This window comes from Perognathus longimembris, chromosome 25 (genome assembly GCF_023159225.1).
Source record: "Perognathus longimembris pacificus isolate PPM17 chromosome 25, ASM2315922v1, whole genome shotgun sequence".
NCBI lineage: Eukaryota > Metazoa > Chordata > Mammalia > Rodentia > Heteromyidae > Perognathus > Perognathus longimembris.
In genome coordinates, this window is record NC_063185.1 from 12,778,533 (window position 1) to 12,898,751 (window position 120,219).

The 120,219-nt window shown below is 46.6% G+C and overlaps 2 protein-coding genes across 2 annotated transcripts; one reads left to right on the top strand and one right to left on the bottom strand.

Annotated features, from left to right (window-relative positions):
* The first annotated feature begins 20,676 nt into the window (after positions 1 to 20,676).
* Glra1 (glycine receptor alpha 1) lies at positions 20,677 to 72,295 on the top strand. The gene is given in 13 exon segments (XM_048334259.1): positions 20,677 to 20,732; positions 44,389 to 44,516; positions 48,378 to 48,448; positions 55,849 to 55,998; positions 56,000 to 56,074; positions 59,107 to 59,145; positions 59,147 to 59,207; positions 60,514 to 60,651; positions 63,907 to 63,953; positions 63,955 to 64,122; positions 66,954 to 67,100; positions 72,006 to 72,216; positions 72,219 to 72,295. Coding segments are annotated over 13 exon segments (1,368 nt in total).
* A 16,634-nt stretch (positions 72,296 to 88,929) lies between these two features.
* On the bottom strand, positions 88,930 to 115,881 carry G3bp1 (G3BP stress granule assembly factor 1). Its single transcript, XM_048334383.1, has 13 exons — positions 115,736 to 115,881; positions 105,892 to 106,004; positions 103,254 to 103,335; positions 101,487 to 101,660; positions 98,375 to 98,468; positions 96,865 to 96,958; positions 95,152 to 95,353; positions 93,550 to 93,651; positions 92,970 to 93,081; positions 92,708 to 92,836; positions 91,616 to 91,725; positions 89,739 to 89,945; positions 88,930 to 89,703 (listed from the first exon to the last, which is right to left on the bottom strand). The coding sequence occupies exons 2-12, from the start codon at positions 105,984 to 105,986 to the stop codon at positions 89,739 to 89,741; spliced, it is 1,401 nt and encodes a 466-aa protein (XP_048190340.1). The 5' UTR covers positions 105,987 to 106,004; positions 115,736 to 115,881; the 3' UTR covers positions 88,930 to 89,703.
* Between the last annotated feature and the right edge of the window lie 4,338 nt (positions 115,882 to 120,219).

A 120,219-nucleotide genomic window follows, 5' to 3' on the forward strand; every position in this document is an offset into this window, starting at 1 on the left:
AAGAAGAAGAAGAAGAAGAAGAAGAAGAAGAAGAAATAATAATAATAAATACCAAGCTCTATACTAGTTGTGTGACCTTGGAAACGTCACTTAACCTCTCTGTCTTCGGTCTTATCCCCTCAAAAATATTAATAACAGTACTTAGCTGGGACTGGTAGTGATGAGGATTTAATCATTCAGTAAACATGTAAAGTAATTTACAACAGCAGCTGGCACTAGCATATTATAAGCATTAATAAATATTAGCCATTAGTCATGTCATGGTTCTTTTTTTTAGAAAGCCCTTAGGAGCAGTTCTGATTCTAAGTGTTCAGTACACGATGGCCGTTACTGCCAGGCACGGTAGCACATACGTGTAACCCCAGCTACTTGGCAAGCAGAGGTAGGAGGGCCAACAGTTCAAAGCCAGCTCAGGCAAAAGGTTAGGGAGATGCTATCTCAGAAAACATAATAAAAGGCTAAGGGAGGCGGCTCAAGTGCTTGCCTAACAAGTTCAAAGCTTGGAGTTCAAAGTCCAGTACCCACCATTACCACAACAGAAAAATGTATTAATTAAATGAATCAAGGTGACAGGGGTGCAGTGGGGTACACAGAACTTTTCATGATCTTCAGGCCACCGCATCAAATGCGGTGGGTAAAATCACCCACACTCCTAATCTGCTGGGGTAAGAGAGAAGGAAAGAGATACAAAAGAGGTCAAAATCCAGGCCCTGGTGGCTCAACCTGTCATCCTCACTACTTGAGAGGCTGAGATCTGAGGATCATAGTTCAAAGCCAACCCAGGCAGGAAATCTATGTGAACACCCAGCTCTCAACATCACCAATGCTGTTGGCTAAAATGTTCCTCCCATGAGAATCCAAATGCCAGCCCATTCTCAATTCTCTTCTAAATGCCTGAGAGAAATGAGAGCCAGAGAGGCAAAGGCACTTAACCAAGATCACACAGCCACTCGGGCAGTCAGGGCTAGAACAGATGAGGCCGAAGTTCAAGGTCATAGCCACTGAGCCAAGTTCCTAGAAATAAGAAGTACCAACCAAGGACTCCATGAGGAAAAGACCCAAAGAAGCCATACTTGACATCCCTTGTCTCCTCTGCTCTCCGCCCTCTCTGCTGTGTTTCTTCAGCCTCTGTGCCCTGGTACTTTGCCATGAGGGGCTGGCGATTGCCCTGCCTAAGGTGCCCACCCCATGCATCTCTAGACATTACCCCAAATGTGCACGCCATTGACAGTAATGGCTAACAAGGCTCAGCCAGCAGGCAGAAAAGTCTCAGCCCCAGCTAGGAGGTAAAGACAAAGACTATTCTGTCCTGATCAGAAGATGATCCATGCCCGTGTGTAGGACGCCCGCCTTGGCTCCTTCTGATTGGCCAGATGCTGCTGGAGTTAATACATTTCTATCCAATCCAACGCGAAGAAAAGGAAGCAGTTATCATGGCTGCTGCTGCTGCTGCTGGCTCTCACCTGGGTTTTTCTGCAGAGGATACTGGAGAAATAACAGACACAAGTGTTCCAAACGCTAGGAGCCATTCTGCCTCGGTTCTCTGCAAAGCCTCACTCTGGAGCCAAGCCACGAACCCTCACCTCAGCCACTCTCGTCAACTCCAAAGAGATGTGTGTGCAATTGTCTCTGGCCCTTGGGTTACTACTGCACAGGAAATAAATCTTTTAGCAAGTTGTTGGCCAATGCCACTCCACTGCAGATTCCATGGGGGATGAAAGGCAAATGTCATGTCATGCAAGATACAGTGTAACCTTAAAAAAAAAAAATGAAAGGAAGGTCAGGTGCCAGTCATCCTAGCTAGTCAGGAGGCTGAGACACAAGCCAAGGAAGTGGGCAAAATGGCTGATCAAAAGCAAGCAGCACGAACCTCAACGGCTCAGTTGAAGCAGCTTTAGTGAAAGGAGTAGCTGAGGGAATGCCCCAGTTTACTGATGGACACCTAGAGACTTAGAGACACCCCAAGACTCTGGCAATTGGGAGAGAAGGAAAGAAAAGGTGTCAACACTGAGCACAGGGGAGGAATAAGAGAGAGGGAGGGGGAGAGAGAGACAGACAGAAACAGAGACAAAGAGAGAGACAGAGAAGAGAGAGTGTAGGGAAATGATGACCCAGAAAGACATGCAGAACAGAAAAGAGACTGAACCCCGCTGACCTGGGCTCTGTACCCGGTGCTGTAGCTTGGGAAGGATGGTTTGCCAACCGCAAGGGGCACCATCTTGAGCCGATCACACCCAAATGGCTGCTTCATGGAGCTTAAACTCCTGCATTTTCCTTGTCCTAGGGACTGACATGAAGCCTTGCCACACCATCCCTGCCTCTGCAGGGAATATACCACACACACACACACACACACACACACACACACACACACACGGATGGCTGGGCATCCAATGGAGGTGGGGAGGGTTGAGCCAGAGGCAGCAGTGGGCACAAGACCCGATGGGAGATGGGAAGCGCAGGGCCTTGGTTGGGGGCACAGAGGGCAGAGCTCAGTGCCCCCCGGTTGGGGAGGGCATGGGAATGGAACACTGAAGCTTGTTGAGGTGAGTTTGGATTGGAGGGCAAGGGAGAGGGATGGAGAGGGTGAGTCTGATCAAGGTCCCTGTGTGCCCATATGGACATGTCAAAATGGAACACCTGCACAGGGCACCGATGCTAACACCCGTCATCCTCACTGCGTGGGGGGACTGACGTCTGAGGGTCCCAGCTCGAAGCCTGCTCAGGCAGAAAAGTCTGTGAGACTCTTATCTCCACTGAACCACCAAAAGTACAGAAGTAGAGCCATGGATCCAGCAATAGAGGACCAGATCTGAGGGAAGAAGCTAATGGACAGTGCCCAGGGCCTGAGTTCAAGCCCCAATTCTGACACAGTAATAATAATAATCAGTATAGTAACAACAACAATAATAATAATAAAATTTAGAGGAATCACAGATACTGTGAAAGATACCCTGAAAATAGCATATACTTCACAAGACATATTAGATTATATAAAATCACATTATATAATATGACCAGAAAGCACAAAGCAATATGAAGCTTAAGACAAAATTACAAACATTAAGAAAATAAAGATACGGTAAATGAGTTTAATGAGTGTCTTACATATCCAGAAAGAAAACAAAAAAGCTCCTCTCAAAGTAAGTACCCACACCAACATAAATCCCATTGTATTCAAAAGAAACCCCCCTAAGAACACAGTAATAACCACCTCTCCAAAAAAGTTTAACAAGTAAAGCAATGGAGAAAGACAGGGCAGGTAATCTAAGCAACGTGAAATCTATCTGCAACTGTGGTTTGAGAAAAATAAAAACAAAATTAAAAGAAACATATCACGAGACAATGCATAATGAGAAATTTTAGTTTATCAGCCAAGCAAGTTCTTTGAACTATATAAATGACATTACAAAGATACAGAAAGATATGTAAACAAACATGAAAAGCAGAAATGGGACACCAATGGCTCACACCTGTCATCCTAGCTAACCCAGGAGGCTGAGATCTGAGGATCACAGTTCAAACCCAGCTTGAAAAGCCTGTAGGACTCTTATATCCAACAAAAGTGTTCAAGCCCTAGCACCAGCACAAAATAGTAAAATAGTCGAGGATAGCTTGTTTATGAGAAAGAGCAGTGGGAAGTGTGATGGCTAATATTTTATATACCAACTTGGCTAGGTTGTGGTGTGAAGGAATTTGCTTTGTAATTAGTGGATACTGAAATGGCGGCCGCAAGTTTTGTAAGGTGTTTGGAGAATGAGTCCATTTCCATCCTTATCTAGAAATCCTATTCACCCCGCAAGTGCTGCCCGGCTAACTCCTGCTTCCTGGGGGAGCAGTAATTGAATGTTGCATGTGGAGCATAATCCCACAAAATCCTCTGTCATCAGGTTCAAATCCCGGCAGCTCATAATAATTAGAACTGGAGTCGAGAGAGAGAGACACATCCAATGTGAAGTTGCTGGGGGTGGCGAGAGTCAGCAAGAAAAGGACAGGCATTAACTCCAGGTGGGGGGGGGAGCTGAAAGGGAGGGAGACCCCATGACCTATGGGGCATGCCCTACCCCCCAATCCCCACCAGACCCCCATCTCCATTCCCAGCAAGAAAGCTGTACAAACACAACGTCAACTCCGCCATGGGCAATGCTGCGTTGGCAATCGATTTTGTTTATTATTATAAAGGTGATGTGCAACGGGGTTATAGTTACATAAGTCGGGTAATGAGTGCATTTCTTTTTGGATCATCTCCTCCACCCCCTTTCCTTGCTCTCTCCTAGTTTTTCCCTCCCATCCCTACCCACAAGCTGGAGAGTTCATTTTCCACATAGCATCCAGTGAGTACCGAGACTGCCTTTACGCACCCTTTATCCCTCCATTTCCGCGCCCTCTCTTCCCTTGCAAACACAGATAAATATACAAACAAGAAAGTAAATAGGCAAAAGATTTTTTTTAAGAAAGAAAAACCTTTCCTCCTTAATGGGCTACATTTTAACAGCTTGATTTTTTTTTAATGAATTATTTTTGATGGGTTTTTTTTCCCCACAATCCAGTTTTCTTCAGAGTCCACGACAGTATGAAGCTGAGCCCTGCTGGCTCTCATTTGTCATTTCAGCTACACAGGAGGGTCAGATATGAGGATTCAAAGCCAGCCCGGGCAGGAAAGTCCATGAGAGTCTTATCAGCAATTCACCATCAAAAGGCTGGAAGTAGAGGCATGGTTCAAGTGGTAGAGCACTAGCCTTAAGCAGAAAAAGACCAAGGAGAGTACAAGTACCTGGCTTCAAGACCTAGTCCTGGTACATATGCACGCGCGCACGCGCACACACACACACACACACACATCTAAAAACTAAAGAAATAAATAGGCCATAGTATAGTAAACAAGAAAAAAACCCACCAAGATTAGAACAACATTAATAATTGCTAAAACTGGGTGACATTTGTACATTACAACATCTCCACTATGTATGTATGTATGTATGTATATATATATATATATATGGTGTTTATTTTTTAAATTCCTGGCCTATTACTCTTACAGAAGTGGGGAATGTCTGAGGACCATCCAAAGCCCATAAAATCATTAGGGACATGGCACGGTGGACATGTGTGCCTTCTGCTGGCTGCCCATGGCCATTTGCCCCTCTTGGCCATTTGTATGGCTCCCCAAATGATGGTATAAACACCCACATGACCCTCGGCAGACTCTGCTAGGAATAGAACGATTGCTGGGAGGGCTTGTAAGAGTTAAAAGGAACAAATCAAAAACATAACTGAGTAAGGCATGGTTCACATGTCCTGCTTAGTACTGGTCCACGATCCACATTGAAACAGCTCCTTTGGGCATTTGATCATGTTTTATTTCAGGCCTTACATTCCATTCTATGAGATAAAATACATCTTACGGAGATCAGAGACTAAGAAGGGGATCAATATATAGGCAATATATACTGGACAGAGTGATAATTAGGCAACCATAATAAAAATTTTAATGTGGTTGCATATTTTATTCAAATCCAATATGCATTGGACACAGACACACACATACACACACGCAAAGAAAAGCCAATTTGAGCATTTAATCTGTGCTAAGAACTATATACTTATCTTATTTAATTCTCCCTCAATGGTAACATGTATTATCATGACTGTGTGATCATGACTGCGTATAAAGAAATTGAGTTACAAGCTAGGCACCAAGGGCTCCTGTCTGTAATCTGAAGATCAAGGTTCAAAGTCAGCCCAGGCAGACAAATCTGAGAGGCTTGTTACCTCCAACTCACTAGCAAAAAGCCAGAAGTGATCTGAAAAATGTGGCATCTGTACACAATGGAATTTTACACAGCCATTAGAAAGGGCAAGAGTATGTCATTTGCGGGGAAATGGATGAACCTAGAACAAATCATGTTTAGTGAGGTAAACCAAGCTCAGAGAGACAAACGGCACATTTTTTCTCTCACATGTGGAAGGTAGGTCTAAAATACACCAGGACGTGATAAATTATACAGGCGTCTAGGCATTCACACACAGTGAGACCAAAAGAGGACACTCTTAGGAGAGGAACACAAGGCACAATGCCCATGTGCATCTGCTCATATAAAACAGTATTTATCCAAATGAACTGCAGGAAATGGAAACGAGAAGGTTTTTTTCTTCTTGACTGTTTTAGTTTTCTTTCTGTTTTTTTCTATATGTTCGTTTATCTGTCTTTGTGAGGGTAAAGGGAGGCACAGAAATGGAGGGACAAAGGGTGAACAAAGGTAGCAGTGGTAGTTACTAGACGCTACGTTGAAAATGAACTCTACATCTTGTGTGGGGGGACAGGAAGGGAGGGGTCACACTGTCCACTCTTCACCTGACTTATGTAACTGCTGTAAGCCCTCTACACATCACCTTTAGAACAATAAAATACTTACAGCTGGCGCCAGTATCTCACACCTGCAATCCTAGCTAGTCAGGAAGCTGTGAGATCTGAGGATCAGAGTTCGAAGCTAGCCCAGGCAGAAAAGTCTGTGAGACTCTTATCGTCAATAAACTACTCAGAAAAAGCCAGAAGTGGAGCTGTGGCTCAAGTGGTAGAGCGCTAGCGTTGAGGGAAAAAGCCAAGGGACAGAGCCCAGGCCCTGAGTTCAAGGGGAAGGAAGGAAGGGAGGGAGGGAGGGAGGGAGGGAGGGAGGGAGGGAGGGAGGGAGGGAGGGAGAGAGGGAGGGAGGGAAGGAGGGAGGGAGGGAGAGAGGGAGGGAGGGAAGGAGGGAGGGAGGGAGGGAGGGAGGGAGGGAGGGAGGGAGGGAGGGAGAGAGGGAGGAAGGAAGGAAGGAAGGAAGGAAGGAAGGAAGGAAGGAAGGAAGGAAGGAAGGAAGGAAGGAAGGAAGGAAGGAAGGAAGGAAGGAAGGAAGGAACCTCAAAGCCTTGCAGGTTAATGGGGGTGCAGGTAATTCAAGTCCCAGATGCTCAAAAGCCATTTCTCCCGACTCATCATCGCCTCAGCTGCACAGGGCTCTGCGGGGGCCAGGAGCAACCTGTCCTCTCTGTGATGGATGGCTCTGTTGGGACCCACACAATGGAGCCCCAGCAGTAGCAAGCATGTTTGCACAAGGATGCATGCAGCGGCCTCCAGCCAGAGAAACACAGGCTGGCGGGGGGAGCCCAGCCCCTCTGTTGACCACAGCAATTCATCAAGAGTAAAACCTTGCCCAAGGGAGGAGGGGCTCTGGTGGGAGGGGTGGGGAGGAAACAGGCTACAGCTTCTCAAGGAAATTCACAGCTGGTTCTTTTGGGGGAGGGGGAGGTATTATGCCTGTGCCAGCATTGAGGCTTGAATTCAGAGTCTCTCTCACTGGACTTTTTCATGCAAGGCTGGTGTTTTACCAATTGAGCCACAGCACCGCTCCCAGCTTGTTTATGCAATTTTATTTTACTTAGACTTTTGTGTATGTGATCTTTTTGCACTAATCATAAATAGAAGGTGAAGCCTGGTGCTGGTGGCTCACGCCTAGAATCCTAGCGACTCAGGAAGCTGAGATCTGAGGATCAAAATTCAAAGCCAAAGCCAGCCTGGGCAGGAAAGTCCCTGAGACTCTTACCTCCCATGACCCACCAGAAAACCGGAAGTGGAGCTGTGGCTCAAAGTGGTAGAGTGCTAGCCTTGAACAAAAGAGCTCAAGGACAGTACACCAGGCCTTGAGTTCAAGCTCTACAACCAACCAAAAATAAAGAAAGAAATAGAAGGTGAGAGACTACGAGCAGGATGGCAAAAAGGAACTCTGGCTGGGAAGGAAGCAATCAAAGCAATCTGAGAGAAATCCCCCTTCCCCTTTTGAAACAGACTCCTTTCTCCCTAACCCATCCTCTGAGTGGATGCAGCTTAGGCTGGTGATCACAGTGATGTAGCCAGCCACTGCGAGACTCCTCGGTCCTCTTAACCTGGGCTTCCTTGAAACTCCGGGAGGGCTGAGCTAGATCAGGTATACAGAATACGCAATGTTGGAAGGACATACGCAGACCACAGAAAAGCTTTTTTTTTTTAAAGAAAAGGAAAGGGGAATAAAGGAGAGCCCAGGCACTGGTGGCTCACACCTGTCATCCTAGCTACTCAGGAGGCTGAGATCTGAGGATCGCAGTTAGAAGCTAGTCCAGGGAAGGAAAGTCTGTGAGACTCTTATCTCAAATAAGCTACTCAGAAAAAGCCCAAAATCAAGTGGTGGGTCAGTGGTAGAGCGCTAGCCTTGAGCATAAAGAAGCTCAAGAACAGTATCCAGGCCCTGAGTTCAAGCCCCAGGACTGGTGTACACATACAGACATACAGAGAGAGAGAGAGAGAGAGAGAGAGAGAGAGAGAGAGAGAGAGAGAGAGAGAGAGAGAAGGAATGAAGTGGGAGGGGAAGGATAGGGGAGGAGAGAGAAAGAGGAGAAGAGGAGGAGGAGGAGGAGAATTTATTGCAATTTGGGGCTACCACCAAGAACAGGCAAAATGGTGACCATGAAACTGAAACCAATAACTAGGCTCCCAGAAGGGGCATGGACAAACCCAGGAGATCAGGCTCTAGAAGTTTCCTTCACTCCAGTGGAAGGCAAGGGGCTTGGCCCAGGGTAGGTAAATCGTCAATAACCACTGGAGACATAATATGTATTTCTCTGTCTCAGGACCTGTAAGATCTGGAAGAGCCAATATTCTCATCCATTTCTCCAGAAGGAAATGCAAGGCAGGGCCTCAGAGAAAACAGCTATGCCCATTTATTTAACAAAGTAAATCAGCACCAAGAACCAAACCTCGGGGGCCGTGCCTTTAGTCTCTGCAGCACTCAACATCCATAGCAATGCCTCGCTGCTCATGGCCTCCATTACTCACCGAACAGCCTGGGAAATCCCAGCCCTCTGGCTTCTACCCTGGGCATCTCCAGCCCTGCAGACAAACAGAGCACATGCAGGAAAGGGGGTCCCATCTGCCCAGAGCCTTCAGAAGAGGGAGGCCTGCCATTTCTGGCTGTCTTGGCTAAGCCATTTATTTGCCCATCATAAGAAGGGAGCACACCTTGGCCCAGCCTCAAAGAGGCCTTTGGCCCTTGGCTAGCCTGAATCAATCACCTTAGAGTTTCCTCCTCTGCTCTGGAATGAATCGCTTCCTGGGTCACAGAAACACATTTCTTCTTTAAATCTTAGAAGCTGGGGAAGAATGGAATCAATCCTGTAAGGTTTGGCGTTAGAGCTTGGTCTGTCTTTCTATAAAATGAGAGACAAAGGAGCCAGGCACTGGTGGCTCACGCCTGTCATCCTGACTACTCAGGAGGCTGAGATCTGAGGATCGTGGTTGGAAGCCAGCCTGGGCAGGAACCTTTTGTCAGACTCTCATCCCCAAATAATTGCTCAAAGAAAGCCAGAATGGGAATTGTGGCTCAAGTGGTAGAGTGCTATCCTTGAGAGAGAGAGAGAAACGTCAGGGACAGCACCCAGGCTGTGAGTTCAAGCCCAGGATTAGCACTAAAAAAAGACAACAACAACAACAACAAACCAAAAAAAGTAATAAACAGCTCTATGATCAGGACATAAATAGGTCAGAAGAAACACCGGTGCAGAAATGGCTTCCATCTCCCAAGAACCCTTTCTCCACCTTTGAAGCAAGGCTCATGTTAATTTTTATGTCCAAATTGGACAGTTGGTAACCTGCGAGAGCCTCTTTCCCCTTTTCGATGCAAGTGACTTGGAATTAGCTGTTGCTTCCACAAAAAGAAGGAGGGGGAACAAAAAAGCCTGACGCTGTCGCTTGCTCTCTTCCCTCCAGAAGATAAATTATGTTAGTTTTTGCAATGAGTGAATTGGGGCAGAGAAGGGATTCGGACTAGAATAAAATATTTAGGGCTGGCTGGGCACTGGTGGCTCCTGCTTTGTGTTTTTAGCTACTCGGGAGGCTGAGAGATGAGGATCACAGCTCAAAGCCAACCCCTCGCTGGGAAGCCTTTGGGTCTCTTATCTCCGATTAAACACAGAAGGACAGCGGCAACACTTGGCAGCTTGCTTGCTTTCCTATTCCGGCTTTGGGGGACCGGGGCTGCAAGGAGTAACAGGAAGAAATAAGCCATGTGGGGTTCACAGGAGGAAGTGAATTCTCTGCAGAATTTGTTGAAGACATCCCCCAGAAGGAAAGACATGGCCCAGCTCTGCTTGCTGACTGCAGATCTTCCCACCAACATGACTGACTTCCACGCTCCAGGTAAGTTGAGGCAGGACTCAGCTATGCGAGAGACTGTTGCATCACATAGACATTAGATTCACTCCACATCTCTTTAAATGTCTTCTCATTGTGAAGAAGGGCGCCTCAGTTTGGGACTTGAGTGCTTTTAATCCTTTTACTATTATTTTAGTTCTTAGTGTTTGTTTGTTTTGTTTTGTTTTGTTTTGGCCAGTCCTGGGCCTTGGACTCAGGGCCTGAGCACTATCCCTGGATTCTTCCCGCTCAAGGCTAGCACTCTGCCACCTGAGCCACAGCGCCCCTTCTGGCCGTTTTCCATATATGTGGTGCTGGGGAATCGAACTGAGAGCTTCATGTGTAGGAGGCAAGCGCTCTTGCCACTAGGCCATATTCCCAGCTCCAGTGTTGTTTTTTTTTTAATTTTTATTTTTTCTGGTCCTTGGGGCTTGGAGTCTGGGACCTGGGTAGTACCTTTGAGCAACTTTTGCTCAAGGCTTGCGCTCTATGATTTGAGCCACAGCTCTACTTTCTGGTTTTTCTGTGATTAATTGGAGATAAGAGCCTCATAGACTTTCCTGCCAGGGCTGGCTTCAAACCATGATCCTCAGATCTCAGCCTTCTGAGTAGCTAGGATGACAGGTGTGAGCCACCAGTGCCCGGCTCTTTCCCTTTCTTCTTCCAAGACTTCCTTAGCCACAGAGGAACTTGTGGCCCAGAGAAGCTCTGGATTTTCCTTCCCGGACCGTCTGGGTGAAGGCTCTGAGCTCTATCTCATTAAACTCAGTTATTCAATCTGCAGCCTGTGTGGGAACCAATGCTATGATACAGTACCCAGGCCCTGAGTTCAAGCCCCGGGACCAACAGCATGTGCTGCACTCTTAGCAGGGAGCTAGAGCAAGCAAAGCAGCCAAGAGACAGGAGTCATAGCTATGGCTCTAGTGCCGGGCTCTGAGATCCCTTCACTCCTCAAACATAAAGCCTGCCTTGTTAGATTATTTTTTATGGGTCTGGGATTTGAACTCAGAGCCCTGTGCTTGCAAGGGAAATGCTCTACCCCTTGAGTGGTTATTGCTGGCCTCTAGCCCTTTTTTGCTTTAGTTTGTTTTTCAGACAGGGAGGGTCTTACATTTTTTTGATCTTCCTACCTCAGCCTCCCAATTAGTCAGGACTACAGGTATGAACCACTCTGCCTGGCCCTGTGGTGTATTTGAATTGTTGTTTATGTAAATATCATCTTCCCAGTTCATAGTTGGTGTTGTTTTTAAAGGCCCATGAATTTTGCTTCATGATTATGTTATCTTCTGTCATCTTCATAGTAATCTTACTGGATGAAGAATATTTAGCTACTAGGAAGCTGAATTCACAAAGAGTTAATTACTTTTCCTGAATTAGCATGGCGACCAGGGACCAGACCCTTGAACTCATATAAACAGATTCCAAGGCCTCTCATTCTCTGTGTCGAGCTCTCTGCACGCCTCACTGACCTTGTCCCAACCAGGGCAATCATTTCTGTTGACATTTGATATCTGTAAGACAAAATTGGTTTATGAGCTATGAGGTCACTGAGGAATGGAATGAGGAGATAAGTTCCTCTGGGGTGGGGGAGGGGGAGAAGGATTTCAAATCACCTCTTCCCTCTGCACCTACCACAGCGACTGAATGAATGGCCAGACAAAATAGCTAGAAGTGGAGTAGTGGCTCAAGTGGTAGCACATTAACCTTGCACAAAAATAAAGTTCAAGGACAGCACCCAGGCCCTTAATTCAAGTCCCAGGACCAACACACACACACACACACACACACACACAAAAGGGGCAAGCCTTAGTATCATCACCATTGTACATACAGATAAAGCAATGGAAGCCCAGAGATATTCAAGCACTTTGCCAAGGTCTCCCTATTCAGAAGTAGGGGAGCCAGAGTTGGAACTCTAGTCCCCTCTTCCTCAATCATGATGCTGCACGGCTGATGTGTGTCTCAGGTGAGGAGTGATTCTCCTCTTCAGTAGAAGCTTGATCTCCAGGAGCAATCAGAAGCCACCCATGACAAAGATCTCTTCCATACTGCATGCGGACAGGGTGACAAAGCCCTACCACTCCCACAATGCCCGACCTTCCTCTGCTGCCTCCTTGCCAACTAGTCACTCCACGAGGCCCTGCCTTTGACACATCACCTAGTGATGTGTGTCTTGATCCTTTCACACGACATCCATCCCCTTCGCCTTCCGTCAGGCCAAGCTTCCAAAAACCCTACGTCATGCTGAACTATGTCCCCCAGAATAGGCGACCCACTGGTCTTATTTCTGCCCTTGAGGATGGCACAGAATAACTCGTTTTTCTTCTATGTAACAACCCTCTAGGCAGTTTGGAAATCCTCACTCTGGTCTCTTGAAATACACCACCAGACCACCTTCCCATATGTACCAAGAGGAAAAATAAAATCAATTATAGGTATATCCACATGTTCATACTCTCAATAGCTCTGCTAAAACACCTATTGCAGATCAAACATTGCTGAGGGGAGAGAAGAAGATTAAAAACTCCAAGAGACACCGGATGCTAGTGGCTCACGCCCGTGATCCTAGCTACTCGGGTGGCTGAGATCTGAAGATCATAGTTGGGAGACAGCCCAGAAATATAGTTTGTGAAACTCTTATTTCCAAAAGGCCAGAAGTGACGATGTGGCTCAAATGGTAGAGTGCAAACCTTGAGTAAAAGAGCCAAGCAAGAGCATTAGGCTCTGGGTATTAAGCTCTACAACCAGCACAACAAGAAGAAAATGTCCACGACTTGATGTGCCAAGAAGAAAAAAAAGGAAAAGGGACATTGCAGTGGATCTAAATCGGTGCTCTCTCAAGTCAACATTTTCTGATTTCACTTGCACAGCAAAAAGAAAGACAGAAAATACTGACCTAGCACAGCAGTTTCACTAGGGAAAGAAGGAAGGAAGGAAGGAAGGAAGGAAGGAAGGAAGGAAGGAAGGAAGGAAGGAAGGAAGGAAGGAAGGAAGGAAGGAAGGGAGGGAGGGAGGGAGGGAGGGAGGGAGGGAGGGAGGGAGGGAGGGAGGGAGGGAGGGAGGGAGGGAGGGAGGAAGGGAGGGAGGAAAGGAGGGTGAGGAGAAGAGAAGAAATGAAACAAAGAAGGAAGAGAGAGAAGGAAGGAGAGAGAAGAGGAAGAAAGAAAGGAGAAAAGGAAGGAAAGAGGGAGGGAGGGAGGGAGGGAGGAAGGGAGGGAGGGAGGGAGGGAGAATGGAGGGAGGGGTGGAGGGAGGAAGGAAAAGAAAAAACTTGAAGGGAGCCAGAAATTGAGGAGCCAAGATCCCAGAGAAAAAAGAACCACAGCCAGGCAAGACCAGCATCGGACACGCCATGTGTCTCTCGTGTGGATACCCACCTCTCGTGTGACACAGCCAGAGGCGGAGCAAAGTAACCGACACGCTTGTCCAGGAGGGGAAGCCAACTACTCTGACCTAGAAGGGAAGATGAACTTGGTGGCTTTCCTCCAAAGAACAGAGTATGAGAATGAAAAAGGACTAGGTTCCCAAGCAGAGAGCCCTGGCAGTTACTGCCTGGACCTGAAAAGACAGGTGAGTATTACACACGGCCTGACAGCTCTCCTTCCAAACCCCCAACTTCACGAGGAAATGAGCAGTCGGCAATACATTGAGTGCTCCTATCCCCAAACACCCAAACCTCCCGCTTCCAAACCTGGGAAAGTCGTCAACTCTGCTCATCTGTCCCAGTTTACAGGAAATGGAAGAGACAAGCTAGCTCAATGTCCTGTGGTACTCTGGATTGGAATTTGGAAAAGTATCAAACAAGCAAATAAATAATAATATTTTTAAAAGCAAGCAAGCTGGAGACATCCCAGCTCTGTCTATAGTTTTGTCAATAGTATTGTGTCCATCCTAATTTCCTGGTTTTTGATCAATGCAGTAGCTTATGCAACCTGTTGACATTGGGAGAAACTAGAAGGCAGAGTGAATGACTTTGGTTGATTCAGAGAGAATTGTCCTGAAAGGTTTCATTACAGAGTAACAATTTTTTTTAAATACCATCTGTTGAAAGGCTGCTACAAAGGACTGAAAAGCTCAAGAGTAGTTGTTCAGCTGGGCGCTGATGGCTCACACCTGTAATCCTAGCTACTCAGGAGGCTGCGATCTGAGGATCATGGTTGGAAGCCAGCCCGGGCAGGATGCTGCTCAGAAAAGGTCGAAAGTGGCACTGTGGCTCAAGGACTCTAGTCTTGAGCCAAAGAAGCTCAGGGACAGCACCCAGTCCCTGAGTTTAAGCCTCAGGACCAGCACACACACACACACACACACACACACACACACACACACAGAATAATTGTGATACTCTTGCAAAATGAAGAAAACAAAAGTTGGAGATTAAGACTCACAAAAAAAAAGACCTGTTGACTCAAACCTGTAATCCTAGCTATAAAGAAGCCAGCCTGAGACCTCCCCAAAAAATTTCTATGAGGGCTGGGGATATGGCCTAGTGGCAGTAGTGCTTCCCTCATGTACATGAAGCCCTGGGTTCGATTCCCCAGCACCACATATATAGAAAACAGCCAGAAGTGGCACTGTGGCTCAAGTGGCAGAGTGCTAGCCTTGAGCAAAAGGAAGCCAGGACAGTGCTCAGGCCCTGAGTCCAAGGCCCAGGACTGGCAAAAAAAAAAATTCTATGAGACTCTTATCTCCAATTAACCAGTGAAAAGCCAGAAGTGGAGCTGTGGTTCAAGTGGCAGAGCACCAGCCTTGAACAGAAAAGCTCAGGGAGGGCATAAGGCCCTGAGTTCAAGCTCCATTACCAGCGCATACACACGGAGATCACAATGAATGAGCTTTGATGATGGAGTAAGGCAAATCAGAAATGTGTGCCTCTCCCAAAGCCTGAAACCCAACTCCAAATCATTTTAGTCCATGACTGAGTCAGGGCAGACTGCCTGTGTTCTATCTGCCAACCCACAGGAAACTGGATCCTTTCCACAAGGTAGTAAGACCAGAAGCCTTTCTAACTCTTCTTAGACAATGTAACACACTCTCTCCAAAAAAACCACCTAGCATTCCTTTCAGCAGATACAACAGGGGAGGGGAGAATCAATAGATACTCAACAATAGATAACTCAGACTTGAGGGGAAAACTTCAAAGTTCCCAAATTAATAGAATTAATATGTTGCAGAAAATTAGATAGTAGGATAAAGAAGTGTGCTATAGTCCTGAAATCTGTTTTGTAAAAGAAGGGGGGGGAGGACGAGGATGAAGACGAGGAGGAGGACTAGGAGGAGGAAGGTAATGCCAGAGCTAAAAAATTAAAACACTAAATATCAATTAAATTGACACATGTAAAACCTGAGTACACAGAGCAGAAGAGGTTAGAGAGAAGAGTAGGCAGATATTGAGAGGAATCGAGGAAAGGTAAGGAGAAAAATGCAGGGGGGGGGGGCTGGGGATATAGCCTAGTGGCAAGAGTGCCTGCCTCGAATACACGAGGCCCTAGGTTCGATTCCCCAGCACCACATATACAGAAAACGGCCAGAAGCGGCGCTGTGGCTCAAGTGGCAGAGTGCTAGCCTTGAGGGGGAAGAAGCCAGGGACAGTGCTCAGGCCCTGAGTCCAAGGCCCAGGACTGGCCAAAAAAAAAAAAAAGAAAGAAAAATGCAGAGGGGGGAAGAAAAGATTCTCACAGCACCCCAACCATAATGAAAAGGTCGAATTAAACAGTGCCAGTGGTCTGGGAATATGGCCTAGTGGTAGAGCACTCACCTCACACACATGAAGCCCTGGGTTCGATTTCTCAGCACCACATATATAGAAAAAGCCAGAAGTGGTGCTGTGGCTCAAGTGGTAGAGTGCTAGCCTTGAGCAAAAAGAAGCCAGGGACAGTGCTCAGGCCCTGAGTCCAAGGCCCAGGACTGGCCAAAAAAAAAAAAAAGAAAGAAAAATGCAGAGGGGGGAAGAAAAGATTCTCACAGCACCCCAACCATAATGAAAAGGTCGAATTAAACAGTGCCAGTGGTCTGGGAATATGGCCTAGTGGTAGAGCACTCACCTCACACACATGAAGCCCTGGGTTCGATTTCTCAGCACCACATATGTAGAAAAAGCCAGAAGTGGTGCTGTGGCTCAAGTGGTAGAGTGCTAGCCTTGAGCAAAAAGAAGCCAGGGACAGTGCTCAGGCCCTGAGTCCAAGCCCCAGGGTTATAGGCTTGAATTATCTAACTTAGACATAGCAGGTTTAACTAGTACTGATCTAGGTAAAAGCCTTCCCTTGCCGACTGGCTGGATCTTTTTCCCTCCCCGTTCCCTGCTGGAGCATAAAACAGCAGGCAAGCCCTTCTTGTTACTGTTGCTAGATACCTGCTTTCTTCTGCATTATAAGACTCATGAAGAGGGCAAACAGAATTCTCTTTGAGTATAATTTTCCCTTCTGGAAATAAAAGCTTTGAACAACATAAACAAAATAAAAGCTTTTTTGTTGTCCAAACATCTTTGAACAAATACTCTAAGAATTTCTTACATCGATTTTTTTGGTACCTTCTCACTAGTCTCCCTGTCTTCCACCATCTTTGCACACACACAAGCCCACACAAATGCACACACACTCACCGCACAGAGAGAATTTTATTCTACATCCAATAGCGAGAAAAATCTTGATCAAATATGACATCAGATCGGTTGCCCTTCTGCTCAAAGCTCTCCAATGCCTTCTTCTCTCAGAATAAAAACTCAGACCTAGCTGGGTGTCAATGGCTCAGGCCTGTTATCCTAGCTACTCCGGAGGCTGAGATCTGAGGATCAAGGTTCAAAGCCAGCTTGGGCAGGAAAGCCTGTGAGACTCATACCTCCATTGAACCACCAAAAAGCCAGAAGTGGAGCTGTAGCCCAAGTGGTTCAACTGGTGGACATTGAGCTAAAAAGCTCAGGGACAGCACTCAGGCCCTGAGTTCATGTCCCAGTGCCAGTAAATAGTACTAGTAAATAGTACTAGTACTAATACTAGTAGTAATAATGCAGGCAGAGTCGAGTAAGAAGTGTAGCACCACAGCCACAAATCCTTTTCCCAATGAACCTTTGAAGCAAGTGTATATTCAGGAGTGTGAAGTACTGTTTGTCTCATATGATTTCATATCCCTGATCCTTGGCATGCATTTAACTCATGTGCTGATTAAATGAAAAGATCCGTCTCATAGTAAATCAAAGCCTATTAGAAAACAGGTGTCCTGCCCACCAGGTAGGAATTATTCTTATCCCCTGTACTGGCTTTGGCGCCATCCCCATTCACAACAGCAATGCACGCGCGCACACACACACACACACACACACACACACGTGCACGCACACACACACCCCTTCTCTAAAAGAAGAGGAAAATGCCACCCATTGCATTCATGTCCAATCATAAAGGGTCTCTCTAACAAGATGAAAAGCAAAGACAAGGCCAGGCACCAGTAGCTCAGGGACAGCACCCAGAGCCTGAGTTCAAGCCCCATGACCAACAACAACAACAACAAAAAGCAAGAACAAAAGTGTGGGCTCACAGTTTGTTTCAATATGTTGAGGACCACCACATTGCCACATATAGCGGTGTGCGTATTCAATGTCTACATGGCAATATATGTGACATAAACATATATGTGCCTGTGTGAGCAGAGACCTAGTTACAAACATAAATGTACAAATATACTGCTGCACTTTGAAATTCAAAATGAAGCAGCACACAAATCACTAACCCAATCTATGCCCAGAGAAACAACATGCTTCTCTCATCCCAAATGTTGTGATCATATATACACAAACAGTACACAAACACATGTGCAAAGGAACTGCAGCTACGACTGCAAAAAATAAATTTGATTTTTTTGAAGTGCACAACAGTGCCAGTCACATAAAGGGTGGGTGGGAATCAGGCGCACTGTCTCGTGCCTGTAATCCTAGCTGCTCAGGATGCAGAGAGCTAAGGATCACAGTTCAAAGCTAGCCTGGGCAGGAAAGTCCATCAGACTCTTATCTCCAATTAACCAGCAAAAACCAGAAGTGGAGCTGTGGCTCAAGTAGTAGAGCATCAGCTTTGAGCAGAAAATACTAAAGGACAGGGCCCAGACCCTGGGTTCCAGCCCCAGTATGTACACACACACACACACTCACACACACACACACACACACACACACACAGAGAGAGAGAGAGAGAGAGAGAGAGAGAACAAAACCTTCCAGAAGCCTTTTCTTGAGAGAAGATTCCATTTCAGATCTTTTCAAAGAAAGAGTTGCTAAAGTTTTTGAAGATAAGATTTTCTCTCCCTCTTTCTCTCTCTCTCTCTCTCTCTCTCTCTCTCTCTCTCTCTCTCTCTCTCTCTCTCTTCCCCCATCCCCTTTCCTTGGAAGTAAAGGCCTCCCAGAGTCCTACAGAGTTCAAATCAGTCAGAAAATCCTGCGGAGCCTATTAATCCACTAAAGTCCCCGTAGCTTGGAGAAAATCTGATTAATCTACCTCCCCAGATGTGCGGTGGGGTGAAAATGTCCATCCGTTCTCTGAACCTTGGAGGAGGCGGGAAGACAGGATGAAGAGAAAACCAAGCCCTAAGCACTGCCTTGGCTCATTCATTTGGAGCCCACTAGAAGCTCTGGGGGAAGAGCTGTATTTCCCCCAATGAACAAAGTCCATCTGGAAGACAGAGCAGCTTTCTCCTTCTCTCTCAAAACCCTGCCAGTTAGGAAAAGTCTTCCTTGACCCTAAAATCTGTTTGTGGGTGGTTTTTTTTTTTTCTTCTTGGTTTCTTTTTTTAATATATATTTTTCTATGATTTCTTGGTGCAGTGGTCCGGGAAAGAGATTTCTTTTTTTTTTTTTTCCACCAGATTTCTTTTTTTTTTCAACCTTCTCTTGTCTCTTCCAGTGAACTTCTGAGATCTAAAGAATTTCAGAGATTGGAAAAAAAAATAACGACCTAATGCTGATGATAAACTGAGCCCAGAAGCCAGTCTGGACTGGATCCCAAAGGTGTTTGACTTACAGAAGACTATGTTCTTTAAAGATAATCATCCTAAATGAGATTTTGAGACACCACAAGGGAATGGTTCCATTAGCTTCCCTTCTTCCAAGGACCCCCCCCCCCCAGCAAAGAAGCTCAGGGCCTGCTGAGGTAGAGAAGTCTAGATCTCACACAGCGTTGCAAGGGTTAAACTCAACCCGGAGCCTCACACCTGATTGGCCAAACACCAGGAGGAGATTTGTGGGGTTGTGGGTTTTTGTTGCTTTTTTTTTTTTTTTGCAGCCTGAGGGCCAATGAACACCTTCAGTGGGAGGGTTTGAAGATACTAAGGAGTATCGTCCACCCCTCCCACCACCACCGGGCTCCCTCCCTCCCCTTCCCCATCGCCTGCCGCTGGCTTGCCAGTTTGTTAAATTAATGCAGTAAGAAAGTCTGAAGATTTTTTTTTTGCAAGGGAATCCTGGCCAAAGGAAGATGGGGTCCGCTCCTATAAAAACCAAGATGCAACGGAAGCCTGAGGGCTGCTGAGCCCCGTTGGGGGATACAAGTGAACCACCGCCACCCCCCTTCCCCTGCCCAGAGGCCCCCTGAAACTTGCCCTGGGCTGTCTCAAGCTATGGGACATCTTTCCTGCAGCGGTCCTAACTTATTCGGCGGGGATCAAGAACACAGAGATAGCAGGAAGAGAACCGAAGAAGATCAGAAGGGAGAGAGAAGAGCTGGATCCTAGGACTCGGTTAGGAGGTACCAGCCTGAGACAGCTCCAAGAGCCTGGCCCCCCAGGCCAGCCCCAAAGCCATAAAGCCTCTCTCTCTCTCTCTCTCTCTCTCTCTCCTCTCTCTCTCTCTCTCTCTCTCTCTCTCTCTCTCTCTCTGTGCCAAGATGCTCACCCAATCCAACTGTCTGAAGACAGAGCTCTGATTTTTTTTCCTCCCCCCCTTCCCCCCCCAACTCCTTCAGCTAGCTGGTTATTTTGAAACAGAAAAAGGAAATTTTTACAAGAGTTCAAAAAGGAAAAGAAAAGAAGAGAGAGAAAGAAAGAAAGAGAGAGAGGAGAGGGGAAAAAAAAAAAAAGGAAACATACCCAGGACGGGCACTGACTGGCTGGAGTTTCCACTCTTCAGGCTCCTGGAAAGCTGGGCGCTCTCCGTGGTGCTGAGCAGCCGGCCCCCCGCGCCGCTGTCCGCGGTACCCGCCTCGCAGTCTCCCCGGCTCGCTCTCCTTGCTTGCTCCACTCTCTCTCCCCCCCCCGCCCCCCCCGGGGGGGAACTCGGCACCGCTGGGCGCTAGCTCGCTGCCACCACATCTGGCTCCCAGTCCTGGCTCCCCCAATAGCGCTCGCTGGATCTGCAAGTGCTCACTTGAAGAAGCCTATAGCGAGAGATAGATTTCCCATCGTGTTTTATTTTTTTATTTGGGTGGGGGGGGACTCTCCGAACTCATTGGACTACAAAAAAATTCCACCAGGACCTGAAAAAGAAAAAGAAAACCAAAATGTACAGCTTTAATACTCTTCGACTCTACCTATGGGAGACGATTGTATTCTTCAGGTATGCAAAAAGAATATTTTCCCCCCCCTCCTATTGCTCACGTCTTGCTCTGGGTGTACCTAGGAGAAGGGGGTGGAGCAGGGACGCTCACACTGTCTGTGATCCCCCTTATTTTAGGGGAGGGGGGGTGTTGTAAATCTCTATGATCCTGTCCCTCCATTTCTCCCCCCCCCCCATTTCTCTCTCTCTCATCCCCTCTCCCCCCCCCCCCCACCTACTCCCCCAACAGGGTGTCTGGCTTCTGTGTGTGTAGGTTTAAGACAGTCACTGCTGTGGTAGCTGTTTGTCGGCCTGTTTCCTGCTGTTGGTCATGTCTGTCTTTCTGTCTAGTACAACCCTTTTGCCACTGGACCCCGTCCCCCTTAGTCTTCCTCCATACACCCCTCTTCCCAAGGAACTGTCACTTGACTGAGGAGTTAAAGAGGAAACCCTAAGAGTTGGCTGGGTTTAATTAGGACTGCATTCTCTAACCGCAGTGCTGGAAAAAAAATCTCAGCTTCCCCCCCCCCCCCCACTTGTCTGGGAGCAAAGTGACAACTAGCGGTGACAAGGAAGGTTGCATTCAGACTCGCTAGACACAGACGTATTCTTTTCTCTCTCTCTCGTGTTGTTGTTGTTTTCTTTTCTTTTTTTCTGTTTTGCCTGCAGGATTGGGGGGGGGAGGGCGGTGGATGATGGGTGATGGGAGGCTATCCTGCTAGAAACATTCCTGTTAGGACTTCAGACTAAATGCAGAATTAGGTGTGATTCAGAACCAAGAGTGTGTTGAAGCAGTTCCCCTGTTTAAAACAACAACAACACAAAACTTTGGCTCTCTCCTTCTTCCCTCCTTGCCTCCCCCCCCACCACACACACACACACACACACACACACACACACACACACACACACACAGTGACCAACTTTATTCATAGCCCATACTGGATAGATGGGCCAGTTCTTATTTGTTTTCTCTCTTAATTTATGCCTACCCCTGAGTTGTCTTCACACACACACACACACACCGCCCCCCCCCCAACCTTCTATCTATTGTCTCCTAGTTAAAATTCTTTGCCTGCCGATTTAGCATTCTTAGGGTACTACAAGAGACAAGGGAGAAGGGAGTTGGGCAATGGATCCCCTCAGAAAGCATTGAACTAGATAGGCCTTTTATAAGTGAATGAAGCCTGCCATCTTCAGAGACTGTTATGATCAAGACCGTTTATATGAATGGGGCGGGGGGGGGAGAGATTGATCATTAATCTTCTTCATTTTTAGATATTGGCTTCTTATGATTTGGGCTCAATTAACTGATGTTGGAAAGCCTTCCACCTTCTCCCATTGTTTTGAAAACTAAGTTGGCTGCCCAATAGTATTTTCTCTGATCGCTGTGCATCAAATAATTCTCATTCTAGTATACTGCATGTGAATTATGGGTCCAACTCATCTATTGGTCAGTTTAGGAAATGAATGACAGATTCTTCCCCTTCCCTCCCCCCACCCCTCAAAAATGGTGAACTTCTGTATGTGAGTCTCTCTTCATCACCTTTCTCTTGAAATGAAGCAAAGTCTCATCCTCCCTCCCACCCCTATCCTATTTGCTAAAGCCTCTAATCTGCAGTTCAAATAATTCTTTGGGGGGAGGAGGAGGAGGGGGAGGAAGAGAAGGAGGAGGAAGGGGAGGAAGAGGAGGTAGCTGCCCCAATCATAGCTCAGAATGTAAACAGTCACGAAGTCAGAAAGAAAGAGAAAAAAAAAAGTCCAGTACAAGGCCCTGTGAAATTTCCCCACTTTATAGAGGGAAAGGCAGGAAATGTCCAATTGACAATATCAGATTCTTTCTTTTATATCTAATAAGACTGCTTGGGAGGGGGGGAATTCATGGTAACATTTGCGTGCAAATTGATTCTCTGTTTGTCTTACCACAGACAAACTGAACCAAAGAGATTAGAGTACATTAATAGAACCAGCACCTCCACTCTTGCTACCCTTCTCTTTTTTCTCCCCCTTGAGGAAAAGCATTCAATTCTTGGTTTGTTTGGGGTTTTTTTTTTTGGGGGGGGGGGCAGTTTCTCTCCCAGACATTGTCTTTCACAAAAGGAACTCAGAGGAAAAAATAAAGGTGGTAGGGAGCTGGGGGAGGCTCCGTTTAAAAGGTTTGCATTGTAATCATTTTGATAAGGTTATGAATCCACTGTGCTGATGGTGCCTTATCAGAAAGGATCGCTCTACCTTGTGTGCATGTAGGCTCTGGGTGTTTGTAAGAAAGATGAGCCGTGACTTACAGAGAGCTAAGGACATGCCGTACTACTGCCTTTCAGAAGATAAGAGTGTGTCCTTCATCAGAGGAGCAAACGTTCATTTCTGAGACATAAATAAGAAGATGAACTGGGGGGGGGGGGGCGGGAAGGAGATGAATTACACTAGGGAAATTATCCTGAGCAATTTTTCAAAGAAATTCACACACACACACACACACACACACACACATACACACACAACAATCCCTAGGAGGGAAACTGAATAACCTCTCTTTACTCAACTGGTTTTTTTTGTTGTTGTTATTTTCAATTCTTTCATTTTTGTTCATTTCTAGATGGAAATAGAGAAAGTATTATTGTTTTTTAATTGGAGAGCTGCCCAAGGGGGAGAGAATTGGAATAATAGAGGCTGGTAGCCTTCTCGAAGTTTCTATGAAAATGAAAAGGGGGCCTTGTGTGGAGACGAAGGGAAAGCCTGGGCCCTCCTGGGGCCCCAGGTGCTTCAGAGATTCAGTAATGCCAGCTGCCCAAACTGGTAGAGCAAATGCAGGAGCTCTGACACTGCTCTGTAAGGGACTGGCTGTTGGGTCAGCGCCTTACCAGGGAGATGAACTACAAGGACAGAAGAGAAAAACAAATACACGCACACACATACAGAGAGAGAGAGAGAGAGAGAGAGAGAGAGAGAGAGAGAGAATCACCACAACTGACGTGAGTGCATCAAGTCAAATGCTCCTGTGGTGTCAGATGCAGAGAACACATCGAGGCCTTCGGGAAAGTCAGCCTCAACGTCATTGCGGTATCTATCAGCTGCCCCCAGCCGTCAAAATGACGTGATTTGCCTGGCATTCCTACTCCGATGTTTAGTTTTTGCATTCCATAAACACCATATTTTTGGTCCATCTTTGATTCAAGATGGACCAAAAAGTAATAAAGACCTTTTCTTTTTAAAATGTTTTTTCTTTTACTGCTCTTTACAAAGGTGATGTGCAGAAGGGGTTCTAGTTACGTAAGTTAGGTAACGAGTACATTTCTTTTTGGACAATGTCAAACCCTTCTGTCATTCTCTCCCAGTGAGAAAAGGCTTTAAACAAATAAGAAGAACGGAGGGCATACGTAACTTCATTTCAGCCAACCTTCCCAGCCAAGGCGCACTTTGGCTTTTGTGGGTAGAGCAGGTGCAATCCGACCCCAAATCTCTCTTGCTTCTTGGGAACTCCAACACACCTCACCTCTACACCCTTGGCATTTTGAATTGGGCAGTCCTTTGTTATTAAAAACAAACTAAACCTCTCTGGTGCGTTTTAGCCACACCGTGGGACCATTGCACCTTTTCATGACAATTAAAAAAAAAAGGCTCCAGACATTCCTAAATAACTCCTAAATTACTTAGGAAGAAAGAAGAGGAGAAGAAACCAAATTGCTTAAGTTTTGAACCACAGGATAAAACGACCAGATTCCTAATTAAATTATCGTCCTGATGTACTCATTAAAACAAGCAACAAAGTCTAGTTACCTTTGGCAAATGGCCCTCTGGAAATATAGAAACTACCCAAGTAGGAACTTTAAAAAAAAAATAGATTTAAGGGAACAAGTTCCTACATGCCAAGGAAGATGTGAACCAGTCTGATCCAGGAGCTGGGTTTTTTTTCCCCCCCTAAAGATGATGAGTTTGTTCTTTACATGTATGTCTTCCATCTATGTAGAAAATCCTTTTCCTCTGGGCTTTGTGCTAAATATGACATGCTTCTACTGAAGATACGTCAGCAAAACCTTGAAGGAAAAGATATTTCAACTCATCACAGAACCGAAACGAACCTGGTAAATAGATTCTTTTCTATCTCCATCCTGAAACACTACCCACTTAAAAAGTAAATTCATTTCTTTTCTTTTCTTTTTTTTTTTTTTTTTTTGGCCAGTCCTGGGGCTTGGACTCAGGGCCTGAGCACTGTCCCTGGCTTCTGCTTGCTCAAGGCTAGCACTCTGCCACTTGAGCCACAGCGCCACTCTGGCCATTTTCTGTATATGTGGTGCTTGGAATTCGAACTCAGGGCCTCATGTATACGAGGCAAGCACTCTTGCCACTAGGCCATATCCCCAGCCCACATTTTCTTTTTTTTTGTGGGTGGGGAGCTATTTTGTTTTTTGTCAGTTGTGGGGCTTGAACTCAGGACCTAGGGGTGCTGTCCGTGAGCTCTTTGCTCAAGGCTAGTGCTTTAACCACTTTGAACCCCGCTCTACTTCGAGTTTTTGAGGGGTTCATTAGAGATAAACATCATCACAGACACTTTTCTGCCCGGCTGTGGTTTGAACCTTCATCTCAGTTCTCTGCCTCCTGAGTAGCTAGGATTATAGGCATGAGCCATTGGCATCCAGCAAATTAGGTTTTCTTCAAGGTGGCTTTTTTGACCTCCGGGTCTCCAAAACTTGCCAAGACAATCTGATGACCTTTGATCTTTTATTCCCCCCTCCTTCCTAGTAGCAAGCTGTATTCTGTCTTGAATTCTTATCAACTGTAATTTCAACCCTGCAGAAAGCATCCAGAAGCTTCTGAAGTGGCCCAAGGACTTTTTATTCCATCCACCCACCCAAGAAAAGAAACCCCATGGTCAAGTTTGCATCCACACTAACCAAGTTGTCAATCTCTCCACCCCTTTAGGGGGAGGGGAGGGGCTTAGGAACAGAGAGAGAGAGAGAGAGAGGAGAGAGAGAGAGAGGAGAGAGGAGAGAGAGAGAGAGAGAATTAAGAAGGAAATGTCCTGGGTTTTTGGTATCCAAGGATCAGCCTGAATAGGGACTCACAGGCCATGAACCGAGTTATGAATCAGCAACAGAGCATCTACATATTTGGAAACCGTAATGACCTCCCACGCAGGAGACAAGGGAGGAATGTATTTATTTATTTTTGAGACTATCATATGAAAGCAGCCGTGGTTTATGGGATGCGGTGGAAAGAGACATTGGCCCCTATTGGGCAAATCTTGCTTTTAAGTCAGCTTAGCCCCCACCCCCCATCCTGCATGTGGCAATCTGACATTTCTTCCCTTATATGTCGGGGGGGGGGGGGGAGAATCTCATTTCCAACTCAAGTGAAATCATCTAAGTGTCCTGTAGCCTCTGACATACTTTTATTTACTTTGTTCTTTCTTTAAAAAAAAAAAAAATCAAGACTCGGGGCTGGGGATATGGCCTAGTGGCAAAGGTGCTTGCCTCGTATACATGAGGCCCTAGGTTCAATTCCCCAGCACCACATATACAGAAAATGGCCAGAAGTGGCGCTGTGGCTCAAGTGGGCAGAGTGCCAGCCTTGAGCAAGAAGAAGCCAGGGACAGGTGCTCAGGCCCCCAGTCCAAGCCCCAGGACTGTCCAAAAAAAAAAAAAAATTTTTTTTTAAAAATCAAGACTCGAACTCAGTATCTGACACACTTGAGCTCATCGGCTGGCGCTCTACCACTTGAGCCATGCCTCCAGCCCCGCCAACCATTTTTTTAAATTTTTGTTTTTTTAACCAAAGACAGGGATCCATAACCACCAGAGCTCAGTCTTTGTTTCTCCATCAAGCACTTGGGCATCATGCATTGTGTGTGTATGCGTCCAGCAGTGGCCTGGGTTTTTGTAGGATGAGGAGATGTCGCTCCTTTTTCAGACACGTTTAAAACCTCGTTTCCTCCCCGCAGAGGCCCACGGTGCAGCTCATCCTGGCACCTCACACTTCGGTGGGCGTCATTAACTTTTATAACTTTCATCAACTGGAAGAAAGCAGAATAATTTTGCTTTTTTGCTTTTGGGGATTTTTTTTATTTATTTTTTTTGGTGCCAGTCTTGGGCTTGAATTCAGGGCTTGGGTGCTGTCCCTAAGTGTTTTTGCTCAAGGCTAGTGCTCTACCACTTGAGCCATAGCTCCACTCCTAGCTTTTTTTTTGGGGGGGGGGGAGTTGCTCAATGGGAGATAAGAGTCTGGAGGACTTTCCTGTCCAGGCTGGCTTTGAACCACGATCGTCACAGCTTAGCCTCTTGAGTAGCTAGGATTACAGGCAGGAGCCACCAGCAGCCAGCTAGAAAGCATAATGATTTTTTTCTTTTTTAAGATAGATGCGTGACTATCTGGAAGTCTATTCTGAAGGTTTGACAGTATGCTTTGAGCCAAAACAGCCTTGGTCCACAGGATAACAAGACTTAAGATCCAGAACTAACCCAGTGGCGTGACCTTGAGGGAGTTCTATGACCTTTCCAGTTGTCATTTTCCCCACTTGTAAAATGAAAGAATTCAATCCAATATTTTCTCTCCAAAATATATTTTTTTTCAGCTTTATCAGTTTAGGATGGTCTCTTTCCACTCTCTTCCACAATGATCACACAGAGAAAAATAGCCAGAAAGCCTCGAGTTCAAAGGTCTGGAAAGACCATGAACCTCACTAAGCAAATGTGATGCAGATTCTATGCATAAGTCAATGGAGGAAAAAAACAGGCTGGAGTGCATAGGACGTGTTCTTTTCATCCTTTCCTTTCCCCCACAGCCTGTGTTGTGAAACACTGGCTTTCTAGAGCCCCGCTCCATGTGAACTTATTGTTAGGAATCGGATGCGTGCCGAACTGTGTGGCGAGGAAAGGCAAAGTATCTTATCATAAACTGTGTTGCTGCACACAGAGGACTTGAGGAAAAAACCAAATGAGGGCTGGGAATGTGGCTTAGTGGTAGGGTGTTTGCCTAGCATGCATGAAGCCCTGGGTTTGATTCTTCAATACCACATAAACAGAAAAGGCCAGAAGTGGCGCTGTGGCTCAAGTGGCAGAGTGCTAGCCTTGAGCAAAAAGAAGTCAGGGACAGTGCCCAGGCCCTGAGTTCAAGCCCTAGGACTGGCAAAAAAAAAAAAAAAAAAAAAAAAAAAAAAGCCCCATGATGTTTCTTGGTCCCTAACAGCCTTGCCAGAAGGAAATATGCAATTTTTAGTAGTCTTTATAATATTTACAACGGATTCTGAGCCCTTGTTACTATTTTTAGGACTCTTCTTAGGTCCAGGGGTTCGGGGGGAGGGAGAACCCCACACTGGGAAAACATTTGATTAGGTTTATTCCAAGACAAAAATCGTTACGTTTTGTTTTAATGTGCACATGTAGACACACAAATTCTAGCTCAGTGTAATTTCAGAACTTTCTGGAAACACTATCAAATAATCTCCTTGTTGACTGCCTTGTTGATGTTGGAAGTGTCCACTGAATGCAAGGGTGTGTGTGTGTGTGTGTGTGTGTGTGTGTGTGTGTGTGTGTGTGCCGGGATTTGAGTTCAGACCTTGGGTGCTGTCACTGAGCTTTTTTTGCTTAAGGCCAGTGCTTTATCACTTGACCCACAGGTTCACTTCTGGGTTTTGGTGGTTAATTGGAGATGAGAGAATCTCATGGACGTTCCTGCCCTGACTGGCTTTGAGCCCCAATCCTCACATCTTGACCTCCTGAGTAGCTAGGATTACAGGCATGAGCCACAGGCTTCAAACCGCTTTGTTAAGGGGAGGATTGTGGTTTTCAGAGGAGACACAACCTCTGAGTGCCTCCCTTCTCTCTTGTTTTTCCTCAGTCCACAGTTACCATCTGATCTTTGTCAGCTCTCTAGAAACACCCCATGAGCCTAGCTCTACGGCATTTTTCTTATTCTTTACAATAGCTTAGCTAATGAGCAAGTCGGACAGTGAGCATACACGCACCAGGTGATGAGGAATTATTAAAAAGAAATCACCTTTGTTATGTAAAAAATAATAAATCTGGATTGAAGAAAGAAGGACTCCAGAAAATGGACCAGCACAGAGACAAGGCCACAGGCTCAACCCGGGAGTTCACAGAACCCCTGGGCTCTGTATTTCAAACTCTCTCTCTCTCTCTTTCTCTCTTCCTCTCCTCCCTTCAACTAGTGCCCCCACCCCCCCCCCCAAGTTAAGCCTAACACACAATGGAAAACACCACAGGGCTTGCCAGCCAATTCATTCTGAAAGCACATTAGTAAGAAGACAATGGAGAGACGCTGGGAAAAAGCTTATCCCCATAGCACACAAACGCTTTGTAAACGGGGAGCCCTTAGGAGGGGTGCCCAGGCGCCCCTCCCCCACAAAGCTTTTGCAACTACGGCTAAAGGATCCCTTTTGTGATGTCCTGAAGTTGATTTGTCCCAGGCTCCCCAGGGGCTCTTTCAGCGCAATTAGATTACCACTCCCTGCCTTTGAATTCCGCAGAGTCCAGCTAAGAGAGTTTGCGGGGTCTTCCTAGGGGAAGGGCTTTAATCCCTGCTGTGAAATGCACAACCGGCCCTTCCTCCCGTCCTGCCAAGCTCCAGCCTCCAGTCATCCTCAGATCATCACTCTCTCTCGGGGGTGAAGTGGGGAGATCTTAAGCAGCAAAGGCTCTGAGCAAGCCTAGGGTTCCATGGCCTCAAATCAGCTAGGAGGGAAGGGTCAAAAGCATAGATTTCATCAAACACTGGCTAAGATGTTAGATCTTCTATTCTTATTATCCAATGACAATCAGAACAGGAAACGAAAAGACAGGGACAGGCTGGTGCCCATGGTGGATAGATAGGGGCATGGCGGAGGTTGGATGGGTCACAAGTGTATACTTGCAAATCCATCAAGAGAGATAGATTAAGTAAGTCCACCACTTTGTGCAAATTAATCGTACCTCAATAAAATGGGTTTATAAATAAAATTAAGGTGATATAGGCACACACACACACACACACACACACACACACACACGAGAGGAAGGAGGGAGGGGAAGGATGCAGAAAGACGGAAAGGAAGAAAGGAAGGGAGGGAAAGAGAAAGAAGAAGGAAGAAGAAGGGAGGGAAAGGGAGGGGAGGAGAAAGAGGAGGGAGGGAGGTAGAGAGAGAGGGAAGGAGGAAGGGAGGGAAGGAGGGATGGAAAAGAGAAAAAGGGAGAGAGGGAGGAAAGGAGGGAGAGAAAACAAAAACCAAGAAAAAGCAAGGTTGAGAGAGTAGCTCAGCGGTAACGCACCTGCATGAACAAGGCTATGAGCACAGTCCTCTAGTACCACACACACACACACAGTGCAGTTTGCACAAACCCCTTCTCTCCACCATATCCTCAGTCCTCCCATCGCCTCCCTTCTTCCTCTGCTCTGTGTGTGTGTGCGCGTGCGCACTCGCACCAAGACCCAGACTTGAACTCTGGGTCCCTCCCCATTGGCTTTTTCGCTCAAGGCTGGTGCTCTAGCAGTTGAACCACCCCTTCATGTTTAGCTTTCATTGCTGGTTTATTTAGTCTCCTGGACTTTTCTGCCTGGGCTGATTTCAAACCAGAATCCCCCGATCTCGGCCTCCTGAGTAGCCAGAATTACAGGCGTGAGCCACTGGACCCTGCTCCTCCCATAGGCTAAGAACTTACTGGATTTTGTGGTGCATATAGAATGGGGGCCAGATCTCCTGGTGTCCCCTCCCCCCCGAGTTCTCGTGGTCTAAGTTCCCCTCATGAAATGCCATGTCCGTGGGGCCTGTGTTCTAGACACAGTGTGTGTTGAATCAAATCACCTTGTCCCCACACACCTGCTTCTGTTCCTCTTCTTATTTGGGACCTGCAGAAACCTGAGCACTAACGGATTCCAATCAAGCCACCACAAAACACGGCCGTGTCTCACCATGACTCCTTTGGTTGCAAGCAACGAACGAGTCACCCCCATGAGAGTGGCTGAGCCTGCCGGGCTGCTCAGCAGCATGCTGAATAAGTTGTTCAGCCTTACCACCCCCTGAGACCTACCAGGGCCTATCTGATCTCTGGGCCTCCCCAAATTAGCTGAGCCATTGTAGATAAGGCTGCCTCTCCCCACCCCTACCCCCCCCCACACACACGCACAGCCCCAGGCCTGCAGGCAGGAAAACGGGGTGCTCTTCCATAGAACAAGGACAATTTTCTAAAAACGATTTTATGTAGGTAGCAGGCAGAAGAAACTTGATTAGAGGTGGTTCTTCTTCAGGTGACCTAAAACATCAGCTAGAAAAGAAAAATTACCCACAAGATCCAGGACAAGGGGACTTCAAGGCATTTTTAAATAGGTTTTGTCTTCCTAAAATAATAATCATAGGTGCAGAGGCTCAAGAAAAGGCTGGAGATCTCAGTCTGAAGCCAGCCAGGGCAGGAAAGGCAGTGAGATTCTTATCTCCAATAAACTACTCAGAAAAAGCCAGAAGTGGCGCTGTGGCTCGAGTGGGTGGTAGAGAGCTAGCCTCAAGAAAAAGAAGCTCAAGAACCAGGAAAACAATAACAAATCTGGACTGCTGATATTCTGCATATACTATGTGGAATACTAACTATGTAACCCAAGGACAAGAATGAGAGAGGGAACTGGGAGAAAGCAAAGGAAGGTAGGACATTGTCCAAAACAAAGAAAGGTACTGGGCTGGGAATGTGGCTTGGTGGTAGAGTGCTTGCCTAGCATGCACGAAGCCCTGGGTTCAATTCCTCAGCACCACATACACAGAAAAAACCTGAAGTAGGGCTGCAGCTCAAGTAGTAAAGTGCTAGCCTTAAGCACAGAGAGGCTCAGGGACAGTGCTCAGCCCCGAGTTCAAGCCCCAGGACTAGCAAAAAAAAAAAAAAAGAGAGAGAGAGAGAGAGAGAAAGATCGAGTTCATTCCTTCACCACTACCTCTTAGCCATGAACTTTGTATTCACTGTATTTTTACCAGTTGGTTACTTTATACCACAAGAATACAAATTTGTATCTCCTAATACTCCTTGGAGAAGAAAAGATGTGTGATAGTTGCAAAAGACTGAGCTCCGTGCCTGGAAAAGAAGAAAATAAATAAAAATAAAAACCTGAAGACCACGATTTTATGAACTTGGGTCTCTCTTTCCCTCGACAACCCAGCAAATCGGTAGATTTTGCCTGTGTCTGCTCTGAGCTTCTTACCCACCAAGTCCTTAATTATTCCTTGTAGGTCAATATCAAGTTTGTTTACCAGCCCAGTTGCTCGTCTGGACCCATTCCAGCTGCTAATGTCTCTTTTTAAAATGCAAGACCTACAACTGCATAGAATAAATTAGCTGAGATTTGAAGTGGAGCCCACAGCTAGTAGTTTCTGCCAGCCCTGTCAGGCTTTAGATTTTATTTTATTTGTTTTTAGGGTCTTCAGAATCATCCAGTTTAATCTAGGCTGGATGAAAAATTTTGTGAGTAATACCTGAGCCTTATGACTAAGACATTTGGATTTGTGTCTTTATAATAAGGGCTATGGTACTGAGTGGTTTCTATGGGCCTGGGCAGTGTCATTGGCATTTAAAATCTATTTATTTATTGCCTCCCAACAATCCTGGGAAGTAATACCAATAGTACACTTATTGTACTAAGAAGGGAACATATGCACAAAGTTGAATAGCTAGTGCCAGTGGCTCATGCCTGTAATTCTAACTACTCAGGAGGCTGAGATCTGAGGATCATGGTTCAAAGCTACCCCAGGAAGAAAAGTCTACAACTCTTAGCTCCCACTAATATAGCACAAAGCCAGAAGTAGAGCTGTGGCTCAAGTGGAAGAATACAATCCTTGAGCAAAAAAGCCACGCCAGAGCAAAAGGCCCTGAGTTCAAGCCCCAGTACCCCCCCCCACACACACACAGGTAAGTGACCTTCCCAAGGTCACACAGCTAATAATTGCTGATATCAACATTGAGTTCATCATGATATCCGAACTCTTCTCCTAATGCAAAGCATTTAGAAGACCTAAATACTTCTGAAGATGGAAATTCCATAGGCAGGGCAATTGGGCTTTTTGTTTGCTTTTGTTTTGTCAATCCTGGGGCTTGAACTCAGGGCCTGGGCAAATGAGCCTTTGAGCTCATTTGCTCAAAGTTTGCACTCTACCACTTTAAGCCACCGCTCCACTTCTGATTTTTGAGTGATTCACTGGAGACAAGAGTCTCAAAGGGACTTTTCTGCCTGGACTGGCTTTGAACCACGATCCTCAGATCTCAGCCTGCTGAGTGGCTGGGATTCCAGGTGTGAGCCAGGTGTGGGCACCTGACATGGTCAGACCATCTTAATCCTATCAATCAAAATGCCAGAGCAATGCCATTAATTTACTGCTCAACAGGTAAATCACTAAAGGCACAGTAACAGGATTGCCAGGGAGTGCTGTGGTAGTTCAGTTATATTGAACATTTCATGCACCAGCACCACTGTAGAAGTGTGTGTGCACGCGCGTGTGCACACGCACGTGCGCATATGCACATTCACCAGTACTAGGGCTTGAACTCAGGGCCTGGGCACTGTCCCTAAGCTTTTTTGCCCAAGGCTAGCACTCTACCATTTGAGCCACAGCGCCACTTCTGGCATTTTGTTTGTTAATTGGAGCTAACAGTTTGAACAGACCTTCCCGCCCAGGCTGGCATCTAACTGTGATCCTCAGATCGAGTAGCTAGGATTACAGGTGTGAGCCACCAGCTTGCCCGGCTCCCACGAATACCTTTTTAATTGATGTTTAAGACGACCAGGTTCTCTATAGATCTCCTGTTCATCCAGCCCCCCTCAAGACTGTGAAACATGCTATGTGAGACCAAGGAATTGCACAGTTTAATTGCGCAGCTGCAGCCTTGGAGAACTCCCGATTCCAGAAGGACTCTTTAGCGCTTAGTATTAGAGCTCTGGACATTCCTGTAGTTCTGTATTTACATACAAATACCCACTTCAGTGAAACCTTCCAATTCAGGTTCCAACTAGGCTTATTAAAGGCAGCTGCAGGTTTTAATCCTAACTGCTCTTTGGACAAGTTAAGATTCTTTCTTCTTCAGAGCCTAGTAAGGATTGTTTTCATTCATTTTTTTTTAAATCATAGTGTGTGTGTGTGTGTGTGTGTGTGTGTGTGTGTGTGTGTGTGTGATTACTAGGGCTTGAACTCAGGGCCTAGGCACTGTCCCTGAGCGTTTGCCCTCAAAGCTGGCCTCTCTACCATTTGAGCCCCATCTCTACTTCTTGCTCTTTGCTAATGAATTGAAGATCAATTTCACAGACTTTCCTGCCCTGAGCTGGCTTGGAATCAACCTTAGTAAAGCACTTTTCCAGTAAACAACAATTGAATGGCAATTGGTAAAGCAGGGAGTTGGAGTTTGCTTGTTTGTTTGGTTTTGTTTTGGTTTTGTTTTAAGCTGAGTAAAGTAGGACAGAAAAGAACAAAATAAAAAGCAAGCAGGCTTCAGAGAGGTTTTGGTAGAGATGATTTAATAGTTATGAAAGCCCACTGCTGGTGGCTCATGCCCGTAATCCTAGCTACTCAGGAGGCTGAGATCTGAAGATAGTCTGAGGCCTGGCTAGGCAGGCAAATCTAAGGGAGTTTTGTCTCCAATTCACCAGCAGAAAGCCAGAAGTGGAGATGTGACTCAAGTGGAAGAACGCCAGCCTTGAGTGAAAAGCTCAACAAGAATGCAAGTCCCTGAGTCCAATCCCCAGGACTGGCATGCGCGCGCGCCACAAACACACACACACCACACACACACACACACACACCACACGACACGACATACACAGCTCATTCTGAAATGAAGACATTGGCATCTGTAAAATGGCAGAGGCATGTCATCAACCTCACTGGATTGTGAAGATTTGATATGGTAGCAGTAGGAAGAATTCCACTCATAGTGAAAACCCAGCTAACAGTAGCCATTACTGTCATTAGATTACATCATATCTTCATCTATTTGATCCCATTCCTATTTCCCTTCATATTTATACTCCTCCCCTTTCCAACCTCAAATGACCAATCCCGTCGGATCAATGTAGTCTTCTGATTATTTTCCCCCCTAAAATTCCTTGCCAGAAACCCCAGCTCTATTCTTTTTTGTTTGTTTGTTTGTTTTGCCAGTCCTGGGCCTTGGACTCAGGGCCTGAGCACTGTCCCTGGCTTCCTTTTGCTCAAGGCTAGCACTCTGCCACTTGAGCCACAGCGCGCACTTCTGGCCGTTTTCTATATATGTGGTGCTGGGGAATTGAACCCAGGGGCTTCATGTATACGAGGCAAGCACTCTTGCCACTAGGCCATATCCAGCCCCCCAGCTCTATTCTTACACACACACCAAAGGGAGGAAAAATGCATTTCTCTAATGAGATTTATCTGATCCAGAAGAAGGCTGCATGAAGGTAATGAGAGCCATTTGTTCTCCCATCCAACCTGTGGGGTGCATACTAATGATGTTAGGGCCTGCTAATCATGTCAGAGAGGAAACCACGCTGCCCTGTCCTTCTGTCCATCCTCCTGTCCAGGCCTCAGTCTCTCCTCACATTGCAATGCATGAGGAAGCTACTCGATGAACACAGGCCACCATGTGAATGTGCAGGGTGTGTGTGTGTGTGTGTGTGTGTGTGTGTGTGTGTGTGTGTGTGCCAGTCCTGGGGCTTGAACTAAGGCTTCACACAGTCACTAGGTTTTCCTCTCAAGACTGGTGCTCTACCATTTGAGCCATACCTCCACCACCAGCTCTTTGGTGGTTCATTGGAGAAAAGCATCTCACAGACTTTCCTGCCTGGCTGTCTTTGAACTAGGATCCTCAGATCTCAGCCTCCAGGGGATTATTACAGGCATGAGATACCAGTGCAGGGAATCCTGCAGGTCATTCACAATGAGACCAGACTACAGAATGACACTGCGGCAGGCAGAGCAAAACATTTTTCCCCAAGTGACACACACAGAGCAGTCTGTGTAGATGAGATAGAAATAGAGTTAGCTGTGTTCAGGGCCAAGAACAGGTGACCCAAGACATCAGGTTCCACCAAGGCCACTTTTCCAAGTCATTCTCTGGGAAGTTCAGGAATGATCCGGAAACAAAAAAAAGAGTGTGACCTGGCACTGGTGGTTCACGCCTCTCATCCCAGCTACTCAGGAGGCTGAGATCTGAGGATCCAGGTTCAAAGCCAGCCCAGGCAGGAAAGTCCATGAGATTCTCATCTCCAACGAACTAGCAAAACTGCCAGGAGTAGAGCTATGGTTCAAGTGGTAGAGCACTAACCAGGAGCAACAAGGCTTGAGGACAGCACCTAGGCTGTGTGTCTAAGCTCTAGGACTAGCACCGAAAAGAAAAGAAAAAGTGTTCTGGATTTTTCCACAAAACTTGAGCAGCATTTATAGGGGTTTACTAAAGGTTCCTGGGCCACTACCTAAGGATTTTTATTTTTTTTTTTTTGCCAGTTATGGGGCTTGAACTCAGAGCCTGGGCACTATCCTTGAGCTTTTTGCTTGTTTGTTTGCTCAATGCTAGCACTCTGCCACTTGAACCACAGCACCACTTCCACCTTTTTCTGTGTATGTGGCACCCAGGAATCGAACCCAGGGCTTCATGTATGCTAAGCAAGCACTTTACACTCTTGGCCTTGTTTTGTTTTGTTTTTTTTTTTGGTTTAGCCAAAGCAGAACAGTGAAGCCAAATCCTACACAGCTAAACAAAATCTTCTTCTAGAATTGCAGGTATAATTATCTGTTTCACAAACTGCTAGTGAGCCTTGACCATACCCCAACTTCTATGCTTCTGTGTTTACTAATAGCCTGGGGTGTGGGGCGGGGGGGGGGGGGGAAGCTTGTGAAAACTATGCCCTCAAGTTGAGTCTAATCAAGACCTGGATTGCCCGATTCTCAGCAAAAGCAAGGGGACAGAACTATAATTTGGCTTTGAGTCAAAAATAGACCGAGGCTTCCATGAGTTTAGCCTTGACACATGCACACACAGTAGGGAGAAAAGAAATAAGAAAAAAAAAAAGACATAGAAAACATTGGCATAATTAAGCCAGGCCGGTGTAGAATAGCCAACGCTGGTCCCAACCAGGCGCAGGCGCAAAGAAGCCTCCAGTGTCTTCCGTGTAAAATGGAGACGAGCTGGGCGCTGGTGGCTCACGCCTGTCATCCTAGCTACTCAGGAGGCTGACTGATCGTGGTTCAAAGCCAGCCTGGGCAGAAAAGCCCATGAAACTCTTACCTCCCACATACCATCCTGAAGCCAGAAGCGGAGGTGTAGCTCAAAAGTAGAGTGTTAGCCTTGAGCAAAATAAGGTAAGGGACAGCACCCAGGCCCTGAGTTCACACCTCAGCACCAACACACACACACACACGCACACACACACAAGTCGTGTGCCACAAGTGTGCTTTTTACCCTGTCCAGGGTTCAGGGTTCAGTCCAACAGGGAGATGGGCTTTGGGGGGCTGTGGAACCGGATGGGGGAAGGGTATCTCACCCCTGGGGAAACTGGGGCTCAGGGCCTGGCCACTGTGACATTCAGCTCTCCAGGGTGCTTAGCAGATCATGAAGTGAGAGTAATAAAATGTCAGGCGCTCCCACCCCGCCCCCCCAACTCCCCCAGCCTAAGCCCCTTACTGCAATCAGAATCAGAATGCCACAGCTGGTGGGGGGGTGGGGGTGGGGCAGCCAGATGTCAGCCTGATGCAACTCCACCCCAAGCCCAAGCCCAGGGACCAACACAGCCCCATGCTCAAAGACAACTTCCAAGCCAGGAACAGGAAACTGATTCGGGCCCCTAAGGCCCCGAGCCTCAACCTAACTGAGATCCCATCTTCTCCTGGTAGACCAGGGCGGGGAACCCTCCCAATTCCTTTCCTTCACCAGGAGCCCATAAGGCAGTAAGACTGAAAGCTTCCTCCATTGAGTGTACAACTTGGAGTGTGTGTGTGTGTGTGTGTGTGTGTGTGTGTACCACAAGCCATACTTAGACTTGAACTCAGGATACCATCCCTTAACTTTTTCACTCAAGGCTGGTACTCTACCACTTGAGCCACACCTCTGCTTCCAGCTTTTTGCTGCCTCCTTGGAGCTCAGAGCCCCACCAATTTGTTCACCCAAAGCTGGCTTTGAATCACAACCCTCCAAAGTCAGCCTTCTGGGTAGCTTGGCTTATAGGCTTGAGCCACTGGTGCCCAGCTGACAACTTAGATCATGGTAAATGCTGGGTTTTTCTTTAAAAAAAAAAAATTAAAAAAAGTACACAGGGTCTCAAATGAACAAAACTCCGAAATTTTGCCTGACTGGCCCCTGGCGCCTCTCAAATCTTGTCTTCCTTCTCTGAACCACTACAGGGGTCCAATTACAGCACTTAAACAGCTGGCAGGCCCATACTGTGATGGTCGAGGTGCCTAATCTATTCTGTCCATTGCACAATAAACAATTAGAGGGTGAAGGCCATTCCCCGGGCAGCTGCCGACGGCTGCCGGGTGTCAGGTAGGAGGCAGACGTAGCCCTGTCCACCCGCAGGGTTTCCTCTGGTATAGGCCGTGATGAATTTCTCGCCATCCACCTCACTAAAGCCTTAGGTACACAGTCGATGCTGCGTTCATCATAAGGAACATAGGAGTCCAGAGCAAAAGGGCTGCGGAGATCAGACCTGTCATCCCAGCCACTCAGGAGGCTGCGATCTGAGGATCATGATTCAAAGCCAGTCCAGGCAGGAAAGTCCAGGAGACTCTTATCTCCAATGAACCAGCAAAAAAAAAAAAAGCCAGAAGCAGAGCTGTGACTCCAATGAAAATAGTAACAGCCTTGAGTGAACAATACTAAGGAGGGCTGGGAATATGGCTTAATGGTAGAGTGCTTGCCTAGCATGCATGAAGCTCTGGGTTCGAGTTCTCAGTACCACATACACAGAAAAAGCCAGAAGTGGTGCTGTGACTCAGTGGTAGAGTGCTAGCCTTGAGCAAAAGAAGCTCAGGGACAGTGCCCAGGCCCTGAGTTCAAGCCCCAGGACTGGCAAAAGAAAACACACACACACACACACACACACACACACACACACTTATTACCATAGATGAATAAGGCGAGGTCATCGTTCCTATCTTTCTGGACCATTGTGAGTCCATAGACCTAGGCCCTCCTCCTAGCAAATCCAGCCCTATGTCCTTAGTTGTTCCATCCCATCTTTCGCTGTTATGGACTTGTTTTCTTTTCCTCTCTCTCTCTCTCTCTCTCTCTCTCTCTCTCTCTCCCTCTCTCTCTCTCTCTCTCCCTCCTCTCTCTCTCTCTCTCTCTCTCTCTCTCTCTCTCTCTCTCCCAGTCCTGGGGCTTAAACTCAGGACCTGGGCACTGTTCCTGAGCTTCTTTTTGCTCAAGGCTAGCACTCTGCCACTTGAGCCACAGCGCCACTTCCAGCCTTTTCTGTGTATGTGGTACCGAGGAATCGAACCCAGGGCTTCATGCATGCCAGGCAAGCACTCTACCACTAAGCCACATTCCCAGCCTCTCACGCCTCTCTCATGCCCTTCATCTTGACCTTCATTCTTTTGCCTCCCCATTTGGAGTTGGGGGGGGGGGGACGAGGACACCTCCCCCTTCCGGCACCCCACCACCACCACCCCATCCCCTGGCCCACAGACCTCCTGCTAATCTAGAGTAGATTTCAGGGGCAGCAAAGAGGGAGAAACTCGGTTCATTTTTTCCCCTCACTTTTTTTTTTTCTGCCAACCTTTGCTCATTTGAAATTCACACGGATGGCCCCATATTGAATTCCTATTTCCCACTGATGGTGTAGTGAAAGAGTGAGAATCTGAGCATCCATCTGGCCTTTCTTCAACAAATCCTCGGAGGACCAGCTTGGGTTTTGTTCGAGAGAAATTTTGCGGCTGGAAGGAGAAAAACCAAGGCAAATAGATTCACATGCCTTCTAAGGAGTTGACACAAATGTAGATCCCAAGACTAGGTGGGCGGTGGGGGGGGGGGGGTGGGGGGAGAAAACAGGAACGGTTACAAGCTCATCAAAGCACAGTTCCAGGCCTGTCATTCTAGCTACTTGGGAGGCTGAGATCTGAAGATCAATGTTTAAAACCAGCCCAGGCAGAAAAGTCCATGAGACTCTTAATTCTAATTAACCACCAAAAAGCCAGAATTGGAGGAGGTACGTGGCAAAAAAAAGAGCAGAAGGCCCTGAATTCAAGCCTCAGTATAGGCATAAATGAATGAATGAATGAATAAAACAAATAAACAAACATGGCATTTGCAGGGAGAATTCAGGTGGTGTAATTCCGTAGAAAAATTAACACTGCCTAAATAAAATGAATACCAGGAAACTGGTACTTGAAAGGTGATTGGTGGGGCCGGGGGGGGGGGGGGGCGCGGGGGGGGGGGAGGGTTGTTCAGGGGAAGAAGGTAGATGAATGAAGAGAAGCAGAAAGGAGAAGAATGCAGTCATAATATTCAATGCATATGCAAATTTTATAAATTAAGAAAATTGAGGGGAAGGGCTGAAGGGGAGGATGGGGGAGAATGATGACATCATGGATGACATCAATCAAGATACATTGTTTTCCTAAACTGATTTGTTCAATGGTAACCCTTTTGTGTAAGTACTTAAAGATAATAAAAATATAAAAATATATTTGTGAGAGGAAAGAGAGATTATCCAGCCAGGTGCTGGTGGCTCACACCTGTCATCCTAGCTACTCAGGAGGCTGAGATCTGAGGATCATGCTTCAAAGTCAGCCTGAGCAGGAAAGTCTATGAGACTCTTCTCTTCAATTAACCAGCAAAAAAAAATAAAACAGAAGTAGACCTGGGAATGTGGCATAGCGGTAGAGTGCTCCCCTAGCATGCAATGAAGCCCCGGGTTCGATTCCCCAGCACCACTTAAAAAAAAAATCCAGAAGTGGCGCTGTGGCTCAAGTGGCAGAGTGCTAGCCTTGAGCAAAAAGAAGCCAGGGACAGTGCCCAGGCCCTGAGTTCAAGCACCAGGGTTGACAAAAAAAAAAAAAAGAAACAGAAGTAGTGGAGCTGTGGCTCAAGTGATAAGGTACCAGCCTTGAGTAAAACAAAGCTCAGGGGGCTGGGGATATAGCCTAGTGGCAAGAGTGCCTGCCTCGGATACACGAGGCCCTAGGTTCGATTCCCTAGCACCACATATATAGAAAACGGCCAGAAGCGGCGCTGTGGCTCAAGTGGCAGAGTGCTAGCCTTGAGCAAAAAGAAGCCAGGGACAGTGCTCAGGCCCTGAGTCCAAGGCCCAGGACTGGCCAAAAAAAATAAAAATAAAAATAAAAAACAAAGCTCGGGGACAACGTCAGGCCCTGAGTTCAAGTCCCAGCACTAGCACGGCGCGCGCGCACACACACACACACACACACACACACACCAATTATCCTGATTACCCATTTTAGAAAAGTGACTCATCAGGGTCACAGTCCTCATTTCCTTCAACAATCCTGCCTGAGCCTCTCCTTTGACCTCGAACCCTGGACTCTTCCTGGCCTGTATCATTAGAAGTCGTATCTGAGGCCTCACCAAGGGCCTGTCACATGATCCATCCACTGACCGGAAGATGATCAATGTCCAACATTCCATCAGTCAGCATCCACTGCCCCCATCCACCTTCGGTAGGAAGTCAGGACAGCAAGCTCGGTCCCCAAAGATGCAGCTGTCCTTCCGAAAATTACTACGCAATCCCATCTGTCTAAACTCGGGTCTCATCCCCCGTTCCATCCCATAATCCCCAAAAACAATTTCCCTCGCTTCCAAATACTTTTCTAAGACCAGGAAATCCTAATGAGGAACAGTGTTTTCTTTTCTCAGGCTCATTCGCCTCGGCTTCTGCCACAGGAGCTCAGGGCCTGAACACAAAGACGTTCAATTCCCCACGTGGTGACTGACTCTAAACACTCGTGAACACGAGACCCTGAGGACCATGGTCACCCCACTAGCTCCTCCCCCCACTCTGCCAGGGGCACCCAGTGTCTAGATTTACGATAGGTGTGGGAGGGAAAGGCTTAAAATAATCCTGCACAAATTGTACTGTCTAAATATAGGCCGGAAATACACAAGGATTATCAAGCAGAGGGAAATGGCTATTTTGGCATTAGCATTGAGCTTTTTGTATTGGGGGGACAAAAAAAAAAAGAAATTAGGGAACTTTTGAATGAGGGCTTTGAGGAAAGCTATTGAAAAGGCTCCACAGCAAAGACTGGGGTACGGCTCAAGTGGCAGAGCATTTGCCTAGCAAGCATGAGGCTTTGAGTTCAAGCCCCAGTACTGCCTGCTGCACCCCTGCTTGCCCTGGGAACTCAGGAAGGGAGCCTCCTCCTCCCCCAAACCTTATTATGAAAAGGGCAGAACAAGAGGGGCAGTGGAGCAGCTGGGAGCGGTGGGAAGGCCAGTCCTGGGCCATCTAGGCGAAGCTGAGCCTCTCTCCAGCTGCCTGCTTACATCTGGGTTGCTGGCACCGGGACACGAAGAAGGAGCAGCCTGGTGCTGGAGGCAGATCGGGAAAGGGCTGGGAGATGGTCTGTGTGGGACCAGAGGGAGATACACTTACACCCACAAACACACACATATACGCACACATTAACACACATATGCCTTCTCTCTATCTCTCTGCATCTCTGCCTGTGTGTGCGTGTGTGTGTGTGTGTGTATCTCACACACATATACACACAGCATGCATACCAGAAGTCAAACATATTGAGGGCCGACTATGTTTTAAAAACTGTCTAGTCAGGCACGGGTGGCTCAAGCCTGTCATCGTAGCCACTCAGGAGGCTGAGTTCAAAGCCAGCCTGGGCAAGCAAGTCCATGAGACTCTTCTCTCTCATTAACTAGCAAAAAGTTGAAAGCTATGATGAAAAGTGGGACAATATTATCCTTAAAGCAACAACAACAACAGCAACAAAAGTCCAGGGACAACACTTGAGTTCAAGCCCCAGGGCTTGCACACACACACACACACACACACACACACACACACCTGACAAAAACAACAAAACAACTAATTACCATGTGTCTATGAGCTTCTGAGCCTTCAAATGAAGACCAGATTGAATCAGTATTTCTATTACTATGTATAATAGTCTAATTAGTTTTAAATTGTTAATCCCTGTATAAATATTTATGAACACTTCCTACTAGCCAGGACATCTGATTCATTAAAGTAGTACTTGATCCATTCATTCATTTCTTGTGCATTTACTGAGCACCAATTAAGTTTAAGGAGGAGCAGGGAGGAGTAAGAACATGCCAACAATAAATACATCTAACCACCCTGATCCTGGCTCTTAATACACAAACACAAAGAACACATTACATATGACATGTTACAAGGAGGTTTGTGGTTCGGTGGGACGGGGGGGGGGGGGGGGGGTGGGTAGAGGCATGAGGACAAAATGGCCCTGAGCTATTGCCCCCAAGGTCCTGGTATCTACTGAAGAGTATGGTCTGGAAGGGGTGTTGAGGGCAGAAGCTGTGGTATTCTGTGTGGGAAGGTAAACTTAGGGGCCCCCCAGAACGGGACAATGCCCGCAGATGACAGGTAAAGACGGTGGTCAGGCGCCAATGGCTCAGACCTATCATCCTAGCTACTCAGGAAGCTGAGATCTGAGGATCGTGGTTCAAAGCCAGCCGGAGCAGGACAAGTCCATGAGACTCTTATCTCCCATGAACCACCAGGAAACCGGAAGTGGAGCTGTAGCTTAAGTGGTAGAGTGCTAGCCTTGAGCCAAAAAAAAAAAAAAAAGGCTCAGGGACAGTGTGCAAGTCCTGAGTTCAAATCCCAGGACTGACAAAAATAAACAAATAAATAAGTAAAATAAATAAATTCCTAACCTGGGAGATTAGGGAGCATGACAAGAGTGATCCCTGGTAGCTGGTGTCACCCAATGTGTGTGTGTGTGTGTGTGTGTGTGTGTGTGTGTGAGAGAGAGAGAGAGAGAGAGAGAGAGAGAGAGAGAGAGAAACGAACTAGGAACATCATAACTATGAGTATCGATGCTGTCCAGGATTCTGTGGAGGTGGACGGTGAAGACTGCTTTTGATTTGGGAAGACTTTTTTTTTTTTTTTAGCAGCTGGTTTTAAAGAGAAATCATGAGGAAATCCTGGATTATTTCATTCCCTAAGATCCTTTCTATTGACATACTTGTGAGAGGATAGGTTCCAGAATTTTTTTTTGGTGCCACTCCTGAGAGAGGGAGGGAGGGATGGAGGTAGACAGACAGATGACCAACAGACAGAACCTGTGCACTGTCCCTTAGCTTTTCCAGTCAACACTAGAGTTCTATCACTTGAGCCACAGCTCTACTTCTGACTCTTTTTGGTTTTTTGGTAGTTCATTGGAGATAAGAGTCTCAGAGACTTTTCTTCCCCAAGCTGGCTAGCTGGCTTGAACCCTCAAATCTCAAGCCTCTTGAGCAGCTAGGATTACAGGCATTGCCACCAGTGCCCAGCCTATGGAGATGAAAGCTTAAGAGTCAATGACTTCTGGGCCTCAGTCAAACACTGACTGGCCTATCAGGATCAGGCCCTGGGTTATATTTGGGCTGGGTAAACAGGTTAGCTGTAACCAATTCTCAGGCTAAGAGCAGTCTTCACCTGTAAGGGCCGGAAGAGGCAGGACTTGATCAGAGCCAGAAAAAACCTGCACTAACACTTTTCTTCCCTTACTCTCTCTCTCTCTTCTTAGCCTTGCTGCTTCTAAAGAGGCCGATGCTGCTCGCTCTGCACCCAAACCTATGTCACCTTCAGATTTCCTGGATAAGCTGATGGGCAGAACTTCTGGATATGATGCCAGGATCAGGCCCAACTTCAAAGGTAGAGAGGGACAGACCTTCACGATCCATAGGAAACAGGTTCCCAGATTACAGGAGTTATCAGGCAGCAGTGTATCGAATGCCGATGACAAAATAAAAACATGGCCTGAATCCCATGATCTCTTTCTCTGCCCAAGGCAGACATTACTAATCAATTACTGCTTCTGGCATCAAAGATGGAGGGGAGACATGGAAAGTGGACAAAAATACGCTCACATTTTGGCCCAGAGATAAACTTATTCTCTTATCTGGGATAAACATTATGTAGATCTGGGCCTCAGTTTCCTTATCTGGTCTATACCTGTGATTTAAACACACTCCTTCACCATGTTCATAAAGCCTTCTCCCAGGTATCTCAAAGGAAAAATAACAAGAAAAACCTCTCTCTACTTTCACCCCCAGACAGTTCTACATCTATTTGCTTTCCATAAGGGACTTTCAACTCAAATTCACCTGCTGAAAGGTTTCTATAGACTCACAAGTTGTTTTTGAAGATTTCTCAGTCTATAATCAGAATGACAGTGTCCCATATCCGTTGGGGTTACGAAGAAGGCCAACTGAAGTCAACAAGGCCACACAGGAAGTAAGACAAGAGGGATAAAAGGAGACTCAGGCTCCCCAGGATGGGAGGGCCTCCCTTGACCCAGCCTGCCTGTGGCCCTGTAAGAAGGTGGGCTCCATGGGGCCAGAGCATCTCCTATTCCAAAACCCAAGCATGAGATCCATGTGAAACGCTCTAATTCTTCAAGCATGCAACTCAAACACAAGCCCCAGCCTAGCCCCCGTGAGAAGATTCCTCCAGCCCTCATAGTCAGATGGAGCTGGTGGTGTATGGAAGGAAGAGAAAGTTATCGGTGCTCCCTGATGACTCAGGAAGCTGATGCATTTGGAGAGTGGTGGTGGGGAGAGGTGCTAGGGCTTGAACTCAGAGCCTGAGTGTTGTCCCTTAGGGGCTTTTTGTTTTTCTTTTTGCTCCATTCTGGCCCTCAACTGCTTGAGCCGCAGCTTTTCTTCTGGCTTTTTTTAGTGAGGTTTTCCCCAACACTGCAATGGAGGTGGCTAGGAGATCTGATCTGGATGCTTTCTCAGAAGTTCTGTGTTTTTCCCTGGGCCTTGGGGAATCCGAGTGGAAGCTGAGAGGGATTTATTCTTGCCCATGTTGTGCCAGACAAAGAACAAAATCTTTCCCCCCATTCCTATTAAATTGGGGAGCTGCCTTTACTTTCACAGATCAATCACAGCCTAATAAAAGCAAGCCATAGAAATCTGCCTGCTCCTGACTCTCCTAAAGCCAGAAGTGACAATGATAGGGGAAACACAGACTTGCTCTGTTGAACAGATGCGGGGGGAAGGTGGAAGACCAATTGTCCCTCTGTCTCAGGTGATGTAAATGGAGCCAGTATAGTTGAATTTTCTCCACTCTGACATTCTGTGTTTTCTAAAACTTTATGGATCAGGGACACAACCTAATGCAAACCCATACACAAAAGCAAAATTAAACTTTAATATTTAATGACATATATACATTATACCCGCTGCCAAATGCCAGGCAGGCTGTAATTTTCTTGAGATAATTTAATTTCAGATTTACATCAATGAACCGTACCTTCCCCATGGGGTCTTTCAGCGGGTGCCCTCTCCTGCACATAAATCAGGCCCTAATTTATATGAGAGTCACAATGCTAGATGCTTGCAGAGCCTGGGAGGGAACAGTGCATGGCTGCAAGGTACAGGCAGTAATTCTTCACGGCATCATAACGGTGTGAGGGTCAAATGAAAAACCTGAGTCTAACACTAAATGAGGGAGAAATGAAATAGGCCTTTGTTTAAGTGAAAATGACAATGAGGCAGATTTCCACTCAGCTTCAGAGAAAGAAAGTATTAACCCAAAGAAAAGAAATGAACCCAAATTTTAACCAGCTATAGAATGAGCTGCTCAGGATAGAGTAAGCTGCTGTGTGTTATGGCTCACGCCTGTAATCCTAGCTATTCAAAAGGCTGAGATCTGAGGATCCTGATTTAAAGCCATTCCAAACAGACAAAATCGGAGAGACTGTTATCTCCAATCAACCACTGAAAAGCCAAAAGAGGAGCTGTGGTTCAAGTGGTAGAGTGCCAGCCTTGAGTAAAAATCAAAAAATCTAAGCAACAGCTCAAGGCCCTGGGTTCAAGCCCCAGTACGAGAACACACACACCACACGCACACACACACACACACACACAGAGTGGCACACACACACAGATACACAAAACAGACCAAGAAAAACAACAACAACATTGAATTATTAACAACTTTAGACTCATTTATGAAGTAAAGACAATGAATCTATACGATCTCCCTCAGTCCCTCATGGCTACAAGAAATGGAACTTGTATGAGTTGGAGGTATGGCTCAGTAGGTAGAGCACTAACCAGTGAGACAAAGCATCAGGTACCAAGTTCAAGCCCTTGTCTCAGACCAAAAAAGAAAAAAAAAAAAAAAAAAGGAAATAGACTTGTGAAAAGAAATTAGCAAATTGTGCTGTTCTTGTAGAAGAACTACAACTATTGGTCAAGTCCCAGCCACCAAGGTCAGCTCAAGGTCAACCCCTTTCTAAGGTCTTTCTTATCTCATTATCCAGCACCTTCCTCACCTGGACTCTATTGTTTTCTCCTTCTCACCCATGGTCTTTATTCTGGAACTTTCTCTGGCTTACATGGAAGCCCAGGATTGGGGGTTTTGCCACCACCTGTAGGGCTTTGGGCATCCCATTTCCTTCCTCATTCATGAAGATGACTGCCTTGGAAGTTAGACTGATCTGTAACCAAACCCTGGCTCCACTATTTAAGAGCCAGGTGGCCATGGACAAATAATTAGATCTCTCAGAGCCTCTATTTGTTCATCCTGGACAACACAGGTGATCAATCAACCCTCTCATAGGGACTGTGGAGATGATGTTAGTGAGCTGGACATCTGTGGCTCATGCCTGTAATCCTAGCCACTCAGGAGGCTGAGATCTGAGATCTTGGTTCCAAGACAACCTGAAAGAAAGTTCATCAGGCTCTTTATCTTCAATCAACCACCAAAAAGCCAGAAGCAGAGCTGTGGTTCAAGTGGTAGAGCTCCAGTCTTGGGTGAAAAAGCTCAAAGACAGTACCCAGGCCTTGAGGCACCAAGGGAAGAAAAAAAAGAAAAATGATCTAGGAGAATGTTCCACACTCCAGCCAACCCCCTAATGCTTGGAATTCTAGCTGCTATAATTAATCTAAATGAAGAGGCTGGGTTTTAATCAGACTTCCCTCCCCAAGCTGTCTGAGCAACAATGCTTCCCCTGTCCCCTTCTTCCTAGCTTTAGCAGCAGGAGTGGAAAAATTTCCCTGGGAAAGTATTTAACAAAGACACATGGACTTTCTCAGAGGTTCCCTCTGTGGTCCCTTGCTAGCAATCCCCGCTATCACCCTTTCAGGGAGAAGTTGTTCTTGGTTCAGAAGTTCAAGGCCAGGAACTTGCTGTTTCTTGCAGCTCCTTCCCAATGTGGTCTCCAAATGCTGTAGCCATAAATACATTCTTCAGATACAAATTAGAAGGCAGCTTCCTGTGGGACTGGGGGAAGGAGTCTGAAGCCATATGGCAGGATAATGAATCGTTCGGTGTTCTATGAGAGAGGACGTCTCAACTCGGTCTCTGCTGCTCTGTAGCTGCCATGTACCTAAGGATAAAGGAGAGTCCGGCTATTCCCAGGCTGGAATCCCCAGTGCTTGGAGGAGGGGGATGGAGGGAGAAGCCCTCTCACCAATGGGAGCCATCCCTAAGGTCAGCATGCCACAGATGTGTTTCTCCACAGCCATGAGGACCTAAGCAGGGATCTCTCTTGATTGACAGGTCCCCCGGTGAATGTGAGCTGCAATATCTTCATCAACAGCTTTGGGTCCATCAGCTGTGAGACCACCATGGTGAGTGAATCCATCAGGGGCACCGTTGTTTCTCCTGCTGGGAGCATTGTTGCATGAAAATATATCTATCCAGGCTTCCCTGGAGGAGATGAAGGGGAAGGGGTTTCTGCCAGAATCTACCTTGGCGGGGGGGGGGTGGGGGGGGGGTATGGGTTTTTAAAGTAGGGCATCTAAAAATGGCAGCCAGAACCAGGTGCTAGTGGCTCACGCCTATAATTCTAGCTGCTCAGGAGGCTGAGATCTGAGGATCGTGGTTCAAAGCCAGGCCTGGGGAGGAACGTTCATGAGGACTCTTATCTCCAATTAACTACTAGAAAATGGCAAGTGGCGCTGTGTGGCCTCCAAGTGGGTAGCTCATTAGCCTTGAGCGGAAAGAAGAGCTCAGGGACAGTGTTCAGGCCCCATGACTGACAAAAAGTAAGTTAATTAACTTAATTTAATTAAAATTAAAAGAAGTAAAAATGGAGGCTGGGATAAGAGGGTTAAGCACAAAGCAAACTCACAGATTTACATGACCGAAATGATCCAGGGTATCAGAAAGTGGTGATTGTGATCAAAACGCTCTTCAAGCATGCTTGAAAATGTCATGGTGAGGCTATTGTCTTGTCCAGTTAATACATGTCAAGAAATTAAAAAGCCTTTCAATGTTTAAGTGTTATTTAAGCCACTAAATTTCTTTAGATTAAAAGGCATTTATGGGACTGGAAATGTGGCTTAGCAGTGTTGAGCACTTGCCCTAGCGTGCATGAAGCCCTAGGTTCGGTTCCTCAGCACCACATACACAGAAAAAGCTGGAGAAGTGGCACTGTGGCTCAAGTGGTAGGAGTGCTAGCCTTGAGCATAAGAAGCTCAGGGACTGTGCCTAGGTCCGAAGTTCAAGCCCCAGGACTGGCCAAAAAAAAAAAAAAAAAGGAATTTATTTATTATACAGACAAAAAAAAAAAGTAGATATTTAAAACATTTAATAGAATATTTAATATTTAAAGAGTAAATATTTAATTGGAAAACATTTTAATATTTAACAAGGGTACATATTTTAATATAAAAATAATAAATATTTGAAGTAGATAGAGCTTGGCTTCAATTTTATTTTTTGCCAGTCTTGAGGCTTGAACTCAGTGTCTAGGCCCTGTCCCTGAGGTTCTTTTGCTCAAGAGCTAGCACTCTACCACTTGAGCCACAGCACCACTTCCAGCTTTTTTGTTTATGTGGTGTTGAGGAATCGAACCCAGGGCTTCACACATGCTAGACAAGCACTCTACTACTAAGCCACATTTCCCAGCCCTCAATTATTTTTTTTATTTTTATTTTTTGGCCAGTCCTGGGCCTTGGACTCAGGGCCTGAGCACTGTCCCTGGCTTCTTCCCGCTCAAGGCTAGCACTCTGCCACTTGAGCCACAGCGCCGCTTCTGGCCATTTTCTGTATATGTGGTGCTGGGGAATCGAACCTAGGGCCTCGTGTATCCGAGGCAGGCACTCTTGCCACTAGGCTATATCCCCAGCCCCTCAATTATTTTTTACACAAAAAGAAATGAAAGAAAAAGAACCAGAAAGACCATATGCATTTATCAAAAGTATGAAGGAACCCCTATTCTAGAACTTTCTTACTAGCTGTTGTGGCCTCAAGTGAGGACACTGAAATTATACTTAAACCTCGTGAAATTTCAGTTTATTCCCTGGGAATAAAAAAAGAGTAAGTATCACCATTTTTGGAAGGTGGGGGGGTGTGGCTCAAGTGGTAGGAAACACGAGCCTTGGGTGGAAAAAAGTCAAAATGAGAACACAGAAGCCCTGAGTTCAAACCCCAAGTACCTGCACCAAAAGCCTTCACATTGTTTCTTTACTGCATATTAATACCGTTTTCATTGTTATTATCAACTACCAGTGCCCTGCCGACTGGAAACTCAGACTTTGGGACCATTTACATTGCATTTAATGTCCGGTGATAATAAGAGCCTTTTCCACATCAAACTTTCATAGAATAAAATCTAAATGGGATAGTGTGTGTGTGTGTGTGTGTGTGTGTGTGTGTGTGTGTGTGTGTGTGTGTGTGTGTGTGTGTGGATGCGCCTACTGGGGCTTGAACTCAACGCCTGCCTGGGCTTCCCTTTTGAACCCTGATGGTCAGATCTCGACCCCCTGAGTCGCTAGGATTACAGGTATGAGCCACCAGTGCCCAGCTTGAACCTTACTGTGACTATAATAAACACCTGCTCACTGTGCAGTTTAATAGGACCCACTGTGGTATTTACACATACATGTCCACGTGCGGTCCTGATACTCTTCTGATTTCTAGTAACCCCTTTGTACTTTTCAGTTCTTTTTCCCCTTGTTGTTTGTTGGTTTGTCTTTTCTGTATGTGAGAGAAAACCTTCACTGCGTGTCATTCCATGTCTCATTTCCTTCTCCTAAAATGACATCCTCCAGTTCCACCCATTTGGCTACAAATGACAGGATCTCATGCTTCCTTCTGACAGAATAATGCTCTACTATGTGGTCTGTGCTGTGTTTTGCTTTTTCCATTCACCATGAATGGCCGCCTAGGCTGATTCTATAAGCTTAGCTTTGTGAATGGTGCCACCAGAGACAGAGCCATGCAGGAATCTCTCTTGTAAATTGACTTCATTTCTTCCCAATATATGACCAAGAATGAGATAGTTAGCTCATACAGCAGTGATCTTTTCAGGGTTTGTTGGTGGTGGTGGTGGTACCAGTCCTGGGACTTGAACTTAGAACCTGAGCGTTGTACCTGGGCTTTTTAAATTTTTAATTCTAGGCTAATGCTCTAGCATCTGAGCCACAGCTCCAAATTTGGCTTTTTTGTAGTTAAATTGGAGGAGAGGACTCATGGAAGCCGGGCTCTGGTGGTTCAAATCTGTCATCCTAGCTTCTCAGGAGGCTGAGAGCCAAGGATCATAGTTCAAAGCCAGCCCTGGCAGAAAAATTCCCCATGAGACTCTTATCTCCAATGAACAACTCAAAAACTGGAAGTGGCGCTGTGGCTCAAATTGGTAAGAGTGCTTGGACAAAAAAGAAAGCTCAGGGAAGGAGCCCAGGCCCTGAGTTCAAACCCCCACAACCAACAACAACAACAAAAAAGTCTCAAGAACTTCCCTGCCTCTGTTAGCTTTGAGCTGCAATCCTCAGATCGCAGCCTCTTGGGTTGGTAGGATTGCAAACATGAGTCCACCAACAACCAACTTATTTTTTAGGCTTTCATCCAGAGGGAATTCCATATTGATTTCCATAATAGCTAGGCTAAACTGTGCACGGTGGTGCACACCTGTAATCCCAGCCATAGGGAGAGAGGGCAGGAAGATGAGCTACACAGCAAAGCCTCATCCTGAAACAAATAAAACAAACTAAAGCAAAAGCACGATCACTGGACTAATCTATATTCCAACCAACTTTTATGTAAAGGTTACTTTTTTCCAGTGCAACATGGCTAGTCGTTTGTTCTTTCTGTTTTCTTGATGACAACCACTCTGCCTGAAATAAGATGTTATCTTAAATGTTTGTTTTTATTTTTCATGCAGGTACTGGAGCTGGAACTTGGGGTCTGGGCACTGTCCCTGAGCACTTTTTTGCTCAAGGCTAGTGCTCTACCCCTTGAGCCACAGCTCCACTTCCAGCTTTTTGCCCCTTAACTGGAGATAAGAATCTCACGGACTTTTCTACCTGGGCTGGTTTTGAACCACGATCCTCAGATCCCAGCCTTCTAAGTAGCTAGGCTTACAGGGGTGAGCCACCAGCACCTGATTTCCATGTGATTTAGATTTGCAATTTTCCTGATGGCGAATTAACGTTGACCTTTTGCATTCCATGTACTTATTAGCATTTGTATTTCTTCTTTGAAGAAATGTCTGTTCAGTCATTTCTCCTCATCCTAAAATTACATTACTGGTTTTGTTTGTTTTGTCAGTTGTGGGGCTTGAACTCACAGCCTGGACACCTTCTCTGAGCCTCTTTGTACTCAAGGCTAGCATCTTCCACTTGAGCCACAGCCCCACTTCTGGTTTTCTGGTGGTTAATTGGAGATAAGAGTCCTCACAGGGACTTTTCTGCTGGGCTGGCTTCAAACTGAGATCCTCAAATCTCAGCCTCCTGAATAGCTAAGATTACAAGCGTGAGCCACCAACGCCCAACTCAGACTATTTGTTTGTTTGTTTGTTTTGGGGGTGTTTTTTTTTTACCAGTCCTGGGGCTTGAACTCAGGGCCCGAGCACTGTCCCTGGCTTCTTTTTGCTCAAGGCTAGCACTCTGCCACTTGAGCCACAGCGCCACTTCTGGCCGTTTTCTATATATGTGGTGCTGGAGAATTGAACCCAGGGCTTCATGTATATGAGGCGAGCACTCTTGCCACTAGGCCATATTCCCAGCTCAGACTAGTTTTTATTCTTACATTTTTAAGTTTGTTTTACAGAGTGCAGGTATTAATCTTCTTTCAGGTAAATAACAGGCCAAAGATTATTTATTTTCCTCCATCCCGTAGGCTGTTTCTTCTCTCTATTGATGGTTTCCTTGGTTGTATATAACGGTTTTTACTTTGATGCAAGCCCGTTTGTCAATTCTTGCATTGGTTTCCTATGCTTCGGCTGGCCTTTCCAGAAAATTGTTGTGTTTTCCTATTGTGGTGGCTTGGTGATCTACTCCTTGAGCCATGTCTCTAGTCCAGCATTTTGCTGAATCACTGGAGAATCTCTTATATCATGGAAGTTGGCATTGTACCATGATCTCCCAAGGCTCAGGCTCCTGAAGAACTGGGATTACAAGCATGAACCACTGAGCCACAGCCGAGCCAACTTTGGTACAAGCCAATATCGAGTTCTCCCCAACACCATTTGTGAAAGAAACTGGTCTTTCCTCAAGAAATGTTGTTTTGGGTTGGTTTTTTGGGGTGTTTTTTGGGCACCTTTTTCAAGAAGTAGTTGGCTGAAGATGTGTGGATTTACTGCTGGGTTCTCTCTTCTGTTTGTTCTGCTGGCCTACGTGTCAGTTTTGATGCCAGTACCACGCTGGTTTTCCTACTATGACTCCGTGGGGGTGTCTGGGAACCAGGCATTGTGATACCGCTAGCATTGATCTTTTTGCTCCAGAATGCTCTGGCTGTTTAAGGCTCTCCTGATGAATTTTCAGGATGGGGTTTGTTTGTTTTCCTCCACATTCTATGAGCATGCCATTAGTATGCTCGTCTGCAGATTTAATTAACTGAATGCAATCACATCTTCCAATCCACAAGCTTATATCGTCTCTTCTCCTTTCAGTGTTCTCCATTCTTTTCTTCAGTGTTTCATGTCTTCCACATTCTTAGCTTTATTCCTAGAGGTGTGTGTGTGTGTGTGTGTGTGTGTGTGTGTGTGTGTGTGTGTGTGTGGTGGGGGATGATGATGATGATGATGATGGTGATGATGATGATGATGATGATGATGACCACAATAACAATGATATACATAGGGCTTAAACTCAGGGTCTGGGCGCTGTCCCTGAGCGTTTTTTTTACTCAAGGCTGGTGCTCTACCACTTGAATCACAACTCCACTCCAGCTTTTTGATTGTTACTTAGAGAAAAGAATCTGCAGTTAACAACACACCTTCCTGCCTGTGTTGGGTTGGCTTTGAACTGAGGTCCTCATATCTCAGCCTCTTGAGTAGCCAGGATTATAGGCACGAGCCACTAGAACCTGGCTTCTAATAATCTTTCATAAAGTCTTTTAGCTATTGTGTATAAAATCACTTCCATTTGCAAGCAAGGATAACTTGGCTTCCTTGCTTCCTGTTTGTAAGTCTTTTATCTCTTCCTCTTGTCTAATGAGAAAGTATGAAATTCATACAATCAGATACATGAACTTTAAACCCCACCTTCTCTCAGCTCCATTTACCAACTGTGTGGCTTAAATAAATACATCATTTTCTCTCCCTGAGCCTTCGTCATCTGTGAAATTAGGTTAAAATTACTTATGCCATGGCAGGGGAGCGTGACTCAAGTAGTAGAACGCCAGCCTTGAGTGGAAAAGCTAAAGAACAAGCTTGCAGTTGGTAGCTCACGCCTGTCATCCTAGCTACTCAGGAGGCTGAGATCTGAGGATCGCAGCACCCAGCCAGCCTCGGTAGGAAACTCCATGAGACTCTTCTCTCCAGTGAACCAGCAAAAAAGCTGGAAGTGGAGCTATGGCTCAAGTGGTAGAGCACCTACCTTGAGTGAAAAAGCTAAGAGACAGACACTGACTTCAAGCCATAGTGCTGACACACACACACACACACACACACACACACACACACTTATGTTTATACTACAAATAAAATGGTGAGATCCCAAAGGCTGTTGCATTAGCGCTGTAGCAATCTCCTTGCTTTAAATGGATTTCCTTTGAGCATTTGAGGCTCATGGGAGCGAGAATTCCCATGTTGTTCCTTGGGCCCCTGAACTTGAACATGGCTTTCAGCATGTTCAACACCGACCCACCGAAGTGTATGGCTAAGTAAGCAAAACAGCATTTAGCCGTCGGCCTATTAAAGCAATTACATTGATCTCTTCAGAGCTGCATTGCTTGCTGCTGTTTACCAATCTAGGAGAAAGAAAAAGAAATCAATGGGGGCAACACATTTGAGTGACAGGTGCCATGGGTGGGGCCAGAGGCCTCCGGAAGGCCAAAGCCAGCTCCATTCTTCAGCTCCCTTGCTCAAACTTTCCATTAGTCACTTTATAAGGAGACTCTATACCTTTGATCCTGTGTGTGTGTGTGTGTGTGTGTGTGTGTGTGTGTGTCTGTCTGTCTGTCTGTAGCAGAGCTTGAACTCAGGGCCTGGGGCACTGTCCCTGAGCTTTTTTGCTCAAAGCTAATGCTCTACCCTTGAGTCAGATATTAACAGGATGATGAAACCCAATAGATAACAGAAAATAATATATAATCATTGAAACCTTTATTTCCAAATGTTTTCATTGTTCTTTAATTTTTTTTTTTAAATCTTCCTTCCAAAGAGAAAATAACATTTTGATAAAAAATCAGCCGGAAGTTGAAAAGGCTTAGCAGGGCATTTAAAGGATGGGGTATCACCGGCCGCGGGTCATCCTAGCTACTCAGGAGGGCTGAGATTTGAGGATCGTGTTCGATGCCAGCCTGGGGCAGGAAAGTCCATGAGACTCTTATCTCCAGAAAACAGGAAGTGGTATTGTGGCTCAAAGTGGTAGAGCACTAGCTTTGAGCAGAAAAAGAGCCCAGGGACAGCGCCCAAGCCCTGAGTTCAAGCCCCACGAAAGGCAAAGATAGACGGATGGATGGATGGATGGATGGATGGATGGATGGATGGATAACAGCCCCTAGGCAAAGACCTTCCTGGCACCCAAAGTGCTGGCTTCTGGCTGCCTAAACTGTGTCCTCACGGCTTGCCCCCTGCCTGTAGGATTACAGGGTGAACATCTTCCTGCGGCAGCAGTGGAATGACCCCCGCCTGGCTTACAACGAGTACCCAGATGACTCCCTGGACCTGGACCCGTCCATGCTGGATTCCATCTGGAAGCCCGACCTGTTCTTTGCCAACGAGAAGGGCGCCCCACTTCCATGAGATCACCACCGACAACAAACTGCTGAGGATCTCCCGCAACGGGAACGTCCTGTACAGCATCCGGGTGAGCTTGCGGGGGGGACAGGCCCTGTCCCTCCCTCTTCAGGAAGGGCCGTGCTGTTAGACGCTGGTATCTCAGGAGGCTGAGATCTGAAGATCACAAGTCCAAAGCCAGCCCAGGCAAAAAAAAAAAAAAAAGTCCACGAGATGCTGATCTCTCAGGAGCTAGCAAAAGGGCAAAAAGTTGGCGGTGTGGCTCAAATGGTAGAGCACCAGATTTGACAGGGGGGCAGCCAAAAGAGAGAGAGAGGCCCTGAGTTCAAGATCTCACACATACACCTTGCCTTGCTGCCTTCTAAAACCAGACAGACTAAGGAAAGATGTGAACGGGCTCGAAGACTCAGGCAGTAGAGTAAGAATGATTAAAACAACTTGGGGGGAATCCTAGCTACGAACGTTCACTAGAACCAAGGACATCAGAGAAGGCATTTGAGAGAGAGAGAGAGAGAGAGAGAGAGGAGGAGAGAGAGAGAGAGAGAGAGAGGAGAATTGAAGCACCCAGCATTTTAACACAAGACAAGATGGAGCCATCAGCACACTATAGCCAAGGGCAGGAGCCCAGGGCCCCAAGCCTGAACATCACAGGGACTCCATGTCTCAAGGGCCTGCAATGAGCTGCTCGCATGATACAGCAGTACCATGTCAATCCTTCTGAAAACTTTCCTCCAGATACCTTGCATGGTGTCAGGGAGAAAGGACCCTCCTCCCCAGCCTGGGGGTGATGGGGAAGAGATGGGGGGGGAGGTATTCTAGTGATTAGGGGACCCAGCCAAAGTGCCCACAGTTAATAGCTGAGCCTAGATTTGTACCTGTGTTCCCAAAGTCCCCGAGGTTCTCTGAAACTGTAGAACAGGGCAGGGTACTTGGTAGCTTATCAAATATGTGACAAAATAGTTGTATTTCTTTCTCTGTGTGTGTGTGTGTGTGTGTGTGTGTGTGTGTGTGCATGTGTATCCATACTGAGGCTTGAATTCAGGGCCTTATTCTGTCCCTTGGCTTTTTCCTCTCAAGTGTCCCTCTACCACTTGAGTCATACCTCCACTTCTGGGTTTTTGGTCGTTCATTGGAGAGAAGAGTCTCATGGACTTTCCTGCCCAGAGTTGGCTTCGAACCTCAATCCTCAGATCTCAGCCTCCTGAGTAAAATATTTGTATTTCTTTTTTTTTTTGGCCAGTCCTGGGCCTTGGACTCAGGGCCTGAGCACTGGTCCCTGGCTTCTTCCCGCTCAAGGCTAGCACTCCGCCACCTGAGCCACAGCGCCGCTTCTGGCCGTTTTCTGTATATGTGGTGCTGGGGAATCGAACCTAGGGCCTCGTGTATCCAAGGCAGGCACTCTTGCCACTAGGCTATATCCCCAGCCCAAAATATTTGTATTTCAAAGAGCTTCAAATGACACTGGTCCTGACTGATCAGGAAAATCTTCTTCCCCTTAAGAAATGAGCCTTAAAAGCTAGGCATCAGTGGCTTACATGTATAAACCTAGCTACTTGGGAAGCTGAGATCTGAGGATTGTGCCCAGGCCCTGAGTTCAGCCCCATTACTGGCAAAAGAAAGAAGAAATGAGCCTTAAGTGTCTCTGGGCCTTCAAAAGAGGGTCACTGTCCCCGACCCTCTGATGTGACTGGGTTGACTCTCCTAGGAGAGGAAGACCAAGTAGGATCCTCACCACTGGGGGTAAGTTGAGGCTCCAGAGTCCTCCTGGGAGAATATCCCAGTAAGTCATCCTGACCCAGGAAAAGGCCAGGGCTGGCTGGGGGCGGGGGGGGGGGGGGGGAGGGCTAGGCCACCCCTGCGTGAACTCTGCTGCTTGCTAAACTATTTTGCAATTACCAGGAAGCCAAGTCCCAGTGCACCACAACAGGGCAAAAGCGACCTTCCCAAGGTCATGCAACATTAAGAAATTAACCCAGTGTGACAGCTGCTCGACTTTGCAGCTTTTATCAGAGGCCCTTTGCTTCCCTTCTCTCCTTCTCCTCCTCCTCTGTCCCCCCTCCTCCTTCCTCTCCCTTCTCCAGTCTTTTCTCCCCACCCCCCACCCCACTACCCCCAGCTTGGCATTGGAGTCTTCATACGTGAGTTTTTGCCACCTGCAGCGGAGGTGCGGGGCTACATTCCACTTCCAGCATCTCCGATTGGCTATGTCAGGGCGTGAGGCTGACCTCTCTTGGATAGACAGCTGGCGAGCCCAATCTGCTGCTCTAGGACTCACGACCAAAGACCGAGTGACATGGATTTGAACCCGGGCTGAGCTGTGACTCCACTGACCTTGTGGCCTTGGATAGGTGGCAGGCTGTCCTGCTTTGTACCTGTGTTCTGATGATCTGAGAGGCTTCAGTGTGGTCCCAGCCATTGTGTGTGTGTGTGTGTGTGTGTGTGTGTGTGTGTGTGTGTGTGTGTGTGAATTTGGCAGGCAAGGAGGGTCTCTTCTGAAGAGTCCAGCCTGGGAAAGGAGCCAGGAATCATGGGCAGTACCTGCTGAGAAGCACAGAGCATGCCCTGCGGCCGGCCTGGGCAGCTGTCTCTCTCCACAAGGACTGTTCAAGGTTGGGGGCAGCGGCCAGGCCTCAGGGCAACCTGGTTGACATAGACTCCAAACAAACGCAGGAAAATCAGCTGCTAGTGACGCACACCTGTCATCCTAGCTACGCAGGAGGCTGAGATCTGAGGATCCAGGTTCAAAGCCAGCCCTGGCACAGAAATATTTGGAAGACTCTTATATTTTTCATTACCCGGTTAGAGGCGAGGAAGATGAAAAAGCTACGCCGAAACCCTGAGTTCAAGCCCTAAAACTGGCAAGAAAGACAGACAGAGACAAATAGAGAGAAATATCCAGGCAAGAAAGAAGAAAGGGAAGGAAGTTGGGGAAGAAAGGAAAGGAAATAAAGAAAGGAGAATGGAAGGAGAAAGAGAGAAAGAAAGAGAGAGAGAAAGAAAGAAAGGAAGGAAGAAAGAAAGGAAGGAAGGAAGGAAGGAAGGAAGGAAGGAAGGAAGGAAGGAAGGAAGGAAGGAAGGAAGGAAGGAAGGGGTGCCATTGAGCTCCTTTCTTTTCCCAGAATCACCCTGACCCTGGCCTGCCCCCATGGATCTGAAGAACTTCCCCATGGACGTCCAGACGTGTATCATGCAACTGGAAAGCTGTAAGTCTCTTCCATGAGCTCACTTTTAGAAGCCAGGCTCCTCCATGTGCCCAGAGACCCCCAGAAATCCCCTCATTACTATAATAACTCACAGTGCTACAGGAGGTACTTTGTTCTTAGAGAGTACATTAGAGAATGGAGTGGAGCTCAAGGGGTAAGCACCAGACTTGAGTAAGAAAAAGAAACAAACAAAGAAGAGCATAAGGCTCTCAGTTCAAGTACAAAAAGAAAGAGAGAGAGAGGATGGAAGGAAGAAAGAGAGAGAAGGAGGGAGGGAGGAAGGGAGAGAGAGAGGGAGGGAGGGAGAGAGGAAGGGAGAGAGGGAGGGAGGGACGGAGGGAGGAAGGGAGGAAGGAAGGAAAAAAGACAGGCTGGAATGTGGCTTAGTGGCCGAGTTCTTGTCTAGCATGCATGAAGCCTTGGGTTCGATTCCTCAGCACCACATACACAGAAAAAGCCGGAAATAGCACTGTGGCTCAAGTGGTAGAGTGCTAGCCTTGAGCAAGAAAAGCCAGGGACAGTGCTCAGGCCCTGAGTTCAAGCCTCAGGACTGGAAAAAAAAAGATGCATTGTACATATAAATTGATCTGTCGAGTTGTAACTTCCTGGTACAACTACTTGAAGGTAATGAAAGAAAAGAGAGAGAAGAGAAGGAGGGAAAGAAAGAAAAGGAAGGAGGGAGGGAAGAAGGAAGGGAAAAGGAAAGAGAAGGGAAGGAAAGAAAAGAGAAAGGAAGGAGAGGGGAGGGGAGAGGAGAAGAGAAAGGGAAAGGGAGTATAGAACAGCCGGGCATGGTGGGGCACACCTGTAATCCCAGCACTTGGAGATTGAGGCAGGGAAGATGGCCAGCCCCCAGAAAACGCTGCCGACTTGTCCCCGAAGGAGTGGCCCTGGAGAATGGCAAAGAGAGGTGATCATGAGAAACGATTTCTGGAGCAGCTGATTCAGCAGCTCAGGTAGTGGCTGACTTCAAGATGAACCCAGAAAGGAGTCTGGCTCACTCTGAGGGATGGGGAGTGGGCGGGCGGCTACATCAGCTCCACTTTTTTCTTGGAGGAAAAGGGTGTGGATCGAGGGTCCAGGACCGGCCAACACAGGGTAAGGGAGGAGAGGAAGACAGAGGAAGAGATGGAAGGGCCCTGAGCTAGGTGTGAACTGCTTGACTGGTACGACCTTTCATGAGGTGTCCTGGATTCTGCAGGTGCTTTGGGTGCCACCTCTGGGCTCGAACCCTGAACCCCCCCAACACGCCTCAGTCCAGGGGCTCGTAGGGGTGACTTGTACCTTCTTCTCCCCTCAACCCTAGTTGGATACACCATGAACGATCTCATCTTTGAGTGGCAGGAGCAGGGAGCTGTGCAGGTGGCCGACGGATTGACGCTGCCTCAGTTTATCCTGAAGGAAGAGAAGGACTTGAGATACTGCACCAAGCATTACAACACAGGTGAGTGCAGCCACCGTTGGGCCCCAGTCCTTTCCCCACCACACCGAGGGCCCCAAGGCCCCCCGCCCCCCCCCCCCCCCACAACATCCACTCGTGATTCTGCAGAGCCTATGAACTGCCCACGCTGCTCAGCCCCTGGCCCCTACTGACTCCCCGTGAGTCCTAGCCGTGGTTAAAACCAAAATGCAGTTTTTAAGAAGCAGGCGCCGGGGCTGGGGATATGGCCTAGCGGCAAGAGTGCCTGCCTCATATACATGAGGCCCTGGGTTCGATTCCCCAGCACCACATATACAGAAAATGGCCAGAAGTGGCGCTGTGGCTCAAGTGGCGGAGTGCTAGCCTTGAGCGGGAAGAAGCCAGGGACAGTGCTCAGGCCCTGAGTCCAAGGCACAGGACTGGCAAGAAAAAAAAAAAAGAAGCAGGCGCCTTTGGCTCACACCTGTGATCCTCCATACTCATGAGGCTGAGGTCAGAGAGATGCTGGTTCAAAGTCAGCCCGAGCAGGGAAAAAAACAACCAAAGTCCATGCGATTCTTATCCCCAATTAACCAGGAAAAAAGAAGAAAGGAAATTCAACTAGAAATGGTAGACAACCATCCTCAAGCAGAAAAAGCCAAGCAAGAGTAAGAGTCCCTTCATTCAAGGCCTAGCGCCGAGCACAAAAAATAAATAAATAATAATAAAATGAAAACAGATTTTTAAAAAAAGATTGGCTACTTGGGAGGTAGAGATGAGGAGACTCACAGTTCAAGGCCAGTCCTGGTTGAGAGGGGAGGAAAGGGAAGGAAGGCAGCATAGTGCGTGTATATGTAATTCTACCTACACGGAGGCTTAAATACACAAATGGAGACTAGACACACCCTTCATAAAAAACAAACACATAAAAAAAATCCCAGCCCGTGCTGGTGGCTCACACCTGTAATTCTAGCTTCTCAGGAGGCTGAGATCTGGGGATTGTGGTTCGAAGCCAGCCCCGGGCCGGAAAATCTGTGAGATTCATCTCCAATTAATCACAGCTTGAGCACTGTGGCTCAAGCAGTAGAGCGAAAGGAGTCCAGGAGTCCAGGGGACAGCGGCCAGGCCCCAGAGTTCAAGCCCCAGGACTGGCAAAAAATAATAACTAAGCCAGCCCTTGGTGGCTTATACCTATAATCCTAGCTACTCGGGAGGCTGAGAGCTGGGGCTTGAGGTTCAAAGCTAGCCTGGGCTGACAAATCCATACGATTTTTATTTCCCATTAAGTAGCCAAAGGCCAGAAGTAGAGGCATGACTCAAGGAGTAGAGTGCCAGCAATAAGTGAAAAAGCTAAGTGAGTGTGCAAGGCCCTAGTTCTAGCACCAGATTGATTATGACAATAATAATAACTAGAACAAGAAGAATTAAGGGGTGAAGCTCAAGTGGTAGGGGACCTGCCTCTATACTCAAAAAAGAGCAACTAGGAACTGGTTGGAAAGGGACCACTAGCCAAGCAGCCCAGGGGAAGATAGGAAAACCACAACTGCTGCTTAGCTCAACACTGTCCTCCAAGAGACTGCACACTTGAGCAATCGAGGGGGGGATGGGGCATGGAGGTCAGCTCCCACACCCTGGCAACCTGAGATGCAGAGCGATGATGGGGTTCCTGCTGACGGTCCTCAGCAGCCCATCTCCAGCGACCCAAGAATCCCAGCCCTTGATCACCTAGTGGACTTTCCTGCAGGATGACAAATAAAATATAAAGTTGCATATATTGAAGGTATGTGTACATCTTCAATATCTGGGATTAGGATACAGGGATTCGTGTTTTCTAGGCAGGTGCTCTACCACTTGAACCACACCTCCAGCCCAAACTTGATGCTTCTAGGTAGGTAGGGTAAGTAGGTAGGTAGGTACATACAAACATATGTAGATACATAGATACACAAGTACATGGCTGATACATAACAGATGGATATATAGTAGATGGATGATGAATGGATGGATAGACTAGATAGATGATAGATAGATAGATAGATAGATAGATAGATAGATAGATAGATAGATAGATGATGCATAGATGGTAGGTGGATAATTGATGGATAGATAGGTAGAATAATGGATGGAGAGATGAAGGATAGATTGCTTGATAGGTAGTTAGACAAGATAATGGTGATGATAGATAGATAAATAGATATGTAGACAACTGTGAGATAACCTCATTTGATATCTCTCACATATCTATCCCCTCACATTTCTTCTGCTAGAGGAACACTTTACATCCTCTTTTCAGCAAATCTCAAGTGTGCAGTGTGGTATTCTCAACGTTAACCATATTGCCATACATTAGATCTCCAGCACTTACTCTTTCAAAACGCAGTCCTTGTGCCCTTGAATCAACATCGCCCCTCCCCATTTCCACCTAACCCATGCCACCTGCCATTCAACCCTCTGCTCCAATGAGGTGCCTACATGTAAATGAGACCTGCCATTTAACTGTCTGCTCCAATGAGGTATCTACATGTAAATGAGACCTGCCATTTAACTCTCTGCTCCAATGAGGTGTCCTACATGTAAATGAGAACTGCCATTTAATTCTCTGCTCCAATGAGGTGTCTACATGTAAATGAGACTTGCCATTTAACACTCTGCCCCCAATGAGATGTCTACATGTAAATGACATTGTATGCCTGGCATTCAGTTTTCTGTGTTCGGCTCATTTCCTTTTAGCACAAAAATGTCTTCCAGCACCATCTATCTGGTTGCAGATGGCAGGGTTTTCTCTTTTAAGGCTGAATAATATTCCATTTTCCGTATGCACTCATCCACTGAAAAGTACATCATTACCCAGCAATCGCACGTCTAGATATCTACTCCAATCACAGAAAAAAAAATTAATAGGCATTTCAAAGAGATATCTGCTCTGCTATATTCAGCTGCAATACAGGAACCAACGGAAATGTATTCTGAACTTTCACATTTATTGTCTCCGGTGTTCTTTAATCTCTTGAATTTAAATGAAAGCAAGGCATTCTGCTAGAGCCTGTGGATACAAGGAGAGATTGACAAAGCTCTGACGAGGCAAGGCTTAGAGTTTGGCTCCCCCTGTCAGTTCTTGAGGTGCATGGATGGGAAGGGAACAAACCCCACAGCCAAGCTTTCCAGTTCAATGCCAAAGACAGAGAGAACGACCACACGTTACCCCTGGGCTGGCTTCCAACCGTGATCCTCCCATCTCAGCCTCCTGAGTAGCTAGGGGTGACAGGCGTGACAGCACTTTCTCACGGTCATTCCTTGCAGGTAAATTCACCTGCATCGAGGCCCGCTTCCACCTGGAGCGGCAGATGGGGTTACTACCTGATCCAGATGTACATCCCCAGCCTGCTCATCGTCATCCTCTCGTGGATCTCCTTCTGGATCAACATGGACGCAGCACCTGCACGCGTGGGCCTGGGCATCACCACGGTGCTCACCATGACCACGCAGAGCTCTGGGTCCCCGGCGTCCCTGCCCAAGGTAGGCCCCTAGGGTGGACACAGACGCCCTCATCTTCCTCCCCTGCTGGAGGGGCAGACGCCACGCTTTCATCCGCCGTCCTTGCCAGAACCCACGATTGTCCCATCCCACGTTCCCAGGTTGCCAGGCGCCCCAGCTCAGCTCCATTTCCTTCCCACAGTAGATGCACCATGCTGCATTGGAAGTCAACCTTGCGCCAGGCGCTGGTGGCTCACAACTGTCATCCTGGATCCTAAGGAGACCGAGAGCTGAGGATCCTGGTTCAAAGGCCAGCCCAGGCAGGAAAGTCCGTGAGACTCTTATCTCCAATAAACCACCAGAAAAACCAGAAGTGGGTGCTGTGGCTCAAGGGGTAGAGTGCTTAGCCTTGAGCAAAAGGAGCCCAGGGACAGCGCCCAGGCTCAGAGTTCAAGCCCCATGACTGACTGAAAAACAACAGAACCAAACTGAAAGGAAATGCGTTGAAAAACTGCTGAGGGCTGTAGGACACATACTTGTAGTCTCAGGCTACTTGTAGAAGCTGAGCTAGGAGGATTAGGGTTCAAGGCCATCCTAGGCAACAAAATAAGACTTTTTCTAAGAGAGAAAGAAAGAAAGAGAGAGAGAGAGAGAGAGGAAGGAAGGAAGGAAGGAAGGAAGGAAGGAAGGAAGGAAGGAAGGAAGGAAGGAAGGAAGGAAGGAAGGAAAGAAGGAAAGAAGGAAGGAAAAATAGAAACAAACAAGCCAGGTGACAGTGGCTCACACCTGTCATCCTAGCTACTCAGGAGGCTGAGATCTGAGGATCAAGGTTTGAAGCCAGCCTGGGCAGGAAAGTCTGTGAGACTCTTATCTCCAGTGAACCAGCAAAAAAGCTGGAAATTGAGGTGTGTCTCAAATGGTAGTGCACCAGACTTCAGAAGACAAAAAAGGCAATAGCACAAGAGCACAAAGCTCTAAATTCAAGCCCCCAGTTCTGGCATGCAGAAAAAAAGAAAAAACAAAAAAATAATCATCATCATTTTATGTACTTATTTGTTTATTTATTTATTATTTGTACTTTATTTATTTGGCAATACTGGGGGTTGTACTAAAGGCCTCACCCTTGCTACATAAGCTCCTTGCCATTGAAACCATTCCTGGCCCTATTGGCTTATTCTTTTAAAAATAGGCTCTCATGCTTTTGTGGAGGCTGGCCTGGAACCTCAATACTCTTGTAGCTATCTTTTTTCTTCATGACTTTTCTTCTGATATAGGTCTAACTGCTTTCAGGTCTCTTCTTTGGTTACTGTTTGTTTGGTATATCTTTTTCATTCTCTTGTTTTCTCCTAATACTATCTTTGTTGTTGTTGTTTGTTTGTTTGTCATTTGTGGCGCTTGAACTTGGGGCCTGGGCGCTGTCATTGAGCTTTTTCGTGAAAGCTAGTGCTCTATCACTTTGAGCCACAGCATCACTTCCACTTTTCTGGTGGTTCATTGGGGATAAGAGTCTCACACACTTTTCCTGTCCGGGCTGGCTTTGAACCACCATCCTCAGGTCTCAGCTTCCTCAGTAGCTAGATCACAGGCATGAGTCACCAGCGCCTGGCCTAATTCTATGTTTCAATCTAAAGTGTATATATTGTAGACAGTGTATCTTATTTCATTAGTCTGAAATCTCTGGGGGGTTTTGGTGTAAGTGTGTGTGTGTGTGTGTGTGTGTGTGTGTGTGTGTGTGTAGCAGAGCTTGAACTCAGGGCCTGGACATTGTCCCTTTGCTTTTCAGCTCAAAGCTGGTGTTCTGCCACTTGAGCCTTACCTCCACTGCTGGCTTTGTGCTGGTTAATTGGTGATAAGAGTTTCGAGGACTTTCCTACTTGGGCTGGCTTGAAACCACAGTCCTCTAATCTCAGCCTCCTTAGTAGCTAGGATGACACGCATGATAAAGGCCTATTTTTGCACAATTGAAGAAGGCTTTGTGGTTCTTCTTGAGCCCCAGCTGCTTTTCTTGATTAAATGTGCACAGAATTGATGTTGGTAATTAGCTGAGTTCTGGAAAACTAGATTCCGGCTATTTTTATGCCAGTGTGTTCATTGGATTTTATGGGAGGCTTTTCAGAAGTTCTTATGCCTTCATTTCCAATCCCATCCTCTATCTGTCTGTGTGTGTGTGTGTGCACACACGTACACACTAGGGCTTGAACTCAGGGCCTGGGCGCTGTCCCTAAGCTCTTTTGCTCTACCACTTTGAGCCACAGTGCCACTTCCGTTTTTCTGGTGGTTCATTGGAGACAAGAGTCTCATGAACTTTTCCTGCCTGGGCTGGCTTTGAACCTCAATCCTCAAATCTCAGCCTCTTGAGTAGCTGGGATGACAAGAATGAACACTGAAAGCTGGTTCATACTGCAATTGCAGTCAGAGATTTCTTCTTACTGCAGATCTTAGCCACCTCCGTATCTGACGCTTTGTTTTTCCTTATTAAATCAACAGCATCCCGCCCCACCACCCCATCCACCCCCTCTTTTTTCACTTAAAGGAAGTACCTTGTGCCTTCCTTTGGCCAACATCGCTCCTCTTCTATGTGACCCGAGGGTGGGTGGCATGAACCTCATGGATTCTCCACAACAAAGCCTTGATTCACATTCTTAGCAGGACAGAACCGAGCAGGGTGAAATTTTCATCACCACCCCACTCTTCCGCACAGAGGGCGCGATGTAGATCTTGTGGGTGGTTTCTTTCTAGAATTTACCATGGGTTCTTTGGGGGGCTGGAACTGGGGGACACCAGCGTGCTTCCTCTCTGTAAGTGGGGTGAGCGGATCATGGCGTTCGCTAGGTCCCCAGCCACCCTGGGTTTGCCTGCCGTTTTCCTTCCAGGTGTCCTACGTGAAGGCCATTGACATCTGGATGGCCGTGTGTCTGCTCTTCGTGTTCTCGGCCCTTCTGGAATATGCCGCGGTTAACTTCGTATCTCGACAACACAAGGAGCTGCTTCGGTTCAGAAGGAAGAGGCGACATCACAAGGTAGGCCTGAGGGGCTGGGGATATAGCCTAGTGGCAAGACAGCTTGCCTCGTATACATGAGGCCCTGGGTTCGATTCCCCAGCACCACATATACAGAAAACGGCCTGAAGCGGCGCTGTGGCTCAAGTGGCAGAGTGCTAGCCTTGAGCAAAAGGAAGCCAGGGACAGTGCTCAGGCCCTGAGTCCAAGGCCCAGGACTGGTCAAAAAAAAAAAAAAAATCACACACAAGGTAGGCTGAGGGTCATCGCATAGAGAGGGACTGCTCCAAGGCGGGCTGGGATATTCCCCTGCAGGGGACAGGGACATTGTGTCCACGCCCATCAACCATGACCTAGCTGGATCCTGGGCCATGACTCTTCTAACAATGGCAGAAATAATCATGGAGCCTGACCGGCAGGTGGATAAAAAAACTCACCACTGGCTGAAGTTAATAACCAGCCACTCCCGGATGCTGGAAGGCAGGTCTTTTGCTGCAGAAGGCCCAATCGTTTTCCTGAACTTGAATGCAGGAGGAAATGGCCCCCGTGAAAGGTGGGATGTTTAAAAACAAATCTCCTATGTGAGCCAAGAGATTGTGCCTCACACCTGTGATCCTAGCTACTCGGGAGACTGAGGTAGGAATACCACAGTTCGAAGACTCTTTATCTCCAATGAACTACCAAAACAAAAAAAAAAAAGGGCAGAAATGGAACTGTGGTTCAAGTGGTAGCATGCTAGCCTTCAGCAGAAAAGGTTAGGGACAATGCCAGGCCCTGAGTTCAAGCCCCAGAACTGGCATACACACACACACACACACACACACACACACACACACACACACTCCAATGTGTAAGGTAAGTGCTGTTGGCTCATGTCTATAACTCTAGCTACTCAAGAGGCTGGGGTCTAAGGGTTGAGGCTTAAAACCATTTTGGCCAAATAAATTTGAGAGATTTTTATCTCCCATACCCAGCAAAAAGCCAAAAGCAGAGAAATGTGGCTCAAGTGGTAGAGCACCAGTCTTGAGTTAAAAAAAAAAAGCTAAAGGATAGCACAAAACTAAAATTCAATGTCTATGGTTGGGGATGGAGCTCAGTAGAATGCCTACTGGCCACACACATGACCCTGGATTTGACCCCAGCACCGTAAAGAAAGAAGGAGGGGAGGGAGGGAGGGAGGGAGGGAGGGAGGGAGGGAGGGAGGGAGGGAGGGAGGGAGGGAGGGAGGGAGGGAGAAAGGGAGGGAGAAAGGGAGGGAGGGAGGGAGGTTGGAAGGGAGGGAGGGAGGGAGGGAGGGAGGGAGGGAAGGAGGGAGGGAGGGAGGAAGGGAGGAAAGAAGGAAGGAAGGAAGGAAGGAAGGAAGGAAGGAAGGAAGGAGGAAGGAAGGCAGAATTTCCAGGCTCCACGCTTTTCCAGGGGCTTGAACCCAGGGCCTTAGTGCTATCCCTGAGCTTTTTTATTCTCTTCTCTTTTCTCTCTCTCTCTCTCTCTTCTCTCTTCTCTCTCTCTCTCTCTCTCTCTCTCTCTCTCTCTCTCTCTCTCTCTCTCTCTCTCTCTCTCTTGCTCAGCTAGTGCTCTACCACTTGAGTCACAGCTCCACTTCTGGCTTTTTGTTGTTGTTGTAGTTCATTGGAAATAAGAGTCTGAGACTTTCCTGCCCAGGCTGGCTTCAAACCATGATTCTCACAAACTCAGCCTCCTAAGTAGTAGCTTAGGATTACAGGCATGAGCCACCGGTCTCTGACAGGAAGGATCTTTTTAACGTAACGTGTGCTTGGTGTGCTGACAAAGATCTTTTTTTTTCCTCCACCACTCAGGTTTGAAGTCAGGGCCTTGTACTTGCTCAGCAAGCAAAGCAATGCAGAGCAAGTCACTAAGGTTCCTAGTGGGAGAAGGGACTTGGCACCAAAGGCCCTCCGGGTGCTTTCTGAAATCTGAACTTTATCCCACGTTTTTCTCCACCAGCAACCATCTGGGGTTTCACACACACACACACACACACACACACACACACACACACACACACACATCCCCAGCCAGCAATAGAAGCAGATGGGCAGGCATGTCCTGCCACCTGCTGGTGGTGACAGGAACAGCAAGCATTTCCCGGGTCCTTTCTAGGAAATGTCCTCAGGAGGTCCAGGCGCCTGGGCGCTCTCCATGGTCCTGACATTAACCGGCTACTGTGACCACACTCACAGCCAAATTGATGATCTTGTTGATCATCTGTTTACCACATACTTTGTGCACCCCATCCTCTTCTCCACTTCTAAGATGGCAGTACCGGGCCAGATTCATTCGCCTTGCCAAAAAGTTTCTTGGGGGGGCTGGGATATAGCCTAGTGGCAGAGTGCCTGCCTCGGATACACGAGGCCCTAGGTTCGATTCCCCAGCACCACATATACAGAAAACGGCCAGAAGCGGCGCTGTGGCTCAAGTGGCAGAGTGCTAGCCTTGAGCGGGAAGAAGCCAGGGACAGTGCTCAGGCCCTGAGTCCAAGGCCCAGGACTGGCCAAAAAAAAAAAAAAAAAAAAAAAAAAAAGTTTCTTGGGGCATTATCCTATGTCTCAAACGTACCTGTGTCTGAAAACTCCATTAATTGATTGATGGATGGATTGATTTTTTTGCCAGTACTGGGCTTGAACTCAAAGCTTTGCACACTCAGCCTTTTTTGCTCAAGGCTGGTACCCTACTACTTGAACCACACCTTCACTGCCAGATTTTTGCTGGTTCATTGGAGATAAGAGTCTCTCTGATTTGTCTGCTAAGGGTTGGTTCGAACAACCTCCATCCTCACATTTCAGCCTCCTGAGTAGCTAGGATTCCAGGTGTGAGCCTCCCACACCAGTTAAAACTCTAGTTAAACAAACCAAAATAAAGTTTTAAAAATAAAGGAGGCAGGCACTGCTGAAGATGATGATATACATTTATTTACTCCATAAAAAGTTTACTGGGTTTGGAGTCTATGTATTAGGCAATATGTCCAAAAGTCTGTAGGACTCTTATGTCTAATTAATCTCCACAACACCGGAAGTGGAGCTGTAGCTCAAGTAGTAAAGCGCTAGCCTTGAGCAAAGGGCTCAGGGATGGCACCAGGCATCAAGCCCCAGTACCCAGGGCTTGGTGTGTGTGTGTGTGTGTCTGTCTGTCTGTCTGTCTGTCTGTCTGTCTGTCTGCGTGTCTGTCTGTCTGTGTGTGTGTGCCAGTCTTGGGGCTTGAACTGAAGGCCTGGGTCCTGCCCTTCAGCTTTTATGCTCAAGGCTAGTGCTCTGCCGCTAGAACCACAGCTCCACTTCTGGTTTTTTGCTGGTTAACTGGAGAGAAGAGTCTCACAGACTTTCCTCTCTTGGCTGGCTTCAGATCTTGATCCTCAGATCTCAGCTTCCTGCATAGTTAGGATTAGAGGGGTGTACCATGGGCACCTGCTCAGTACTGATGGTTGGTGCCATCTTGGGCAGAAACAAGCCAAAGAGAGAATTCCTATCTGAAAAACTCTCTGTGTCTTGGCAGGACGTTAGAGCTGATATATATATATATATAATATATATATATATATATATATATATTTCCACAGAGCCACACATTGAATCAGCAGCTGGTTTGGGCCCCAAATACAGGGCTTTGAATGCCACCACAGAATTCTCAGAGGAGAATGGGCTAGTGGCTGGGGAGGGCTATTCCAGGCCACAGGTCCCGGGCATGTCATACAAGAGGAAAAGTCCAACGAAGGTAGCAGAGGAACAAAGCCTGGGGCGGGGGAACGGGCAGCCCTGGAAAGGTAAGTTGGGATCCAGGGATGAAAGGCCTTGAGTGAATGGATGATGGAAAGCATCCAGAGGCTTACCTGAGCTCACAGTTTCTGGGGACCATGGGAGCACGAGGCAGGAAGCAGCTGCGGCTACTCTGCCCTAGGACACAGAGGACAGCCACAGTGCTTGCTGCCTCCCCGGGCCGTTCCAGGGGAGGGAAGCGGGCCAAAGAGGCAACAGAAGCAAAGCAGGGGAAAACCTCTCCCAAACCATCCCCTGAATATCTAACCCCCATGCAGGGCACCTCTGAAAGAAAAAGAAAGAAAATCTCAGCAGTCATGAAAACCTCCTCTCCCATGGTCAAACAAACCGTGAGAGGTACTGGGATGGGGGTGGGGAGGAAGGGGAGAGTGAATCTTCATCCCACACTTGGATGAAAATATGGGAAAACAATTTTTTTAATATATATATATTTTTTTAAACGCTCTAAGAATCACAGAAGGCGGTGACTTGCCGAAGATCTGTAGTCTGCCCAGGACAGAGCTCAGAGACCTAGCACAGATCTGAACACACCAGCCCCGCAACCCCAGTTCCTATCCCCTGGTTTGCGTCTGTTTTTGCAAGCGAGCGGCACCCCTCTGAAAGGCAGAAGGCCCCAGCCAGCCAGAAAGCCCGGAGCAGCCTGCACCATCGCAGCCAGGAGGCAGGGAGGGCCGGGTGGGCGTGTCCTGGCTCCTTGTAGGAGCGTGGCCAGTCTCTCCCCCCCAGGTGGGCGTGGCCTAAACTTTTTCCCAGCTGGATGTGGTCTGAGTGCTCAGGTGGGTGTGGCCTGTTCTTTTTCCCCCTGCCATGGGCGTGGCCTGGCTCCTCTTGTGGGCGTGGCCTAATCTTTTTCCCAGCTGGGTGTGGTCTGGGTCCCCCCCCTCCACGGTGGGCGTGGCCTGTTTTTTCTCCCTCCATGGGTGTGGCCTGGCTCCTCCCGTGGGCGTGGCCATGTGCTTCCCAGGTGGGCGTGGCCTGGTCTTTTTCCCAGGCGGGTAGGGTCTGGCTGCCCGGGTGGGCGTGGTCTGTCTGCCGGTGGGCGTGGCCTGGCTCTCCAGCCGGGGGCGTGCCTTCCAGAGAGGGTGCCCAGCCCCTGTCTTATTTTAAGTAGAGCCCCATGTTGAATCTGTTCCAGGAGGACGAGGCGGGCGAGGGCCGCTTCAACTTCTCGGCCTACGGCATGGGCCCGGCCTGTCTGCAGGCCAAGGACGGCATCTCGGTCAAGGGCGCCAACAACAACAACACCACCAACCCACCCCCGGCGCCGTCCAAGTCCCCCGAGGAGATGCGCAAACTCTTCATCCAGAGGGCCAAGAAGATCGACAAGATCTCCCGCATCGGCTTCCCATGGCCTTCCTCATCTTCAACATGTTCTACTGGATCATCTACAAGATCGTGCGCCGGGAGGACGTCCACAACCAGTGAAGGGCGGCGCGGGGGGGGGGGGGGGGCCGCGCAAGGGGTGGGGGAGGCGGCCGGGCGGGGGCTGGGGGAGCCAGGGGCGGAGGGGCGGGCCGGTGGGCGGGCATGGGGGGGGAGGCTCTGCAGGATGCGCAGGGCGACAGGAAAGCCGCCCCCCAGCCCCCACCCCACACAGGGATGCATGGCTATCCGATGCTGCACCACCATCCATTTACCCCCAGGTGGGCCGGGTGGGGGGAGGGGATCTTTCTAACCTAGGAACCGAAGGCCACAAAAAAGAGGGGGGGGGCGGAGGAGGGTCAGGGGGAGGGGGGAAGTGGGGAGGGCCGGGAGAGGGCAGCTGGAGTGGGGGGGGTTGCAACTGAACAGCCTTTGAAACCCGAGTTCCTGAGCGGGGTGCAGAGCTCCTTGGTTTGTCTGCCCTCCCCCTCCCCCACCCCATCCTTCCCCTCCCTCGGCCCCGGGGCAGAAGGAGAAAGCGATGTACTATATGACAATTATCTATGTTCATGCTTCCCATTGATCGCAACCCACCACCAAATGACAAAGAGCAGACAGCTGCGTGTCTGAACCTATCAGCCTAGGAACTGCTTACTTTTTTTTTTTCTTTTTTTAAGTCACCCAAGTCATAGACGATCTTACTTTTTTCTTCCTTCCCCTCTAGGGCACAAATAAGTGTGCTCTAGTGTGTGGTTCCCCCCCATCTCACACACACACACACACACACACACACACTTCAAATGCCATATTTATCGCTCTTCAAACTAGCCCTCCAATGGACACATACCAAAAAGCCATTGGGCCTCAGCTTCAGGAGGGCTGGAGGGGGCATGGCTAATGGGGGGGGACAGGGGAAAGGGGCCAGGTGGAGAGCCCAGAAAGCAAAGATTTAAAAGAGGGGGGGGGCTTTGTCCAACGGTCCATTCAATCCCCATGTCTCGGCCGTCTCTCCCCCGCCCCAGGCTGACTGTACCCCTGTGAGCCTTCTTGCTTCTGTGCCTCCACGTTTACCCCGTTCCTTACCCCCACCCACCATCCAGAAATGGCCGCCATGATTTTTTTCAGTATCTTGCCAATATGCAATCTTTTCTATGGTTAAAAAAAAAGTAATAATCTCAAGAAATAATATGCACATAGATTGAGTGTAAACAGTTATATTCCTTTTTCAAATATTTTTTCCTTTTTTTTTGGGGGGGAAGAGTCTCTTTGGAATTCTAAGTGGGTGTGTGATGGGGAAGGCTCAGGGAGGGGTGGGGGGAGATGACCTAGCTCTGTTTGATCCAGTGGTTTGGCAACGGTTGGGAGGCGAAAAAAGAAGATTCCAGGCTACTACGAATGAGCTTATCACGTGGGTGGGAGAAGATGATACTATTTAGAAAGTGAGTTCATTCTATTTTCACATTGCATTACCATAGATAAGGTGGGAAGTTTGTGGGTGGAGGGAGGTTGACTCCCCTTATATTTTTATAAGTCTTTATTATTTTTTTAAGGTACTTCTATTTAGCTTTTCACATGTGGGACAATGAAGACAAACAAGTATTTTTTTTCCTTTGCGTCTAAGTAGTAAAAGTCCCACTGTTATCTCCCCAAGAGAATTAGGAGAGGGTCTGAGAAGTGAATGGAGGTTAGGGGCGCAACAGGTCCCATGGGAGGAGCTGAGGTTCACAATCAGTCCACATGCTCCAAGTCTGAAATGTTGGCGCCATGTCTACATCCTTCTCCTCCTTTGGCTTCGTAGCCAGCCATGCTGGGATTGGGTTTCTGTCTTTGCACTTTACCCTCTGGGCTGGAGGTAGGAAGGCAGGAGATAAGTGACAATCAAATGTTTGTTCCGTGGCTTGTGATTTCATAGGGGGGGGGTCCTTCAGGGGCCATCCCCAACTCAGGGCAGGATGTGGGGAGGGGGGAGAGTAGGAGTGACGTCAAGAAAGGGGACCCCAGAAGTTCCATGGTGCATTCCTTTAGGGAATTCTCTCTCCCATTCTCTAGTGGCACAATGGCTTCGTGGCCCATAATGGCCTGAGGCTGAAAAGAGACTTCAGGGGATTCCCATCAGGAAAATGCACTGTGCAGCCAGAAAGAAAAAAGAAGAAAAGGATTTGGATTCCTGGAGGCTTGAATGACACATGTGTCATGATGTAGGTTCCTTCATTTGGTCTGTGGAGACCTGTCCTCCAGCTTTGAGTGATGAGGACTAGAGTCTAGGATCCTAAAGAATGGTGGATAACCTCTGAGACCACCTTTTCCCTTCCACCATCGTGTGTCTACAGCAGGAAAGGTTAAAAAGGACGTGGGCCATCACCCAAGTTCAGGATTTAGGGGACTCTCCTGAGTATTGTTACTCATCTTCATTATGGAAGAGAGAAAACTTTGCCTGGAGGGGTGATGTGTGAATCTTTGGAGAGGCCTGTTCATCCCCTTTAGCTAGCACTGGATGCTCTTTCTTTAGGTATAAAAGTTATTTTTTTGAAGAATGAAAAAAAAAAAAGATCCTGATAAAGCCCTTCTCCCTTCTAGGTTGCTCGTTACCACATTAGACTCAGAATGTCTAAGGTCTTGGTGACAAGGAGCAAGTGTGTCGCTCTTGTCTGTAATCTCTGCTGCTCAGGAGGCTGAGATGGGAGGAGGATTGTAGTTTGAAGTCAGCTCGGGGGAAGGAAAATCTGTGAGATTCTCATCTCCAGTGAGCCACCAAAATAAATAAATAAATAAAGGCTAGAAGTGGAGGTGCGGCTCAGGTGGTAAAGGGCCAGCCTGAAGCAGAAAAAGCTAAGGAATAGTGAGCACCCAAATCCTAAGTTCAAGTCCTAGTACTGGCATGAAATAATAAAGCCTAGGTGAATCGGTGGATTGGACTGGGGAGGCCCCAGGCCTCCGTCAAAGACAGGATACAAGTCCAGTTGTGCCAAGACCATTAACCCTTTCTCCACCATGATCATGTGCAGATTCATAGGTTACCTCTAGAATCTTCTGAGACTGAGGAATCATACAGGATTGCCTTGTGATTTCTTGCCCAAGGTTTGTTGATGACTCAAGGAGCCAGAAGCCCTGGGCTTCTACAAATTCATCTGTGAGCCATTTGGAAATTTCTAGAACTGGATGTCAGGACCCAGCAAGCACCAGGCTCTTTTGAGTCACAGAGTGCAATGTCACTGAAATCGTCCCACAGACCAATTCAAATTTAGTACTGCTTATGAAAAGATCAGTGTGAATAGAGGAATATATATATATATATGTATGTGTGTGTATATATATATATTGAATCATGATAAAGTCATAGGTAATCATGAATCAGGAACAGAAACAGGCTCAGACTATATTAGCCATGGATAACATAGAAAGGATTTTGCAATAAATTACATGAATTTCATCCTTATAGAAAATCAGACCAAGTAATTTAGACCAAAAAACTGGAGGGGGGTGGAGGCCTGGCTCAGGTGTTACAGCGCTAGCCAATGGGCAGAAAGCAAGCACCAGAGAGTGGATTCAAGTCTCTGGCTTAGACCAAAAAATAATAATAAAAGTGTGGTGGGGGGAAGGCAAATGATTAGGATGTTTTCTTAATTTCTTTTTTTCAAGCATAGAAGCTATCCTGCTTTGGGATCATAGATGGTGGATAAAAAGTGATTTATGTGCAATGACCCGTTTGCTGCTTTCCAAATCTTTTACAAAGTACAGACTTAGATTTCCTTGTAGTGGTAGATTTGATTCATGGCATATAGAGGGGCTGGTGATTTCACTCATCTCCCAAATTCAGCTCATCTCAGGAGCCAAAGAGTAAAACCAACAACTCCTCCTCCACTTCAGGGTAGTTCATTTAGTTCACTAGCTGAAACAAATGGCCCAGCTCTGCCACCTGCTGGCCATTCCAAATATCCACGTATCCATTCTTGACCCCATAGGGAATGAACAAGGACAGGGATGAACACAAAGAAAAAAATGTAGCTCGTGTGTGTGTGTTTAAAAAAAAAAAATATTGGATTTTCATTTTTTTTTTGTTTTAGTCTAGAAAGAGAAGGGAGGGTTGGCTAATTCATCCAAAGGATTTCTTCTCCTAAACTGCCAATAAAGCTCACTGGTAATTTTTCAGAAATTCCGTATTAGACTCTAGCCAAGCTGGTAGTGCACTGATAATTGTCTATTGTGAAAATTAGATTCCTTACATAGCTGCAATGCTGCTAATGAAGAGGGCTATCTTTGTGGCCTGCGGCAACTGAGATTGGCAATCCGGTTGAAAACCCAGGCCAGCAACAATAGACTCCACTCTGGAAGCTATTCGATTTATTCAGCCAGCATCTTCCCATTTCACACACCCCAGCTGGTGAGGGAAATGGCCCTAGTTTACCCCCAGCCATAACAACATTGCTCTCATCAGGAAATATAGGTTTTAAAAAAATAAAAGATGGCTTCTTTTCCTCCTCTCAGCCCCTTCTCCTAGAAACCAAGTCAAGAAACTTGAATCAAGAACTTTCTATTGAAGCCGGGCCCTGGTGGCGAACACCTGTAATCCTAGCTACTCAGGAGGCCAAGATCTAAAGATTGTGGTTTGAAGCCAGCCTAGAAAGGAAAGTCCATGAAACCCTTGCTTGATGAATCCACCAGAAGTGGAGCTGTAGTTCAATGGGGGAGAGAGAGAGAGAGAGAGAGAGAGAGAGAGAGAGAGAGAGAGAGAGAGAGAGAGAGAGAGAGAGAGAGAGAGAGAATTTCTCTTATTCTAAGAAATCTCTCCCGAAATCAGAGCTTACAGTAAAAGGAACAAAAAGAAATGCTCAGACTTGCCCTGAGAAGCACTTGTATTCATGTAACAAAAACCCCATATATTTTACAAGGCTTGGCTCTCTGTATCCTGAAACCCCAATGGATCCCCAATGGATGGACTGGTTGAAGTCTCTGTAGCAATAGAGAACTTCATGAAAAATCCTGAAATGAGGCCTGGCCCCAGCCCCAGGGTGAAGAGAATGAAGCAATTACGGTGTTTTGACTGTGTCAGCTGAGGCTCTCAGACTATCAAGATAGCCATCCTAGATAATTCCTCCCTCACATTATACCATATGCTGCTCACTAAGAATGTCTCAAACTGTCAGCCACAGCAGGCAAGGGCTAGGTTTGCTTGAGTGTGGGTGCTAAAGTGGTACTGTTTTGATGGAGCCATGTGGTTATTTAAAGCAATAATTAAGGTGCTCTATCATGTTTCGGGACAGGGAAACGAGTTCCACAGTAGAAATTATTATCCAATAATGTAAGATCATGGAGATTGCACCAGCTCACCTCCCAACCATTTTTTTAACTCTTTCTCCTGTTTTTGCTTTTGCTTCCAACGCCCCCCCCCAAAAAAAAAAACACCTCTCTCTCTCTCTCTCTCTCTCTCTCTCTCTCTCTCTCAGTTATTTCTGGTCTCATCAGGTTAAGCCTCTTCATTTTATTTATTTATTTATTTATGTATTTATTTTGAACCCAGGAGGCTGAGATCTGAGGATCATGGCTTGAAGCCAGCCCAGGCAAGAAAGTCTGTGAGACTTTTATCTCCAATGAACCACCAAAAAGCTGGAAGTGGAGCGGTGGCTCAAGTGGGAGAGCACTAGCCTTGAACAACCAAAAAAACTAAGGGACAGCAGCCAAGCCCTGAGTTTAAGCTAAAGGACACACACACACACACACACACACACACACACACGTATATATGGTAAAAGAAGTGGAGACGTGGATCAAGTGTAAAGCACCAGCCTTGAGTGTAAAAGCCAAGTGACAGCACAAGACCCTCAGTTCAAGCCCCAGTACAGGCACAAAAAAAAAAAGAGTATATATTGTAGATATTCCTATCTCAAAGAGCACCAATTTAGCCCAACAAGTACTAAGGTTTAGTTTGTGCTAGGTAGGTACAAGGAAGAGAACAGAGAGATATGGCCAGGTCCTGGTTTAACATTGAGCTTACCACCTGACATGGATTCTAAACTTAGTTATTCCTTATGAAGCCCATCTGTAAGACAAGGAAGGCACTTAGCTAATAACACTACCTTTTGCTGATCTGATTCTAATGTATTATCTCTAGTTGTACGGAGGTGTTTCAATTCAACATGTCAGTTGCTACGTTTATCATGTATTGTGTCACCTTTCCCATGGTTTTTCCCCAACTAACTGAAATGTTGAATAGTGCAGACCGGGAGGAAAAGGAGTCCTGAGTATCTCTGAACCTCAGCTGCATGTGACGTTACACCTACAGGGCCTCTCCATTCCGAGCACCAACATCAGTCTATGCAGGAAAAAGCCAGATATGAAGAGAGAGAGAGAAATATATACATATATATGGAGAGAAATATATATATATATGGAGAGATGTAACTGATTTTATTGCCTATACAAATGTATATACTATTGCCTCTTTCCTTAAACCTATAAAGGATAGTTTGAGCCAGGTACCAGTGACTCATCGCTGTAATCCTAGCTACTCAGGAAGCTGAAATGTGAGGAAGATGGTTCAAACCCAGACCAGATAGAAAATTCTGAGATACTTACATCCAATTAAACACACACACACACACACACACACACACACACATATACACACACACGAGTATTTTAGAGGAAAGGTATTATTCATCCTTTACTAGTAAACTATCCCCATATCTTTTTTTTTTTTTTAAGAATGGTGCTTACATATCAAATAGGCAGATTTTCCACATTAACTATAGTTCTACCTCATTTAACAGTACACCATGCTCAACATGGAAGCCCCAAAATAAACATTGTTTCCACAAGGCATTTCATACTATTTATTATCTTAGTGGTTTGATTTCCCCATACGTAAGTCATTGTATTTGCAGATGAGTGAATTAAATCCAAAATGGGCCTGTCCGGCTACTTCATAGCATTGGGCAAAGAGACATGATGTCTAAGATAGGTGATTCTTGTGCATTTTAGACAAACAAAAATAGTGCAATATTTTCCATTTCCTTTTCTTTAAACAGCCTGTGTTCCACTTTGAAAAACTAAAACTTAGCCAGGCTGCAGTGGCTAAGAACTGTAACCCCAGCTATATAGGAGGCTGAGTGCTAAATAGCATGGTTTGAAGCCAGCCCAGGCAGAGAAATCCAAGAGACGCATATCTCCAATTAACCAGCCAAAAAGCCACTTGTGGATGTGTGTCTCAAGTTGTACAGCCTTGATGGAAAACAAAAAAAAGGAAAGCATCCTAGCCCTGAGTGCCAGCCTCAATACTAGCATACACAAAAGCTAAAAATTAAAATATAGCCTCAGCCAGTCCCTAAATTTTGGGGGAAAAAAATCTAGACAAAAATATTTGTCTCCAGCTGCCACAGGTTGGCAATGGATTCAGCTTACAAAATAACCAAGATTGAAAAGCCCTTAGTACTTTTCAAGCTCTCTTGGTATGGTTCAAAATCACAAATTCTATTGGAGTGATTTAAAATATAATAGAAGAAATGTTCAAAGTAGCCCACTGGGGTCAAGGGTTGTTTTATTTGCCTCTTTTTATCACAGACATGTGATGTTTCAGTTCTTATTCTGACTCACATAGACGTTTCTAGACTGCCGGAGTATGTTATACTTACCCTCACACCTTGCCAAAGCAAATGACTTCACACTGCAAGTCACTTCCAAAGGACTCACCGTTATGGCCACCCTCCATTGCATCCATCTAGGTATTTGCACAAATTACCCTTTGTCTTAAAAAATAAAAAAATTGCCAGGTGCTGGTGGCTCACGCCTGTCATCCTAACTTCTCAGGAGGCTGAGATCTGAGGATGGTGTTTCAAAGCCAGCCCAGGCAGAAACTTTTATCCCTAATGAACCACCAAAATCCCTAACGAACTGGAACTGTGGCTCACAGCTAGCCTTGAGTACCAAAGCTCAAGGACAGCACCGAGGCCCCAAGTTCAAGCACCATGACCACCACCAACAACAACAAAAAGTTTCCTGGCTTGCTATTTAAGCAGAAGGCCAAATCTCAAGTGGTTTGTTTTCTTCCAAGTAATTCGTTTTTAACTATGAAGAGCTATATATTTCCTAAAAGCTAACCATCCCGTTCATCAGCACACAATTCAGTTTTCTCAACCCCCAAACAGAAGGGCCCTGAGTCATTGCTCAACACATAATGTCAGCATGGGAGTAGTGTCTACCTACAAGTCATATGTAATGTTGAGTCTAAATTACTGCTGTGAAAAGATACGCTTAGCTAGGCCCAGTTAAGTTATTAAAGTAGTATGGTCACCCATAAAGAGGCTCAAGACTGTTGCCTACTTTCAAATGAAATCCGCAGAAACAACTCTTGAGAAATAGCCAAAGTTAAGGCTGGTAGCGTGGTTCCACTGGGAGAATACTTAGCCAATGAGTGGCAGGGACTGAGTTTGAGTCCCGTCTCGAGTCTAAAAAAGAAAGAAATAGCCAAAGTGGATTTCAAAGTAGTAGCCTGGGAAGTCATCTTCATGGCCCTGGAAAAAAATTGGGTTGAACTGTTCTCAAAAAACAGCTCCTCATCCTTTTCCCAAAAGAAAATGTGATAGTATGTCTTTTTATATGGAGATTTCTATGTATATATGTATAAAACTTGGTATGGCCTTAATGCTGCAGACTTAAGGATTTGTCTGGCTAATCACCTTAAGTAGCGTATTAAGCAATCGCTTCCTTAATGTAAATCTTTTTACTTCTTACCAGACAATGAAAACAGGCAATTCCCTCTACCCCATCCCTCCTCCCCACCCCGCCCCTCCCTTTTGAGCATGAAGTCACAAAAGTTATGGCATTTATTTTTTTGGCTTGTAAAAAAAAAAAAATCTATTTCTGCAGTTTGAAGACGGAATGTAAAAATTTCTGTGATACATGTATATAAGAATATATTTATGAACCATCCATACACATCCATGCTGATTCCCATGAGGGAAACAACAACAAAAAAAATTAAAAGTTTTCTGAAATTTTCTGTGGTGAACTCGTGTCATTGTTACAACTGAGACAGCGTGTCAGATGTGACAGAATTTGGGAATTCTTGCAGGAAACACAGACGAGAAAATGAAACGCATAAATCCTGGGACACGCCATTTCCCACAAGGCTTTTGAGAAATGAGAATTCAAGTGGAGCTGTGGCTCAAAGCGGTGGAGTGCTAGCCTTGAGCACAAGAGCTCACAGACAGCGCTCAGGCCCTGAGTGCCAGCCCACAGCTGCCAAAATACACAATTAAATAAATCCCATTAATGTTGGGGGGATTTGGAGGCATTGGTTCGTTGGTAGAGCGCTAGCCAATGAGCAAAAAGTGGAGGCAGGTACTAAGTTCCAAGTTCAAGTCCCTGTCTCAGACCAAGGAGGAAAATTTAAAAAAAAAGAAATGAGAATTCATTTGTTCATTCAAGAAATATTTATTGGTAGGTGCTGGGGGGTGGGGGTAACAGAGGACACAGACCCTGCACCCAAGGAGCTTACAGTCTAAGAGAATTAACATACACGGGGTACACATCAGGAGCTATTTTGGCTAAGTGAGACTAATCATTGTACCTAAAATGAGCCGAGAGTAAGAAGAGGAAAATGTGAAGCTTCAAGGCTAAGTCGTGGCGGCACAGAGGAAAAGTGGGTAAGGCTGAGGTAGAACAACAGGACTTGGCCACAAACTGGATACGGGGGTCACAAAGCAGGAAGCAACTGCCCCACTTCTAGCTAGCAGGGATCTCCATTGAGAGGCCAAGGAAAGCAGAGAGGGCATGGAAAGAAAGGACACTGCGGGGCACTGGCAGCTCCCATCACCTCTGCAATACTCGGAGGCTGAGATCTGAGGATCACAGTTCAAAGCCAACCCAGGGAGGAAAATCCGTGTGAGCCTGTATCTTCAATTAACCAAGCCAACAACAACAACAAAAAAGCCAAACTGTGGCTCAAGTGGCAGAGGGCTAGACTTGAGCACGAAAGCTCAGGGACGGCACCTTGGCGCTGAGTTCAAGCCCCAGGGCCTGCTCACAAAGGTGTGGGGGGGGGGGAGTGGATGGAGAGGTGGAATAAACCAAGGAAGGTCCTCACTTCAAAGTCAACACCTCCAGCTCCAGAGACACCCCACTCCTGCTATACAACCTTTCTGCAGGAAAAATGTGTTTAGTGGATGTTGAAAATGGCAGACACGGGCTGGGGTACAGATGCAAGTGTGTCTTTGAGGGGACGAGAAGGCACTTAAAACTATGAAACTGGCAACCCCAGGCTTCCACGGGGGAGATGACAGGCCCCCTAATTATTCGCCACGTGCAATTTTCCATGAAGAATGAGGGGGCTGCGATGGCCTCATACATTCATGGCCCTGCCAGGCACACCTAGGAGCCTGGGGTCAACAGCTGGGGGAGAGGGCATCCGGAATACAGAATACAAAACGCCCAAGGGCTGAGGAATGAATCAGCGCTGAGGCTCAGCCATTAAGAACTGTGAGGATAAGCTGGGCTCAGGCCTGTCATCCTAGCTACTCAAGAGGCTGACATCTGTGGATCGTGGTTCAAAGCCAGAGCAGACAGGAAAGGATGTGAGACTCCCCTTATTTCCAAGGAACCACCAGCCAAAACCAGAAGTGGCGCTGTGGCTCAAGTGGTAGAGTGCTACCTTGAGCAAAAGAAGCACAAGGATGGTGCCCAGGCCTTGAGTTCAAGCCCCAGTAACTGCACGCGCGCGCGCGCACACACACACACACACACACACACACATGCACGCACCTGGAACTGATCTACAGAAGTACCTTGGGTAAGCATTGAAAATGGGGTGTCTGCCTCTCCTCACCGCAGCCTTTAGCAGCGCTGGCTGTTCTGTAGGAAGCCAATCAGCTGCTTCTGGGAGGTCTGTTTATACCATAGGCACCTTGGTCCATTCCACTCATGAATCCTGAGTCTTGTATATTTTTTGTGAAATTACCCAAAATCTAGGTCTCTTTCCTGTTGTTGCTATCACAAATGGGAAGAAAAACGTTAATAGATGTTTCTTACTTAAAAATACTTCCTTTTGGATGGGCTGGGAATATGGCCTAGTGGCAACAGTACTTGCCTGGTATACATGAAGCCCTGGGTTCAATTCCTCAGCACCACATATATACAAAAAAAAAAAAAAAAAAGGTCAGAAGTGGCACTGTGGCTCAAGTGGCAGAGTGCTACAGTAGCCTTGAGCAAAAAAAAGCCAGGGACAGTGCCCAGGCCCTGAGTCCAAGGCCCAGGACTGGCAAAAAATAATAATAAATTCACTTTGGCTGGCATAGGCTCATGCTGATTATAGGCATAGGCTGATTATAAGCTCACGCCTATAATCCTAGCTACTCCAGAGACTTGAGAACCGGAGACCATGGTTCAAAGCCAGCCAGGGCAAGAAATTCCTTGAGACTCTTCATTTCCAAAGAACCACTAGAAAACTGGAAGTAGCACTGTGGCTCAAGAGTTCATGTGTGCTAGCCTTGAGGGAAAAAGCTAAGGGAAAACACTCAGGCCCTGAGTTCAAGTCCCAGGATTGGAACCAAAATATATATTAATTTTCCCCTCCACTGATGTCAAAATTCCTCTCTCAAGTACTAAGCTCTACTTCACTCCACCTCCCAAAACCTAACCTCTACTTAATATGAATTTAAGGACATTCTGCTACAAATTAAATATGCCACTACCAAATGTTAAAGAAATGATCTTGTGTCTAACATTAGCTTTCACTAGAGCTTCTTCCTATGTCTTCTGGGGAAAAAGACCAAATCAGAGGACATACAATCTTCATTAACAAAATCTTTCAACGTGAACATTCAAAGGCAAACAGGTACATTTAACACTGAAGCTTGGAGATCTCAGCAACAAAAGGGATTTGAATTAACGCAAGCGTTAACGGCGGGCTGTGTAACCCTCCCCTTTAACTTCAGCCCAATACAATGGGGTAAGCATTCCCAAAGTTGGGTTCCTGGATAGATCAACGCTTGTGAAAGGATTAAACAGAAGGGAGTTTCTGTGGTAGATATTTTTAATTTGCTTTGTTGCAAAAACAAAATCCTAAAACACACTGTACAGCCAGGGAACAAGGCATATGTCGCAGCAGTAAACATGGATGTACGCCACGCTGTAATTGGTCAGGTCATGTGACATGGAAAGAACCACGAAACTCCTTCCCAATATTCTTTTCTTCTTCAAACAAACAAACAAACAAAAAAGCTACCTAAGTTCAAATCGGAAATGGGGGAAGGCCAAGAAGTCTGTCCAAAAGTTCTCAAATCTAGCTAATATGCATATATGTGTGTGTGTATATATATATACACATATACACATATATACATATATATACATACACACACATATGCTTAATAACTGAACCATATTGATTCTAAGGGTAATCAGAAGTAAAGCTGGGAAAGGGTTTCTGATGTCTTTAAACCCACATTCAAGCCTTCCATGTTTTCAAAGCAGTCAGGCACGAGCAAAGACAGTCTCCTTCCAACAATTCGCTATATTTGAATACATCGCCATAACGAAGATGGTAAAAGGAAATACATCCTTACAGGCTACCATTTTTCCTTCAGTCACGTGCTCACAAGCAAGCCTGTGCGGCCCAGATCCCTTAAGACATAGGGATTTCTCCCCCCCCACCCCCCTATTACTGAAGCTTGAACTCGGGACCTAAGGCTGGTGGCTTAGCTTTGTCACTCAAGGTGACTGCTCAGCCACTTGAGCCACAGCTCCACTTGTGACTTTTTTTTGCTGGCTAATTGGAGACAGGAGTCTCACCAACTTTTCTGTCCATCCAGTTGGGATTACAGGCACGAGCTACCAGTGACTATCTTACAATCATAATATAGCATTGTGGAAGGTTCTCATCCTAACTGTATACATTGACTATTTCTACGTTATTAGACAGTTTGCTAAAAATCCTATGCTCAAATGTTGAGGTTCTTTCTTTTACAAGGTCAAATACTGCTAAATTTAAAAGCCAACTATTTGTTGGCTTTTAGGAAATGAAAACACAGTTCTGCCGGATTTTTCAGATGGGACAGAAATGAACAGACTCTAAGACAGCTTTAGCTTTAGCTCTGTAGATTTGAAATGTGGTCACTGAAGTCACTCAACATAAGCCAGTTTACAAACCGCAGCTTCCTAGAAAAGGTTTCCATACAGATTCAAAGTGCAACATTTCCAAACAAATGACTAAACCCTTATAAAGGTTTTCCTATTTGAAAAATGGAGGTAAGCATAAAACAGAACTTAACTCACCCGAACTACTGCTATCATAAACCTATTATATCGTCCAGTACCAGATTTCAAGTATGTACTGAGTTATCTACTAAACTAAATGAGAAATAATTCAAAAACCAAGTACTACTGTGCAATCAACACTGAATTTGTGAATATCAAAAGACCCATAAAGTCCAGGTTCAATTTTTCTTTTTTGGTCAGAAATGGGGCTTGAACTCAGGGCCTGGGAGTTGTCCCTGAGCTCTTTTGCTCAAGGCTAGCACTCTACCGCTTTGAGCCACAGCACCACTTCCGCTTTCCTGGTCATTAATTAAAGATTCTCAGACTTTCCTGCCCAGGCTGGCTTCAAACTGTGATCCTCACTCAGACCTCATCCTCTTGAGTGGCTAGGATTACAGGCGTAAGCCACCAGAGCCCAGCTGAAGTTCAACAATATCAATTGTTTTAAAGAAGATGAAAAGTGCTAACTGTTGCCACTGTCTTCCAGACTTAACTTCCTAACAGGAATAACCTAATGAGAGAGAGCATGTCAAATGGATACAAGAGACATATAGAAAAAGCATATATTGCTAAGGCTGATCTGTTCCTATAACCAGAGAGAATTGAAGGCCAACTCAATTCCAACCTTTGGGGAAGAGTATCTACAAATCCACTTAGGATCTTATTTTATTTTTATTTTTGCTGATTGATGTAGGCATAAACTGACTGAGGGATTCAAGCTTACTTGGCTGGACCTCTTGAACCATACTTCCAGCCTGGCATTTTGCTGGCTGTTTTAGAAGATGCAATCTCTCCATTTTCTGCCTAAGCCGACTTCAAATTCTAAATCATTTGCAACTTGGCTTCCTGAGTAGCTAGGATTACAGATGTGAATCACTGGAACCCAACTTTATTTTTTTTTCCCTAAGTAAGCTCTGAACTCACTATCCTCCTCCTGCCTCAGTCTCCTGGAATTACCAGGCTTGGACCAGTTGAGAATTAAATGTCCTAACTTAAGACAGTGGTAGTAACTCATTCTCCCAAGCCAAATTATTTTACTATACTTTACACTGGTTCCTAACAGCTGATGTAGACCACAAGAAAACAACCTAAAATCTTAAGAGACCCATTAAACCAAACTCATCTTACCAAGTGACATGGGTCAAGGGACTGAAGCTCATTAGCAGAGACTGGACCATTCCTATACATGAAAAATGGTGCCTGAAAATCTGAAACAGGAAAATGCCATGATCAGCAAGCTTGTTGCTAGAATAAGGAAGAAATCTGGCTCTCATTTTATGCTTACTTCCTAGCTGTGTGAATGCATGACCGCTGGATACTCTACACACAGTCCTAAGAATGATATTGGGGTTGTTAGCAGTGTTGACCCTTGTGCTCACTTCAATTGCGCAGGTCCAATGCTATTCAAACCTGGAATTCAAACCCCAATGACGCTGACTCATTACACACCAGCCTTCAAGGTGTCAGCAGCATCTAACATACTCTACCTCCACTTCTCTTATGTGTGTGTGCTAGTCCTGGGGCTTGAACTCAGGGCCTGATGCTGTCCCTTAATTTTTTGGTTGTTCAAGGCTAGTGTGTTTTACTACTTGAGCCGCAGCTCCACTTTCAGCGTTCTTCCTGGGTAACTGGAGGTAAGAGTCACAGACTTTCCTGCCAGAACTTCCCTTTGAACCATGATCTCAGATCTCAGCTTCCTGAGTAGGTAGGATTACAGGTGTGAGCCACCGGTGACTAATAAACTCCCACTTTTTAAACATGTACTTATGTGTGCATACACACTTAACAGTAATCAAATTACCTACAACAGGTGTTACTGTACATCTGCGATTTATCCGAGACAGAGTTTCAAAAACAAAAGAAACCCCATCCCATGCTCCCTCCCTGTTCCACTCAGCACAGGAGAGTGACACCTAATAAATGTTGGGGATGGGTCACCTTCTGAAATGTGACAATGCCCAAGGCCCTCCAGGACATGACAAAGAGACACCAATTTGCAAATCGCGACATCTAGCTAGTGACCTTAACCTTCTGTTTCCATAGGGAAAAATCTAATTCCTACGTTACTCATATCCATGTGGGGTGTGTGTGTCCATCAGTCCATACTGGGCCCTGAATTCAAGGCCTCACACGCTTGACTTTTTCCCTCCAGGATGGTGCTCTACCACTTGAGCCACAGCTCCAATTCCAGTATTTCTGTTGGTTAAGTGGAGGTAATTAATTTAGAGTCTCTGGGGTTTGTCTGGCCCAGGTTGGCTAGCAATCCTCCAATCTCAGCCTCCCGAGTAGCTATGACTACACAACCTTGAAATTACAACTTTAAAAAAAAAGTTTTTACGACAGGTCTCACTCTGTGGCCTTGGCTACCTGAACACTCGTCCCTCCTGCCTCTGTCTGTCCAATAGCTGGTATCCCAGGTGATTTTTCAGAAGTCATTCCAGGCTATCTTATCTTTCTTCTTCACCACAAGCTTAATATAAGCTACCAGAGCCCAAGTTGAATTCCTTCCAACTCTAACTGGCCTAGACCCAATGAAGTTCAATAACCCAAGCTAAAAAGACAATTATTTACAATGACTCCAAAAGCAGCTAGGAGATTCCGGTACCTAGGATTCTTCATGTGAAGTGTGACAATACCATACTTCCTTTTAAGTCCCAACTAATCCTTTGACAGCAAATCTACACATAAGTTTCCCATCAACAGCAAAATAAAACATTGCTATTCCTATGTACACTATCTGCAAATGACACTCTAAAAACAAGCCATTAAGCAAAGTTCAATTTGACAAGCTGGTATGTCCTTGGCTTAGTCGTGAAAAGTGATTACCGGCAGGTTTGTTTCACTTGTGTGCAAACGGAACCTGCAACACACTTCACACACCACACGCGTCAGAGGGCAGTCTCTGGAAAATGAAGATTACATTATTGCTATATTGCCAGTTTTGATTTTCTTCCAGAAATACTTTAATAAAAATTGGCCATTTCCAAGAAACACCCACTGCACGCCCATTCAGAAAGAGAACCATAACAAAATAGGAAATTCACCATATGGCTATGATTTCAAAGGAAACATTGCAGACACTCAAGCATATTGGTAAGGTCCAAGATTAAAGTCACAGTCTTTCTTCTGGGCTATGATTAGGAATCTGATATCAAAATAAAACTTAATACAAATGCTGGGCTGTGGAGGTCAAAGACCCCCCCCCCCCGAGACCCCCGACAGAAACAATCTGTTCTCAAGGCATTCCAGTTTGAGACTCGGTTTGGATAAGGCATGACAAAGGCTATAAGTAAGAGAAGACATACCAAGGGGTGTGTTTCTACCATTCCCCACATCCTCTGAATCCGATAAAGCAAATCTAGAATTTGTTATTCTTTTTCTTGAAAACAATCACCAAGACTGAAATCAAAGATAAATAGAAGGCACAACAGTTTTGCTCTGGTTTTTCAGATTTGGGGGATTTTGTTTTCTCTTTTTTTTTTTGTTTTTTGTAGTTTTTTTTTTTTTTTACAAATACAAACTAAACATGAAAAACACTACCTGAAAAATCTAGTAGTTCAAGAAAAATCTCAGTTGCATTCTAGACATTGAAAACCTATCTCAAAATTTAAATTCCAATGGTCAAAACAGTAGGTTTTAGACTTGTTTGATGATCACATATCCAAAGAAAAAAGTTCTATCAACACGTTTTATTCAGACAACCATATCAGTGAGAATCAAACTTGTCAAATTTTCCAAATAGCAATTTTTCCACATCAGAGTGTAGTCAGGACTTAAGGAACAATTTGGATTTGTTTTCCTGTCTCCAAAATGTTTATCAAATCCTGTATTTGCCACAGGCTTTGGAAATAGGTAGAAAATAAGAAATATTCCAATGAATGAAAACATACCAAATGTCAGTAATAAGCAAGACACATTCCTTTGGGGAAATGGCTGTTTAAAAAAAAAAATCCAGTCCGTATATGCAAAGTAAGCAAGGAAAACCAGTCTGTTTTTCTTCTTGTTGTTGTTGTTAAAAATCCATCACTCCTAGAATCTCACTCCACAGAACCGGAAGTGAAGGACTAAAAGGTCAGTCAGGAGAGGGAAGGGAGGGGCAGACACCCTAACACAAAAAGAAATAAAATTGTACAAACTTAGCAGTTTATAATAGACTGGGGTCATCAAACTCCAGGATGCCAGAGGCTGGCTGAAGAAATCCTCCTCTGCGGGCGCTGGGGTCGGTGTGCGGTGCGGAGCCCAGGGAGAGGCCTTCACTTCACTGTCTGGGGGCGATGCCCCTTCCCACTCCGAACCCCGGCTTGGGCACCAGGCCTCCGCGGGGCGGGCCTCGCAGGCCGCCCCCCAGCCCACCTCGAGGGCCTCCGGGTCCCCGCAGGCGGCTGTCTCGGCGATCGCCTTCTCGGGCCGCCCTCGTCTTCTTCTCCTCCACATTCAGACGGACTTCGCCTCGGAACATGATGGGCTGCAAGAACCAAGGACCGGGCTGACTCAGGAGGCGCAAGGGGTGTATGAGCTACTGCTGTGTGTGTGTGACGTCCAATAAATAATACCCAGCACGTACTGATAGGACAGATATGTGGCAAGACAGACCTAGGACATCCATATAGATACATGCAAACATAGATATATAGGGATATATATCAGAAAGAACCAGTAATTTTCAAAGCAAGCTAAGTGCACTGTCCAGTTTTTGTTTTGAACTCAGAAAGCCTGTCTTCCTATTAACTAACGCATGGAGAAGTCGTTAGGTATTCAGGATGGATCAAAAGTCATGGGGGGAGAGGGTTGAGATTGATTGGAATGCAGCAAGAACATGTTTGCAGACACACCAATGCAATCCCCTTTAAATCTGGTATAAGCCAATTTAAAAAATAAAGGGGGGGAGAGACTGGTAATATGGCCTTGAGGTAGAGTGCTCGCCTTGTGTACATGAAGCCCTGGGTTCGATTCCTCAGCACCACATATATAGAAAAAGCCGAAGTGGCGCTGTGGCTCAAGTGGCAGAGTGCTAGCCTTGAGCAAAAAGAAGCCAGGGACAGTGCTCAGGCCCCGAGTTCAAGCCACAGGACTGGCAAAAAGCAAAACAAAACAAAACAAAATAAAAAGCTCATTTAATAGTCCCACAATGCAAGTCATTCTCAGTACTTACTCAAGTAAGTCCCTATGGAGGGCTGGGAAGGTGGCCTAGGGGTAGAGTGCTTGCCTAGCATGCATGAAGCCCTGGGTTCAAGTCCTTGGCCCCCATATAAACAAAACCAGAAGTGGTGCTGTGGCTCAAGTGGTAGAGTGTTAGCCTTGAACTGCTGAAAAGCAGCTCAGGTCCTGAGTTCAAGCCCCAAGTGCAGGAAAAAAAAAAAAAACTTGTAAAAACTCATGCTCTTTAAAAGAAAAGAGATGCTACTGTCTATAGTCATGAAAAGTACGTATACACCCGAAACAAACATGACATGAAAATGACCTATTAATGAGCAACCAAGCATCTAGAGGCTGGCGATGAGGACAGGAGGACGCGGCTGAGAGGCAGCCGTTTCTGTGCTCACGCTCTGACAGGAGACATCTCTGGCCTCAGTACAATGAAAGAGGTGAAGGACTGATCTGGCAGGACTCCTAGGCAGGGAGGCCTTTCAATAACGGATGGGTGCACAAGTATGAAGGTAAGACACAGAAGAAAGATGAATGTACTTTAGAGAACCAAAGTACAGTCGGCACTGGTGGCTCACACCTATAATCCCAGCTACTTGGGAAGCTGAGATTGGGAGGATCTTGGTTCCCGGTGAACTCGGGTAGATTCAATTTCAATGACATCTGTCATCCCAACTAGGGTAACATCAACTATGGATCAGTAAATGAGACTCAAAAACAACTAAGGGCAGACAGGGGCTGGGACATCACTGGCAGAGCACGGGCCCAGCAAGCATGAGCAGGGCACCAGTGGCTCGGGCCTGTAATCCTAGCTGCTTAGGAGGCTGAGACGTGGGGGGACCCTGACAAAGCCAGCCCCAGCACAAGCACAAGTCTATGAGACGTCACCTGTGATTAACTAGAAAGAGCCAGACCAGAGGCGAGGCGTGGCTCACGTGGTAGAGAGCCAGCTGAGGGCAAGAAAGTCCAGAATCAAGAAGAGCTACTTACCCGGCAGCTCAGGACCTTCTGCACAGGCTCAGAGTCATCGAACACAACAAAACCAAAGTTGGGCAGCTTCCCACCGCTGTTAATGCGCAGCTCCACCACATTTCCATAGTCTGCAGGCCAAGGGGATTCACAGTTAGCAGCAGAACATTCCAGCACCCATATGCAGAGGCTCCTCATGAATACTGAGACATGCCCCAGCAGAAAAACCACACAGGATTCCAAAGACATGTAATTTAAAAAAAAAAAAAAAAAAGATGCACAAGCAGAGCTCACGCCTGTAATCCTAGCTACTCAGGAGGCTGAGGACAGCAGTTCAAAGTCAGCCAGTCGGGAAAGTCCATGAGACTCTTAGCTCCAATCAACCATCACAAAGCTACAAGTGGAGTTGTGGCTCAAGTGGTAGAGTGCTAGCCTTGAGGTATCGTGCTCAGGCCCTGAGTTCAAGCTCCAGGATGAGTAATAATAAAAAAAAGGAAAGAGGAAAGAAGAAAGAAGGGAGGGAGGGAGGGAGGGAATGGAAAGTACAGAAGTACAGGTAGGAATATCCCTCATCTAAAATGCTAGGATCAGAACTATTCAGCCCTTCAGGGTTTCCTAACACTGCACTGTGTCAACACAGACACTTTAGGGGTAGAGTGTAAACCGATGTGTTTCGTACACCCCGCAATGATGTGAAGGAATCTGCACCACTCAGCAGTGTAAGTTCCCCATGTTGGAGCATTCACTTGTTTGAAGCATTAATGATAAAACCTGTGAGCTCACACTATTTTACACGCTGAAATGTTTTAAGAGACAGTGAACTAAATATTAGTTACTATGAATTCCCCAGTTCTCTTTTTGCTTTACTTGTTTTCCCTTGATTTTTGCAATGCTGGGAATCACTGTGTGTATGTGTGCTAGGCAAGCGTACCTCTAGCGACATCCCCCAAACTTTCCCATCTATTTGGTGATACTGGGGTTTGAACTGTGGGTTTCTTACTTGGTAAGTGGGTGCTCTACCCCCTGAGCCACACATGGCCAGCTCTCTGGAAGGCTGGAAAACTCTAATTACACTTCAGTGGTGTGAGTGCTGAAGAGAGGAACTCAACATACTTTGGAAGAAATCTTTGAGCTCTGACTTGTCCACCTCGTGAGGCAGGTTGCCAATGAAGAGTTGGTGACTGTCGGGGTGCCGCACAATCCTCCGGGGCTCCACATCACCTTGCTCACCGGCCTCACGGACTGAAGGGGAGAAGAGGGAAGTCATGAGATGGGAAAAGGCCATTCCCTCTGCCCTGACACAGGCAATCCCATCTTCCCTGGAGTTAACAGCACCCCCACACCCATCACCCCCAAAACAAGTGCTAGCTCTCACTTGGCCGGGGACCCCGGTGGGGAGGGATGTTTATTCGTTGTTCTCGAACTCTCTGATCCCTCTGAGGTCTCTGCGGTGGAATTTGAGATTCAGGCTTAGACTCTGGACGGGGCTAAAAAAAAAAAAAACCAAACAGAAAATCAACTTTGGGGTGGGGGATAAGTAACTATCTCTTTCTCTTCTGAAGTTTCTTAATAATAAATCTGAAACTAGAAAGGGCAATTTTAATGACAAAATAACCATTTAGAATATGCCTCGGCTGGGCTGGGGATATAGCCTAGTGGCAAGAGTGCCTGCCTCGGATACACGAGGTCCTAGGTTCGATTCCCCAGCACCACATATACAGAAAACAGCCAGAAGCGGAGCTGTGGCTCAAGTGGCAGAGTGCTAGCCTTGAGCAGGAAGAAGCCAGGGACAGTGCTCAGGCCCTGAGTCCAAGGCCCAGGACTGGCCAAAAAAAATAAATAAAATAAATAAAAAAAAATAGAATATGCCTCGGCCACTTTCCCCCTGGCCTCTAATCTATGAGGCTTCCTGACACCCGGGGCCTGGCAGTCTCCCCGCCCGCCTGGCAACCTACCTGGGAGGCTGGGACTTTGACGACGTGGGGTGGAATGCCAGTAACCGGAACGGCTCCGCTGGGAGGGAGATTCTTACTGGTCACAGAAGCCCAAGAAAATGTCTAAGGAGAAACATTACATGAATGTATTACATGCATCAGAGCTATCAATCAATCAGTTCATCACTGGCATACATTAATTGTACAGAGGGAGGGGAGGGTGAGTTCCACAGTGGACAGGTCCACCACTACCTCATTCACTCTCCTTTCTCAGGAGTAACCAGCAGCTAAGGGCGCTGCCCCTGAGCTTCTGTTGTTCTTGTTGGTCCTGGAGCTTTTAACCCTGAGCTCATTTGCTCCAGACTAGCAGTTTACCTCTTTGAGCCACAGCTCCACTTCTGGTTTTTTTGAGTGGTTAAATGGAGGTAAGAGTCTCATGGACTTTCCAGCCTTGGTTGACTTCAAACCATGATCCTCAGATCTCTGCTTTCTGAGTGGCTAGGATTACGGGCATGAGCCACTGGTGCCTAGCCATGATCAATTTCCATACACGCAAACAAATTGCTTTGACCAAACTCCCCCTCATTCATTCTCTTTATTTTCCCTTCCCCTTCCACTTGTACTTCACCCCCAAGACCCCACTTTACTTTCCCATCATTCCTTATACTGTGCATTCATTGCTCCAAGGGATTTCACCATGATATTTTCAGACGTAAGTATTTTGCTTTTGCTTTTCCAGAAGGACTACTCTCTCTTCATTTCCTGTATATAATAGTTGCATCCAGCTCATACGTAGGGTGGAATTTATAGATACCTTGAAATTCTCTTTGTCACCCTCTCACAAATCTGACTAAAAGTCCTTGGTCTAGCTAGACCTGGGGGCACACGCCTGTCATATATAGCACTCAGGAGGTAAAGACAGGACAATTACTGTTCAAGGACAGCCCAGACAGCATGACCCTGTCTCAGAAAAACCAAATAAGAAGTAGTGGTAGTAGAGCACTAGCCTTGAGCAAAAAAGCTCAGGAACAGGACACAGAGGTCCTGAGACCAAGCCCCGGGGCTGGCACAAAAAACAAAAATAAAATAAATCCTTGAGAAAAGTATTATCTGTCAACTATAGAAGGCTCAGGGCCACAGCAGCAGCTTTCAGTCAATTTCAAGGTTATGAATCAAAATTATCTGTCAAGGGGCTGGGATGTGGCTTAGTAGCAGAGTGCTGGCCTTGAGCAAAAGCAGCTCAGGGACAGTGCCCAGGTGCTGAGTTCAAGCCCTAGGACTGGCAGAGAGAGCGAGAGTGAGCAAGCAAGAGCGAGAGAGCGCGAGAGCGAGGAAGATGTCAAGTGGACTGGGAATAAAAATGGTACTTGGAATTTCTAAGCAGCATCTACATTTCCCTCTAGAGGAAGGGGTCTTGGGTGACCTGAGACAAGAACATTTCCTGGAACCACTAGTATGTATACTAAGGAAAGTCATCCACACCATCGTGAGGAAGAGCAGTCTTCAAACTACAGGGGCTAGGGATGGGGCTCAGTGGTAGAGTGCATGCCTGGCACGCACAGGTTTGGGGCTCCATCTCCAGCAGTGCAATGGAATAGATAAGCAAGCGGCGCTCACGCATACCCTGAGGTCCTCCTGCGCGGTCTGCGCGGCGTCCGCGGGGGCGGGGGAGGCGCTCTGCCGCGCAGCCTCAGCTGCAGCTTCTTCCAGGACGGGCTCAGACTTTTCCTCTTGGATTTCAGACGCCGGTTCCTGCTCTGGCTCTGGCTCGGGGTCAGGCTCGGGCTCGGCGACAGGCTCCTCTATGTGTTCTTCCAAGTCATTGCTTTAGTGGACAAATGAGAAAGAGTGTCCTTGTCTCCACTGACTGAGCAAACCAGACATTCCCCATCACTTAGTCACTCTACAAAAACAGCTCCCAGGACTAGCTTAGAGCTCAGCCAGGCCCCAGGCTGGACCAAGAAAAACTACTTTTCTTTTTCTAAAAAGAGATCTAAGAAAAATTCCACGAGCTTAAAAGATACAATTGAGATAAAACACATAATCAGCAAGTCTTCAAGGGAGTAAGTTAATGAGCTAACTTCCAACAAGTACATGAATCAAAGTAAGTCTCCAACGGTGTCTCATTCGGTTTCATCGTAACGTACTTAGCACTGAGCACAGCCCAGATCGCCTATCTAGGATGCTGGGAGCACGGAAAGGAAGGTGCTTATTATTCTCAACAGGCATAGTTCTTTCTGCGAGATGGATGAAACACTCTATATAGAGATTTGTGGTACATCGCTGAATATTATTACAGTTGCTTCTAACATGGAAAAAGCTCTATGAAAAAAAGAATCACAAAGAATTTTGACAGAATAGACAGTAGCTGCCCTGCTGGCCATCAGTGGCTCATCCAATAACAGCCCTCACTACTTGTACGAAATCTAGGATTATAGTTGGAAGTCAGCCAGCCCGGAGCAGAAAAGCCTGTGAGACTGGTCTCTAATTAGCTAGCAAAAAGCTGGACCGGGGGCATGGCTCAAGAGGTAGAGAGCCAGCCTACAAACCCAAGCACCAGACCTGAAATAAACAGTGTTAACGGTCCACATAAATCACAAGGAATGCTTTTAAGACTGCAGATGATTTTCCTCCTGAAATGCAAACTCATTAGGTTTGTGTAGACAATGAATCTTTACTGTTAGCCAGTGACACTACGATCCCGAAGCGCAGAGGGTCATGGGACAGAAATCAACAGTGCTAGTCCTCCAACTGCAAGGGATAAAATTAAAAAAAGGCTAAAATACAATGCTACACACACTGAATGAGGTGGTATAGGCTGTTGTTTTGTTTCTAACAACAGTCCTCAGGAGCCCAGGCTGTTAGCGCTTCCTGCCTGGGCTCCCTGACTCCGGGATTACATGTGTACAGCACTGTGGTTGGCCAATGAAAGTGCCTACTCCTACTTGGTTCACAGGTTTGTCTCCTGATTTATGTCTGATCATTCATTACCAAGCGAGCACTTGACCAGGCATTGAGGCGCATGCCCTCGAGTTGCAGATGGAAGCAAGAGAACCCAGAGTTTGAGGCCAGCAACAGATCAAAAAGACAAAAAGAATCAAAAGGCAAGTGCTACTTTCTAAAGTTTTCAGAGTACATTGCTAATACGCAAGTTATATATTTCTATTTAGTCAGAAATATCAACAATGAAACCTTTCTCCCAGAAAACCATCACTGTTTTCAAAGATTACTGCTCTCATGTCTGTTCTCTGTTGTCTGAACAACAGCAACAAAAACCTAAGTAACACACAGCTCTATGTGCGCTCTTGGCCAGATACTCAAAAAAACGTTCCTTACTTGACTGCTTGATCATAGAAAGCTCCAGAATCATCAGGAACAACTTCCGGTGTCTGCTGTCTTTCCTCAGGTTCTTCTACTTCTTCCTCAGATTCTGAGTGAAGAAAAGTTTCAAAAGAACATTTGTTTATTGAATTCACAAATATTTTTTCTTTTAATTGTCCCCTATGGTCGAAAGGATGATGAAATCACACAGGTACACACACACACACAGAGCTGGGTGCAGGACAAACTGGTAACATCATGGGCATAGACTTTTAGTAGGGAGTTCCTATTTTAGTTCAGAACCTGGAATCAAGATTATATTCTCCATCCAGGCACCAGGGGCTCATACCTGTAATCCCAGCTACTCAGGAGGCTGAGATCTGAGGACTGCAGTTCAAAGTCAGCCCAGGCAGGAAAGTATGTAAGACTCTTACCACCAATTAACCACCAGAAAACTAGAAGTGGAACTGTGGCTCAAAGTGGTAGAGCACTCGAGTTTTGAGCAAAAGAGCTCAGGGATAACCACTGCCCAGTCCCACAATGAACAACAACAAAATTTCTCCATAACCTATTTCAAGTCCTAGAACCCCAGGCAAATGACGCCACCTGTGTCCTCATCCACTTAATGGGAGAAATGCTACTTCTAGGTCTAGTCCACACCAGGCTGGGTAGGACATAAATAAGCACAAAGCACACGGGAGGCCATGAAGGAAACACTCAGACACTACCAAGCATGCGCCATTCCCATGGGTATTTCTGCACTTTCCACCTTTGCTCTCTTCCTTCTGTCCTTTCTCTACTACATTTGAAGAATACCCAGAGAGCACACAGCCTTAGAAGAGGTTCTGCTTTATTACTTTTACTAGCCACTGTGTGAAACTAGCAGGGGCCTTCCGGCAGCCAGTTGCACACATCCATTAACACAGCTGCCGGCGGTAGCACAACCCACAGGCCTTCTGCATGGTGGTGCCCACGGTGGCTGTAATAATCGCCCACTTCCGACCCAGGAGTCCGAGGGTCACCCAATCCCCATGGAGTAAGATGACCTATGAACAGTAACTAAGGCAACATTTGAGAATCCTCATGTCCTGAACAAACATTAGCTGTCAATAAAGAACTGAGTATAATTAAAAATGTGCATGCAGGCGCTGGGAATATGGCCTAGTGGTAGAGTGCTTGCCTAGCATGCATGAAGCCCTGGATCCATTTCCTCAGCACCACATATACAGAAAATGGCCAGAACTGGTGCTGTGGCTCAAGTGGTAGAGTGCTAGCCTTGAGCAAAAAGAAGCCAGGGACAGTGCCTGAATTCAAGCCCCAGGACTGGCAAAAACACAACAACAAAACACGTATATGCAGGCTAGGGGGCATGGCTCCAATGGTACAGTGCCTGCCTAGCAAAAGCAAGACCCAAATTCAAATCCCAATCCTGGAAAAGAATAGCCACAAAAAACCCTATGCTCAAGCTCTGCCCTGACGTCAATAAGGAGAGAATTCAAGTACCATATGATGTTATTATACTCACCAACTTCCTGAGGCTCAGTAACAAAGCCACCGAAGACCTCATCTTGGTATCTGAAGATATCATTATGAACATAGAATTTATTTGCAACAGAGCCCTACAAAGCCAACAGAAAGTTTTGTTACTTATTGGACGGGCTTGTAAGAAGCCCCTGGTTGGGGCTGCCAATGTGTCTTAAGAGTGCTCGCTTAGCATGCCTGAAGCCCTGGCTTCCCTTAACGCACCACACACACAGAGAAAGCCCAAAGTGGCGCTGTGGCTCAAGTGGTAGAGGGCTAGCCTTGAGCAAAAAGAAGCCAGTGCTCAAGCCCTGAGTTCAAGCCCCAGGACTGGCAAAAAAACAAAAGAAGGAAGAATTGAGTCCATGGCTCTGTAGCAGTGGTTCCACTACGGCAGATGGCCCTTCCCCCGCAGACATGGGATGCGTGACAATGTGCAGGGACAGTGCAGCCTTCATGACTGGGAAAAGCCAGGACCACTACCGAGTGAAGAACTAGAGACACTGCCAAAGCTCGTGAGGGCCCCAAAACACCAAGAGTCACTGCATGCAAAACGCCACCGTGATCACCAACTGTATACAACTATGTTCAACACACTGACCCTTCCCACCAGGGACACCCGAACACTGACCGAACTTGTAACGCATGTCAGAGGCCCAAGTCACCATCCCAAATCAGGAGGCCACCAGAGCCCCCATTTCCAGACATGATTACAATTCCCAGGGTCTTCCCTGGGAAGAGCCCCACAGCCTCGGCCAGGATGGCTGAGATGGCTAGCTCACCACGTCCAACCCAGACTATTCCATCTACTAGTGACTCTGGTGCTTGTTTCGTTTTTTTGTTGGTTGCGGGGATTGAACTCAAGGCCTGGACACTATCCTTGAGCTTTTCCCTCAAGGCTAGCACTCTACCACTTTGAGCCACAGCACCTCTTTTGGCTTCCTGGTGGTTAAGTGGAGATAAGAGCCTTATGGACTTTCCTTCCTAGGCTGGCTTTGAACCCCAATCCTCAGATCTCAGCCACCTGAGTAGCTAGGATTACAAGCATGAGACACCAGCACCAGCTTTAGTGACCCAATTTCTTTTTTTTAATTTAATTTATTTATTAATTGAACACAAATTTTTTACAATTTCTTTCTTTCTTTCTTTCTTTCTTTCTTTTTTGTTGCCAGTCCTGGGGCTTGAACTCAGGGCCTGGACACTGTCCATGAGATTCTTTTTCCCCAAAGCTTGCACTCTACCACTTGAGCCACAGTGCCACTTCCAGCCTTTTCTGTGTTTGTGGTACTGAGGAACCAAATCCAGGGCTTCATGCATGCTAGGCAAGCACTCTACCACCTCCCATACCCTAGTGACTCAGTTTCTAAAGCCACTCACAAGTTGTTGTCCACATATACCACAGAGCTTGCTGTGGGCACTGAGATGACTGACATAACTTTACTGTGGAACTTTACTGAAGTTCCAGGCCTCTCTATGAGGAGCAAGCTGTAATGAAACCTGTAACTGACAGCACAATGCCACATGATTCTCTGCATATATATGGTTTTCTGCACAGTGAGAAGGCCATCAAGTATGTACACATCATTTTTCCTATCTCGCTATGTAGTCCCAGGCTAGCCCTGAGCAGAGCCTCCCTCTGCTTCTCAAGTGCTGACATTACAGATGCAGACATTCCAGCAACTCTTTACTATGAGCCTTCCTTTAAAAATCATAACAACAGACTGGGAATATGGCCTAGTGGTAGATCTAGTGCTCGCCTCGTATGCATGAAGCCCTGGGTTCCATTCCTCAGCACCACATATATAGAAAAAGCTGGAAATGGCACTGTGGCTCAAGTAGTAGAGTGTTAGCCTTGAACAAAAAGGAGCCAGGGACAATGCTCAGGCCCTGAGTTCAGTCCCCAGGACTGGCAAAAAAAAAAAAAAAAATCATGACAACAACCCAGCATTTGGGAGGCTGACAGAAATTCAAGGCCAGCCTGTGGTTGTATAAAGAGACTGTCTCATACACACAAACAAGCACATGAAACATCATTACTTTTTTCAGTTCAGTCTTTCATAAGCCACTTCTAAATACTTTAGCTGACAGGTTTCCTGACCCTGTTCAGTCTGAACCAGAGATATACGCAGCCACTCAGCATCAATCGATGACTGTTGTGAAAGCCTAATTGCAAAGGATTGCTGAGAGCTGGGCGCTGGTGGTGTACATCCGTAATCCTAGCTACTCAGAAGCCCAAGATCAGAGGATCGTGCATTGAAGTCAGCCAGAACAGGGAAGTCTGAGACACTTGTTTCCAATTAACCATCAAAAGGCCAGAAATTAAGATTTGGCTCAAGTGGCAGAACTCCAACCTTGAGGAAAAAAAATCTAAAGACCCTGACTTCAAAGCCCCTGCACTGCACATGCTTAAAAAAAAAAAATCACCTGCTAGGCACATAAGAAGGACAGTGCCCAGACCCTGAGTCCAAGCCACAGAACCAGAACACACACACACACACACACACACACACACACACACGAAGAAAAAAAATCACCAATGAATGCTAAAGCCAGTGTACAAAACCTTGATGAGGAATAAGCCAGGTAAAGTTTCAAAGAATCAGTCACAATCTTTATGATGGAATAAGAAAATACTGACTTGACAGTTGCCAAGACCTAGCTAAAGTACTCAGCTGGGCTGGGAAAGTGCCTTAGTGGTAGAGTGCTTGCCTAGCATGCAGGAAGTCCTGGGTTCCATTCCTCAGTACCACATACACAGTAAAAGCTAGAGGTGGCGCTGTGGCTCAAGCCGTAGAGTGCTAGCCTTGAGCAAAAGAAGCTCAGGACAGTGCTCAGGTCCTGAGGTCAGCCCCAGGACTGGCGAAAAAAACAACAACACGGACTCAAAGCTAAGATGCTCAGGACTGAACATCATGTGCCTCAACTACATCTGAGTGTGCACAAAATCACATGACTTCCCAGACAGTGCCAGGCCCTGGGTTCCAGCCTCAGTGCCCGACATCCTAAACAGATACACTGGTGAGCAAGTGCTGCCCATGAAGGCTTCTAAGTAAGAAGTTCACAGGAGCCAGCTCTGAAGGGATAACCCCCCGCGCTCCTGAGCGAGTGGCACATACCTCGGGAGCCAGGACGAAGGTCTGCATGAATCTCCGCAGAGCCTGGTTGTTGTTGGACAGCAGTCCCATCACCTGGACCACCACACCGTCATTCAGCGTGGCGTGGGCATCCACATGGCGAATCTTGGTGTGGCAGTTGGTGAAGTTCTGCGACATCACTTTCCTATGAATTTCCTAAGGAAGCCAGGCAAAAGTCAGTGCCTACAAAGGGGCAAAGTAGCCAGAATCTGGCCCTCAGCCCCACCGCCACCCAGTCAGGCCGCCGCAGCAGCAGCAGCAGCAGCAGCAGGCGGACGGTCACTCCCTTCAATGCTTGTCTTCAATGCTGAGTAATCCCTGGGCTACGTTCCTCAAGGCAAGCCCTATAATGGGCAATAAATTAACTACTAGATAGCAATCAGGAATTTACAGCTAAAGACTTCCTTAATAGAACAGTGCAGTTACCACTTAGCCAGGTGATGGTGGCTCACACACAGAACCCTAGCTGCTCAGGAAGCTAAGATCTAAGGATCAAGGTTCAAAGCCAGCCTACCCAGGAAACTCCAGGAGACACTTCTAATTAACCTAAACACCCAGACACACACAAGCTGAAAGCAAAACTTTAGCTATCAAGTAGTGTGCTAGCCTTCAGTGAAATAGCTGCTCAGGGACAGCACGCAGGCCAGGACTAAATGTGTTTAAAGTTATATGAAATAACACTATTTTGCCTGTCTATCTATCTATCCATCAATCCATCTATCCTCTACTCCTCCTCAGTGTAAGTGAGCCCTTTAGAATAAAAATCCTTCTGAAAAGTTGAGAAAAGATCCCTAATGCTGGGCTGGGAATATGGCCCAGTGGTAAAGTGCTCACCTCGTATACATGAAGCCCTGGGTTCGATTCCTCAGCACCATGTATATAGAAAAAAGCTGGAAGTAGTGTTGTGGCTCAAGAGGTAGAGTGCTAGCCTTGAGCAAAAAAAGGAAGCCAGGGACAGTGCTCAGGCCCTGAGTTCAAGACCCAGGTCTGGCAAAAAAAAAAAAAAAAAGATCCCTAATGCTATAAAACCAACTAACTTCTGGCATACAAGAAACTTGCAGAATATTTCACACAAGTAAATGTGGCATTACATAATCAAGGGTAATTTACCATACCAACACAGTTACTAACTCACTAAACTGCCAGTTTAAAAATTTCACCTCTGGGGGCTGGGAATATGGCCTAGTGGCAAGTGTTTGCCTCATATACATGAAAGCCCTGGGTTCAATTCCCCAGCACCTCATATACAGAAAACGGCAAGGAGTGGCGCTGTGGCTCAAGTGGCAGAGTGCTGGCCTTGAGCAAAAAGAAACCAGGGACAATGCTCAGGCCCTGAGTCCAAGGCCCAGGACTGGCAAAAACTGGCAAAAAAAAAAAAAAAAAAAAATTCACCTCTGGGTACTGGCCAGTCTAGAAGCATGTATGTGACTCCGTTTGATGGTTGTCTTCTAACAATTTTTTGTTGTTGGTATTTTGCCAGGCCTAGGGCTTGAACTCTGGGCCTGAGGGTTGTATCTGAGCTTCTGTGCTCAAGGTTAGTGCTCTACCACTTGAGCCACAGCTCTACTTTTCAACTCTTTCTGTAGTACACTGGATATAGGAGTCTCAAGAACTTTCCTGCCCAGGCGGGCTTTGAACCGTGATCCTCAGATCTCAGCCTCCTGAGTAGCTAGGATGACAGGTGTGAGCCACTGGTGCCTGGCTTCTTCTAGCAGTTTAAGGGCTCCCGTTAGAACTTGGTGCGCTTACTTTCTGTCCGTAGACTGCGTCTGCTGGCTTGCCATTTGAATCCAGGCCCCCGTGAACATAGGACGAGTTCTTTCCATAAAACCTGTATGACAAGAAGACCGTTCGTTTACTTGGCATGGCAAGTCATCCAAGGACAGGGGTCTGTCTCCCACACCTGGGAGCCGCCCAGGTCACGGGTGTTCAGGAGGGCACCCTCGTGTCCAGCTACACCTCTACCACTTGCCTCACCTGCGCTAAATGGAAATGAAGCTGGTGCACGATTCAGGGAGAGATGGTTATGATCTCGCATTACGGATAGTTCCTATGAAACTATGGAATTCATGCAAGCAGGTATTGTACAGTGGGTTTACAAAAACAGGGCTGGAATTTAAGTCAGGACTTTGTATTCTCACTCAGCTTTCCTTGCTCACAGATGGTACTCTACCACATGAGCCATGTCCCCAGTTTAGCATTTTGCTGGCTAAATGAAGATGGGAGTGCCTAAGATTTCTGTGCCCCAGGATCCCAATCATGGATTCCTGCATAGCTAGGATTACAGATGTCAGCCACTAGTGCCTGGCTTGGGAGTAGCTTTAACAATGTCTGCAAACAGAGTAAGCATCTGAGAGTACAATTCCCCAAACTTGCCTTCATTTTATCTTCAAATAGTCAACTTTCATTAAAAACTATAGTACGGGGCTGGGAATATGGCCTAGTGGTAAAGTGCTCGCCTCATATACATGAAGCCCTGGGTTCGATTCCTCAGCACCACGTATATAGAAAAAAAGCCGGAAGTGGTGTTGTGGCTCAAGCAGTAGAGTGCTAGCCTTGGAAGCCAGGGACAGTGCTCAGGCCCTGAGTCCAAGCCCCAGGACTGGCAACAAAAAACAAACAAAAATTATAGTATGTTATCAGAAATACAAAACATAAACAAAATGTCCTAACCTATGAGTAATTCCTAGTAGGACTTCTTGACACATGTAATTTTATATATTGCCTCATTCCCATTATCCCCAGAAATGGGCCCACAGAGGTAAAGACGAATGAAGATACAGAACACACACAGTACAAGACATGGGGCATTCTGTTAGTTCCCTATAAATGTAACACTTGACATAAACCACAACAAAAAGACAGAAGAATAAGGCTTCTAAACTTCTATCACTTAATAGAAATATAAATGCCAGCAAACTTCAGAGGCATGTAATATCTAAAATGCAAGCTAATTAAAATATGAAGTTAGGTATAGGTGGTTCACACCTATAATCCAAGCTACTCAGCAGAGCTGAGGATCATGGTTCGAAGCCAACCTGGGCAGAAAAATTTTCATTTAGCGAGCAAAAATCTGGAAGTGGAGGTGTGGCTCAAGGGGTAAAGCACCATCCAAGCTAAGGTTAAGAGCAAGGGTCTGAGTTCAAGCCCCAAGACGAGTACAAAAAGAAAAAATGCAAGTGGTTCAGTCTAGCATATTACTCATTTTAGAACCAACAAGAAATTGCTAACTCTACATTGATAGGTTCATATGATCCAACATTGTGAAAGTGAAAATAAGCAACCTCCATGATCAGAGAACTCACTACTATACCGATAAAATAAAGATTTTGAGGGCACTAAAATTAATATATACGTACTATACCTTGAAAGACAAGTTCAGATTATCAAGTTAAAAAAAAAAAAACCTTGAAGGACAACCAGGTATTAGTTGACACATATAATCCTAGCTATTCAGGAGGATAAGATCTGAGGATCTCTGTTCAAAGCCAGACTAGGCAAGGAAAGTCCATGAGACTCATCTCCAATTAACCAGCAAAAAGCTGAAAAGTGGAGCTGTGGCTCAAGTGGTATAGTGTCTTCCTTGAGCAAAGTTGCTAAGGTACAGTACCGAGTTCAAGAGCTAGTACCAGTACACACACACACACACACACACACACACACACACACACACAGAAAGGCAGTATATTAAAACATGTGTGCCCATATATAAAAATTATGACATGATCAGATTTTTCTTTGATAGAGAGTAATCCCAGGGCATCTTACACTGTTCCTTTACCACTCTTCCACAATTTGTTTTATAGCAATTTCTGTTTGTTTTCTGGGGAAGATTAGGGATTCCATGCCTCACCATTGCCAATGTTATGTTATCTGAGCCATGCCCCCAGCCCTGATTTATACTGTTTTAACTTTTCTCATCATTTTTACACATCATTTCTGCTAACATATTTCAATTTTTAAAGCACATCACGGCAAACATATATTATTACAGGAAAACTAAGGTCTTCAATAAATTCTTGCCAAATAATTCATGCTTGTACTTTCACAAGTCCAAATGTTCTTCTGATGTCAGGTTTAGATAACATCCTAGTGCATCCTATTGGTTTACAACATCTGCACAGTCCTTTCAAAACTCTTAGCGAGGCTTTGTGACACACATCTGTAATCCCGGGACTCCTAAGGCTTCGGCAGGAAACCACTGAGCTACCTACTGAATTCAAAGTGGGGCCCTGTCTCAACTAAACAAAACCAAACAAAATTCTTTCCCAACCCCCCCCCCCAATTCATATGAAACTGTAATGCATTACTCATAGGTACTCATGGGCAATGCACTATTATGCCACAACCTCTGTAGGCACAAGATGGACAGGAAGCAGGCACCTACCTATGCAGCATGTCCGGGGCCTGGTTCAGCAGTGTGTAATACTGTCTCACAAATTCCCGCCCGACCAGCAGGGGACTAGGCTTCTCCATAACCATTGCTTTGGTCAATTCAACCTGGAGGGGGGAGAAAAGAAATACAGCCACTGAGAGATCACGAGAGGAAAACATCCAACACCCTTTCGCCGAAGCCAACCCAAGAAGCGTCACTGAAAGCAGGTCTCCATACAGAGGGACAAAGATGCTAAGAATAAACCAAACCCACGCGGATTATGGGAAATTTTGTCCATTCAAATTTCTTACCATCATCCCTACAAGGACATGCAACAGCTTTTCTCCATCATTCTGTGGGAAGTTTGCCCTCAGGCATCGGTATAAAGACACAGAAATAAGTCTGGATGCTAAGTCTTAAAGATGGGCACAGGTGGCTCACACCTGTAATCCTAGCTACTCAAGAGGCTGAGATCTGAGGATCATGGTTCCAAGCCATCCCAGACAGGAAAGTCCATGAGACTCTTCTATACAATTAACCACCAGAAAACTGGAAGTGATGCTATGGTTCAAAGTAGTAGAATATTAGCCTTGAGCAAAAAAGCTCAGGGACGGCACCCAGGCCCTGAGTCCAAGCCCCAGGACTGGCAAAAAAGAAGAAAAAAGTGATCAACTGCATGATTGACTGGTAAGAGCAAGACACTGTCCTAGATCCATTGCCAGAAGCAGAAAGTAGCATTAACTGCCAGACTGAGGCCTCGAATAACACAGTAAATGTTAGTACAAAGATATTTAAAAGGGACTGGGAATGCAGCTCAGTGGTAGAGTGCTTGCTTAGCATGCATGAAGCCCTGGGTTCGACTCCTCAGCACCACATAAACAGAAAAAGCTGGAAGTGGCAGTATGACTCAAATGCTAAGAGTCAGGGACAGTGCTCAAGCCCGGAGTGCAAGCCCGGGGGGGGGGGGGGGGGAGGTAATGCTATTTTCTGCCCAGACTGTAAAACCAACTCACTGACTTACATTTCTGTTTGCTTTATATTTGGTGGTACAGGGATTTGAACTCAAGGCGTCACAGTCCTTGTCCAACCATTTTTAGTATTGGTTATATTCCAGATAGGGCCTTTGTATGCCCAGGCTGGCCAGGACCTCGAGCCTCCTGTTTGAACTTCCTGGTGTCCAGATTACAAACCCAGGCCACCACACCCAGTCAACTTTTCAGCCTGAACTGACCTCAAAACTTCCCCAAATAGCTAGGATTAGACTTAAACATGGGGCATGTGTAAGCAAGCACCAGTTACTGAAGCTTACACTCAGGTCCTTGTACTCTTGCTCAAGTTTTCACACTGAAAGTTGAAGCTCTACCACTTGAGTCACATATCCACTTGGGGCTTTTTGATTGTTAAATGGAGCCTTAAGGACTTGTCTGCGGGCTAGCTCTGAACCCCTGTGCTTTGATCTCAGCCTGAGCAGCTAGGATTACAAGCATGAGTTACCCCCCTCATGCCTGCAATCCACCATTCTAGTCTGGCAGAGCAATTTAATGCAAAGACATAGGCTAAACACTTTCTCTCGCAAGCTGAAAAGCATCTAATACTTTCAACAAGCACCACTCTCCAGTATATACAAGAGCTGAGGGGAAGCCCAGTGGTACAGCACAGGACTAGCGTTCATGAGCTCTTGGCCCTGGATATGCTCCTCGGAACCATGAAAAAACTATAGACACATCCAAGATACGGAAATATCACTGGCACCTTAAGAGGTAACAATCATCCACTTCATTTTGGCTGCACTGACCCAGCTTGTGAAATACTACAATCCAGCACTTTCTCACTTGTCACTTGATCCTAAGTTTCTACTGGCATTGCATTTCTTTAAGGTTTTCCACGAGTTATAAAATGCTAAGGGTACTACTTCCTTCCTTCAGCTAATCTAGAGAACTATGAGCATTTGTCTCAGTTTGTATAGGAGCAGCTCCAGGAACAAGGAGAATTTCATAGTGAAAGAAGAACTCATTGGAAATGCCAGTTTGACTTTTTCCCCCCTTGATGGTCCTAGGCTTGAACTGACGGCCTGAACACTGTCCCTGAGCTTATTATTTAGCTCAAGGCTAGTGCCTTGAGTCACAGCTCCACTTCCGGCTGTGTGGTAGTTAATTAGACATAACGTTTCACATACTTTGCTGCACCCGCTGGCTTTGAACCGCAATCCTCAGATCTCAAACTTCCTGAGTATCTAGGGTTAAAGGTATGAGCCACTGGGGCCCAGCTAAGTTTTTTTAACACAGCAAGTAATAAAAATTAATGTCCACAATATACATGTTCAAGTCCCTACTAGCATATACAAAATTAAGAAGGATGCCAGTGGCTCATGCCTGTAATCCTAGCTACTCAGGAAGTCAGGGTCTGAAGCCAGCCTAGGCAGTAAAGTTCTGGAAATTATCTCCAATTAACCAGCAAAATGCTTAACTAGGGGCGTGGCTCAAATGACAAAGTCCAACTGTGAGCAGAAAGTCTAGTAACAACATAAGATCCCGAGTTCAAGCCCCAGTTACCAGCACAAGGAAAAACGCATTAAAATTAAATTATTTAAAAACTCAAGCACCAAATATATACTGTATAATACCCTGAAATGTGGCCTAAAGTGTTTTAATATATGCAAAGCAATGCCAGGCACTACCCAGACATGCGTGTAAATGTTTAACAAGGCTGGATATAAAAACACAAAGGGAGAGGTGAAATTTCTTACAAGTCACAAACATACCCACACATACATGGACAACTAATTCCCAACCAGACAGAGTGCTACCACATTCAATACATGACAGAACACCTGCATATCTGTATACACACACCAGAAAAAAAAAAAAAGCCATCTCAACCACTACCTCAGGCCATTTCTGTGACAGTGTAATCACACCAAAGGATGGAGGTCAAGGCCAGCTTGGGCTACAGAGGGACTGTCTCAAAACACCCAATTAACTTAAGATGGTTCAAACCAAAACCCAAAGCCACAAGCTAAACTCCCACAGATACCTGTGTGACACCAAGTAAGAACTTACATAAACCAAAAGCACATGTCCTAGGGAGGAGATAGCGACATGACACAAGCCTGCAATCCCAGCCCCTCAGGAGACCCTGGCCCACACACCGAATGAGCAAAACAGATAGATTCCCTGGTCTCTAGAGAGGAAATAGATCAAGTAAGAACAAAAAGACATTTTGCCAAAGAGATTCAATATGAAGTGAATAATACTGCCTGAGTAATTACATAAAACCCATGGGGCTGGGAGTGAACTCAAGGATAAAATACTAGCACCCTAACAGCCCTGGGTTCCATCCCCAGCAGAAAAATCCAACTGCCTATAGAGACTCTCATATAAAACACCAAACATCCACCAATGGATGAAGAGACAAATTGTGTTGCATGCATACAGGGGGCCAATAATCAGCAATACAAAGGTGAAGAGGGGGAACTGGAATATGGCTTAGCAGTAGAATGCTTGCCTTGCATACAAGAAGCCCTGGGTTCGATTCCTCAGCACCCATAAACAGAAAAGGCCGGGGTTGGGGATAGGGCCTAGTGGCAAGAGTGTTTGCCTTGTATACATGAAGCCCTGGGTTCAATTCCCCAGCACCATATATACAGAAAATGGCCAGAAGTGGCGCTGTTGCTCAAGTGGCAGAGTGCTAGCCTTGAGCAGGAAGAAGCCAGGGACAGTGCTCAGGCCCTGAGTCCAAGCCCCAGGACTGAAAAAAAAAAAAAAACAGAAAAGGCCAGCAGTGGCACAACTGCTCAAGTGGTAGAGCATTAGCCTTGAGCAAAAAGCCAGAGACAGTACTCAGGCCCTGAGTTCAAGCCCCAGGACTGGCAAAAGAAAAAAAGGGTGAAGGACACGTACTGTAGGATTCTTTTCATAATAGCTCTAGAATATGCAAATGAATCTACAGTGACAGAAATACCATGGATTTCCTAGAAAAGAGGAAGCCCACAGGAAATAGAGAAACATGAAGGGGTGTGAATGAATATATGTATATATGTATGCGCGTGCACACACAGATATATTTCACTCTACCAATACAATAGCCTAGAAAGATAAAATACAGATCTCAGTGGAGGGAAGAGAAAAGTCTTAAAACTCCAAAAAGCAATACAAACTTTTTCTCATTTCTGAGAACAATGGTATTCATGTGTTCTTTGGGTTTTTAAAATATATCAAAAAACAGGGGACTCTAATCCATAATCCTAGCTAAAGTTCAAACCCAGCACAGGCAGAAAAGCCTAAGACTCAATTCCAATAAACTAGCAAATAAGGCAGAAGTGGTGGTGTGGCTCATAAGAGCACCAGCCTTAAGGGTGAAACTTAAAGTGTATGCACACACACCTAAGAAAAATCTACCTTAAGTGTGCCAACACTGAGTATATAGTAAGCTGTCAAGTTTTATTTCAAGGTAATATTATATATTCAAATATTTGAAACCCTAGTTCTTTACACTGTGTTTACTCAGAATGAAAGGAGCAGCAGCAACACAGGCTCAGTAGCAACCCAGTTCCCAAACTTATTTGCCACCTGTCACCCTCCCTTCAAAATACTCCTGACCGCTCCTTGGAGAAGGCTGATTCTAGGCCTGGGTCAGGCCAAATAGAAGATGAACGCCAAGTAGCTAATAATTGATAAAGGAAAGGCAACAAGGAAATACAAAAGCCAAAGCTTGAATAATGTGAGCAATAAAAATTGGTTAAGACAACCAACTCAAACAATAAAAATTAATGTCCGTTAACCAGCGCTATAATGGCTCATGCCTGTAATCCTAGCTTCTCAGAGGCTTAGTTCTGAAGATCAAGGTTCTAAGCCACTCCAGTCAGGATGGAGATTCTTATCTCCAGCTAACCAACAAAAGCCCAGAAGTGGTGGTGTGGGCTCCAAGTGGCAGAGCACTAGCCTTGTGTGAAAAAGCCAGAGGCCCTGAGTTCAGGGCCCGTACACACACGTACGCACGTACACACACACACACATACACACACACACACAATCTCAATATCCATGAGCCTACATTGACAAAATAAAATCACTGGACAAGTGCCTAATTCTAGCCACTCACAAATCTAACATCTGGAAGACTGCAGTTAGGAGCTAGCCCAAGCAGATCCATCTCTAGCAAAAGGCAGGGCTGGAGGCAGGGCTCAAGTGGTAGAGGGCTAGCCTACAAAGCATTTAAACCCCAGCACTACATTTTTTAAATGGGGGGGGGGGTAATATTCCCTATATTTAAATAAGGGGGAATGAGACAAACCACTGCAGTAATCATTTTTGGCAACACCCACTAATAAATGCTAAAACTCTGCTGCGCACATGCCTGTAGTCCCAGCAGTTAGAAGCTAAAGCAGGAGGACCTCAAGCAGTAATGGGTCTGAGCTATATAGGAAGACCCTAGCTCAAGAAATAAAAATAAAATAAAAAGCTAAATGTAAGGGGAAACCTGTAAGGAAGAAATAGGTTATATGCAGAATTTCAAAGTTATCTCCTCTAAAATATTGTCATATGCCTAACACACCCAGCATCTCTTCCCTATAGAAAAGAGACACACGGCAGGGAGAATGTGGCTTAGTGGTAGAGTGCTTGCTTAACATACAGGAAGCCCTGGGTTCGATTCCTCAGTACCACATACACAGAAAAGCCAGAAGAGACTCATCCCTCCCTCTAAATGACTATCCTCTAATGTACAAAGACTAGCCAAGATGCTATGGTAGCCACGTGACTCAGCTGAATCCCACATGTGGAGCTCCCGGTATGATGTTAAGGTTATGTCATTTGTGGTTATTTTTTCTCCCGAAGCCATAGATTCAGTCTAATCATAGGACTGACCCAAAGTCATACAAGAAATTCACAGATGAAAGAGAGGGCTATGTGCCTGACACAGAAATCGATCCTGTAACATGAGAATGGACATTCATAGAAAAACCTGGTTGGGTGCTGGGGGCTCACGCCTGTCATCCCAGCTACTCAGGAGGCTGAGATCTGAGAGCACAGTTTGAAGCCAAGTGGTAGAGTGCTAGTCTCGAGTAAAAAAAAAAAAAGCTAGTAAAGAATGCCTCCGCCCAGAGTTCAAGTCCCAGGACTGACACAAAATAAACTTTTTGTGCTAAGTTTTTCACACATTAAAAATTACTTTAAAAAAAAAAAAACTATGCCTGGAGACATGGCTCAGGTGGCACAGCACTTGCCAAGCAGGTTAGCGGCTCTGAGTTCAAATCCTAGAGCCACCAAACTTAAATAAAAAATCTTCACCTTTTCTGATATAAAAACCCAAGCCTAGTTAAAAGCTGCCAGTGTGGGCGCTACCAGTGGGATTACAGTCTAAATTTAACGCGAGAGCTTGGAAGGATAGCGAGGGCCCTTCCCTCTTGTGGGGACCGGTGGGAGAAGGGACTCGTTGGTTTTGCCCTATCTCCTCTCAGCCTTTGTAGAGTCAGTAATGCTTCTGTCCAAGGCAGTCAAAAAAAAGCATAATACATTTACAAGAAGAACATATATAAAATTCCTATTTGAACTCGGTAATCTTTTAAAAAAAATCAATCCATTTACAAAATGTTAAGACAGTAGTCAGTTTTATTAAACTAGCAAAAAGGGTGCAAAGGTTCACACCTGCAATCCTAGCTACTCAGGAAGCTGAGATGGGAGAATAGCAGTTAGAAACAAGCCCACGCAGGGAAGTCGGTGAGACTCTTGTTGCCAATTAACAAGCAAAAAGTTGGTAGAGCTGTGGCTCAAATGGTAGAGCACCAGCTTTAAGCAAAAAGAAAAACAAAAAGCGAAGGGACAGCACCCAGACCCTGAGATCAAGCCCCAGTATGGAAACGAAAAATGTTATAAAGAAACTGGCTAAAGATAAAAGTTAATTTAGTCCCAAATTCAGACCTTCAATTGTTGTGTCCTTTACTTTTTTTTTTTTTTTTTTGGGGGGGGTCAGTAATGGCACCTGAACTCAGGGCCTGGGTGCTGTCCCTGAGCTCTTTTGCTCAAGGCTAGTGCTCTACCACTTCGAGCCACAGCTCTACTTCCCATTTTCTGCTGGTTCACTGGAGATTAGTCTCATGAACTTTCCTGCCCAAGCTGGTTTTGAACCATGATCCTCAGATTTCAACCTCCCAAAGTATCTAGGATGACAGGCCTGTGCTAGCCCTTTAACTAAGTGCTGGCTAGCTCTTTAAGTGCTAAAAAAAAAGTTACACAAAAAAACATAATGTAAATGACAAAAAAAATTAAAGCACTGCTTTTAAAGTAGGTCAAGAACATCCATCACCAAAAATCTCATGTTCCTGGGAACAGTAAGCTGAATGAGTTCAAGAACAAAGACCTGCCTCCCTTTTATCCTACCTGCTCTCTCATGTTGAAAGGACTGACCCCCAACAAGTTGTCTATGGCTGGTCTATGGCTGCTGGTTCAGGAAGGAGGAAGGTCCAAGATTTCTCTTACCCCAGTTTGCTTCCAAGTTCACTCTTTCGTGATAAATGAGTGCACCTGTCCTCCGCAGAGGTGTCAACCTGTGAAATGTTAAAAAGTCCTGCCCGCTGGGCAACCATTTTCCCCCAGGCCTTCTAGAACAGTTGAAGGTGAGAGTACAACTTTTTAAAAAATGCCCCTCCATGGGTAATTGAATCCTGATCTATTTTACCCCAGCAGTAATAAAGTTGGCTGGACCTAACAGTTCAAAGTAGGTCATATTAACCTACTTCTAAATACAGGTTAGCCACAACAGGGAGACAAGGCCAGTTTCCTGTAAAACAATGTTACATTCTATAGCAAACGATTATTTATGGCAATACCAACAACGGTAAGAACTTGTCCTTACAATATTTTGATCCTTTACCTATTGCTACTTTCTAACGAAAAGGGGAGAAAGTACTTAGTACACAGAAACAAAGCACTAAATTTCCTTGGCTTTTAATTTTGGTTATGCATTGTGTTGCCTGTAGAAAGAAACATCCAAAAAAAGCATCTGTACAAAACAATAGATTAAAGTTATTAAAAGAAGAAAGAAGGGAGGGAGGGAAGGAAGGAAGCAAGGAAGGAGAGAGGCAAAGAGAAAGAAAAGGAGAGGCAAAGAGAAATTGGGTGTGGTATTACATGCCTATAATCCCAGCCTGGGCTACAAAGTAAGACCTTGTCTCAAAAAGAAAAAAAAAACACAAAAACACAGATTGAAAACAATCATTAAAGGAAGTTCAGCCAACTTTTTTGTAGTCCTTGTGATGTCCTGACCACAAATGTAGCTGTGTCTATCTACAAAAACACACAGCACTCGTTTTATGAAGCTAAGGAGTGTGCTTGGTTATCAAACACTCTAAAATACTGTTAGGTTTATGAAGCTACTAGAAACACAAGCACCAAGACCTCGGGGGGCAAGTGAGCGCGGCTAGCACGGGCGCAGGGGCGCACGACCTAGGGAAGAGAGCAGGTGATAGGATAGATTCAATGCCTGCACTGAATCCAGGCAGACTGGGTCCTCGCCGCGGCTGAAGAGTGAGTGCTTTCCAGAAAGATCCCCTGCCACTGGGCCTTCTCACACCTCCCAAAGCCAGGAAGGAACTGGCCTTCCCGGCCAGAGGCCGGAAACATCCCCGCAGGTGGGGAATTCATCTGCCCAGAGGTCTCCTTCTCTCCCCCCCCCGCCCCCGCCCCAACTCTGCTCCGATGTGTTTAAGACAAAGTTGGGGGGGGGTGGGGGGGAAGAAATGGGGAGGGGGGATACCTAGAAGTAGGTGTTGGGAGATCCGAGCTCTACAAAGGAAAGGGGGAACCAGGCCGGCTTCCTTCCCCGGTGGAGAGCTTCAGACCCGGGGACGCCGGCTCCTTTTCGGTTCCACGTGGTTTTCCTCAACCCCCCCCCCCTACCCGACCCCCGGAAGCCCGGAGAACCTGCGGGGAAGAAAAAGCCCCCGATCGCCCCTCGCCAGAGAGCCGGCGCGCGGATCTGGGGAGGGGGGCGGGGGGCGGGGAGGAAGGTCGGAGGTGTGCGGGAGCCGCGCGGGGTGCAGCGCCCAGGGAGGGCCGGGCCGGCGACGGGGAGGAGGGGAGAGAGGGGAACCCCCACCCCCACCCCCGGATCCAGACACCTGCCCCCGGGCCCGCGCGCACGCCGCCGCTGTCACCCGGCGCCCGCGCCGTGCACGCTCGCGTGCAACTTCCCTCCCGTCCCGCGCCGGAGCGGGGAGCGTGCAAAGCAGAAGTGCGATTCCGAGTCACCCCGGAGGTGGGGGAAGAGGGGTGGGGAAGAGCCCCCCCACCCACCCACCCCTGCTCCCTCCGGATCCCAAGCCAAGGGCGCCGCACCGCACAACACCCCCCCCCCCTTCCTCCTCCCGCGCCTCAACGCCACCCCAACCCACCCGCGCCTCTCCCGCCCGGGCTGGGGGCGGGGGGAGCGGAGTGGGGACGAGGGATGGGGAGGTCTCCGCGGCGCCAGGACCCCCGCCCCCACCCGCGATGGGCCGGGGGGGGCGGACGGGGGGGGGTGGGCCGAGGCCCCGGCGCGCGCCCGTTCCGCGTGGCCGTTGGACGCGGCGGCTCGCGCGCGCCCCGGGCGTGAGGGAGAGGGGGGGAGGCACCGCGTGTGCGTGCGCGCGCGCGCGCCCCGGCGGCCGTTGGGTGTGTGGGGTGTGTGGGGAGGGTGGGGGGGGAGGGAGGATGGAGGGGGAGGGGACGCGGCTCGCGTGGCCACTCCTCGGGACTCCGGTTCCCTCACGATTGCCCCAACTCCTCGCCGCGGCCGCCGCCGCCGTCACCATCGTCGCGTTCCCCGGGGCCCACCCCGGCCCCGCCCCGGGCGCCCGCCCTCGCCCCCACCCACGGCGTACCTGAGCGGCTGAGCGGGAGAGGAACAAGCTTTTTGCTCCACAGCAGCGGCGAAAGCGGCAGGAATCGCTCACGCAAGTGCGTCCGCACACACGCGTGCTCCGCCACCGGTCTATATAGCCGCGGCTCAACCGAACTTGCTGCGGCCAGGTCGAGCCAGCCCCGGGCCAATCCCGACTGCGTCCTTGGAGCAATTCGAACAGCCATTGGATGGGGGACGCAAGATAAAGGTGTGGCTCTTGATTGGCTTCCATACCTGCCTATGACAACGTAAAGCTCGTGCTTCCCTATAGGAGATTGGCATCCCGCAGGGCCAATGGCATGCCGGGATACTGGAAGAGAGGGTGGGACCTCCTTCGACCGATACCCCTCGTGACCAATCACTGCAGAGAGCCTCTCCCATTGGTTCAGATCTCTTCCTCTGGGCGGAGACCCTTTTCCTTTGCAGGAGCGGTTGCTCCACAAGGTGGGGCCCGTGTACTTTGGGGAAGTAAACCCCAAGCAACTAGAAGGCGGGCGCGGGGGCGGGGAGGGGGAAAAAGAAAAAAAAAAAAAAACCTCGGAAGTCCCGGGCCAATCGCTACGCTGGAAGGAGCTGATTGACGTGCGGCCGGGGAGGCGGGGTCGGAGCGCTCCAAAGACCGAGCCCCGGGGCTGCCGTGCCCTCTGGGGGCGGTTGGCGAGTCCTCGGGGCCGGGTTTTCCCGTCCTTCTCCCTTTTCATTCGTGGAATCCCGTCCCCCGAGGATTTTCCCCGGGTCCTGCCTTCTCTGCACACTTTTTTTTTTGGGTGGGGGGGAGTGAGGGTGGGGGGTGGGGGGAAGCCAAGTGTCAAAGTTTCCCAGTTCTGTTTTGTGGGGTTAGGTTTTGTTTGTTTTGTTTTTAATTTTAACCCTCTCTCATCACAACTTTTTATTTCCCTGCGCAGCCCCAGAGCACTTCGCTGGCGTTTGGCATTCATCAGCACCGACGTGGAAGGAAAGCTCTAGAAGCCGAGCATCTGGGGGTGGGGGGGGCGGAACGTGGTCACGTGGATGGAGGAGGAAGGGGCTGTTCCACCTGTCAAAGGTGACCCCCATGTCGACTTGTAGCTGGACATACAAAGATCCATCTCCCCCCACCACCTCCCCCTACACACACACACACACCCCACACCCCAGGACTCAGCCCCTGGTGGGCCCCACGTTGGTCCTAGTGGGCATTTCCTATCCGGATGGCCTTGATCCTCAGGTTAGGCCGCAGACAGGCCTCAGTGGATTCTGTGTCCTTGCTGCAGGGAGAGGGAGTCCTGAGACTTGAGTTCAAGGGCCTGGGCACTGCCCCTAAGCTTGTTGTTGAATTCAAGGGCCTGGGCACTGCCCCTAAGCTTGTTGTTGAATTCAAGGGCCTAGGCACTGTCCCTAAGCTGGTGGTTGTTGTGGTTGTTGTTCAAGGCTAGCTGTCTACCACTTGAGCCACAGCTCTCCTTTTGGCTTTTTTGTTGGTTCATTGTTGATAAATAGTCTCACAGACTTTCCTGCCCAGATTGGCTTTGAACCTGGATCCTCAGATCTCGGCCTCCTGAGTAGCTGGGGATTGCAGGTCTGAAGGCCCCAACAAGGAGAAAGACGTAAGCAGGGGGACAGCCTTGTAAGCACCAGGGTCAGAAGTCACCCGAAGTTTGCCCGCTTAATGGAACCCGCAAAGATATCTGAGCCTAGCCAAGGAACTTGGACTTTAGTCCTATCACATTCGGGGAGTCCCTGGCAGGTTTCTGCTGTAGTTTTAAAAGGCAGAGCAGGATAGCAGCATTTGTTGTGTGATTTTCTTTTTAACAGGAAAGAAACATAAAGCTCTTGTACTTTCTAAAAACATACAGAGCTGGGCCCCAGTGGCTCCCAGCTACTCCAGAGACTAAGATCTAAGGATTGAGATTCAAAGCCAGCCCCAGGCCTTGAGTTCAAGCTCGAGGATCACACACACACACACACACACACAACTATTAGCCTAATTGTACTAAGGAGTTTCATTGTGATCTTTACATACATGTGTACAACACACTTTTACCAAATTCACAGGACTATATATTACTCAATCTCCTTTTAAAAATTATCAACGGGGTTCATTTGTGCTTTTTTTTTAAATATGTCTACGTGTGTGAGTGTGTGTGTATGTGTGTGCTGGTACTGGAGTTTGAACTCAGGGCCTCCAGCTCTTGCTCTGCTTTCTTCGTAGAGCTAGAGCCCAATGCGTCTAGTCTGGCATTTTGCTGGTTATAAATGAGGTGGGGGAGTGCTTTTCTGCCTGGGCTGTTTCGCTGTGTGTGTGCACGTGAGCACCTGAATGTGCATGCATGCACAGTACTGAGGCTTGAACCCAGGGCTTCATGCATGCTAGGCAAGCCCTCTACCACTAAGCCACCTTCCCAGCCCTAGACACTGTCTGCTTAGCTCAAGGCTAGTACTCTAGCACTTGAGCTGCAGCTCCCATTTCTGGCTATTTGCTGGTTCACTGGAGATAAGAGTCTTACAAACTTACCTGCCCAAGTTGGATTCAAACCTCATTGCTAAGATCTCAGCCTCCTAAGTAGCTAGGAGTGCAAGTGTGTACCACTGGTGCCCAGCTTCCTGTGTGTTCTTGCTCTGCCTGCTCAAGTGTTCCTCTCCAGAAGGGGTTACAAGAAACTGTTAATGATGACTAACAGAGAAACTTTGGCCAGCATAAAGACTCACTTTTCTTTGCACACCCTTTGGTATTATATGATTTATTTTTAGTGGTTCTGTTAGTGGTTTGGGGTTTTTTTGTTTGTTTTTTTTAAGCTAGCACTCTACCATTTGAGCCACAGCACCACTTCCAGCATTTGGGGGATAACTGGAGATAAGAGTCTCCCAGACTTTCCTGCCCAGGTTGGCTTTGAACCACGATCGTCAGATCTCAGCCTCCTGAGAAGCTAAAATGACAGGCATAAGCCACCAGTGTATGGCTGGTATTTTTTTAAAAAGTTAATTATAGATATTAAGGGTGATAGGAGGAACTGCACTATGGAATTTTGATCTTTAAAACAACCAGGAAGCTGGCCCTGGTGGTTCACACCTGTCATCTTAGCTACTCAGAAGGCTGAGACCTGAGGATTGAGATTCCAAGCCCACTGGGACAGGAATGTCTGGAAGATTCTTATCTCCAGTTAGCCACAAAAGCCCAGACAAGACGCATAGCTCAAGTAGTACAGTACTTCACTAGGAAAAAAAAAAGGAAAAATATGAAGGCTTGAGATGGAACCCCAAAATCAGCAGGAGGAGAGAAGAAGGGAGGAAGACAAGACAAAACCTCTCCTCTCTGCTTGAGTGAACCACTTACCTAGTTTGGAACAAACTATCAACATTCAAGAGTTGAAAAGATCAAGTTAAATTGTTGCAAGTTTGTCCTTTGGCAGAAAAATGTGCAAATAGATACAAAGCTGTCTGCTCACCCTTGTCACTTGTGGAGTAAAGAGTCATGAAAAGGTCATAAAAGGATTTGTCACTTTAGGTGTATTTTCAGGTTTTTGTTGGCTTTTTTTTTTTATAGTAGGAAGCTTTTCACATATTCTGTAATTTGAAAAGTAAAAGTCAGCCAGGCACTGATGGCTCACACGTGTAATCATAGCTACTCAGGAGGCTGAGATATGAGGACAGCAGTTCCAAGCAAGTCCAGGCAAAAAAGCCCATGAGACTCTTATCTCCAATGTGCCACCAGAAAACCTGATGTGGCACTGTGGCTCAGAGTGATAGAGCACTAGCCTTGGGCAGAAGAGCACAGGGTAAAGCTCCCAGCCAGGTCCTGAGTTCGAGCCCCACAACCAACAAATTTTTAAAAAGTGATTTAAAACCCTGAGCACTTTGAGCATTTAGCATACACCAGTTACTGAGCTAGTTGATGAGGGTCAGCAGCAGTACAGATCTGATAATTATCTTTATTTGTAGGGGAGGCAAACTGCCTGAAACAGCCAGGAATTGAACATGGGTTTATCTGGCTTGTCTCACTAAGCACATCTTTGAAACCTTGAATGCTCTGATAGAGAATGAAGGGATAAGAGGACTGGGTGACAAATTATCTGACTCTTTAATGTGATGTCTAGAGTCCACTAAATAATGCTGGCCCCCAAAAGTACATGGTTTGCTTGAAGAAAGTTCCACTGTCATTGTTGACCTCAACATTGCTGTTCTGGGCACCTGACAGGATTATCACACTTTCCTTCCTCTTTTTTATTTTTTATTTTTTTTCAGTCAGTCGTGGGGCTTGAATTCAGCATCTGGGTACAGTCTCTTAGCTTTCTTTCACTCAAGGCTAGGTGGGGCTCTGCCACTTGAGCCACAGCTCCACTTCCAACTCTTTATGGTGATTAACAGGAGATTAAAGTGAAAAGAAAAAAAAAGTCTCAGGGACTTTCCAGCTCCAGCTGGCTTCAAACCACAGTTCCAGAGACTTGCAAGTTCCAAATCACATGCGCTAGCAGGTAATGGTGTCTG

Excerpts from the sequence above, each read along its gene's own strand:
- G3bp1 (XM_048334383.1), bottom strand. The coding sequence starts at position 105,986 with ATGGTTATGGAGAAGCCTAGTCCCCTGCTGGTCGGGCGGGAATTTGTG. Across the intron at positions 93,652-95,151 it reads CCGCGCAGGAGGACCTCAGG|ACATTTTCTTGGGCTTCTGT; the intron begins GTATGCGTGAGC and ends GTTTCTCCTTAG. Across the intron at positions 93,082-93,549 it reads TCAAAGTCCCAGCCTCCCAG|CCCCGTCCAGAGTCTAAGCC; the intron begins GTAGGTTGCCAG and ends TTTTTTTTTTAG.